At 41.0% G+C, this 125,399-nt stretch overlaps 3 protein-coding genes across 3 annotated transcripts; 2 read left to right on the top strand and 1 right to left on the bottom strand.

Annotated features, from left to right (window-relative positions):
* Positions 1 to 35,857: 35,857 nt before the first annotated feature.
* On the top strand, positions 35,858 to 65,841 carry mbtd1 (mbt domain containing 1; the record flags this gene model as incomplete). The annotated part of the gene is made up of 16 exons (XM_080834937.1): positions 35,858 to 36,011; positions 36,134 to 36,267; positions 38,044 to 38,158; positions 38,615 to 38,697; positions 38,829 to 38,946; positions 44,198 to 44,332; positions 44,876 to 44,964; positions 50,609 to 50,843; positions 50,950 to 51,005; positions 51,094 to 51,198; positions 51,301 to 51,448; positions 51,555 to 51,637; positions 51,813 to 52,047; positions 52,167 to 52,238; positions 52,803 to 52,967; positions 63,197 to 65,841. 16 exons carry the CDS (start codon positions 35,858 to 35,860, stop codon positions 63,304 to 63,306), a joined length of 2,037 nt encoding a protein of 678 aa, XP_080691063.1. The 3' UTR covers positions 63,307 to 65,841.
* A 4,628-nt stretch (positions 65,842 to 70,469) lies between these two features.
* Positions 70,470 to 73,723, bottom strand: pstk (phosphoseryl-tRNA kinase). The gene is made up of 6 exons (XM_080835208.1): positions 73,473 to 73,723; positions 73,053 to 73,311; positions 72,436 to 72,637; positions 72,223 to 72,298; positions 72,016 to 72,109; positions 70,470 to 71,918 (listed from the first exon to the last, which is right to left on the bottom strand). The coding sequence occupies exons 1-6, from the start codon at positions 73,689 to 73,691 to the stop codon at positions 71,707 to 71,709; spliced, it is 1,062 nt and encodes a 353-aa protein (XP_080691334.1). The 5' UTR covers positions 73,692 to 73,723; the 3' UTR covers positions 70,470 to 71,706.
* On the top strand, positions 73,559 to 124,240 carry acadsb (acyl-CoA dehydrogenase short/branched chain). Its single transcript, XM_080835207.1, has 12 exons — positions 73,559 to 73,663; positions 73,974 to 74,129; positions 99,029 to 99,194; positions 105,787 to 105,887; positions 105,998 to 106,204; positions 109,039 to 109,209; positions 109,522 to 109,647; positions 115,465 to 115,557; positions 115,999 to 116,088; positions 120,466 to 120,603; positions 123,520 to 123,619; positions 123,904 to 124,240. The coding sequence occupies exons 2-12, from the start codon at positions 74,097 to 74,099 to the stop codon at positions 123,978 to 123,980; spliced, it is 1,302 nt and encodes a 433-aa protein (XP_080691333.1). The 5' UTR covers positions 73,559 to 73,663; positions 73,974 to 74,096; the 3' UTR covers positions 123,981 to 124,240.
* The last annotated feature ends 1,159 nt before the right edge of the window (positions 124,241 to 125,399 follow it).

Here is a 125,399-nt window from a genome sequence, read left to right as displayed (position 1 = left end):
TGAGTGTCACTACGGGCTCATTCATAATGATCAGCTGCCTAATTTTCCTATAGTCCCTGAGTATAATGTGGGATGCTGTGCCTTGTTTTTCTGGGCTGCGGTGAATATTGTACAGTCTAATGAAAACCTAATGAAAACCATTTCCACAAGGCAGTTGGGCCATTGAGCCGGCGAACCGCTGGAGGCAAGGACGCACCTCATGTGCTGTCTACCCCAGGAGTGAAGGTAGCCTTTTTTTTGGCGACCTAGGTTCCGCCACAAGCTAATGATGCTTCCCACTTGCTCTGGACTCAGGACCAGGCTGCTTTGTGTCCTCAAGTCGACCCGATACTCCGCCAGGTTATCCACTCTGTCCAACCCTGGAATGCCATGTCCACCAACAGCCTGGAAATATACAACTGCTGGTTAGTCGGGTGTACATATGCATTATTCAATTATTTAATTGGGCATTGTAATAGTACTAAATGATTGGGAATGTGAGTTTGTTGGTTGATGTTATGGTCTAGGGAAACCATAAAGTGATGGAGGACGGAGACGTAGCTTTCTTTAACAATATTTAAGGTTTATTTCATAAACCCAAACGATAACGACAGAAATGACAAACGACTGGACTAACGAGTAGGCAGGAAGCGATCAGTAATCAGTAGTGTGGTGCGAACGACTGTTGCGTGTAGGTAACATACTGCGTGCATGTTGCATGTTACACCAAGTAAAGATAAACACAAATAACAGCAGCAGTTGGAAGCAGGCAGCAGCAAGGCGCAAAGCGGCAGAGCGGCGGAACCAGGAAGCAGATATAGGCCGCGTCCTAGGCGACCCCGCCCACCTCAGTCCTAATCGGGATGACACCTGCAGACAATCACAAGCAAGGCCTGGCGGCCGTCACAGTTGACTACCATAGGAAACCTTACCGTTGCTTAGGACACATGACCAGTTGGAGCAGGCAGGGCAGAGGGCGGCTGGACAGCGGACAGCAGAGGAGCAGGTGGACCCAGAGGGCCAGGTGGACCCAGGGCAGAGGGCGGCTGGACAGCGGACAGCAGAGGAGCAGGTGGACCCAGAGGAGCAGGTGGACCCAGGGCAGCGGACAGCAGAGGAGCAGGTGGACCCAGAGGAGCAGCTGGACACAGGGCAGCGGACAGCAGAGGAGCAGCTGGACACAGGGCAGCGGACAGCAGAGGAGCAGCTGGACACAGGGCAGCGGACAGCACAGGAGCAGCTGGACACAGGGCAGCGGGTGGCAGAGGAGCAGCTGGACCCAGAGGAGCAGCTGGACACAGGGCAGAGGGCGGCAGAGGAGCAGCTGGACCCAGAGGAGCAGCTGGACACAGGGCAGCAGAGGAGCAGCTGGACACAGGGCAGCGGACAGCAGAGGAGTCTGAGCAGGGGGCAGGTGGGAACCTACTAGAGGTGGAGAAGAGGGTAGCAGGGCAGAAGGCAGAGCAGTGTCTGGCTCCACTAGATCCTCAACAATGGCCTCCTCTCCCAAGGTATCAATAAAGCCTTCATCCTCTTCCCTTTCACCTTCCTCCACGGTGATGTCCTCCAGCAACTCTGAGGTCCTGTCTGAATCAGGACATAAGTATGCTCCACACAAAACATGGACATAACTCTAGTAAAATGCCTGGGTGTTTGGGATATTTTGTACATGTGAAACCATAATAGGACTTGGGCAATTTCATTGTACATGATCTCAACATATTTAATATAGGTTCAGCATATCGTTGCTCCTGTATAATGTCCATGGCAATAGCATTACAGAGACTGCAAATAGCTTTAACCTCACTGGTACTAACAGAAGTACCATACTACTACTACACAATTGTATTTATGTACATCAGATATGCTTAAAATACTACTTCTGGTGATTCTGATTAATACTGTGGAAAAATAATGAACTTAAGCTACGTAAAATAATCTGTTCAGTTTGCCACTGTGCCACTGTTGGTTAGCTCGATGCTAATCTTCGTGCGCTAGCATTACAGAGACCGTAAATAAGCAGGTAGCTTTGACCTTCCAAGTGCTAACAGAAGTACCATACTACTCCTCCACAATTGTATTCATGTGCATCAAATATGTGCTTTAAATACTACTTCCTTCTGATTCTGATTAATACTGTTGGGAAATAATTAACTTAAGATAGACTACGTATAATAATCTGTTCAGTTTGCCACTGATGGTTAGCTCGATGCTAATCTTCGTGCGCTAGCCATAGACACATATGTTGCTAGCAGAGTGAGAAGCTCTACTTCGTTACTAGGTAGGTGTGGAATAGTTCCCTTTATAGGAGGAAAGTCAACGAACGCTGGGAAATACTGTTAATACTGACAAAATATAATAACAGCGGTAATAAACATTTGGAATATCTTCATCAAACAACATGTATTTTCTGAAAACACCTGGCTTCTAGCTTCCCTAGTCTAGTCTTACCTTAATGCTAATCGAATAGACAAAATAGCAGCAGCCACCAGCTGAAGCCTGTCACGCTAAAATTGTTCATTTGGGGCATTTTAATTCTGAGCAGGTAACTTGTGTTAACATTTCGTAATAAAACACATAACATTGGCGACATGAAAAGTGAAAACTCACCTCTTTCTGCTTGGTACTTTATCAACGGGAAATATACGTGCTGATACTGTATCTGATATGACGTATGGGATATCGAAACCTAGGCCACCTGCCGCGATTGGATATTTGAGAGAAAGTCTGACCATGTACAGTGATTGGACGACGCAAACCTAGGGCTAGATATTTCATTGGGGGGCAAAGTCTGAACTCGCAATGTGGCTGGGTTTTGACATTTTGGACCTAGGAACGTGATTGGATCAGCCGTACAGACTTTCCCTTGCCAGGTACCGCCATTTCGGCGACCATAATGAGCCTTTGGTCCAGAGAGTCGAGCTCGAAAAAAGCCACCCCCTGGCTCTTCGTCAGATGGTAGGATGACCTTTTGGCTACAACCGCAGCCTCGTTAGCGCAGTAGGTAGCGCGTCAGTCTCATAATCTGAAGGTCGTGAGTTCGATCCTCACACGGGGCAAAGTGCCTTTAGAGCAACCGATATGCAACACATCCTCTGCACAGATTCCTGCGATCCCCGGGGGGGAACTCTTCACCACATTTTGTCAGAAGAAGAGGGACCACGTGCACCAGTAAGGACACACCTGTCAAGAGTAGAATTTGAAAGCTGGACGTCACTTGGGAAAGAGGACCTCCCTGAGAATGCCTGCAGTCACGTGCCACTCTCCAGATTCAATAGTCTACGTAGTCGGCAGGATTCGAACCTGCGCGGGGAGACCCCAATGGATTTCTAGTCCATCGCCTTAACCACTCGGCCACGACTACCTGAGCTGCCTCTTCCGTGACGCCCTCTCTGCATGCGTTTGTTCAGGGGTCTGATCGAGTGAATGAGAAAGGCGGACTTGGACGAAATCTTGGACGAGAGAGGCTGTCCAGTGTCTCCCCAAACACTAAAGGGAAGCGCATGTCAGAAATGGGATTCGAACCCACGCCTCCAGAGAGACTGCGACCTGAACGCAGCGCCTTAGACCGCTCGGCCATCCTGACTGCTTGAAGAGCCAACCTTGAGAGAGTGCGTGCAACAACTGGCCTTACTCGGTCCTGCAGCGAAATTCGTCAGCCCTCTGAGGCCCAACGGGATGCTCTCAGTGGGACGAATCCACTGGCGCTCGAATGGACTTTCTATCTCCAAGCAGTCCAAAGTTATGCAAGTTTTAAATATGAATGGATATCCGCCAGAAACAGGGAAAAGATGTGTAAAAAAGGCATCCAAAACCGGGTTCTTTGGCGCATTGACCTTCTAGTGAGCAATGGAATAGGCCATTTTAAAGGTTGTGGGATCGAGGCCCACCAGAATGGTGTGCTTTTCAGAATGCTGACGTACTGCGTGGTCCAAAGACGTGCTGGTCTGCCTTTGAGACCACTCAAAAACCTCAGGTGAGGTGTTGGACACTTCCAAAGAGCTGTCCCCATCTCTCCCTGGTAGTCTAGTGGTTAGGATTCGGCGCTCTCACCGCCGCGGCCCGGGTTCGATTCCCGGTCAGGGAAGCAGTTTTTTTGGGACTCCTTAACCCGGCGAGAAAGACCAGCAAAAAAGCAACTCTTCCTTCGAGCCGGAGTTGAACCAGCGACCTAAGGAAGTCTGTTTAATCAACTACAGTCCTCCGCTCTACCAACTCCGCCAAAGCTGGGGAACAATAGTCCGTATAAGAAGGGGGAGAAGGAGAGAAAAGGGAGAGAAAAAAGGGAAGAAATTCCATGAAATCGCCGGTTCAAATCCCAGCCGAGACAAATGCAGATAGCAGATATTTATACATTCTGTTTTATAATCAATTAATTGACTATAAGTATGTTTTGTGTATTGTATGAGTATACAAATTTAAACTTTAATCCAAAATACTTTCATTTAAATGCAGATAGCAGATATTTATATATATATTGTTCTGTTTTATAATCAATTACTTGACTATAAGTAAGTTTTGTGTATTGTATGAGAATACAAATTTAAACTTTAATCCAAAATACTTTCATTTGCATTTTAAATCTGCATAAACTGCATTGGCCATAGTTTTTTGTTGCTTTTTAGAGTAGTTTCATAATTTACACTACACCGTTACAGGCATATATTACATTCAGCCTACAAGAAAGCTATTGTAAAGCCATGCATTGCCTTGCATAATGAATTCAAATGCAACTCCATAAAAAGGGCATTACAGTTGACACAATTACACCTGATTGGGAATGAATACAACACACCAGATTTTATTTTGACAAAAAGGGTGTTTATTATCAAACATTTACAAAATAATAATGTATTCAAAGTTAAATAAAAAATACAATAAAAAATGTACACACACACACACACACACACACACACACACACACTGGCCGAGCCACAGGCAAATCCAGCCCTTGTGCAAGCACAGCAACCTCTTGGCCCTTCAAACGCTCATTATGCCATGTGATCAGCGTCCTCTGGTTCACCTCCACAAGCTGTAGGGTGGTGAGTGTCACTACGGGCTCATTCATAATGATCAGCTGCCTAATTTTCCTATAGTCCCTGAGTATAATGTGGGATGCTGTGCCTTGTTTTTCTGGGCTGCGGTGAATATTGTACAGTCTAATGAAAACCTAATGAAAACCATTTCCACAAGGCAGTTGGGCCATTGAGCCGGCGAACCGCTGGAGGCAAGGACGCACCTCATGTGCTGTCTACCCCAGGAGTGAAGGTAGCCTTTTTTTTGGCGACCTAGGTTCCGCCACAAGCTAATGATGCTTCCCACTTGCTCTGGACTCAGGACCAGGCTGCTTTGTGTCCTCAAGTCGACCAGATACTCCGCCAGGTTATCCACTCTGTCCAACCCTGGAATGCCATGTCCACCAACAGCCTGGAAATATACAACTGCTGGTTAGTCGGGTGTACATATGCATTATTCAATTATTTAATTGGGCATTGTAATAGTACTAAATGATTGGGAATGTGAGTTTGTTGGTTGATGTTATGGTCTAGGGAAACCATAAAGTGATGGAGGACGGAGACGTAGCTTTCTTTAACAATATTTAAGGTTTATTTCATAAACCCAAACGATAACGACAGAAATGACAAACGACTGGACTAACGAGTAGGCAGGAAGCGATCAGTAATCAGTAGTGTGGTGCGAACGACTGTTGCGTGTAGGTAACATACTGCGTGCATGTTGCATGTTACACCAAGTAAAGATAAACACAAATAACAGCAGCAGTTGGAAGCAGGCAGCAGCAAGGCGCAAAGCGGCAGAGCGGCGGAACCAGGAAGCAGATATAGGCCGCGTCCTAGGCGACCCCGCCCACCTCAGTCCTAATCGGGATGACACCTGCAGACAATCACAAGCAAGGCCTGGCGGCCGTCACAGTTGACTACCATAGGAAACCTTACCGTTGCTTAGGACACATGACCAGTTGGAGCAGGCAGGGCAGAGGGCGGCTGGACAGCGGACAGCAGAGGAGCAGGTGGACCCAGAGGGCCAGGTGGACCCAGGGCAGAGGGCGGCTGGACAGCGGACAGCAGAGGAGCAGGTGGACCCAGAGGAGCAGGTGGACCCAGGGCAGCGGACAGCAGAGGAGCAGGTGGACCCAGAGGAGCAGCTGGACACAGGGCAGCGGACAGCAGAGGAGCAGCTGGACACAGGGCAGCGGACAGCAGAGGAGCAGCTGGACACAGGGCAGCGGACAGCACAGGAGCAGCTGGACACAGGGCAGCGGGTGGCAGAGGAGCAGCTGGACCCAGAGGAGCAGCTGGACACAGGGCAGAGGGCGGCAGAGGAGCAGCTGGACCCAGAGGAGCAGCTGGACACAGGGCAGCAGAGGAGCAGCTGGACACAGGGCAGCGGACAGCAGAGGAGTCTGAGCAGGGGGCAGGTGGGAACCTACTAGAGGTGGAGAAGAGGGTAGCAGGGCAGAAGGCAGAGCAGTGTCTGGCTCCACTAGATCCTCAACAATGGCCTCCTCTCCCAAGGTATCAATAAAGCCTTCATCCTCTTCCCTTTCACCTTCCTCCACGGTGATGTCCTCCAGCAACTCTGAGGTCCTGTCTGAATCAGGACATAAGTATGCTCCACACAAAACATGGACATAACTCTAGTAAAATGCCTGGGTGTTTGGGATATTTTGTACATGTGAAACCATAATAGGACTTGGGCAATTTCATTGTACATGATCTCAACATATTTAATATAGGTTCAGCATATCGTTGCTCCTGTATAATGTCCATGGCAATAGCATTACAGAGACTGCAAATAGCTTTAACCTCACTGGTACTAACAGAAGTACCATACTACTACTACACAATTGTATTTATGTACATCAGATATGCTTAAAATACTACTTCTGGTGATTCTGATTAATACTGTGGAAAAATAATGAACTTAAGCTACGTAAAATAATCTGTTCAGTTTGCCACTGTGCCACTGTTGGTTAGCTCGATGCTAATCTTCGTGCGCTAGCATTACAGAGACCGTAAATAAGCAGGTAGCTTTGACCTTCCAAGTGCTAACAGAAGTACCATACTACTCCTCCACAATTGTATTCATGTGCATCAAATATGTGCTTTAAATACTACTTCCTTCTGATTCTGATTAATACTGTTGGGAAATAATTAACTTAAGATAGACTACGTATAATAATCTGTTCAGTTTGCCACTGATGGTTAGCTCGATGCTAATCTTCGTGCGCTAGCCATAGACACATATGTTGCTAGCAGAGTGAGAAGCTCTACTTCGTTACTAGGTAGGTGTGGAATAGTTCCCTTTATAGGAGGAAAGTCAACGAACGCTGGGAAATACTGTTAATACTGACAAAATATAATAACAGCGGTAATAAACATTTGGAATATCTTCATCAAACAACATGTATTTTCTGAAAACACCTGGCTTCTAGCTTCCCTAGTCTAGTCTTACCTTAATGCTAATCGAATAGACAAAATAGCAGCAGCCACCAGCTGAAGCCTGTCACGCTAAAATTGTTCATTTGGGGCATTTTAATTCTGAGCAGGTAACTTGTGTTAACATTTCGTAATAAAACACATAACATTGGCGACATGAAAAGTGAAAACTCACCTCTTTCTGCTTGGTACTTTATCAACGGGAAATATACGTGCTGATACTGTATCTGATATGACGTATGGGATATCGAAACCTAGGCCACCTGCCGCGATTGGATATTTGAGAGAAAGTCTGACCATGTACAGTGATTGGACGACGCAAACCTAGGGCTAGATATTTCATTGGGGGGCAAAGTCTGAACTCGCAATGTGGCTGGGTTTTGACATTTTGGACCTAGGAACGTGATTGGATCAGCCGTACAGACTTTCCCTTGCCAGGTACCGCCATTTCGGCGACCATAATGAGCCTTTGGTCCAGAGAGTCGAGCTCGAAAAAAGCCACCCCCTGGCTCTTCGTCAGATGGTAGGATGACCTTTTGGCTACAACCGCAGCCTCGTTAGCGCAGTAGGTAGCGCGTCAGTCTCATAATCTGAAGGTCGTGAGTTCGATCCTCACACGGGGCAAAGTGCCTTTAGAGCAACCGATATGCAACACATCCTCTGCACAGATTCCTGCGATCCCCGGGGGGGAACTCTTCACCACATTTTGTCAGAAGAAGAGGGACCACGTGCACCAGTAAGGACACACCTGTCAAGAGTAGAATTTGAAAGCTGGACGTCACTTGGGAAAGAGGACCTCCCTGAGAATGCCTGCAGTCACGTGCCACTCTCCAGATTCAATAGTCTACGTAGTCGGCAGGATTCGAACCTGCGCGGGGAGACCCCAATGGATTTCTAGTCCATCGCCTTAACCACTCGGCCACGACTACCTGAGCTGCCTCTTCCGTGACGCCCTCTCTGCATGCGTTTGTTCAGGGGTCTGATCGAGTGAATGAGAAAGGCGGACTTGGACGAAATCTTGGACGAGAGAGGCTGTCCAGTGTCTCCCCAAACACTAAAGGGAAGCGCATGTCAGAAATGGGATTCGAACCCACGCCTCCAGAGAGACTGCGACCTGAACGCAGCGCCTTAGACCGCTCGGCCATCCTGACTGCTTGAAGAGCCAACCTTGAGAGAGTGCGTGCAACAACTGGCCTTACTCGGTCCTGCAGCGAAATTCGTCAGCCCTCTGAGGCCCAACGGGATGCTCTCAGTGGGACGAATCCACTGGCGCTCGAATGGACTTTCTATCTCCAAGCAGTCCAAAGTTATGCAAGTTTTAAATATGAATGGATATCCGCCAGAAACAGGGAAAAGATGTGTAAAAAAGGCATCCAAAACCGGGTTCTTTGGCGCATTGACCTTCTAGTGAGCAATGGAATAGGCCATTTTAAAGGTTGTGGGATCGAGGCCCACCAGAATGGTGTGCTTTTCAGAATGCTGACGTACTGCGTGGTCCAAAGACGTGCTGGTCTGCCTTTGAGACCACTCAAAAACCTCAGGTGAGGTGTTGGACACTTCCAAAGAGCTGTCCCCATCTCTCCCTGGTAGTCTAGTGGTTAGGATTCGGCGCTCTCACCGCCGCGGCCCGGGTTCGATTCCCGGTCAGGGAAGCAGTTTTTTTGGGACTCCTTAACCCGGCGAGAAAGACCAGCAAAAAAGCAACTCTTCCTTCGAGCCGGAGTTGAACCAGCGACCTAAGGAAGTCTGTTTAATCAACTACAGTCCTCCGCTCTACCAACTCCGCCAAAGCTGGGGAACAATAGTCCGTATAAGAAGGGGGAGAAGGAGAGAAAAGGGAGAGAAAAAAGGGAAGAAATTCCATGAAATCGCCGGTTCAAATCCCAGCCGAGACAAATGCAGATAGCAGATATTTATACATTCTGTTTTATAATCAATTAATTGACTATAAGTATGTTTTGTGTATTGTATGAGTATACAAATTTAAACTTTAATCCAAAATACTTTCATTTAAATGCAGATAGCAGATATTTATATATATATTGTTCTGTTTTATAATCAATTACTTGACTATAAGTAAGTTTTGTGTATTGTATGAGAATACAAATTTAAACTTTAATCCAAAATACTTTCATTTGCATTTTAAATCTGCATAAACTGCATTGGCCATAGTTTTTTGTTGCTTTTTAGAGTAGTTTCATAATTTACACTACACCGTTACAGGCATATATTACATTCAGCCTACAAGAAAGCTATTGTAAAGCCATGCATTGCCTTGCATAATGAATTCAAATGCAACTCCATAAAAAGGGCATTACAGTTGACACAATTACACCTGATTGGGAATGAATACAACACACCAGATTTTATTTTGACAAAAAGGGTGTTTATTATCAAACATTTACAAAATAATAATGTATTCAAAGTTAAATAAAAAATACAATAAAAAATGTACACACACACACACACACACACACACACACACACACTGGCCGAGCCACAGGCAAATCCAGCCCTTGTGCAAGCACAGCAACCTCTTGGCCCTTCAAACGCTCATTATGCCATGTGATCAGCGTCCTCTGGTTCACCTCCACAAGCTGTAGGGTGGTGAGTGTCACTACGGGCTCATTCATAATGATCAGCTGCCTAATTTTCCTATAGTCCCTGAGTATAATGTGGGATGCTGTGCCTTGTTTTTCTGGGCTGCGGTGAATATTGTACAGTCTAATGAAAACCTAATGAAAACCATTTCCACAAGGCAGTTGGGCCATTGAGCCGGCGAACCGCTGGAGGCAAGGACGCACCTCATGTGCTGTCTACCCCAGGAGTGAAGGTAGCCTTTTTTTTGGCGACCTAGGTTCCGCCACAAGCTAATGATGCTTCCCACTTGCTCTGGACTCAGGACCAGGCTGCTTTGTGTCCTCAAGTCGACCAGATACTCCGCCAGGTTATCCACTCTGTCCAACCCTGGAATGCCATGTCCACCAACAGCCTGGAAATATACAACTGCTGGTTAGTCGGGTGTACATATGCATTATTCAATTATTTAATTGGGCATTGTAATAGTACTAAATGATTGGGAATGTGAGTTTGTTGGTTGATGTTATGGTCTAGGGAAACCATAAAGTGATGGAGGACGGAGACGTAGCTTTCTTTAACAATATTTAAGGTTTATTTCATAAACCCAAACGATAACGACAGAAATGACAAACGACTGGACTAACGAGTAGGCAGGAAGCGATCAGTAATCAGTAGTGTGGTGCGAACGACTGTTGCGTGTAGGTAACATACTGCGTGCATGTTGCATGTTACACCAAGTAAAGATAAACACAAATAACAGCAGCAGTTGGAAGCAGGCAGCAGCAAGGCGCAAAGCGGCAGAGCGGCGGAACCAGGAAGCAGATATAGGCCGCGTCCTAGGCGACCCCGCCCACCTCAGTCCTAATCGGGATGACACCTGCAGACAATCACAAGCAAGGCCTGGCGGCCGTCACAGTTGACTACCATAGGAAACCTTACCGTTGCTTAGGACACATGACCAGTTGGAGCAGGCAGGGCAGAGGGCGGCTGGACAGCGGACAGCAGAGGAGCAGGTGGACCCAGAGGGCCAGGTGGACCCAGGGCAGAGGGCGGCTGGACAGCGGACAGCAGAGGAGCAGGTGGACCCAGAGGAGCAGGTGGACCCAGGGCAGCGGACAGCAGAGGAGCAGGTGGACCCAGAGGAGCAGCTGGACACAGGGCAGCGGACAGCAGAGGAGCAGCTGGACACAGGGCAGCGGACAGCAGAGGAGCAGCTGGACACAGGGCAGCGGACAGCACAGGAGCAGCTGGACACAGGGCAGCGGGTGGCAGAGGAGCAGCTGGACCCAGAGGAGCAGCTGGACACAGGGCAGAGGGCGGCAGAGGAGCAGCTGGACCCAGAGGAGCAGCTGGACACAGGGCAGCAGAGGAGCAGCTGGACACAGGGCAGCGGACAGCAGAGGAGTCTGAGCAGGGGGCAGGTGGGAACCTACTAGAGGTGGAGAAGAGGGTAGCAGGGCAGAAGGCAGAGCAGTGTCTGGCTCCACTAGATCCTCAACAATGGCCTCCTCTCCCAAGGTATCAATAAAGCCTTCATCCTCTTCCCTTTCACCTTCCTCCACGGTGATGTCCTCCAGCAACTCTGAGGTCCTGTCTGAATCAGGACATAAGTATGCTCCACACAAAACATGGACATAACTCTAGTAAAATGCCTGGGTGTTTGGGATATTTTGTACATGTGAAACCATAATAGGACTTGGGCAATTTCATTGTACATGATCTCAACATATTTAATATAGGTTCAGCATATCGTTGCTCCTGTATAATGTCCATGGCAATAGCATTACAGAGACTGCAAATAGCTTTAACCTCACTGGTACTAACAGAAGTACCATACTACTACTACACAATTGTATTTATGTACATCAGATATGCTTAAAATACTACTTCTGGTGATTCTGATTAATACTGTGGAAAAATAATGAACTTAAGCTACGTAAAATAATCTGTTCAGTTTGCCACTGTGCCACTGTTGGTTAGCTCGATGCTAATCTTCGTGCGCTAGCATTACAGAGACCGTAAATAAGCAGGTAGCTTTGACCTTCCAAGTGCTAACAGAAGTACCATACTACTCCTCCACAATTGTATTCATGTGCATCAAATATGTGCTTTAAATACTACTTCCTTCTGATTCTGATTAATACTGTTGGGAAATAATTAACTTAAGATAGACTACGTATAATAATCTGTTCAGTTTGCCACTGATGGTTAGCTCGATGCTAATCTTCGTGCGCTAGCCATAGACACATATGTTGCTAGCAGAGTGAGAAGCTCTACTTCGTTACTAGGTAGGTGTGGAATAGTTCCCTTTATAGGAGGAAAGTCAACGAACGCTGGGAAATACTGTTAATACTGACAAAATATAATAACAGCGGTAATAAACATTTGGAATATCTTCATCAAACAACATGTATTTTCTGAAAACACCTGGCTTCTAGCTTCCCTAGTCTAGTCTTACCTTAATGCTAATCGAATAGACAAAATAGCAGCAGCCACCAGCTGAAGCCTGTCACGCTAAAATTGTTCATTTGGGGCATTTTAATTCTGAGCAGGTAACTTGTGTTAACATTTCGTAATAAAACACATAACATTGGCGACATGAAAAGTGAAAACTCACCTCTTTCTGCTTGGTACTTTATCAACGGGAAATATACGTGCTGATACTGTATCTGATATGACGTATGGGATATCGAAACCTAGGCCACCTGCCGCGATTGGATATTTGAGAGAAAGTCTGACCATGTACAGTGATTGGACGACGCAAACCTAGGGCTAGATATTTCATTGGGGGGCAAAGTCTGAACTCGCAATGTGGCTGGGTTTTGACATTTTGGACCTAGGAACGTGATTGGATCAGCCGTACAGACTTTCCCTTGCCAGGTACCGCCATTTCGGCGACCATAATGAGCCTTTGGTCCAGAGAGTCGAGCTCGAAAAAAGCCACCCCCTGGCTCTTCGTCAGATGGTAGGATGACCTTTTGGCTACAACCGCAGCCTCGTTAGCGCAGTAGGTAGCGCGTCAGTCTCATAATCTGAAGGTCGTGAGTTCGATCCTCACACGGGGCAAAGTGCCTTTAGAGCAACCGATATGCAACACATCCTCTGCACAGATTCCTGCGATCCCCGGGGGGGAACTCTTCACCACATTTTGTCAGAAGAAGAGGGACCACGTGCACCAGTAAGGACACACCTGTCAAGAGTAGAATTTGAAAGCTGGACGTCACTTGGGAAAGAGGACCTCCCTGAGAATGCCTGCAGTCACGTGCCACTCTCCAGATTCAATAGTCTACGTAGTCGGCAGGATTCGAACCTGCGCGGGGAGACCCCAATGGATTTCTAGTCCATCGCCTTAACCACTCGGCCACGACTACCTGAGATGCCTCTTCCGTGACGCCCTCTCTGCATGCGTTTGTTCAGGGGTCTGATCGAGTGAATGAGAAAGGCGGACTTGGACGATATCTTGGACGAGAGAGGCTGTCCAGTGTCTCCCCAAACACTAAAGGGAAGCGCATGTCAGAAATGGGATTCGAACCCACGCCTCCAGAGAGACTGCGACCTGAATGCAGGGCCTTAGACCGCTCGGCCATCCTGACTGCTTGAAGAGCCAACCTTGAGAGAGTGCGTGCAACAACTGGCCTTACTCGGTCCTGCAGCGAAATTCGTCAGCCCTCTGAGGCCCAACGGGATGCTCTCAGTGGGACGAATCCACTGGCGCTCGAATGGACTTTCTATCTCCAAGCAGTCCAAAGTTATGCAAGTTTTAAATATGAATGGATATCCGCCAGAAACAGGGAAAAGATGTGTAAAAAAGGCATCCAAAACCGGGTTCTTTGGCGCATTGACCTTCTAGTGAGCAATGGAATAGGCCATTTTAAAGGTTGTGGGATCGAGGCCCACCAGAATGGTGTGCTTTTCAGAATGCTGATGTACTGCGTGGTCCAAAGACGTGCTGGTCTGCCTTTGAGACCACTCAAAAACCTCAGGTGAGATGTTGCGCCCTTCCAAAGAGCTGTCCCCATCTCTCCCTGGTAGTCTAGTGGTTAGGATTCGGCGCTCTCACCGCCGCGGCCCGGGTTCGATTCCCGGTCAGGGAAGCAGTTTTTTTGGGACTCCTTAACCCGGCGAGAAAGACCAGCAAAAAAGCAACTCTTCCTTCGAGCCGGAGTTGAACCAGCGACCTAAGGATGTCTGTTTAATCAACTACAGTCCTCCGCTCTACCAACTGAGCTATCGAAGGATATCGAAGGCTATCGAAGGAGACCCCAATGGATTTCTAGTCCATCGCCTTAACCACAGGGCCGCAGACAGCAGCAGACAGGCAAAGTCCTACTGGGCCTGCAGGGCAGCAGTCGGCAGCAGTGGGTCCGGTTCAAGGCACTGCAGGGCAGCAGACAGCAGCAGCCAGGCAAAGTCCTACTGGGCCTGCAGGGCAGCAGTCGGCAGCAGTGGGTCCGGTTCAAGGCACTGCAGGGCAGCAGACAGCAGCAGCCAGGCAAAGTCCTGGCCAAAGGGCCTTAGGTTCATTGCTGGTGTCTGTGGGCCGTAAGCACCCACCCCCACATATTTTAATGGTATTTGGCCTCATAAATTGACCATAAATATTTTACATTTTGTTCACTGAATGATAATTTGTCAATATAGTTCTCTCACGACACAGACGTTTGCCTTGTTGCTTTTCAGTTGAACAAGTCAAGATTTGGTGGTGCTCATGTTTCTGCGGCCAGGCCAAATCTAAGCCTAGCTATAAAGTCAACCCAGGTAAATAGATTGACCCAGTTTGAATAGAGACTGATTGATTGAACCTACACATGATGTAGTGTAGTGTATTGTATTAATTGTTATGTATGCTCTTTTTTTACAGAGCCAAGTCACCATCCCCACCGAAAGCAGTACCACTTCTCCAGCCAGCACTGCTGTCTCAGTGAGTAATTATTCAATTACAGTCACTTTTCAATTACAGTTCAAGTATTTGTATTTCTACACACAAAGATTATTAAAGAGTATTCAATCAGTTATAAACGGCAACTGTTTGTGCTGAACTCCTGGTCTGGTTCAGAGTGTAAGTCAGTGTGGACACATGTGTCCAATTTCCGATTTCAGTCCGATTTAAATTGGATATTGGACCCATGTGTCTCCCCAGAACTAGATTTATTGTGTCCGACTTGAGTCCCACTGGACTCCGATGTAAACCCCTGGACACACGATTCGATTCCGCTGGTAATTGGACTGGGCGCGCATGTGTCTCTCGTATCTGATTCAAATTGGACAACAACAACTTTTGCACGTGCTTGAGATCGTGCCCACAGACATATAAATGCATCATATATAATGTATATGATATGATAAACGCTGCTAGACGCTCAGTTCTTGTGCTCCCTCTCATTCACGTTGAAATACTGAAAGCGAAAGTGAAACTTTGAAACTGGAACGCAACTGTTTGGGACAGAACCCTAATTCAGTGAACAAATATTTTCATATTACTTTCCACCAGTTGTTAGTCATGTAATCCATTCATATCGATGTGAATCAATCAATACTAATACAACTTTAACTGTGGTGTGTTTTTGTTTCATTTCACAACGTATTTACTGTATAATCAACGGTAGCAGATGTAAACATTCCGCATTTGATTTGAACTGCCGCGGCCAAGAACTAGATTGGTCACTGCCATGTGCTTTGAGATAGAGCAGCTAACCCCCCATGGAGACCCCATGGAGAGAATTGGATGGGATCGGAGTGCTGCCATCATGTGCCCGCACTGAGAGTGTAATGGGGAGGGGGTCGGTCTGGGAGGTCAGGTTCATGGTGTGAAGTGGGGAGGGGGTCAGGTTCAAGGTTAAGGATGTGAAGTGGGGAGGGGGTCTGGGGTCTGCCTTTGTATGGAAGGGGTGAAAGGCTGCAGACAGGCTGACATCGTTACTGAACTCTGCCTCTGGTTCAAAGACTTAAGCACCACATTATGTAAATTTGATACATTCTTGTGAAGTCAATTTCTTGACATTCTTTTACAGGCTCCTGTTCCTCAGACAGATGCTCAAGCTTCTGTTCCAAGTCCAATAGCAGTGTGTGCCACTGTGTCTGTAAGTCATTAAGCATTTTATTTACTTAATGTAATACTACAGAGAGCATCAGGAGTGTCTTTCACCAGTATAGTATGTCTTATATAATATAAAAAAATTATAATTGTCTTACACATTGTTTACAAAGACTGCAGACTCTGGGACTGGGACAGCTCATCCTCTTCCTCGTTTGTGGTCAGAGGGCCTCCCACCTGAAGACCACAAATGGATTCTGAAGAGCCTATTTAAGGTGGGGCCCAAAAGAAAAATAAGAACTGCAAGACAACCTGCAGCTCTGGTACAATCCACCACAGCCAGCCAATCTGTACCACCAGGCTCCTGTTCCAGACCGCTTTTTTGCTCACTCCCTTCTTGTCTGGATGCCCTACAAGTTGTGGAAATTCAAGTTGGTCTGTCCGAACCCTGCCTGTGGGCATCATCAACTCACAGGATCGGGCCTGAGCAAGAGGGCACGGCGGGTCCTGGACTTGGACAGGATCTACCTGATGGTTACAGAGTCTCTAATATGCACCAAATGCAAATGTACCCATCTGTCCTCAAGCCAGGCTGTCCTTACGCAACTGGACTTGGCTCACAGAGGAGAATTCCGCATTATCCTCACCAAAAAGTGAGTAATGTTTCTTGTCTCTCTTGCCTTAAATAAAATCCTCAAATATAAATATGTAAAGCATTCTCACTAATACATATCTGTTTATGACCCAGGTGTGCATGTGACATCCGAGTCATCCGGCTGCTGCGGGAGAGAGGCCAGGGTAACAGCCCAACACGGGTTTTAAAACAGCTGAGGGAGAGCCACATAGAGGAGTGGCTTCAACGTGTAGCGAGGTTCACCGCCGAATGTAAGGACTTCCTCCGGCGTCCAGGACTGTTGCCCGTCACATTCTCTAAGCCTCCAAAGCCTGCTGTGGTGCCGAGCTGTAAGTGGCTCCTGTCCGTTTACAGCCAGGAAATTTTGACAAGGCTGGAGGACATCCAGGCCCGATTGACATCGACCCACGGCACCATTCTAAAAATGGATTCAACAAAAAAGGTTAGGGGACCTTAATTTCTTTAAAATAGGCCACTGAAATGAACTACTGCCTGTATTTCAGAATTTCGGAATTCTGCTCACAGTGGGCCTATACATTTTATGTGTTTCAGATCACCAAAAAGCTAGCCGGAACAGCCAAGGGCACAGGACTCTGGCTCACCTCTGTGGGAAATGAGTATGGTCAGATACTCATGAGTGTGATGACCGCTCAGGAGGGAGCTGGCCTTGACCTCATGGCAGCAGGCCTGGTGAGGAGATACCAGCAGGCTGGTGTGGCTTCCCCAGTTGCATTATATGTGGACTGTGGCTGCTGTGTTGAGGCAGGGCAGACCAAGCTGAAGGCCAGATTCAGCGGCTGGCCAGACCTTATTGTAAGGCTGGATATCTGGCACTACATGCGCCGAATTGCCCTGGAATGCACAACAGATGCTCATCAGTTGTTCCCTATTTTTATGTCACGCCTATCAGCGTGCATATTTGAGTGGGATGCAGCTGATTTAGCTCTGTTGCGCAAAGCAAAAACCCTGCAGCTTCAATCACATGGCTTGTTGTACAGTGACATCAACACGCATCTGACCAGGGACGAGCTGACTGTCCATTGCCGGCGGAGGACCCGTGGTGAGGAGACCACCACTCGGATGCTGGAGGAGCTGCTGCAGATGCTCATGGGTACCACTGGCAGGGACGCCCTTGGAGTTCCCTTGCTTGATCAGGAAAGGATGGAGCGCATCTGGAGTGTCCAGAGAAGGCATGTCAAGTGCATCCAGGACCCACTAGGTGTCGCTCTATACATCAAAACAAGGGAGCTTACAAAGGGAGGTTTACAGATTCCTGTGTACAGATGTGCCAGAGGCTCCACATCTCTAGAGTCATTCCATCTCCATCTAAACCGCTTCATACCAGGTTTGTGGCTGTCACATGTAGGCTCATGTGTATAATTTGTACAGTGCAAGAATATTTCATAATTTATTATTTAATGTTTTTTCCAGGAACAAGTGCCAACAGTCTGAACTTTCAGATTTATCTCCTGGAAGGACTGCATAGGTGGAACCAGGACCGTGCGGGTGCGGCTCTGGCTACTGGACCATCACCTTTGTGCAGCTACTCAGGTGAACTGCTTCACTGTGTGAACAGAGATTATGAATCGCTTTTCGGCAGTAAGCTGGTACCAGAGTTCAGTCCGCCCTCACGTTACACTGGTAAGCTTTTATTAATACATTGGTAATTGAAATCGGTTTTACAATATTTTATTAACTGTTCATTAAAGTTCCTCACCTGGTATTGATTAAACCCCTAAATCCACTTAACCTCTTTTGTTTCAGGAGAGCTCATAGGGATGCAGTACCTGTTCAGGCAGACTGGTCAGGCTCTACAGGACATGCACCCTGATTCCGAGGAGACGGCCCATTTAATTGAGGAGCACGATGTGGTGGAAAACTTGGAGGAAGACGAGATGACCCCACAGTGCTGGACATCGAGGCCCTTCAGGATTCAGCTTCTCCGAATCCTGGTCCTCCAACGGGTACATCTGGTCTTGCCAGTCTGGCCCTCAGCATCTCCAGCATGCAAATCACCACATCTCCTGTGGCTCCTGTGACATCCACTGTGTGTTACACCACAGCTCCTAGCACATCCACCCTCACCCTGGCTCCCAGCACACCCACCCTCACCCTGGCTCCCAGCACACCCACCCTCACCCTGGCTCCCAGCACACCCGCCCTCACCCTGGCTCCCAGCACACCCACCCTCACCCTGGCTCCCGGTACACCCACTCTGGCTCCTGACACATCCACCCTCACTCTGGCTCCAGACACATCCACACCAGTTCCAGGCACATCTGGAATGGCCTCCAGTTCAGCCACTCTAGCCTCGAGTTCATCCTCTCAGGCTGATAGTGACTCAGAAGCTGAGGTAAGCATCAGTGTGATCATTTTAGAATACGTAAGCTTATAAATACGAGCCATACTCTTCACTATCATTGAGTACACGTTTGCACATGTTTTATTAAATCCACTGCTGCAATAAAGTGTCATTAAAGGTCAGTGCCATTTTTTTTGTCATTTGCATAGGCTGTTGATGACCAAGATGTGCCTGGATACCAGCATGTGGACAGGCTTGCTGAGTACCTGGTGGGGCTACGGGAGCAGTCCTCTCTGTTTCTCAGCAACCACCAAGCCAGCAGAATAATTACACTGTGGGAGAGCCTGGATGACCGTGACAAGCAGCAGGTGTTTTATGCTTCACGACATCAGCCAAGAATTTTGAGCGGCAGGTTTAGAACACACAAAACGCCCTCAAATACGCCTGGTGTGGACAGCACCACCCGCTGCATGTTAGGTGCGAGTAGGGCACCCGCCCAGTGGCCTAACTGCTGTCGGTTGGTGGAGTGCATTTTTAAAAGACTTTGCAGTCTGCACCCCTGCCCAAGAAGGAAAGGCAAGAGGGCCGATTCCCGGTGGTCCTTAATCCTTAGGGACTATCGTTGGATAAGGCAGCTTGTCCTTGGCAACGGATGGGTAATGGAGGAAACAGAAATGCAGCTGGTGGAGGTGAACCAGACCACCCTAATCCAGTGGCACAACACCAGAGAGAAGCAGTTGCAGCTTTCTGTGCTGCTGCAGGGTACTGCTTTGCCCCCAGCCATCCCTGAGTCTGAGGAGCCTCTTCAGGAGGCAAGACTCCTCCCTGCTGTAAACATGCCGACCATGCCACTCACAGCAGCACCAGTACCGGCTGCCGGAGAGTACGGCTGGTCAGGCAAAGCAGAGGCAGAGACCCCGGCTTCAGTGTCCAATCCTTCCAAAGGGGCCAGACCAGAGGCACTTGTTTACGACAGAACCAGCACCACCACCACCACCACAAATGAACAAGTAGGTGTTTTTAATGACAATGTGTGTTAAAACAGCACACCAGTAACAATAAAAACAGTAATGATGATAATAGTGATGATGTTGAAAATAATACACAGGGATGATGATAACACTGCATGTTATTAACTAGTCAATACAAATGATAGACACTGAAAATTATGTAAAAAAATGGAAAGATCTGCATGCGATGATCCCTTTGCAGTGGACATTCTGGTTCTTCAGGTACAGGTATGTGGGAGAAGAAATAAATAATTATTACACATAAAGAACACAAATGTATTTGTATGAGACAATTGTTTACATTTAGATAGATATATAGTGGGGTTGTTGAGTTATGTGTTCTCATCAATATTTTTTTATGTTGCTGATTTGTATCCTATTGTTTCAATTATACTAATTTTATGTGTTATGGGAAATGCACCTATGGAGCTCTTAATTTGATATAAATATCCGCGGAGAGGATGTGAAAAAAACGGAACACATAATTCCCAAATCGTAGGTTCGTATCCCGTCTGCGGACAAAACCAGTTGTGGGTCCAAATACTGTTTAAACAGTTAGAAATGCATTTCTCAGATAGGTATGGATGCAGAAACACCCACAGTTTCTTTCTCCTCTCTTCTTTTTTCCTCTCTTTCTCCTCTCTTTTCTCCCTCCCCCCCCTCTTAGATGGCCTTATGGCCCCCAGCTTGAGTGCAGCGCCTTAGACCGCTCGGCCATCCTGACTGCTTGAAGAACCAACCTTGAGAGAGTGCGTGCAAGAACTGGCCTTACTTGAGGCGCTGGTGATGGCTGGTAAGGAGACCAGTCCTGAGAGTGAGGAGTTGGCGTTGGCTTGTAAGGGGACCAGTCCTGAGAGTGAGGCGCTGGTGTTGGAGCTGGTGATGGCTGATAAGGGGACCAGTCCTGTGAGGTGTTGGAGCTGAGTGTTGACCCTGTTGACAGTAGGCAAGGTCCCACCCAGGATAGTGCTGTGCACCAGGCAAGTCATGTGCTGCTTGGGTGGGTGGGGTGCCTGTGATGTGGGTGTGTGTGGTGCCTGTGATGTGGATGTGTGTGGTGCCTGTGATGTGGATATGTGTAGTGCCTGTGATGTGGGTGAGTGTGGTGCCTGTGATGTGTGTGTGTGGGGTGCCTGTTATGTGTGTGTCTGTGTGGTGCCTGTGATGTGCGTGTGTGTGGTGCCTGTGATGTGTGTGTGTGTGGTGCCTGTGATGTGGATGAGTGTGGTTCCTGTGATGCTGGTGTGTGTGGACCTATATTTCGTTCGTGTCAACAGTAATGTTCAATTACTTTTATTATATATATGTACATAAAAAATGTTTGATGTACAGCGGAAGCGACAAGAAGTGATGTAATTCACTGTGTCTTGTTCGTGGTTTTGGACGTTGCATATTTATTTTCCTAATTCAGTCCCATTCACTGCGTCTTGTTCGTGTTTTTTTTTTTTTTTTTAACGTGTAACCGGACATTGCATATTCATTTTCCTAATTCAGTCCTCCCGGACTGTGTTGTTGCTAACTTGACAGCTTCGGTCTAATAGGAATCAATGAAACACCCTTGCACGTCGAAAAATTACGCCTAAAGCGTAATTTACACTTCTCCAATTCGGTCGTAGAGGGACACTTTGGCACGCCTTGGCAACACCTTCCCCCAGGTGTTAACGCCCATCCGAGCCCTCGGAGAGCTGGTCGGAGAGGAACGCTTTTTTCTAACTTTTCGTAGAGAGTCGGAGAGAGTGGGATACCCCCTAAGCTGTGATTGGTCCACTAAGGACATTATTTCCCAAACGACATCATCACCCACCAAGTCAATGTCTCTCATACTACTGACACATTTACTTACGTTTTATATGAATAGCCTGCCTTTATTAAACTCCAGCATCATATCAGCGATATAAGCATATTGAAATTTAATTATTCACATTGCAAGAACAGAAATAAACTGCCGGCACATGCTAGGCATCTGCTATGCCTAAATACAACTCACGTTATATACCAACAGCATTGACTAGAAATATGTCCATACAGTAGATTTCCCCTCGTTTGGTATTGTTTTAAACTCTCCGGATGACAGTTTATTTTTAAAGTCCTTCCACCAATGTTCCAACTGTAATCGCGTTATCACACCCAGGCATTTAAACAAACTCCTGCACATAGGAAGGCTGTTATCCTAAATGGGATCCAAAAACGCGAAGTGGAGTTTACTTACAGCCAGTGCTGTAGTGGTAAAATTAGAGGTTGGTAAACTATGAATTTTGAGATCAGACAGTCCTCGACACGATGAAACACGGCGCGAAGCAACGCAACACAAAGCGTCGCAACTCTGTTAGGCTGACCTGGCTATATTCCATTATGTTATTAGTTAAAGTCATATTAAATCAATTACAGTGAATAGATGTGTTTGGAGTTTGTAGGTGAAAAAATGTAAAGAAAACAGTTAAGAAAAGTAGATGTAGGCCTCACAAAAACGAAGGGGGTGGTGGGGGAGACAAAATAAATAACCTCTATAGGACCTTAATAAAAAATGAAGGCCTCTGGAAACAGGCCCAGGGTGTTACAGCTGAAAAGTATAATATAAAAAGAAACCATGCTGCAATTAAACACTTCCCCTGTTCTTAATTATTGGAGAATGGGCGTGTTCTGGGGTTCATGCCTCTACTGTGCTTCACCAGCCAGGACTTCATATACTGTGTTCGATTGAACACTCATGTAGGCTCTTCTTCAACACTTATATTTGACCATGACTGCGAAAATGGAAGACTCTATAGCTAAGCTAAAACATTTCACTTCGCTATGTCTAACTGTCTTGCAAAGAATCTGTCTACAATTTTCAATGAATTAGTGTGATATGCGTGAGGATAATTACTCATGCATCTTCCATTGCTGAAAGAATTTACATTTTATTAGGCGTATTTAGATTGAACCGGGAAGGCTGCCTTGTTACCTGCATCATCGTTTTGAAAGCACGTTATTAAAAGCGTGTGTCCCTGTCTTAAAGGCACCCAGTGCAACTTTATGTAAACATTCAATGAAAAATAAACATTCAATTTCTAGTCTTTTTTACACGTAGTAAGTTTCAATAACTCCATACTATACATATCGACATTCAAGGAGCAAAGATGAGACGTCGTTGTGTGGTGAGAACTGATAGAAAATCGTAAACAACAACAATCGCCGGTGGGGAGAAGCCATTTTTCCATTGACTGGAAGCCTGCTTTATTTATTGTAGGTTACAAAAAATAAAGAAAATGGCAGCGATTGTTGTTGTTATCGATTTTCTATCAGTTCTCACCGCACAACGACGTCTCATCTTTGCTGCTTGAATGTCGGTATGTAATGGTATGGAGTTATTGAAACTTACTACGTGTAAAAAATACTAGAAATTGAATGTCTATTTTTAAGCCTCGAAAGTTGCACTGGGTGCCTTTAATGCGATGTGGTGTGAACCAAACCAACGTTAAAAGAATTTGAATTTATCTTTTTCAGTCTTACTTTGGTCTTGAGGCCTTTTGCCGGCATCTGTGTGAGTGAAAGCACTCAATGGTCTTTTCAAAAATCGCCTGATATCCATGGCTAATGAATCCATTTCGAAAAGGCTTATCCACAATGTGTATGTGTTTACATACTTCCTGGATCTTTATTGGTGTTGCCGCAGGCGCAAGGCACTGATTGGAGGGTCACAGACCATAATACAGTGCAGATAAAAATTATTCAGAATACAGCGTTCATATGTTCAACAATATGAAATTCAGTCTAAGGTGATTTAAAATGAAACCAAATTTATTTCGGATTATTACAACGGCAGAATACAAGGCGCAGAGAACTTTGAGATGCGTTAACGCCACTTTTAGATGCGTAAACGTTATTAATAGGTGCGTAAACGCTATTAATAGGTGCGTAAACGCTATTTCCACAATTCCAGAGATGCGTAAACTGCGTTTACTTGCGTTTACCCTCCACTACAGCCCTGCTTACAGCCAACACATAATGAGAAGGTAGCCTACACCTGGTGATTCTCTTGCCTTTAATCTTTCACCTTTGAATAATGTAAAACGTCGCTTTAAAGCACTGTTGCCGTCCTTATAATTATTATTGCCGCGGTAAATTACTTTCAGCACCCACAGCCGTCGTAGAAGTGTATAGGGTCTGTCAGTACGATCAAATCCTTCTGAATCCCACCGCCCGCCTATTTTTTTTTCGAGGGCGGAGAAGGTCGGAGAAGGATGCAGAAGTGTATTTCACGCTTAATAGGAATCAATGAAATATCCTCGAAAAATTACGCTAAAAGGTAGCTAAAGCATCACTTCTTGACGCTATAGGCCCCTTACCAAGCTTCACATTTTGACGAGTTGGAAATGAGAACGTGTTGCACAAACCGGCCTACTGAAGGCACTGAAAATCACTGAAACATGGATAAATCCTCTCCAAGGTAAACAAACCTTGTTCTATATTTTTTCTTCATTGTGCAGTGACACATTCACATGCTGTTAGAAAGGAGGAAGGCTGTTTGTTTGTTGGTGAGATATTGCAAAATTGGTTTGGTTTGATATGCCACACTAAAACATACACAAATAACACTATTGGTACAATAGGACGATGTGTGAGGCCGATGTGTTGATCATTTTTTACCGCTACATGAATTAAACTTGAAAGACCATTTTATTTCGTACTAGTATACCGCAATATTCTTGGGCTTTAACTTAGATTTTTTTTTAACCATCTCTCATGACCGGAAGCGACCGTCTGTGTTTCGCTACTTTAACACTGCTCCACACTCTATGGTTTCACCGAACGCATGCGCATTGGTGTTGCACTGGTTTGTTGATTCTGAACCTGACGTGAGTTGATTTGGTGGTTTCAGGGAAAGAAAATATCTGATCTTCTGTGGAGCATATGCAGAGAGAGAGTAAATACAGTTTCATGTGAAAGGCTAATGGATGAGGTGGGGGATTTGGTGAGTAGAATACATAAACCATCTTCCGTGTTGTAATTAACTGAATCCCTGGTGTTCCTTTGTTTTAGTTGTGTGTCCGCTCGCTGTAGTTAGCAAACGAGCTAGTTAGTTTTTTTGCGATCGTTAGCTCCCAAAACGACAAGATCAGCGAATTTAGCAAAGGATTTGTTTATTAATCCACGCTGTGAAGTTTATACTTCTGTGACGTCAACGCAGTATAGCTAATAGTTGTGTTAATACTGGCACAATATAACACAAATCTAAAACTCAACTAACGTTAATCGGCAACACACAGGGCCCATCAACAATTAACTAACTATCAAGTAGGCATTTGCTACTTTACAGCAGTGTTTCCCAAACTTTTTCTAATGAGGGCCAGATCACTTCACCTGGCTCTTTGAGAGGGCCGGAGTCTGTCATTAGAAAAATTGCCTAGTACTGTGGACAACAACAGGTCTACCCTTAGTTAAATATTGTAGCATGCAAAGGGGTTCCGCGCTTCTGTTTGGGTGATATGGCTCCCATCATGCCCTGCGAACGGGGAACTGTCTGTTCAATAATTCAGCGTTCTATATTGTAAGAATGTTATTATGCCTAGTGTTTGGTGAGTAACTGTTTAACATTTAGTCCATGTTTCACTGTTGTTCGATGCCTTAGTTTAGTTTAGCCCTGTCTTATGTTAGCGTATCTGCCTTGGAATAGTGAAAGTGTATGAAAGCTGCTTCCTGTTCCTTGGGTTTGTGTGGACTTCTGCTAGTAAATGGCACCTGGAATCATTTGACTTATTGGGCATGGGAGCTTTAAGCATTGAGCACACCCACTGTCGCCTGAAGAGCTTGGCCTGGTGGAAGAAGCCTGCTAGAGATGGAGATTTCCTCACCTGCCTGGTTCCAGTGCATAGCGTTCTCATTGTAACCAAGAGATCGGGGGTGCTACGATTGAGTGGATCTGCTGTCCACCACTGCTACTGCTTCTCCAACCACCAATGGAGGGGCTGCTTCCACTTGCCACTGCCATCGTTGCCAAAGAAGTTGGAATCCCATTACATCATTGCTGACGACCAGAGGGACTATTTTCCTGCCCTCCACAGGTCTCCACTGTTGCCAGGGCTTGCGGTGGTGCTGGGGGCATCAGTGTCTGATGTCGAAAGGACTTTGGGCCTGTTGTCGAAAGGACTTTGGGCCTTTTCTAAACTACCTCCCACACCTTCTTGCTGTGCACTTCCACTCCGTTCACTTGTTCACGTGAAGGGTCCACCCATTAAGGGCCATCACAAACCAATTAGTGGGGAGTGGAAGTGATTATATAAAGCCCTCCACCTTAGCGAGTCTTCATCAATGCAGGCTTCGCAAGCATGTGCAACAGATTCTCGTGTCTATGCAGCACCTTCAAACTGGTTGCATCTCTTCAGTCGTAGGACGTTAGACTAGCACAAAGCCTTTGTGGGACATGTGAAGCGGCATATTCATTTGTTGGTGTGCCATTGAATTTGTGTATTTTCAGCCACCAACAGGAATTCTTCCGTACTGTAAACCCACTTTTCACTTGGTTTGGTCCAACAAACATTAATGCATGCTATGAAAATACTTAAACTGTGAAATTATTAAATACGTTGTGTTGTATTGATAACAGTACAGTGAGGTACAGGTAATATTCCATGTCCAGTGCAAAGTGGATAATCCCAAATGGCAAGGTTAAAAAGAAAATGGAAAATAAGATTTAAATATACAGGCAAGTTTCTAAAACAAGACAAACATGCTGAGGCATCAAAAGTGCAAGGTGGCACATTGTTGGGGCTACGTTTGCCATGGTTTGTCAACATGTTGTCCTTATCATGTAGGTTTATTAGTAATCTAACTGGCTGGCCAGCCACTTCAGTACGTTATTTGTAACTTTAAGTGGTTTTAACTATCAACTTCTAGCTAATGAAAGTAATTTTAAACTAACAAAAACTATTTGTGCTCTACCTTGTCTCAAGACTGACTGATAGTTTGACACTGCTTTCAATAAAGAGCAAGCTGGGGCAGAATCTGGAACCAAAACATGACTGCTACCAAAACCACAATGCGGTGGATGGCAACATAAGGATGTCAATTCACAGTAGCTGCGTGTACATGTGTCTTTTTTTCGTAAGCCACTTTGACGGAATCGTCTTCGCGAGTAGGTGTGACATTTTTGAAGGGAAACGGCTCTTGATGGAACATGGACCGAAATTCAACCCTCTTACTTTGCCTTGGGCATGTGCAAAGACGACGGAGATGTGCTCCCACCTTGTTTGTCTACTAACAACATCAACGTGGATCCGCATCGTGCACAGGCAGTGAAGTGGCTAAAAGTTCCCGTCTTTCTATCGGTAGATAGTTCTTAACATTTTCTTTGAATAGCCACTCAGACAGAAAGAAAACGAGTCTACCCGTGTAGGGTAAACGTACCTATTAAGCCCACGTACCATATAAGCCCACTTGTGACTTCTGAGTCAAATAAAAAAAAACTACATCACCATTTTTGCTGGTTCATGGTTCTTCCAATGAAGCTGCTTGTTACATAAACTATACTTTTTATTGTAAGCCAATCAGATTTGTCGATCTAGAGTTATCTAAGCACATGTGCAACATGTGCCTGCTGCTCCCAGGAGAAGACACAAAAAAACTTCATGTATTTTGATGCTATGAAAAAATAACATTTCTGAAGTATTTCTGCTCCTTCTTTTGGTCAGCACTTATTTGTTATCAAAAATTAAGAGATTAGTGCTTTAAATAAAACATATGTTAGAATTTACTAGAATTAGACATATATTTTTTTTTTAAGTGAAAATATGCATATTGGCATACTAGCAAACCGCTCACATGCTGCATCAATACAGTTGCTGCATAGCATTGTTCATTGCAATGGCATAAAGCATGATAAGCATGTAAAGTTTACTTTTTTATATGCAGAATATATTATTATACTATTACATTGATAATATATGTCTGTATTTATCTTTATTTATTTTGTATTAAACACTTTTACCAAGTGGGCTTAAAGGGAACACTAGCAAAAAAATCACACCATTTACAGGGGATATAAATGAGTATAGCTAATAACTTAAATGCATGATCAATTAATTATTTTCATGTTATGTTAGTGCAGCATATTTAGATTAATGGCATGTAGTTGTTTCTTTAATGTCATGTGTGTAGAATAAAATATTCTTACTTTTAACCAGATATTCACTGATGTTCCCTTTAGGCCCACCTGCTCCCATTAAGCCCACGTCGCTGTGTTTCAATGGAGATGTTCTCCCATTAATTAATTTTAATATACACATGGATAAGTCTTCTAATACATGCACTAAAGACCTTATGGACATGCTTGATTGTTTTGACATCACCCAGTATGTTGATTTTCCAACGCAAAAGGTCATATTTTAGATCTGGTCTGTTGTTCTGGTATAACACCTGCCAATTTCAGTACTGCTGAACTACCCATCTCAGACCACAAAGCTGTGCTATTTGACACCTGTCTGTCCATTAGAAAAGCAAAAGTTCAGCGTGTCATGTCTTACCGCAACATCAAAAAGGTAGAGCCAGAGGCATTTACTTCACTAGTTGCCTCCTATCCTTGCCCTTCTTCCAATGCTTCAGCAGCGGATCTGGTTGACCACTACAACAACTGTATGTCTACAGCTCTTGACAGTCTTGCCCCCTTAAAGACACGGACTGTTTCATTTGTGCACTCTGCACCTTGGTTCACTCCTGAGCTACGCCAAATGAAGTCCATGGGTCGACGTCTGGAACGACTTTCAAAAAAGACTGGTCTTGCTGTCCACCAAGGGATGTACTTGGAGCACATACTTCAATACAAAAAAGCACTCTCTTCGGCAAAGAGCTCACACTATGCAAGGGTCATTAATGAGGGAAAAGGAAACACCAGGGCTCTCTTTTCCACTGTGAATGGCCTCCTCAAACCACCTGATTGTACCATCCATCAGAGTGTCTCTGTTGAACGCTGCTCAGCCTTCCTGAACTTTTTCCATACAAAAATTGAGGCTATCCACCAGCAATTGGAATGTTCAATTACTCAGCTGAAACAACCATGCTTGATGAACACTGGGATCTCACAACAATTAACTCTGTGAATTCAGTCTCCCTGCTGAAAGTACCATCTTTGGCCTCATAAAAAAGTGCAACTCCTCCACCTGTCAGCTGGACCCTCTTCCAACAAGCCTGGTTAAGAGCTGCCTGCCATCCATTGCTCCGTTGATTACATCAGTACTCACCACCTCTCTCTTCTCTGGCACTGTACCATCATCATTTAAAACTGCTATTGTCAGACCAATGCTGAAAAAACCTGGACTGGACTCTGACAACTTCAACAACTACAGGCCTATTTCCAACTTGCCTTTTCTCTCCAAAGTTCTTGAGAAGATAGTGGCAACTCAACTCCAGGATCACCTGAAGGCCAATGATCTCTTTGAGCCATTCCAATCTGGATTCCGTCCTATGCATAGTACTGAAACGGCCATGATCAAGATTACTAATGATCTCCTCTGTGCAGCTGATGATGGACTTATCTCCATTCTGATTCTCCTTGATCTCAGTGCAGCCTTCGATACTATCTCTCACCATCTTCTGCTGGAACGTCTAGCTAATATCGGAGTGTGTGGCAGTGCTCACCAGTGGTTCACCTCCTATCTCTCTGGAAGGACACAGTACGTTCAAATGCTGAGTTGCAAGTCTGAGAGTACTGCTGTGACAAGAGGGGTGCCCCAGGGGTCTGTGTTAGGCCCTCTGTTGTTCATCATCTACCTCCTCCCACTTGGCACTATCCTCAGGCAACATGGTGTTCAATTCCACTGTTATGCTGACGACACCCAGCTCTACCTTTCAACAAAGCCCACTGCTACTCTTCCGCCAGCTGTACTCACTGCCTGCCTCCATGACATCAAATTATGGATGACACAAAATTACCTGAAGCTTGAGTGCAGAAGTCCTTGTGAATGCATATGTGACATCCCGCCTTGACTACTGTAATTCCATCTTGTCTGGAATCCCAAATAAGCTACTCCACCGGCTCCAACTCATCCAGAATTCTGCAGCAAGGATTGTAACACGCTCCAAATCCATCAGCCATGTAACACCATTGCTTATGCAACTGCACTGGCTTCCAGTATCCTACCGAATTGACTTTAAAGTCCTGCTCCTGGCCTACAAGTCCCTACACAACAGTACCCCCACCTACCTCTCTGACCTCCTGGAAGCTTACAATCCTGCCCGCTCACTGAGATCCTCCTCAGCAGGCCTACTGCATGTTCCTAAGGCGAACCTCAGCACCCTGGGAGAGAGGGCTTTCAGCTACATCGCCCCCAAGTTGTGGAATTCACTGCCAGACTACATCAGACACTGTGACTCAATTACTGACTTTAAAAGCAGACTTAAAACTCATTTCTTCAAGATGGCTTATGGACTGACTGACTGACTTTTATTTTTCTTATTTTTATTTATTTCTACGAGATGTTTTGTAATTCTCACAACCTGTTTGTGAAGTGACCTTGGGTGTCATGAAAGGCACTTTAAATAAAATGTATGTATATGCATGTATTAAGCCCATTTAGCTGTGTTTCAATGGAGATTTTCTCCATTTTGACTTTTGAGCCATTTTCTTGCCTAACTTTGACCTCACCTAATTACTGAAATTATCTCATTTATTAACCTTAGAATATAACTATTGAACCAGGAAACGGTCTTTCTTTCAGTCATTAGGTCTTCAGATATCTAGATAAAAACAACTGCACTTTCAACCAGCTGTCTGGACCAGAAATGTTGGCCAGTTGTAAATGCCAACAGTACAATGTAGGATAGAGATACAGACAAAATGGCAACACGTATTGAAAGATGAAGTATTGAAGATACATTTCCATTCTAATTTTGATTTTGTTCATGAAAAGTTTTTTGGCTACATTCCAAAGAAGACATGTTGTAAGTTTAGCTTTTTCTCTGTTGAAAAGGCTGATAACGCATAATCACGCCTATTTCAAATGCCATTTGCAGGCCAGAGGAAAGGAGTAGAGACAGCTATTAAGAGCTAAGAGACTACATATTTCAATAGAACAAGTTTGGATTGTTAGTACTTTTTAATATATATTTGTATTTATCAACAAATCATGGAGTGGGCTTATTTGGAACACCCATGGGCTTAAAGGGTACATAAAGTACCCATTAAGCCCATGCCAGACTTTTGACATATTTTGACAAATTAAACAATATAAACATTGAAAATTGGTATAAATGAATTATTGACAGTTCAAATGAGACATTAGACTATCATTTTAACTAAAATGTTCAAACTTAAATTTGGGCGGTATATATTATTAATGTCCGAAAAGCAGATTTGGTGGGCTTAATAGGTACGTTTACCCTATGTGTTTCAACAACGGTAGAAAAACTGTGTTTGCTCCGTCTTTTACCAAATTCTGACCAGTGCAACAAATGTGACGGTTGATACATTAATGCGTGAGCTTCCAAGCAATGCAATGTATGAGCACTCAAATGTATTTTAAACTTAAATACAAATATGCTATCACTATAATTAACAATCACTAAATATGAATCTAAATGATATAATGTCTATATCTGAACAACAATATGAAAATGGCACTAACAGGCAGCTTCCGAAGCCGTTCGCTGCGTCAATCATTTATATTCCACATGCTCAGATGTGCCGAGACGTTTTGCAATCTGCAGCTCGTTAGTTGACGAGCCTACCGACGACACGAGTTCAGAGTTCACGCCTCATGTTAACAAAGACATAAACAAACATAATGTTATCAAAAACTTGCAACCCCGACTGACACTCCGTACAAATCTCTGTACACAAAATATGAACTCTTTTCAGTGGGGCAACTTTTAAAAGCCAGATATCTGCTGTTGTTTTATGGCTGATGTGATGAGCACTTGACAGTATTAGGGTTGCCACGAACACTTTACAAATGTCAATCATATTAGTATTAGCCTCCAGCAAGATATTAATGAAAACTACATGGTGACATCATAGCATTGATTATACACAAGAAATACGACCCGTACTGATGGAAGACTATGGCAGTTAACATTACTAGCGTTTAATATGCGGTCTAGTTACGTTAACCACACTGCATCATGTTAATCATACTAGGCTACGCATCGTCAAAACTCTGTGATGGGGAAAATCGCTTGTCGCCAAAATAGTGCTGCCAAAAAAGTCATCATTAAATACATAATTAAATACTCAAACTCCATGTAGTGACTGAGATCACTAACATTGGAGGTGGTCATTCGCTGCAAAATGTGCTCATGTGCAAAGTAAACAACAATCAATTACACGTTATATGTTACTTATTAGCAGCTAGCTAGCTAGCCACTATGTGTTCTAATGTGGTTTCAGTTAGTGTTAGCGGCAAGCTAACTGTAATAGTTGAGAGCTTCAGTTAAGACGCTGCACTAATTAATTTAATTTATATTTTGTTAATTTATTCCATGTAATTCATATGTAATTGACCTGTCGCTAAGCGCCGCCCTTAGAACGCAGATGAACCAATGACATTCCAGCCTGAACTGGACTCGGACATCGGCTCCGATAACTCCATTGAAAACAACAGGGAGGAGACATGTTACAATAATTTAATGATCGATTGATGTTGCTTATGAAAAAAAAAAAAAAACATGGTCAAACGATGTGCTTGGGGTACATGTAACACCGACAGTAGGTATCCCGATAGGCTGCAGAATGGGGTATATTTCATCCCTTTCCCCAAGCCACAACGGGACAAAAACAAGTGTGTAATTGTGGTAATGTAGTTTCGACATAAATGGCCAAACGATGTGCATGGGATAGATACAACACTGATACGAGTTACCGTGAGAAGATAGGCAATGGGGTATATTGTATCTCATTTCCTAAACGAAAACAAGACCGGTCCAAAATATCTCCGGTGGATTAAGCTGTGTGACAGACCGCACAGTGAACGCTACGTTCATTAGCTTTCTGCCATACTCTTGTTAGAAATTCCTATTGCTAAAGCAATCAACTAAGCCTACATGATAAAAGGCATAGGCCTACTCATTATTCACAGTACCTGCTTACTTTCACCACTGATGTTATGCTAGGCTTAGGCAAGTTATCTCTGGTTCAAATTAGCTAACGTTAATGATTCAATAGCTGCGCTAGCGTAACTTTGTCAGTTATGGGACAGTTTATTAAACAAACGATAGGTTTAATAATGGATTAACATGGCAACGTGAACGAAACACACGCATGCCGGTAATTAAAAAGGTTACATTAACAAGCTAAACAGTTAGGACCATAGCCTATGGTTTGGACACTGTCCTGTCAGGGGCAGGTTCCTGCTAGTTAGTAAACGTAGGTGTACATCTCGGTGCCTTCCAGATTAGTTAAATTAACTGACTGTGAATTCATTGTATCTTTCCCATACGGTGCATGAACAATGCTGGTATTGGATGTATTTATCTGCAATCGCGATGACCGTGAGTTAGGCTTCTCCCTCTTGCATTGAGCTCTGTAAATTCTCCCCTCAAATTTAAGCTTGTTATCCACCATATCGAGTTTTAAATTGTATACATATCCCTCCATTGCATAATTAAGTCCCTTTTGAAGGCTTCTAGGCGAAATCAGGTCCGTTTGTCTCCAAAAGTTGTCTAGAGCCTCTTGGGATATAGTTTTGTCACTGATAGCTGCCATTGTAAACTCTAGTCAGCTCTGATAAAGTGTCCGATTTAGCAGCTGTCACAATGGGGGGCGGGGCTTAGCGATAGGTCAATTAGTGTGCTTGCCCGAAGGGAAGCACACTATTGTTCTTCGTTTTTTACTATTTTTTTTATTCTAGTAGTTTTTCTTGCAGCTAACTACTCCTCGCCCGATTGAGATAGAGACGCCGTTCAAACACCAAAACGTCCGGCCCGATCCGGTGCAAGCTGCTATGACTTTTCGTGGCGGTACTCCTTGCCACTCCTTTTTTATTCCTCTTTTTCCATCACCTTTTTTCTCCATAGACTTGCATGGCAGAACTTTGAGGCATTATGACATCATAATAGGCTCATTAAACTGGCTTGCACCTGTGATTCACTGACAACTCTCACTGACCCCTGCGCACGGTTCCTCTTCTCTCTCTGTCCCTCTCCATTCAACTGTATAACTAGGAATATTAAGAGACACCTTCCATACCAGGGCTCTACTCACTCATGCATACTCACTCATGTTTACTCACTCGTGCATACTCACTCATGCATACTCACTCGTGCATACTTACTCATGCATACTTACTCATGCATACTCACTCATGTTTACTCACTCATGTTTACTCACTCATGCGTACTCACTCATGCGTACTCACTCATGTTTACTCACTAATGCGTACTCACTCATGCATACTCACTCATGTTTACTCACTCGTGCATACTCACTCATGCATACTCACTCATGCATACTCACTCATGCATACTCACTCATGCATACTCACTCATGCATACTCAATCGTGCATACTCACTCATGTTTACTCACTCATGCATACTCACTCATGCATACTCATTTGTGCATACTCATTTGTGCATGCTCATCCAGCAGGGAGAGCTGGAGAGCTGACACCTGCCCCAATTCCAAGGCGCTTGTTCTCTCGGTCATGGCCGCAACAGAGCAAGCACACTCTCGCAGTTCGTTCACGAAACGCATTCTAGTTCATATATATCAGCCAGTTAAATCACGACAACGTTATATGTAACTACAGTAACTTATTAAGCAGCTAGCTAGCTACTACGTGTTTCCATGGTTTTCGGTGTTAGCGGCAAGCTCACAGTTATAGTCTAGAGCTCCAGTTAAGACCTACACTATTCCGTTTGACCTCACGGCATTCGTGTAGCATATAAACAATAAACCGAGTCGATTAGACGTTTAAAAAGTCGTGTAGATGACCTTTATTCACATAAAATATGTCCTGCACATGAGGCCATGATTCCCCTGAAATCACTCGCTGTGAGTGAGGCTGCCTGTTGCATGTGCGAGACCTGGCCAGCCCTGCCCTGGCACTCCCTATAAGCCGCTGGGTCATCTCCTACCAGGCAAGCATGCGCATAACACTCCCTATTATTTGCTTCCCTGTCACCACTACCCCCATGTTACATCGGCCTTGTTTGAGTGTCTCACGGATCGGCGTAGACCACCTCTCTCGAAAGGCTCTGACATCGCCGTAAATATGAGAGGGTTAAATTTAGGCGTGAGCTACATGAGGCAATTATAAGCAATTTACGAGCTATAATAGCTTAAACGCGATATAGGTGGGTTAAATTGACACATGTATCCGTGCCTAGTGATTTTAGGAGCTGATTATTATTTTTTTTGTAGGTTTTATATTCGCTCACCTAACCTACATGTGTCATTTCCAGCTGATCGTGTTTTACATAACGCTGATTTAAAATGTGATTGTCAACAACTCATCGTTTTGACGTTTACAATGTAAAAGTTTGGAATTCATGTGTAAAGTTTGGAGTAAATAGGCTAGACTACTAATGTGGTATTATTTCATACAAGCCGGTATTTTAAACTTTTTTTGAATGAGATTCAAGTTGAAGTAACAATAAAGAATATTCCAAGCCTGCTGTCGAAGCATAGGTTTTCTTTAATTGGGGTGGGGGCAAAGACATGGGACATGCATTCCAGAGGGTTTTGGAGTAACCAGTAGCTTTGTCACTATGCATTGTTGACAGGGCAGTTTGTTTGAATTTTGATGGTCTAAACATGTTTTATATGTTTATTATGTTCATTATGTTCATTCATTTATAGTGCTAGCAAAAACATTTCTTGAGTGTACCTGTGAACTCCATTTCAGGTTGAACGTTCTCACCGTTCAGAAAGGAAGAGGCGAGATTCCTTTGGTATGTTCGATGGATATGATAGCTGCAGTGACGACACTAGCAGCAGCTCCAGCTCAGATGATAGTGAAGATGAAGTGCCCTCCATCCCTGCTAGTCTACCGATCATCAAAAACAATGGGCAGGTATACACGTATCCAGATGGAAAGGCTGGTATGGGTGAGTACCACCCTTGGATCCTGCTTTTAATTTTGACAACCTAAATCACCTTGCACCTTGATTTGAAGTAGAATTTGTTAATGTTTACATTTTAAAGTGGATTTTTTTCTCCTTTTCTGTAGCTACATGTGAGATGTGTGGAATGGTTGGAGTACGAGATGCGTTCTACTCAAAAACAAAGAGATTCTGCAGTGTCTCCTGCTCAAGAAGTTACTCCTCCAATTCTAAAAAAGCCAGCATTCTGGCCAGACTTCAGGTATTCCCAAGAAATATTAGATTTTTTTTGTCTTGGCCTGAATTCATTACTTACACACAGCAAGTGTTTTAATCACACCTATTGAGTTTGGTGGCCTGCCACCAAGTAGGACCTTTATTTTCATCAGTTATATACGTCCAACTGATCAGTATCAGTTTTTGCACCAGCTGCCTAACTGTTGATTTAAGATGGCATGCGTTGTGGGATGGATGACGGCAGGAATGTCTGGCGCATGGGGTTGTGTTGGTAACAGAGACGTTTTTAGTGAGACTGACAGGTCAACAACCAATTGTGCCGCTAGCGAGCTGTTTACCTTGTGGGGAGTTACCTTGCTAACGTGACAACATTAGATAGCTGGCTAAGATGCCTGGCAAATTACCTCAGATATATTCTTTAGTTAATAAGAACTTATTTAATTAATAATAGGGGTGGGAATCTCTTGGCACCTCACGATTCGATTAAAAATCGATTCAGAAGTCAACGATTCGATTTTAAATCGATTTTGTAATTATAATTTTTTTTTTTTTTTAACAAATCCATTTTATGTTGAAATGCAAGCTGCATCGACTATTGCATTGCTCATAGAAAGTCAAAATTGTGACCATTAAAAGCTTTTTCTCTAATAAAGCAAATAGAGAAGGTAATACATCTGTTGATTTTCTTTAATTATCAAACACAAAGTAGGAAGTGATTTTAGACTCTTGAGTTGCACATTCACAATGATTTAATAGTCGAAATGCATCGATAATCATTTTATCGGTTTCAAATTGATAATCGATAATCAATCGATAATTGCATTTCAACATAAAATGGATGTGTAAAAAAAACGATTATAATTTCTAAACCGATAAAACGATTATCAATCCATTTCGACTTTTAAAACATTCTAGTTTGACATTCTAGTTTGCTACTCGGAGTCTTTGCTACACTTCCTACTTTGTGTTTGATAGTTAAAGAAAATCAACAGATGAATTACCTTCTCTATTTTTTATTAGAGAAAAAGCTTTTCCTTGTCACAATTTTGACTTTCTATGAACAATCCAATAATCGATGCAGCTTGCATTTCAACATCAAATGGATGTGTAAAAAAAAAATCACTTTATTTCCTTCGACAATGTAATCCTCAGTTTCTTCGTTCGCCTCGGCCATGATGTCCATACAGAGAACACTGTTCTAGCTTCCTCTTATAGCTACTGCATGGGTCTAGTTGTTTGGTGAGGTGGTGAGGTGGTGCCATAAAGCATTGCATGGTTCTTGCGAGAGGGCCTCGAGCCCTGTACCCCAAAAAATGACAAAGTGTAATACTAGGTGTGCTGTGGCAGTAGCACAGAAGCAATTCCCCGTACTATAAGTCAGTTTACAACCAAAATGATTTTGAAGCTGTTATTTTGAGGTTAATAATATAATGTTGCTTTAAGTAATATTTTGGGTATACTACCGTACTAATGGAATGGTGAATGTGATCTAGATTGATCGTCATTTTTTCCCCAGCTAGAAGGCAGTTACTAAAAGTTCGTTACTTAAAGAATCATGTCTCTTGGGTTGGCTTCATTTTAGTTCAAGTCAATGGTAATGACTTTAAAAAAGTCATTTAGTTTCCTTCTGTTACTCTGTATTAGAGGCCATCTGTGAACCAGTACTGTGCCAGAGTTATTTTAAATGGCTATCACTGTGTCATTATGAAAACATTTAAAATACATTTTTATGTAGTGAAATGCAGGGTGTGTGTATGATTGATTTAAAATGTTTTGTGTTTGTCATTCTTCAACAACAAAGGGTAAACCACCAACAAAAAAGGCAAAAGTGCTGCAGAAACAGCCCCTCATGGCCAAGCTTGCAGCTTATGCACAATATCAAGCAAGTCAACAGAACCAAGCAAAATCGAAATCAGGTAGGCTGTCATTTTCTGTAAACATTAAGAGTTTTTCTTTTACATCTATATATCTTCCTTTGCTACAGAGCTAGTTTGCTGTAAGTAGTAGTCAACTAGGAAGTCTCATTCCTTTACTGGCAAAAATAAAGCAGTCCAATGAGGAACTGAATTATTTGGTTTGTTTTTGTTATATTCTGTTTTGTAGAAATATTTAGAAATGTATGTTGGTCCATAGCTAGTAAGTCTCCATATACAATCATGGCCAAATGTTTTGGCAGTGTCACATATTTTGTCTTTGCTTTTTAATTAATTGCAAAGAGCTTCATTGGCATAAACATATAGCACTTTTTAAACCACACAATAATGGTTTCTTTTTTTAATCCCGCTATGCCAGAACCAATAACTTATTGAACAGTTTTTGGCTCTGTTTGAACCGGTCACTTTTATTAAAGGTTTTCACCCTCTTATTTTCAGTGATTCCTATTGAGGGGTTTGACTGGGGACAGTACGTCGGTGCAAATAATTTGGTTGGTGCCCCAGTAAGCTGTTTCAAGCATGTAAGCACAGATACAAATATTAAACATATTTTTTCTTGTGTATCATCACCTGTAGAATTGTTCCCATTTCATATAAATGGCTTGCTGTTGTTATTGACAAGGAATTGACCAGTAACCAATCTCTGCTCTAGGTACCTATGGGAAACTGTTGGGGTGACCTTGAAGAGGGATTGCGCATTGAGGTGCCAAACACTGACACTACCCTCTCAGCCAAAGTCTACTGGGTGGCAATGATTGTCAAACTCACAGGTATTTAAGTGCACTGTTTCCAAATACCATAGAGCACTGGAGTTGGAATAATATAGTTTACAAGAGAAGGTGCAAAAACATGTTCTGATAGTCAGATGGATGATACCATGCCATCTGAGATGGAATGGTGTAAAGGACTATTGGAGGAGATAAAATGGTGTACATCTGCCCTGTATACAGTCAGCTACATCAGGTAGAGCTGAAATGAAGAAATCCTTCTAGATGTGAGCATATCTGACTTCTTCAGAGGAGAAGCAGGGAGCCCTTGTAAGTAAATCCAGAGTCAAGTCAGTTGAAATATGCTTAAGCCTTTTGCAAGTAAGTTGTCTGTACTGATGAAACTAAAGTTAAGATATTCAACTGGAAAGCAAAGTGCCAATGTTCAGTGCATCATCCCTCCTGAAAGAATGGTGGTTCAATAGCCTAGGTGGTTGCAAACTGATTCAGCTGGTAAAAGATCTTAAACAAAACTTAAATCTCAAAAGAACACTTAAAACTCACTGCAAAAATGATTTGCAACATTCAAAACTGCAAATCTCATTCAGACAAAAAAAAATGAATGTAATGAATTTACTGCAAAAAGGCAATCTACAAAGCCTTTGGGGTAAGTTCTTGTACAGCCTTGATGAAGCCAGCAACTTAATTATCCCATATATTTTCAATTATATTCAAGTCTGGGGACTGGGATGGCCATTCCAGAACATTGTAGTTGTTCCTCTGCATAATTGGCTTAGTGGATTTGGAGCAATGTTTCGTGTTATTGTCCTGCTGGAACACCCAACTCCACCGTAACTTCAGCTCTGTTACAGATTCTTGAACATTATTGTCAAGAATTTGCTGGTACTGAGTTGAATCCATGCGACCATCAACTTTAACTTGATTTCCAGTTCCTGTACTAGCCACAGTACCACAGCATGATGTACCCCCCACCACATTTTACTGTGGGCAGCAAGTGCTTTTCTAGGAAAGTGCTTGTTCCAAAATGAGCCTGGCTTGTTCAAATGTAGTTTGGCAAACCTCAAGCGAGCTTGTTTGTGGCGTGTGTGCGGAAAAGACTTCTTCTGCATCACTCTCCCATACAGCTGTTTTCTGTGCAATGTGCGCTGAATGGTTGAGCAATGCACAGTGACACTATCTGCAGCAAGATGACCTTGCAGGTCTTTGGAGGTGGTCTGAGGGTTGTCCTTGACCATTCTGACCATTATTCGCCTATGCCTCTTTGTTATTTTTCTTGGCCTGCCACTTCTGGCCTAAGCAAGAAATGTGCCTGTTGCCTTCCACTTCATAATACAATTCATCACAGTGGAAACTGATAGCTGAAACCTCCAGGATAACTTTTTGTAGCCTTCCCCTAAACCAAACTGCTGAACAATCTTTGTTTTCAGATCATTTGATAGCTGTTTTGATGTCCCCATGTTGCCACTTTTAAGAGTAGAATCAAAGAGAAGCACAACTTGCAATTGGCTACCTTAAATACCTTTTCTAATGGTTGGATGCACCTTTCTATGGAATTGAAGGCTTAAAGAGCTAATCAGACTAATTCTGTGTTGCAGTTTATCAGCATTGAGTAGGTACAGGTATTCAAATCAACAAAATGATGAGGGTGCCCAAACTTTTGCACATCCTATTTTTCACATGTGATTTAATTTCACACCACTAAATACTGCTACACTAAATATCTTTGTCTGGAAAACACCCCAGCACTCAGTGATGACTAGAAAATTAATATTTTACCACTGTGATCTTTTTTTGGTGAAGACTTTTTTTGGTGAAGAGTAAATTATCATGCAGCCTTAGAGGGGTGCCTAAACTTTTGCATACGACTGTATATGGTCAGATGAGACCAAAATAAAGCTTTTTGGCAACAAACATCAAAGGTGGGTTTGGCGTCGACAGAAAGATAGCCATACAGAAGAGCACCCCATACCCAATATGAAGTATGGTGACGAATCTTTGATGTTGTGGGGCTGTTTTTCTTCCAAAGGCCCTGGACATCTTGTTAGGATACATGGTTTCATGGACTCCATCAAATTCCAGCAGATATTAAATGAAAACTTAACAGCCCCCTCCAGTAAGCTATAAATGGGCCGTGGTTGGACCTTCCAGCAGGACAATGATCCGATGCACACCTCAAAATCAACACAAAAATGGTTCACCGACCACAAAATAAAGGTTTTGCCATGGCCATCACAGTCCCCCGACCTAAACCCCATAGAAAATCTGTGGGAAGAGCTGAAGCCGAGTCTACAAACGTTGACCTTAGTATCTGAAGGATCTGGAGAGATACTGCATGTTGGAATGGTTTCAGATCCGGTGCCATGTGTTCACCAACCTCATCACGCATTAAAGGAGAAGACTCAGAGCTGTTATCTTGGCAAAGGGTGGCTGCACAAAACATTAAATTAAGGGGTGCCAATAATTGTGGCACACATGTTTTGGGGGAAAATATTTATTTAATATCAACATTTTTTTTTTTTTTTTCAATAATTTTACTTCAATGAAAAGGTAAGATTTTTGTGAATATTTTGAGTGAAAGACCAAGAGGATAAATAGCAAACACATAATTGTTCATAGCCTGTTTTGCTCATATTCACTAGGGGTGCCAATATTTGTGGAGGGCACTGTGTGTGTATATACAGCCGCGGAAAAAATTAAGAGACCACTTCAAAATTATCAGTTTCTCTGGTTTTACTATTTATTGGTATGTGTTAAAGTAAAATGTACATTTTTGTTTTATTCTATAACCTACTGGCAACATTCCTACCAAATTTCAAATACAAATATTGTCATTTAGATCATTTATTTGCAGAAAAATGACAATTGGTCAAAATAGCAAAAAAGATGCTGTGTCTTCAGATCTCGAATAATGCAAAGAAAACAAGCTCATATTCATTTTTAAACTACACAATACTAATGCTTTAACTTAGGAAGAGTTCAGAAATCAATATTTGGTGGAATAACCTTGATTTCAAATCACAACTTTCATGTGTCTTGGCATGCTCTCCACCAGTCTTTCACATTGCCGTTGGGTGACTTTATGCTACTCCTGGCGCAAGAATTCAAGCAGCTCGGCTTCTTTTCATGGCTTGTGACCATCCATCTTCCTCTTGATCACATTTCAGAGTTTTTTTTATGGGATTCAGGTCTCGAAATTGGGCTGGCCATGACAGGGTCCTGATCTGGTGATACTCCATCCACACCTTTACTGGCCTGGCTGTGTGGCATGGAGCATTGCCCTGCTTGAAAAAACACTTCTCAGAGTTGGGGAACATTGTCAGAGCAAAAGGAAGCAAGTTTTTCTTCCAGGACAACGTTGTACTTTGCCTGGCTGAGGTTTGTAAAAGACCATAAGGATTGAACCAAAGCGGACTGGAGGGTCTCCTAGTTCGTCTTCTCTGATGAGTCCAATTTTCAGCTTTGCCCAACACATGGTCGTCTGATGGTTAGACGGAGACCTGGAGAGGCCTACAAGCCACAGAGTCTTGCACCTACTGTGAAATTGGACTCATCAGAGAAGACGAACAAGACGACCCTCCAGTCGGCTTTGGTTCAATCCTTATGGTCTTTTACAAACCTCAGCCAGGCAAAGTACAACGTTGTCCTGGAAGAAAAACTTGCTTCCTTTTGCTCTGACAATGTTCCCCAACTCTGAGAAGTGTTTTTTCCAGCAGGGCAATGCTCCATGCCACACAGCCAGGCCAGTAAAGGTGTGGATGGAGTATCACCAGATCAGGACCCTGTCATGGCCAGCCCAATTTCGAGACCTGAATCCCATAAAAAAAACTCTGAAATGTGATCAAGAGGAAGATGGATGGTCACAAGCCATGAAAAGAAGCCGAGCTGCTTGAATTCTTGCGCCAGGAGTAGCATAAAGTCACCCAACGGCAATGTGAAAGACTGGTGGAGAGCATGCCAAGACACATGAAAGTTGTGATTTGAAATCAAGGTTATTCCACCAAATATTGATTTCTGAACTCTTCCTAAGTTAAAGCATTAGTATTGTGTAGTTTAAAAATGAATATGAGCTTGTTTTCTTTGCATTATTCGAGATCTGAAGACACTGCATCTTTTTTGCTATTTTGACCAATTGTCATTTTTCTGCAAATAAATTATCTAAATGACAATATTTTTATTTGAAATTTGGTAGGAATGTTGCCAGTAGGTTATAGAATAAAACTAAAATGTACATTTTACTTTAACACATACCAATAAATAGTAAAACCAGAGAAACTGATAATTTTGAAGTGGTCTCTTAATTTTTTCCGCGGCTGTATATATGTACACAGTATAAAAATATAAAATGTGGTAGAGGTAAGTAACTGGACATTACTTTAAAACTGTCACAGAACGATTATGGTTTAATACGTTCCATCAACTGACCACTGGGGGTGCTGTAATAAGCAAAGGTTGTTGTTTTTTGCCATATAGAAATCTGAGAAGCAGGAGCTGTAAGGCTAAATCTCAGTTTAAATTGAATTATTGTGTAGAAGAAAATTTGAGCTCTCTTGATGGATTTGTGTTTCTTATGGGCTCACAGAGTGCACTTCTGTCAAAACAAGAAACTAAGTGGATTTACAATCATTTGAATACTAGCTCAAATTTTTAGCTGGGGTGATACAGCTCTATGTTAAAGAGTAGTTGGTATGTTTTTGGTATGGTTTGTAAAGAACAGCCACCCCCCTTTATCCCCATTAAGGGCAATTTGCCATGACTGTGTTTACTACATGCAGACAGGGTAACGACCTTGTTTAAAGTGCTATACTGTCTCTGTGTCATTTCAGTCTGCAACAAATTCTGGTGGTGATGCTAACAGAAAACGGGTGTCCCAACTCTGAAATCGAGTAATGCTATTCTCTGTCCTTTCTCTTGCTACATAATAAATAAGGGGTACCATCTAGTGAATTCCATTTATCTAGTTCAGCTATGTTTTGTTGAAGTTACACCGATATGAGTGAAATAAGAACTGTCGTTATCAGCAGTCTTCAATAAGGATTGGGAGTGTCCAAGCATTTAAGCAAATATTCACCCAGACTGTTTTTGGCACTTATTTTACAGCAAGTAGTCTTATGGTGTGGTTCGGTGTATGTCTTTAGAACTGGCATGAGCGCACAGCTAGTCCCCCCTCCTGATATATATACACATATACACACACACACACACACTCATGTGTTGCACTAAGGATCATACTCCATGTGAGAGGACCTGCAGGTTCAGACATATATGTCTGTTGAAGTCTTCTTGTGTTTTTCAGGTTTTAAGGCACGTCTCCGGTATGAAGGTTTTGACAGTGATGGAAACCAAGACTTCTGGTGTAACTTGTGTGTGTCTGAGGTTCACCCTGTGGGATGGTGTGCCTCCAATGGAAAACCACTTGTACCTCCAAAATGTAAGTCAACATTTAGCTGTTTATAACGGTTTAGATTGCTTAACCCCTTAAAGCCCAAATATAGAAAGAAATGAGGAAAACAGAGGGATACAATTCTATTTACGGAACTGAATTTCATCTTATTGAAAAATAAAGTTACAGTTTCATATACTGTTACCAGAAATAATGTATTTATTCACATTTCACATTCACAGGGAACACATTTAGAACTAAGTTATAATGAATTGCACCTTGCAATTGTTTTTCTAACTGTCAATTGAGACATTGTCACTTTAATAGATAAAAACGACTTACAGTGACAACACAGTTTTGTGTTTGCTGGTTATGGCGGTAGTGATTGATTAAAATAATTAACTGATTTGGTTGCAAAGTTTACTGATTGATAGAATGTTTGCTTTTGTGTCTATGGTTTTAAAAAGCTAAGTGCATTTTGCGGAGGTTATGTTATATTGCCCAATATGTTGCTGTTATCTATGTGTTAACTGATGTGTTTTTGAATTGCCACCATAGGTGATGTTTAATATTGTGGTATTCTTGTCATAGCCATTCAGCACAAGTATTCCAACTGGAAGGCATTTCTGGTGAAGAGACTTACAGGTGCAAAAACACTCCCCCCAGATTTTGCTTCCAAGGTATGCACACTATTTATTATAAGCATACTATTTGCTTTTTAAACATTTTAAAGCCTCTCTAAGCAACAGTGATTTGAAGTTTTCAAGTTGATATATAAAATCAAAGCATTAACTATTCTATATGTGATTTTGTGTTTTAAAATCATCTTGACAATCCAATTGCTTGAATTTGAAATCAGACACTTAACATGCAGTTAAAGGGATAGTTCGGTTTTTAAGACATGAAGTTGTATGGCATCTACATCACCAGTGTAATGCAATCCACGCTGACTTACCTCCGACAGCGTCCAGTGAGCAGAGTTCTCGTCCAGTTTTGGTCAAACCGAAAGTAGTCCGGCAGGTTTCTAGACCCAGGAAAATAAAACGTTTCTCTTCCCAAAACATTATGTGTTCAAAAGAGTGATATATTTGCATCCCAAAACCGTTGTAGTGGAAAAAGTCACACCTCGTTATCACTTGGCCCTATTTTCAATACGCTCGATAATGCAATCTCACAGCTAGAGTCTACCTGTTGATTCTCGGAAGTTGATTCTCGAAAGTTGATTCACCAAAGTTGCCTGAGAGAAACGTCCATCACAGGAAAACGATGAAAACTGAGACAACATTTGATAAAATTGACATAAAGCATCGTTTTCCTGTGATGGACGGTTCTCTCAGGCAACTTTGGTGAATCAAACTTTCGCGAATCAACTTTCGAGAATCAACAGGTAGACTCTAGCTGAGAGATTGCATTATCGAGCGTATTGAAAATAGGGCCAAGTGATAACGAGGTTTGACTTTTTCCACTACAACGGTTTTGGGATGCAAATATATCACTCTTTTGAACACATAATGTTTTGGGAAGAGAAACGTTTTATTTTCCTGGGTCTAGAAACCTGCCGGACTACTTTCGGTTTGACCAAAACTGGACGAGAAGTCTGCTCACAGGACGCTGTCGGAGGTAAATCAGCGTGGATTGCATTACACTGGTGATGTAGATGCCATACAACTTCATGACTTAAAAACCGAACTATCCCTTTAATGTTTGCTGGTAGATTACATTTGTAATAACATTTAGAGCAGGGGTGCCCAAATTCTTTCTTGTCAGGGGCCAAATATTAATCGGAGTGGAGGGCCGAGGGCCAAAACCAGAGTTTCATGTAAGGTAATTTTTTAGATTGTTAGATTTTTTTGTGATTTTAACATTAAATTTAACGTAAATTAAGCATTCTGGTATACTCCAAGAAGAAAATAATGGGGAAGGTTAACATTTGCTTTAGGTACAAAAAGAAACATTTATTAACATATCATACTAATTTAATATAATCTAATATAGCTGCAAGCAGCGATGGCGGTTTCCTCCAAACATTGCGAACCAGGGAAAAATGTAATTTTGTGACAATTTGTCACTGTATAGAAAAATCCATGCTGCAGACTTGCCAATGGGATATTACATTTCAAATCCAACATTTACAATGCTTTTGCCCTGAAGTTTAGACTGAGTGGAGGTTGTGTGTGCGCTTACCCTGTGTGTCTGTGAGAATGTATGTGTGTGACACCAAGCTGTGTGTCTGTGAGAATGTGTGTGCGTAAAACAAAGCCTGCGCGTGTGTTAAGGGGAGACTGAGTGTGTGAGATTTAGGAGCCGCGCGGATGAGGAGAGAGACATTCTATAGAGAACCACCCTAGCAAGTAGTCAAGCATGCATGTTTCAAATATTCACCAAAAATCTACTTTTCGTCTTACAGTCAACTTTTTTTCAGATTTGTGTACTAAACACTCTCAAGTGTCTTCATATGAACTTGTGATTGAATCAAAGTTTCACTTTTTGACCTGCAGATGTGTAAAGCTGAGATATGACTTCACTTCCTGTTTGGCCGCTTTTCTGCTGAATTTGAGTGGCTGTACCGGACAAACCATATGGTAACTTTTTGTGAAATTCGGCACAATCATTAAGGACAGTCCCTCCTTTATTCATACAAAGTTTCATGTCTCTCATTATACCACTCTAGCGCCACCAACGGGTCAAAGTTGGACTTGTGTTAACACACGCATGACCGATTTTCAAAAATGAGGTACCATTGGATTCCCTGGATCAAGACGAATTAAACACACCCTGTGGCGTAAATTTCACTCAAATATTTGCTGACATATGACTTCACTTCCTGTTTGGCCACTTTTCTGCTGAATTTGAGTGGCTGTACCGGACAAACGGTTGTGAGGATCAAAATTCTGTTCGATAACTTTTGTGAGGCTATGTCTGAAGATCATCTCTGGTGATTTTGAAGAAGATTTGCCAAAAATTGTAGGAGGAGTAGGCTTTCAAAGGTTTTTGATAAAACCGGAAATAGCGGGAAATCATTTTTGAAAATCGGTCATACGGTTCAAAAGTTGCGTGTGTTACAAAAGTCCAACTTTGACCTGTTGGTGGCGCTAGAATGGTCTAATGAGAGCCATGAAAATTGGTGTGAATGAAGAAGGGACTGTCCTTAATGAGTGTGCCAAATTTCACAAAAAGTTACTATATGGTTCTAGGGGCTGCCATTGACTCCCATGGTACAATAATTCAAATAATACTAACAGAAACAAAAGGTTACCTCCTACCGGAGGAAACCTAATTAAGGACATACACAGGGAAGATGTTAAAATCCCTGTGCCATAGGCTAATAAACATGATGGCAGGCTGCCCCAACTCAGATAGAAAGAGAGAGCTTTCACATTGACAACTGGTTGTTTTCATATTTCATATCAACATTCTTTACACACACATAGGTAAGGTACTTACAGTTGGCGGCTGCTAAACTCGTGTTGACGTGTGAATTTGAACTCATGAATATGAACTTGTTTATACGAAGTTGCACAGGCACCCTGAGGGTTTCTACCTTTTCCCATTATAAATGTATTAGTTAAGTCAACAAGACTATAACATCAGCTAGATAACTAGCTTTCATTTTATGCAAACGGAGCTCTTCCATTTAAATCGTTTAAGGTAAAAGTTTCCCTAGCTAGTTAGCTAGCATAGCAACTAGATAACCATATGGATCTGTATTGACAAAAGGTCAATAGCTTCCCCCTTGATCCATCTGAAACAATGTTAAAACTGTGGCCAAGCAGTGAACTGCAACCAGTCTGAGTTAAATATGATGTTGAAGCAGAGACCCTGTTAAAAATGGGTTAAAATGCTGTCTAACAAATGACGTTCTAACTACTTTTGGCCCGTGCTCCTATCAGAATTCTAGTTAGAATGTCATTTGTTAGACAGCATTTTAACCCAACCGATACATTAAACAGGGTGTCCGCGGGGTCTTAAAAAGTCTTAAAAAGTCTAAAATTACACATTTTCCATTTTAGGCCTTAAAAAGTCTAAAATATAGCGATTTTTTGCACTATATGTCTAAAATTGAGTTGGAGTAATTTAAGACCTACGTTTCAATGCAAAATATCGACCCAAAAAATATATTTTTTTACGTCCTTTTCCACGCCGTTCTGTTTTTTCTTTTCCTGTAATGGGCGCAGTTATGGTCCGTGTAGTTCTACATGACATGTTGCTGTTAGTGGAACGTAATAAGAAAACTACGGATGTGAAACGGAAATGTACTCTCGTCACTTGCAGTAGCAAGTATTTTGATTGCCTGTGTGCGAGCAAGGCGGGAAGTTATGAAGTAGAAGACAACTAAATGGCAGAAGAAGATGGGGAAATGCAAATTCAATGATAACTGGCTCTCGCGACCGGAATTTTCGGACTGGTTGAAACGCGTTCCCGACGACAGTGAGGCTTACTGCATTCTCTGCAAAAGAACTCTAAAACTCGTCACCCTGGGCATTAAGGCACTGGAATCGCACTCAAAGTCAAGTAAGCACCAGGACTCGGCAAATGCGGCGCGACATTCGCATGGTATAGCCCAGTTTTGTTCTGCAGCTAGCATAAATAATAGCTCTACCGGTAGTACTAGTTCTAGTGCTGCGTCCAGCATTCGCGAACAATTGGGCTCATCTGACACTATGGGCAAGGCTGGCAGCAAAATGGCAGAGCTCCTCTCAAAATCCAATACTCTGAGGAGGGCTGCTAAAGACAAACTCTCCCAGCTTAAGGTTCTGGAGGATGAAATTGCCACCAAAAGTGCACAGCTTAGAAGCATGTAAAATAATGGATGTATATACAGCCGCGGAAAAAATTAAGAGACCACTTCAAAATTATCAGTTTCCATGCTATTTTGACCAATTGTCATTTTTCTGCAAATAAATGATCTAAATGACAATATTTTTATTTGAAATTTGGTAGGAATGTTGCCAGTAGGTTATAGAATAAAACAAAAATGTACGTTTTACTTTAACACATACCAATAAATAGTAAAACCAGAGAAACTGATAATTTTGAAGTGGTCTCTTAATTTTTTCCGCGGCTGTATGTTTGTTTCATTGACAATAAATGTCAATTGACTGCAGTCTGGCTTTGTTATTTCTTTTTTTTGATTCGCCGTGAAGGTCTTAAATTGAACCCATGATGGTCTAAAAAAGGTCTAAAAAAGTCTAAAATTGCACTTGTTAAAACCTGCAGACACCCTGATTAAATATAAAATTTAGGGTAACTGTGGTCCTTTTTCTGGGTTTATTTCATTTGTGTTTCAGGGTTGACCTTGATTTCGCTTAATCTGTCCATGAAGATCTTGGCACCTATTGCAAGGCTAAAAATGACTTACTCAGTCAACAGTGTGAAAAAACACTATACAAACTCAGTCAACATTGTATATTGTGTTTTTTGAAGGAGATCCCTTGTTACTGGGATAGGCCTCTGATTATGACGTTTCTTGATCAATAAAGATCCTTCAATTGCAGAAGGCAGGAATGGGTGTGTCAATGTTTGAAAATTATGTTTTATATGCATGTATATTCCTTAAGAAACGAATACAAAGGTCTGGTATTGTGCAAATAGTGTCAACATTACTGATGGATGAGTTGCCATGACTTCTCATCCATTTTCTATGTGCTCCAATAGAAAACACAGAGCACTCTAGCTGCACAGCACATTTATTAGAAGTAGGCTAAGTAGAAGCAAAGATATTTCAGACGTTTAGACGACAGATTCTTTTAACTGCCAATCCAAATAACACTATGAGAGTGAATCACTGGTCCTGGACCTGCAGCGTGTATGAGAACTCTTAGACTCTCCCTAATGTCTCCCTTTCTAAAAAAGACAAACGCTATAATATCTATAGCCTGTCTACACCTTTGTTAAGCAAAATAGGGCAGGTGTCTATTTTTTCTGGCATACAAACACTAATGCTCAAATTACATTTTAGTCTTTTACTAACAATGTAAATTACCAAACCTATGAGTAACTACTTGCAATGACTATCCGTATCCCATGTCAGTGATTTTACTTTTGAAGTGGGGGTGCTATATGCTCAGGAAAACTCACAACACTGGTCTTTAACATTTTTATCTGAATCAACAGCACACACTTATTTAACTGCTGGCTGGTTATTTGTCTCAAAGATAATGTAAGCATAATGGATGTAAGCATAATGGATGTAACGTTATGCTTTGCCATGAATGATAATCTGAAATTTCAGCAGTACCATTCCTTATTCAGGAGCAGCGGTGCTTAATTCTTCCAATGCAGAGATGTGTACTTTACTTTTTTTTTTTTTATGAATGTTTCTAGGTGGAGGAGAGCAGGAACTATCCATTTAAGAAGCTGATGAGGGTAGAGGTGGTAGATAAGACCCATCTGTGCCGGACCCGGGTGGCCCTTGTTGAACAGGTGATTGGGGGGCGTCTTCGGCTTGTTTACGAAGAAAGCGAGGATGGCACAGATGACTTCTGGTGTCACATGCTCAGCCCACTTATCCATTACATTGGCTGGTCCCGCAGCATTGGACACCGCTTCAAAAGATCTGGTGAATGAGGGTGGTTGGGGGCAGCATTCTTCACTTTTGCACGTTAATTTGAATGGTTATAGAGCATCAAGGCAACTTTCTTAAATATTTCTTTTCCTTCTACCAGATGTGTCAAGGAAGACAGAGGGCCAAACAGAAGCCCCAGCACAGCTGTTTTTGAAGGTAACTAGATAACTTCAAACTATCATCTCACCCTTCTTACTTGAAAGAAAGCACTTGTGTCATAGCCCCATGTTCTCCCATCTCACAGGTGAAGGATGTTGACCAGAGTGGAGAATGGTTCAGGGATGGGATGAAGCTTGAGGCCATAGACCCTTTAAACCTCTCTGCTATATGTGTTGCCACTGTACGAAAGGTAAAGCGTCTGGCAAACAGGAAGTGAAGAGTTCAAGGAGTCCTGAGGTTTGTTCTAAGTATTGATCACGGCTGTGTGTGTTTTGGTTTTGGGTATGAGCAGGTGCTTGCAGATGGATATCTGATGATTGCCATTGATGGCTCGGAGGCGGCTGATGGTTCAGACTGGTTCTGTTACCATGCCACCTCTCCTTCAATCTTCCCTGTAGGCTTTTGTGAAATCAACAACATTGAACTCGCTCCTCCTAGAGGTCAGGATTCTTCATAGTAATTTTTAATTAACTGGAAATGTTTTCAGTTCTGAAGGATACGCTTGCAGTGTAGTATCAGACACTGACTCTGGGATGTGCCCTGCAGGCTATACAAAACGTCCATTCAAATGGTTTGACTACCTCAGGGAGACAAGATCCATTGCTGCTCCAGTAAAACTCTTCAGTAAGGTATAATAACTCACATTACATACACACTTCCCTAGATTCTCTCTCAGAAATACACTGACTGCCTGGATATTTGGAATTGACTTTCACTTTTTATAAATAAATTGAAAAAAATAATTATTGATGACTCATGTCTAATACAGTATTCTGATTTTTGTTGTCTTCCCTGTCATCATAGGATATTCCCAATCATGGTTTTCGTGCAGGAATGAAACTGGAGGCTGTGGACCTAATGGAACCTAGACTTGTTTGTGTTGCTACAGTCACCAGGATAATCCACAGACTGCTTTGCATCCACTTTGATGGTTGGGAAGATGAGTATGACCAATGGGTTGACTGTGAATCGCCTGACCTCTACCCTGTGGGCTGGTGTCAACTAACAGGCTATCAATTACAGCCACCAGCAGCACAAAGTAAGTGCCGCCCCTCACCCAGTAAGGGCTGTTGGGTAATGTTTTTGAAATATTATTGTAACTATAGACAATACTGTTTTGAGGGTAATCTATTTAGTGTCATGTTTTCTCATTTCCAGCCACCAGAGAAATCCAACTAAATGTGACGAAGCAGAAGAAGAAGACACCACAGTATAAGGGCCAGAAGAAGAGTAGGTCATTCTCTCTTGGTGACTCATTTATCCAGCTTCATTCTCCTTTGCATCTTCCTTAAGCTGCAGTATGATGTTATCTGTCTGGAGTGGGAGTAGTGGGGGGCCTGGTGATGCATTGGTTAGTGTCAAGCAGCTGACCCATGTTTGATTCCCAATTGCTGCAAATTGACTGTATGTCACTTTGGATGAAAGCATCTGTTAAAAACCTGGCCTTTCATTCCATTGTTTTGGCTGCATGTGTGTAGCAGCTGTCATGGACCTGGTATCCTCAGATACAGATTAACTGGATGGGATGGGCAGGCTGGTGTCAGTCATGAATATCTTTGTTATATTTTGTCTTGGCAAAAAAACATTGTAGTTTTAGGACTCTTTTTAATATTCCTTACAGGCCAATCTGTGAAATCAGAAAATCTTGCATGATGTGCCTTTCTTCTGCAATCTACGTGGAGATTGCACTTTGGACCCACTAGTTCCTTAACTTAAGTCTAAGGATGACATGTTTTTAGCAGAGGCTTTGAGGGAACGGTTTGGTACCTAACAAACGTCTGGCTTGGTGTCTAGAGAGGAAGATCTCACTTGGGAGGCGGCTTGTCGGGTTTGGTGGACCTTTTAGGAGGAGGACCTTCTCAGGTGATGATGATGAGCACACCCCGCCCTTCCTCCCGCCACGTCTCCCTGGGTCCCGTCGTCATCCCGCTGCGGAGTTTGGCCATTCTTTCAATCCAGGTAATCATGATGACTTAATGATTTCTTTTGTCTCCAGACTATGCTTGCCCTATGCATCCATACTGGAAACATTTTGATCGTTTTCGGGAAAATAGGGCCCAGTACCTTTCAATACGTTTGCAAAAAAACTATTGAAAATGATGGTTAATGAAACTGGATTTGTGGTCTTCATAGCATTGCCACCCTATACTTCAAGGGTGTCACATAGACAGATAAACAAATCAATGAACCTGATCAAATTGAACCTAGTAAAAAGAAAATGGATTTCATAGGGGCCTACTTTTACCCATCTCATGAATACTGTTGTCAGGCTTGTGCCTTCTTTTGCTGATGACTGACTGGTTTTATATTCTTACTTGAAATGGTGTCAAGATCAATTATTTTAATCATTTGTTCGATTATTGGTGATTCTGGGATTGTAATTGACATTTTAACTAGGGATGCAAATGATTAATCGACTTTAGATTAATTGTCGATTAAGAGGTTGCTCGATCAAAATGTATTAATCACGATTAATCGCTAGAGGGCGCTAGCGCGAGAGACCGGTTGAAAACAAAATGAAGCGAGTGAAAAGAAGTGCGGTGTGGGACCACTTCAACATGGTTAATTCAGGCAAAGAAGTCAAATGTTCTCTGTTTAATGCGGTATTGAAATACAATAGTTCCACTAGCTCACTCAGTTATCATTTGAACACCGTGCATGCTGCTGTCCTGCATGGCACCCCCAGTTCACCTGAAATCACAGCTACACTGTATTATACCTTCTCTCGCTTACTGCCGCGAGGTTAGTTATTAGCTCGTTAGCAGGCTAGCTCACCTTGCTATGAATATGAATATCTCTGTCTACTCCCGCGCTAACGTGTGCCCGCGAGTTTGGCTCATGAGAGTAAGTTAGTAAGAGTTGAGTTGGCTATTTAGCTTGATAGCGGACTAGCTCACTCAGGCTTAATGATATTATATACCTAGCTCGTTAGCGGGCTAGTTTACCTTTGCCTGATGGCTTGCCATTAAGAATGTAACTACTCTATCCCTCACTACCGTGAGCGCAAGTTAAACTTCAGAGAGTTGTGTTGGCTATTTAACTTGTAATAGCCTAGATGCAGTTTCTTCATAATCTATAGGCTCAATAATATTCTGTTTGGCTCTCTATTTAATTTCTTCTATTCTTTTTTTTTTTATGTCTGTTTCAAATGCAAGAACTGAGCCAGTCCATAATTTATTTCTTTGTTTTAAATTAAAGAATGTATTTTGTTATACCATAAAAAACTTTTCTGCTTTCTTTTCCTAATGCATAATTACTTGAGGAATGTATAATAGAATAGAATAGAATAGAATTATCAGAATGTAATGTAATATAATAACTCAACTATTTAGCTGATATTTGTAAAGGCCCTATTGAAGCACTGAAACTCAGGTGAAAAACGCCGCTTATCAATTAACCGAAAGTCGATCGATAAGATTATCAACTAATGATTAATGAATTAATCGATAATTTGCATCCCTAATTTTAACTCATGCTGACAACCGTAAAGTTGGGCAGCGATTTTTATTACGAGACAAATATTTTAATTCATTACCAGATTCCATCTCATATGACTCCCTGGCCATTCCCACCCCCACTCATCTCATCCCATATCTTAAGAGGCTTTTTGGGATAATAAAGTTACCAGTGCAACCTTTCTACTTATGTACCTGTTGCTTTATCTTTTTGGACAGCTGGCTTTATCTTGTATGGCTTGTACAGTACCAGTCAAAAGTTTGGACACACTTTTCATTTTTTTTTCTTTACTTTTATTATTTTCAACATTAATACTGAAGTCAACTTATGAAACTATGGAAGAACACATATGGAATGATGTACTAGACAAAAAAAGTGTCTACCTTGTAGAAAATAATAAAAGTAAAGAAAAAACCTGTGTCCAAACTGGTACTGTACTGGTACTGTATATGAGAGTATGACTTTGACTCCAACAATTTGAATCCCTATAACATTTTATAACATATAACATTCGACAACAAATTTAAATTTTTATATATTTGAATATTTACTAAATTAGTTACATCAAATGAACTGTAGCTGGGATGCAAAGGGTTTAACTTTAAGTCTCTTAGACTATAGTTATAGTTATAGTTTCAGAGTGCAGTTGTTGTTGTTGTTAAGTGTCTACGAAGTATGTCTTGACTAAGTTTAAAAAAAGCTTGCATCAAGTATGCTTTGTTATTTCATTGTCACATTATGATCTTGAACGTTGCAGGTTTCTCTTTGTTCCATAGCTTGAAGAAACTTTCTCTGTTAATTTTCTAGTGTCTTTTCAATTATTAAGGTAAACAGACACAGGTCTATCTCTATAGGGAACCTATCTTTTGCATAGCACTTCTCCTATTGTTTCGTGGAATGAGGTTTCTCACTGCATAAGTGAGAAGAGTTCTGTGTAATTTACAGATATCTCACCGGTTTTTAGCATGTTTTAACAGTTTAGTTTGAACACACTACCCAATCTCCGGAGGTTAATCAATCAAATTTAGTGCATTTGTGGTCAGGCTACCTTCATTGTGATAGTGATCATGTAAAATCCCATTTATTCCAGCACTCTTCAAACCAAAATACATGGTTGTACTCTGTTAGCCTCGGCTTACTTACTTGAGTATTGGTTTTATGAGAAATATGACTTCAACACGACGACTTAGTATTAAACTATGTATTTCTTGTGGCCCTTCTAATCCCAAAACCCTGGTTCAACCCAGTTCAAACACTGTAATGGTAAAAAATGTCTCAGGGGCTGACACCCAAATATTTTTTTTCTGCTACAAAACAGATAAAATAAATAAAAACATAATCATTTGAGGCTCAAGCTTAACACCTAGGCCAGGGGTATCCAATTAAAATTCTAAGGGGTCCAGTTTCAAAAACTTTCTTCAAGCTCGGGTCCGGAGGTCTATCACATATTTTTATGACCGTTGATTTCACTGATATAGGACTGCATGTGTTTTATGTACCAACAGTCAAGGTGTGGATTATGATTCAGGGGCATATTTAGCCAATGTAAGTATAGGTGCTAGTAGTAGGTTTGGTCAACAACTGACTATCAGATCAAATGAAGGTCTACATTTCAATAATATTTCAACAGTGTGTATTGTGTTTTTCCATATAATTAACATTAAACATAGTGTCCAGCATATTCCCTAGCAAAGTTTCAGCTACAGCACTCATGCACTCGTTTGCTTGTTGTTAAGCAGTGAATGAATTAGTCAGGATGATGGTAGATCGGGCATACTGGGCTTTAAGATCATGTATTATCTGTGCTTGCAGTTCGGATTTGAGAGGGTTATTTTGATCAAATTCGTTGTGCTTCATATCGTAGTGGCGTTTCACGTTGACGAGTCCCACAGTCTCAGAGCATATCAGGCACACAGGCTTACAGCTGTGCGCAGGCAGAATGAACATGTACACGTCTGTCCACTCCTCTTTTAAAGCTCAGTTCTCGCTGTCTACCTTTCTCTTCTTAGAGCATGCGATCTTTCTCTTCAACCGCGAACTGCAATTAATCTTTCCCTCTCAACTCTCACACACTATTTCCTTCAGTAAATTCGCTGCAGCTCGTGCGTGCACCAGTCCCCCTATGGTTCATTTAATGTATTTAACGGGTTTGTAAAAGTCACCCAAACATCAGTTGTTAAAACCGCTTGGTCAAATTATTTAAAAAAACATTATTTTTGTTTTTGTCTCGCCGGACCACGGTCTGCCTATTGCCGACCCCTGACCAAGGCTATGCCGATCGCTGCATTCACAGGGTTGTGCGTGAACATTGACCCTGTGATATGGTATTTGACAAAAACAGCAAAACTAGTTTCTTTTCCCGTCTATGGTCCCTGAGACAAACATTTTAATCAAATTGGAATCATTTTGTTTTAATCACGATTGTTGCAAACTTGTAATTGTAGCCTACACTATATCAGATGGATGTTTAGACGCTATATTATCATATTTGACCCCTTGTTATCTGAGATATTTTGGGGACGTAGTACTGTAAAACTGTACGTAAGTTTTCATGGGGTTTTGAACTTTGATATTTGGAACAACAGCTGCGTTTATCTGTCCTTCACAGGATCATACGCCATGAAAATGAATTTGACTGTTCTAAAAACTATTAATCCACATGAATATACCTCAAAAACCCTGCATATGTCTGTCTTCCTGAGAAGATGAATACCTCAGAAGTTTATCATATGTCTGTCTCCCCTGAGAAGTTAATTTTCCTTACTCCACCTCCTTACATCGTTCATGCCTTGACCTGAGTTTTGCAATACCCCTCTATATTTGGCCCCCTATACACTAGTTTTGCTATACCCCACTATATTTGGCCCATATCCCCTCTAATATTTTGTCATATCTACACAAACAGGCTGCCTATTATTAGATGTTTAAAATAATTAGCTCTTGTCACCACAGGACCATTTCAACTTCAAAGTAGCCATTCTATGGCTTTAAAGCTAACACTTTACATGACCTTGACATTGACCTTAACGTTTATTGATTCAACTCCTAATATTAACATGAATCCAAACAAATTGGTTTCTATCTTTTGTGTTGCCGTGTCTTGACTTGCTTTCATTTGTCCATATGTAGTTTACCAGTTAAAATGACAGCTAGGATACCTCTTTCTTGCAGATTTGCAATTGATGTGGAGATGAGTCATGATTAGTCATTTGCACTCTATTTTGCATGCATTAACAGAAAAAAACAGCTTGGTGCAATTATTATTGCAACTCCTAATTTATATGAAATATGAAGCCATGTTATTGGTCACGATCAAGTCAAAAATATAAAGGCCGTTGCAAAAACTTAGCCTAAAACAATGTCTTATTACTGGCTGTGGCTTTGAGAGTGTAATACAGGTGTACATGTTCCTATAGGTGGTTCCTATTAAGTGAAGTTTATACTTTTAAATATTTAAAACATGAATGGTTACTTTAGCCTAATAATGATAAAGCAACTTAGCTTCAAGTCCAGCAAATGCATGTGTCACTGCAATATAATACTAAACAGTTACAGTCCCGCTCAGCATTATTGGCACCCCTAGTAAATATGAGCAAACAGGCTATGAGAAAATATGTCTTTGTTGTTTATCCTTTTGGTCTTCCACTCAAAATATTCATAAAAATCTTACCTTTTCATTGAGGTACAATAATTGAAAGAATTTTTTTTTTTTTTTTACATTAAATACATATTATTCTCCAAAACATGTGTGCACAGGTATTGGCACCCCATGATTAAATGGTTTGTGCAGCCTCCCTTTGCCAAGATAACAGCTCTAAGTCTTCTTCTTTAATGCGTGATGAGGTTGCTGAACACATGGCACGGGATCTGAGACCATTCCTACATACAGTGTCTCTACAGATCCTTCAGATTCTGAGGTCAACGCTTGTAGACTCGGCTTCAGCTCATCCCACAGTTTTTCTATGGGGTTCAGGTCAGGGGACTGTAATGGCCATGGCAAAACCTTTATTCTGCGGTCGGTGAACCATTTTTGTGTTGATTTTGAGGTATGCTTCAGATCATTGTCCTGCTGGAAGGTCCAACCACATCCCATTTTAAGCTTCCTAGAGGGGGACTGTTAGGTTTTTATTTAATATCTGCTGGTATTTGATGGAGTACATGATACCATGTATCCTAACAAGATGTCCAGGGCCTTTGGAAGAAAAACAGTCCCACACCATCAGAGATCCGCCACCATACTTCAAAGTGGGTATGGGTTGCTCTTCTGTATGGCTATCTTTCTGTCAACGCCAAACCCACCTTTGATGTTTGTTTCCAAAAAGCTTACTTTTGGTCTCATCTGACCATATAACTTGGTCCCATTAAAGTCTGACTTACATTTGGCAAACTGTAGGCACTTTAGTTTGTTGTTGATTGACAAAAGGCAACCTGGCAACCCTCCAAAACAACCTGTGGTGATGTACTAGGTGGCATCTGATGGTAGTTTTGGAGACTTTGTGACCCCAAGACTCAAATAATGTCTGCAATTCTCCAGCTGTGACCCTTGGAGATTATTTTGCCAGTCGAATCATCCTCTTCACGGTGCGTGGGGTCAATGTACACACACGTCATCTTTCAGGCTGATTCTTAACATCTCCCGTCGCTTTAAACTTCTTTATTATTTCCATGATAGTGGAAATGGGTATTTTCAACTGTTTAGAGATTTTCTTGTGTCCATTTCTTGATTTGTGCAGCTTAACAACTTTTCATCGCACATCGTCACTGTGTTCTTGAGTCTTTCCCATAGTGATGAATGACTTATGGAATTCGGCCTGTGTCACCTCATATTTGTACGCCAGTGGAACAGGAAGTCATGGTTGACCTTTTAAGAGTTCCTAATCAAACAGGTGAACTTAAAAATGTAAAACATGACTGGAAATATACTTCAGTTAGATTTCAATTATAAGATTTTCCTAGGGGTGCCAATAATTGTGGCACACATGTTTTGTGGAAAAATATTGATTTAATGTCAACAGTTTTTTTTTTCTTTCAATAATTTGACTTCAAGTGTGTACATACATCTACTGATGCCTAATCTGGACACATCTTCAGTGATGTTCCTGGGATCATTGGACGTTTCGGGTCTTTCAACATCATACGCCCTCCTCCAGGTGACCCAGCCGGGGCTGATCAGACCCCAGCTTGTGTCCAGATGGCTAGCTAGCTACCATGACTCCATGGCTCCCCTCTTTTGAGCCACAGCCATCTTGAGGCTCTCTCTGCCGCATCGGTGGTATTGCGGATGGCTCTCCTCTTTCTCTCACCCTCGATACCTAAACTACTGAAGGCTCTGGCCAAGGAACGGGCTGCAAATCCTCTGCATCCAACCTCCACAGGGAAACACCTTGCTCTCCAGCCAGCCTGCTGGCAGTCTCTGACCAGTCCTGCGTACTTGGAGAGCTTCCTCTCGAAAGCTTCTTCCAGGCGATCTTCCCACGGGACTGTCAGCTCCAGCAGCACTGCTTGCTTGGTGGACTCAGACACAAGGACAATGTCTGGGCGCAGGGTGGTGACTGCAATATGGCTGGGGAACTTCAGCTGGTGTTCAAGGTCCACCAACAACTGCCAGTCTCTTGCAGACGACAGGATGCTTGCAGATGATGTTCTTCTCGCAGGAGTTGGCTTGTCCCCAGCTCTGACAAAGGCGATGGTTTTCTTGGAGGGTCGGAACTGCTTTGCCCACTCCAGTCCTATGCTGATGGCTTCAGCAATGGTCTTGAGGACTTGGTCATGCCTCCACCTGTACCGACCATCTCCAAGTGCCCTTGTACAGCAACTGAGGATATGTTCCAGGGTTCCTCGCTTAAAACACAGTGGGCATGCTGGTGTCTCTGCTATGCCCCATATGTGCAGGTTTGATGGGCTTGGAAGCACATCATACACTGCCTGGATGAGGAATTTGATGCGGTGAGGCTCAGCTTTCCAAAGCTCAGCCCAGGTCACTTTCCTTTCGACCACATTCTCCCACCTCGTCCAAGTTCCCTGCTGCTTCATCCCCACTGCCTTGCAGGTTCTCGTCTCCTCCACTGCTGCTCTCACCTCCTCCTGAACAAGTCGTCGCCCTTCCTTCCCCCTGGTGTTCATTTGGGGAGTTGGAAAGGATCCTAGCCCTGCTCGGCCTCGTGTGACCACTCCCACCAGGCTCCTGTGACGCAGCCTTGCATCTGCCTCTTGAACTGCTTCCTCTGCCCTCCATTTCCTGCCAGTCCTCACTTGGATCCCTGCCTTAGCCAGCTTCGGATCACTTGAGTCCCTGTACTGAACCACTTCTCTGGCTCTAGTTACCTTGAATTCCTCCTCAAAGGATTTGAAAGGCAGTTGCAGTTTTTTGGTGTTCCCGTAGAGTGCAATGCTGCTCAGGCTCCTTGGTAATCCAAGCCATCTCCTGAGGTGATTGCTGACTTTCCTCTCCAAGGTCTCAACTGTCAAGATAGGGACTGCATAGACAAGGAGGGGCCACAGGATCCTGGGAAGAATGCCATGTTGGTAGACCCAGGCTTTAAACTTCCCAGGTAGGCCTGACTTGTCCACGGATTTCAGCCAGCCATCCAACTCAGTGCAGGTTGACTGGATAGATGTTGTGTCTCTCAGAGAGCAGTCAAAAACCTTGCCCAAGCTCTTGACTGGCTTCTCTGAGATGGTTGGAATGGCTGTGCCTGTGATGTTAAACCGGAACTTGTCCTCCACCTTCCCTTTCCTCAGCACCATTGATCTGGATTTGGCGGGTTTGAAACGCATCCGGGCCCATTCCACCAGCTTTTCAAGTCCCTTCAGAATCCACCGGCAGCCTGGGACTGATTCTGTCATGACTGTGAGGTCGTCCATGAATGCCCTGATGGGTGGTTGCCGTTGTCCGGAATTTGTGAGGGGCCCTCTGCACTCTGGCTCAGCAGACTTAGTGAGCATGTTCATGGCTAGGGAGAACAATGTCACAGAGATAGTACACCCTGTGATAATACCGATCTCCACCTTGTGCCAACTGGATGTTGTTCCTCCTGAAGAGACCCTCATCCTGAAATTGCTGTAATAATCAGCGATGAGGTCTGTACACATGCTGGGTACATGATGTTTTCTTAAGGTGAGCTGAACCAGCTTGTGTGGAATGGAACCGAATGCGTTTGCCAGGTCAAGCCACAACACTGACAGGTTGCCCTTGTTCTCTCTGGCCTCCCGAATGAGCTGTGTCACCACACCAGTATGCTCCAGACATCCTGACATTCCTGGAATGCCGCCTTTCTGGACCGATGTATCTATGTAGGTGTTCTTTGCCAGGTAGGTACACAGCCGTTTGGAAACAGCACTGAAGAAAATCTTTGCCTCAACACACAGCAGGGAGATGATGCGGAACTGGTCTAGCTGAGTGGAGTTTTCCTCCTTTGGGATCCATACCCCTTCAGCCACTCTCCATTGTTCAGGGATCCTCCCTCTTCTCCAGAAGACTCGCAGGATTTTCCACAGACGCAGCAGGAGTTTGGGACAGTTCTTATACACTTTGTAGGAAGTGCCACTTGGTCCTGGAGCAATTTGCTTGCTTTGCGGACAACCTCCCTAAGTTCCTTTAGCTGCAGCTCCGACATGTCGAACTGCACTTCTGGTTCAGGGGGTTCTATGAGGTTGTTACACTCTCCCAACTCCTGCTCTCTTGCGGGGTCGCTGTACGTCTGCTTCAGATGTTGGTCTATATCTTCCTGCGAGGAGGCCAGTTTGCCACTGCGCTTCTACCCCAGCAAATCCTTAGTGAACTTGGAAGGGGTTAGCGATGAAAGCAGCACGTTTACGTGCCCTCTCACGCCGCCGCCTCCGATGCCACTCAGCCCGTCGGAGAACTCTGATGTTTTTCCGAAGGATGCACATTAGCTGGGCCAGGCCAATGCGTTCCTCTTGTCCTGCCGCCTTGTACTGCGATTTCAGCGCTTTCATCTCCTGCCTGATGTTGTGGATCCTTACAGCTCTTTGATTCTTTGAGAAGGATGTTCCGGGGCTTTTCTTCTCCTCCTCGCCAAACCGTTCAGCTGCGATGCTGACAATGATTGTCGTCATACCTTGTAGCTTCCTGTCGGCCTCTCCTTTCGCCATTGCCTCCAGAATTTGGTCGACATCGTCATCAAACTGCTTCCAGAGTGAGGTCATGCTAGCTGCAGGCCATTTGATCCGCCTCCTATCAGACTTGATGCTCGAGGGATTAGTTTGCAACACTTGGAGGTTCTGGGCACTTTGGGGTGACTCCGGGCCTGGCTCCTCCTGCGTCTCACCAGGTGTAACACCTGTGCGTTGTGCTGCTTCTGCTCCCAACGGGCACTTCATCCTCGCTTGGTGGAGCTTTAAGCCATGGATGTTCTTGCAGATTTTACCGCATGTACACTGCTTGCTCATAGTCGTTTGTCCGTTGCCTGGGTCTGAAAAGGTATGATTTTTGTGAATATTTTGAGTGGAAGACCAAGAGGATAAACTACAAAGATATATTTTTTCATAGCCTGTTTGCTCATATTTACTAGGGGTGCCAATAATGCTGAGCGGGACTGTACATTTTATACAGCCTTTATGTAGTGTGCATCATGCATGGACAGTGACATCATTTCCATAGTTTTAGAATGGTTATTGGTCAGTTGGTCTCTGAAATGTTGGACTGTTGATTAGTTCTATATTTTAGTTGTGTGTCTTATGTCCCATGTATTATTTCTCTTGTATGCCAGAGACTTTACTGCAGCTGAAGGAGGAAGTGGATGAATTCACCATTTCGCAGGGCATATCTGACCAGGAGACTAATGGCTCCAGCAAATACTGTACCAAACAGGAGCCCTGAATCAGGGAGGACAGAGTGCCACAGTGCCCTGTTGAAACTGAATCCATGTGTCAGCAGCATTGAGAAAACAAGAGGTGGTCGCCCGCGTCAGAGGATTCAAATTGTTTCTTTTCTTTGTCTCCTCTCTCCAGGTAAGACTACATGAAAACACAGTCTTGGTTACTACTGAGGAAGCCGACTTTTTCCCCTTTGTTTTCAGAAATGTACTGAATTTACTTTAACTATTGTACTTGAAGTTTTCATTATTAGTTTATTTGAATTCAACGTTGCAATAAGTTAACTAAGTGCGGGTGGATCCATGAAAGAATATAAAAATTATACAGTGATAAATGCATGAATATGTATTTGTATATAATGATGCAGAATCAAGTGAACGGTCTAAAATAGACATGATCAATCATAGACATAGTCAAAGTTACTGAGGGAAAACTGTGTTGATTGGCCTGTTAGTGTCACAGAGTTGTTTATTGTGATAATTACTTGTGTTAATGGCTCCATGTTTACTGATGAAAATACAAGGGTGTCCAACCTGATATGACAATGTGTAAATGAATATATTTACCCTCACCCACATCCTGCCATCTGTTCAGTGTCGAAGAGCCATGGCTGCTTACAGACAAGGCAGTGGTAATTATATGATAACTGATGCATTGCTTAATTTTCACCACATCAACACTACCTACTCAGTCTTGACAGCTGAGAATCAAAAACATTTAAGATTATAGTGTTTATACCTTGTTGAGGAGAAAATACTACCTCTGAACTCAGGCTTTTTAAAATGTATATACAAAGCTTTGGTGTTAAAACAAATCTTGTAGCAGGCCCTCAAAACAGTTGTATTTTAATAAGCTGTTGTCAGCTTATTCTAGATCTCTAGAAATTGATCCAACAGTGTAAACACTGGGAACAAATGTATTTAAGCCTGAACACCAAAACACCTTTTTTCCTTTGCCATTGCACATCATTGTGGATGTTTGTAAGGAATATTATGCAATGAGGTTTTATATCTCGTTATTGCAATTACATCAGTTTACATCAATGAGAGAAAGATACCTAAAGATTCATTATTTGTACTGTGACTTTATGTCTAGCTGTGTAATGTTTCCCAATATCCATACTAATATGTATTATGTTGGTATAGATACACCAAATGTGAAGCAGACAAGTTGAAAGAAAATGTAACTAAAAGAGAGCCTCTATTAAAATAATGCTCAGTGATCTGTCTTACAATAATAATGATCTCTAATGTGAACCAGTAAGGTTCTGTGTTACTTCTCAGGAAATGTTTGCATTTTATTCTTTTGACGTATTGGCTTTGAGTGTCGTTTCCAGATCTACAGATGGCCAGTACGAGGTTTCTCACCTTGGTCAGGTTTTTCACAAGGTTTTCTAGCATTTTTGCTTAATTAGTGTGAGTTTTTTTATTTTTGCATTTCTTTGGAAAAAAAACAATGAAAGTTCTTTTCTGTGCTAACTCTTTGAAGTACATTACCTCAAGACCATTGTTTTCAGTGGGATTGACTTCAGGGTTGTAAGGTTTATATGGACATAGTCACTGCTGAGGTCCTCAATGGGAAACAGGTTTGAGATCATTTTGTAAAAGCTATTTCCATTATTACTGGATTTTATCTGTGGCTTTGCCATTTTGGATAATTTAACACAGTCTATCAATTGTTCCTTATGATTAAGACCAAGACATTTTGGTACCAACTTGCTACTCATGTCATGTGTTTTGTCATTCTTATTATGTTTTCTGAATATATGAACGTTATGTTGCATCTTGTATCTCTAGTTATCTCATGTATTATGGATCAACTTGAGCAATAACACACTGTAATGTCAAATATTTCATGATGGCATTTTTTCTTAGAAGACCAAATCACTTGTTATTGTTTACCTACACTGAAAACAGGACTGTTCAGAGGTTGTTTAGCTGCTAACCTGCACTAAAAATCAAGTAAAATCCTAATGCACAACCTTTATAAAGGACGTGTGTGTGTGTGTGTGTGTGTGTGTGTGTGTGTGTGTGTGTGTGTGTGTGTGTGTGTGTGTGTGTGTGTGTGTGTGTGTGTGTGTGTGTGTGTGTGTGTTCAGCCAGATTGATGCCTTATAATTAATGCTATACTTCTTAAACAAAAGGAGCAACCCAAAAGAATCCTCAACTGCAGTAAATGATGAGTGCGTGCAGCTGGATAAGAGCACCACATGTGTACCTCTTGCTGTGATCCGAACCCTGTTTCTTCTCGGACACACTGTTGCATTAGTAATTAGATGATGGTGCTAGCATTTTGCAATTATTGGGCAATCATAGTAGTTTTATTTTAGTTTCTTTTAGTTTTAGTTTTTTATTTATTTGTATTTGTTTTATATAAGAAAACTGATTGGCCATGCCTGGTACATGAGGGGAGTGGGGTTTCTACATCTTTTGTATGGTCTGGTTTTGCTTGTACCATTATTGAAATCTGTCAGTGCTTAGAGTTTTTGAGAAATCAGCTTATTTGTATATAGTTCAGTTGGTATTGTTTTCAACAGGCATTGCAAAATATTTTGCCATGGCTGTAAATAAGACATTTGTTGAAAATTGTAATGTTTTACACTGAATTAAAGGATACCTTAACATAATATCCTTGTCTTGACTCAAGTGTTTTGCAAGATGAGGTGAACTATTCTGTGAATTGTGAAATAGCTGAACAAAATGTTGGTTGTGTATGTAGCAGTGGTACTACAATTAAGTTGAAGGTCACTTGTGTGGTGTCCTGTGGAACTAGTAGAGTATTCCTTGTGCTACTAATTTGCCAAATATAGGTTTCAAATCAAAAGTGATCAGCACATAAAGCATATATCAGTAAGTGTATGTCAGTAATGAGTAATTCATTCACAAAGGCTGACCTATGTCACCATACAATCTGACAGTCCTCTAATCATGGTTTTATACAGAACTAACCCTCTGTTTCTTTAAATCCAGGACCACAAGAGCGGTGTCTTGTAACTAATGGAGAACACTTCTAAGTTCTAAAAATGGTTCCTTTACAGGATACTCGCCATCGTTTTATTTTGCCATCACTGCATTCACAGACAAGCCATGAATTCTTGCTACATCACAGTCTTCCGCAGAGTGAAATTTTAACTGGGTCACTGGATTATATCTAGATAAAGATAGATAAACTTTTTAGAATCCCGTTAGGGAAATTCCCTATCTGCGTTAACTCGTCATAGAGGGGATGGGAGGGGTTCCTCAGGAGAGCATCCAGCTTCCTCCTTGTCCTCTTCTCCGCTACCGCCGCCAGATTGTCCAGTTCTCTTCCCACCACGGAGCCAGCCTTCCTCAACAGCTTGTTCATTTCTGGCAAAATAGGTGCATTGTGTGACAGGAGTGCAGTGGTGCCAATATTTTTGTCCATGACTGTATAGGCTTTTCTTTACACGTACAATACATTACACAACTTAAAACTACAGCAAAATGTTAAAGTCAAAGTTCTGGCTTGAACAGTCTTTCAAACAACCATAAAGTAGACTAAAATAATGTTCAAATCAACCAATTGACACACTGTCCCATGCTCCAGGCACTCGCATTCACTTTGGTTTATGTCAATAGATGATTTCCATGATGGCTTAGGTGAAAGTTCTACCAGGAACAGACTACATCATTCTTTCATATATTGCCCTTAATCAATAGGAGGCTTACCCTTGTCTTCAAACTGTCACATTTCGAGGTTCAGGTTTTTGAGCCTGTTGCACACCTTCCCCTCACCGGATCAGTTCCACAAGACCTCTGACCGCCAGATGGCTATGGCAAGGTCCTTGAAGAACCCAGGAGACAGTTGTGGCTCCTTTGAACAGGTCCAGATGGCTATGGCAAGGTCCTTGAAGAACCGGGGGTCAGTTGTGGCTCATTTGAACAGGTTCCTGCATAAATGTAGGCTCCACCCCAATATGGATCTAAAAGAAAATTGCTAACATGTTTGAAAGAATGAGGATGATTATATTAGATTATATTTAAAACATGTATTTCCATCTCTGTTCCACAAGACTCCAATGTCTGCAGGCATCTTTCCTTGAAAGTACCCTCATGCAGCTGTGAGCCACATTTATCTTTTCAAAAGACTAGCAACATCCATTCCATTCACCATCAAGAATGTCCAACTATAGGAGCAGATGCATTAGACAAATACACCATCAACAGAGGTGCTAGATAGTTTATGAACCTCTTAGAGATTCCTGAAAATCTGCATAAATATTGAGTAAAATGTGATCAGATCTTTGTATAAGTCATCAACATTGATAACACTGAAGCAATATTTATTCACAAAAACATAAGGGGTTAACAACACTTTCTTGCATCACTAGAAGTAAAATGTGTTCTGTACCTTTGGGTGCCCTGTTGACAAGCTGATGTGACAGTTTTCCAATATTTGTGAAGATGCTTTTGTCTGCATAGGTCTGGCAGGCTTTCATCTCTATACACAACAACACAACAGAGTTTTGGTCTAATGCTAGCGAGCTAACTAGCGAATAATTATGCAAATGATCTGTCTGTTCTGCTGGGCTCTGACGTAGCAAACTATTCAGTGCCTGCCTGTAGTCCATTACTTCGTTGGTAAACTTTAGACTACAGGTACTGAGTGGAGTGATCTGTCAGAGACCAGAACTTGAGTAAGAAAGAAACATTTTCTACAGTTTTACTGTTATCGAGGTAAACAGACACAGGTCTATCTCTGTAGGGATCCTTTTCATGTTGCCAGACCATTTTAACAACATTTATGAGCCGGTCACGGACAAAAACAAGCTGTCAATTTTACATATAGGCTATGGACCATTCTACCGAATTCGTGTAAAGTGCGGTCCCTCAACAATAAAAACTATTTACAAAACAATTAAGTATTTAGCCATAGATATTTACTAAGAATAGGTTATGGTCTATTTAAAGGCACCCAGTGCAACTTTATGTAAACATTCAATGAAAAATAAACATTCAATTTCTAGTCTTTTTTACACGTAGTAAGTTTCAATAACTCCATATCATTACATATCGACATTCAAGGAGCAAAGATGAGACGTCGTTGTGTGGTGAGAACTGATAGAAAATCGTAAACAACAACAATCGCCGGTGGGGGGAAGCCATTTTTCCATTGACTGGAAGCCTGCTTTATTTATTGTAGGTTACAAAAAATAAAGAAAATGGCGGCGATTGTTGTTGTTATCGATTTTCTATCAGTTCTCACCACACAACGACGTGTCATCTTTGCTGCTTGAATGTCGATATGTAATGGTATGGAGTTATTGAAACTTACTATGTGTAAAAAAGACTAGAAATTGAATGTTGAGTGATAAGCTAAATATATACAAAATCATCATTTATAGGGAACTTTTTTTTGGGAAGTAGCTGTCCCCCACCCTGACATCTAAATTTCAATTTCTGTAAATAAAACTTAAAACAATTTTTTATTTTTTTCAATAGTGTTATTTCAAAGATCTTTATGATTTAGTTTAAATAGAAGTTGTAAGATTTAGATTTATTGTGGGTTTAATTTTTAAATAAATAAACTATACTCAAAAAAAATCATGTCCCCAGTTTTCATGTCACTACCGCAACACAAGAGTTTTAGTCCATTGGCTGAGCCTGTGTTTTAGCCACGACCCTGCATTTTTGACCATGCAGTGACACTGCATCCCTGTCCCTCATGGTTGAATGGTAAGTAACTAAATCCCATAGTTTTGATATAAATGTGTTCCAAAGTCTGAAAATCGACGTGTAACCTTAATAATTGTCACTTCTGAACACATATTCTCTTCAATTAAGTAAACTTTTTTGGGTTTTATGCAAAGTATAATGTTTTTATGTGTGTACACCTCTTCAAAGACGTGAATACTAGCCATGTGTTTGCTACCATTCTTTAGTTATGCTTAAAGTTAACTAGAATTGTCACTACTGAAACAGTCACTACCGAAACATATCGTAAAGTTTCGGTAGTGACATGATCATTTCGGTAGTGACAAAATTAAATGGTAAGTAGTTCAATCCCATCATTTTTTAAATAAATGTGTTGTGTGGACTAAAGGCCTAGAGCACCTTTTGGAAGATTTTGGGAGATGAACATCCATCCAACAGTGCAGTCACTACCGAAACAGTGCAGCACTACCGAAACACTGGATGTTTTGTAAAAAATGTAGTATATTGAGTAATCAACTAAAATGTTATGATACTGATTGGATTAATGTATGTTCAATGTCATCAATCAACAACTCTGGAATCAATATGATCAGTATTTTGCATTTTACAAAGAAATATTGCACTTAGATTTTGATTAATTGTATAAATTGAACTTGAAAATTTGGTCAAAATTTGTTGAAGTGAATTCTCTAGTCTAGTCTAGTAAACTACGTTTGTAATCTTCCACAGGGTCTCCTTGGGTTTGCATCCTTTCTCTGCTTTTATTTTTGTCCTGATAGCTAGACTTAGTTTTCAGATGATAGTCATAGACCTAGGATTTGTCAGTTGGTGTGAAGATTCTTTCCTACAATTGAATGTGTCTAAGACCAAATGTATGTAAATTGACATTCGCAGGACATCTGCTTACACTTCGCTTGTTCCTGCCATCATTTCAAGCGAGCCTGTAACTAGTCCAGCAGTACACATACTTAGGAACCATCCTGCATGATAAACTTACCCACGATGCCAACACTGATTTTATTTGTAAAAAGGCAAAGCTCAGACGTTATAATGTTGACAAGTCATTGTTGAAAGTCTTCTATACTTCGTGAATTGAGTCAGTTTTAACATTTGCTATGATCTGTTGGTTTGGTAATCTCAGTGTGCCGTCACTGGTGTAAATGTAAATGAACTTTTGCCACCTGTACCAAATCAGAGCAACACAGAAAGCTCAGGTCATATTATTGGACTCCCAACACCCTTTACACAGTGAGTTTAATTTCCTCGCATCAAGGAGGTTTAACCACCCAAGATGAAATACTAACAGATATATGAGGTCTACCATCAGCTTTTGGCTTTTTAAACTAAATGGGATTCGAATTAAACACTGGTGAGATCAATTCAAAACACTTCCGTAAAAACCTGCTTCTGTAATGATTAATGGCTCTTGTGCTTTTCTGCCAACACAACCGCTTTTATATGATGAATACAATTCAAAGACACAGCACATGTAAACATTTAAAAAAAAATGTAATTCCTCAATGTACTGCAGTAAAATTAACTGAAATTCAGTGAAAAAAGTACAAATATACAACTGATACGTAAAGAATATAAAATACAGTAAAATTATTTCCATGCATTTACCAATATAAAATGTTTGTACATAAAGAAAGGCCTGATTGGTGTGTGAACTATTTTGACTCTTTGTGTTTCCACCTTGGTAGTTGTGTGTTGGTTGAGTTTGAGCTGGGGTGACTTTACCTAATGATATTGGATGACAGTGCTTACCAAATAAAGGATTTGTGTGCAGAGTTTTGCATCATGTGAGTAAACAGGGGAAAGGTGTTATTAGTTTAATGAAATGGGTTTCTCTTTGGGTAGACAGCATCATGGTTTCAGATGTTTAGTTAATAGGCCCAGTATTAATGTGTAAGCGATCAGTGAAACTGTAATGATAGCAGATTATAATTAAAATAACAAATATCACAACAGCAGCAGCAACAATTCTAAACAACAGTAAATTATAAATCCCTGAAATAAACAGAATAGGGTGTGTCATCCCACTGAGAAACCACAAATAAAAAGAGCATCAAATATCATAATTAACCACACCATCAGGAGTGTACAATTGACTTGTTCCACAGATCCTAAGTGGCATTAGTCGGATAATCAGTGTCAACAGGACAAAAGCCCATGGAATCACATTTCCATATGCAATCAATGTCACACTCATATTTGAGGTTACCCATACAATGTAATGATGGGCGGTATTGGACAAGGTGAGCATCATCCCTCATTTGTACTTTGTTTGCCAAAACCTCCACTCAAGAACCTTGAGAGCTACTTCATTGAGCATGTAGTAAAATGCTTAATTATGTCAGTGAAGCCTGGATACACATAGTGAACAAAATATTTATGTGTGCTGGGCAAACTGTAAATTATTGTATTCAATCTATGATGCAAATGCACATCATGCCTACAGAAAAAAAAATACAGAATATGTATTTAAGTCACCTTAAATATACATGGATTTCATGACTGTCCCAGAGTGAATATCATGATTTTCCCATATGTGGAAAAGACAGTCAGTCAGGCAAGTTGTGCTGAATAACTTATTAGACATTATAGATTATTATTCATTATTATTAAAGAGTATATCATTATATTTGACCTCAATGATTTTCAACAAATCAGCAAAGCATAAGGGCAAGTGACTTGGCACTGCTCCACAGGAGACTCCTTTCATTCCTTCACTGGTTGCAGAGCCGCTGGATGATTTCTTGCAGTTCTCCATCAAATCTGATCACTGTATGACCCACAGCTCTCTCAATATCCATGGACTCGTCAGGACTGATGGCAAAGCCACGGTGAAGATCCTTACGCAGGTCTTGGAGCAGTCGGGTTTTAGATTTATTTAATTCCTTAGCTAACGATTGCAGGGTTCCTGGAGAGATACTTTTTTCTGTACGTTAAAAAAGACAAAGAATTCTGTAGGTGCTTTGGACTAGGATCACACAGTAGACGAGATGATTATGCTTATAGAGGTAACCTGGGCTTACCTCTAGCAGTCAGCATGGCTTGGGACACTAAGCGCCTGCAGGCCTGATCAGCTTGGTGCACCACACTATTGGCACAACTCTGTCTGTCTATATCCTACAAAAGTACACAATATGAAGTCCATTATTAAAACATTTTATTTACCATGCCTTTCAGTCAATGAGAAATAATTGTTTCAAATTCATGTAAATATTTGAACAACTACATACCCTCTTCTCAGTATCATCTTGGAAAGGACTCAAAGGGTGGTCAAATGCAGAAGCAATCAAGGTGATCAGACTCTGACTGAGAAAGACTGGCATTAATTGTGAAGCATTAAAATGAAAGGTATGTTAAGCCACAACCCAAAAACAGATTTAATACCACTGCAACAGCGTGTTCCAGCAAAACGAATTGTCTTTCAATATAAGGAATTGTCTTACAGATCTTGATTTGTGAAATCCTTGCAGCTGTTGAGTGTTAGACTGTTCTGTTCCCATGTATTCTTCAAAGGGTTTGGTGGTTCCATGCGCTTAACCATATCCAGAATGACCACTTCAGACAATGGCACTGTCCTGTTTGTGTTCCTGCTGACACACAACTCTGTTGGACACTGGAGATAAACTTGACAGAACCCAACAGCATCTGAAAAAACAAAACCAAACCACTGCGTAAGTAAATTACATTTTGAACATACATATGTCTAGATGACAAATAATGTCAGCGTCCCCCCCAGTTCAAGAATCCCATCTGCACCGCTGATGTACTGTAATGTGCAACATTATTTGGCACAACAGCTTTAGGTCATTCCGTGATCACTCATAATGGCCTACCGTACATTCTACTGCTGAATCAAGGCACAAAATACCTCTTGAAAGCAGGATTTCCTTGGCAATATTGTTTTCTTTGACTAGGCTTTTTAGCAGTTTAAGATCAATAGAAAATCTACAACTTGATGTAATTTCGTAAAAAACCCTTACTAATATTTTTTTGAGCTGACCAAACATTTTCCCTTTAAAAAGGACAGACTACGGCAACAATTAGCACTGAAATCACGTACACTTCCTTGCAAGTTGGTAGACTTCATATCTCATGCTTTGATAGTAGAAGTTGTCATCAAGCAGGAAGAGGAGTTTTGTTTGGGAATGGGAAGGGGAGGATCGCAGTGTTGCTGGTAAATGCTGCTTCTGAAATGTCATGCAGAGCTGAGACCAGACTTCTGGGTCACTCCTGCAGGAACTGGGATCCTGTGAAGGATTCTGCAGGACCTGTGCCAGCCAAGACAGAATGGCTTGTCTGCTGTTCTTCCATTTGGTTTGCTGTGTAACAGGGAATAAAGTGTTGAAGTAAACACACAACGAAAAGATATCAGGGTTGACGCAAAAATAATCATACCAGCAGGGTTTCTAACAAAAACAGCAATCATCCAGAGAGATCTGCAAATACGTATCTTCGATTGGAAAATGGATGACAGAATTACCGTTTGAAGTGGTTGACAGTCACTTTCCGTATAAACTTTACTAAAAGCCTCCTGTGGTATCAATTCGTCATAACTCAACGACAATGTTTTCCATCCTCTCAGCGCTGTGTGGTTCGACAGCGCCTGTACAAGTGTCGTCTTTCCAGCGGCAGGTAAACCACAGAGAAGACACAGGCATATTTGTCGACAAGGTGGCGTTTCATTCCGCTCGGCATGCATTTAATCCACAATACACACACATCAATTGGAATTTGCACTGGCAGGGCCAGCGAAATTAACAAACATTTTAACATGGCCGTCATTTGTGATGTCTTCAAAATAAAAGTGGAAACGTATTTATTACTTAAGGTCAAAATGCTAATTTACGCTGCTTTATTATATCGGTAGCAACACCTTTATTTTTAAGAGATATGACAGACTGATAACTACATTTTAACGCACCAAACTGTTTGCCTAGGTTTTCTTCTGCTGAAAAGCCTTTCATTTTTTCCTCCAGAACAGGAAGTATTGCTAACACTAAAAACAACAAACGTCTGCTCAACTCCCATACTCCACCTCGGTAGATGGCGGTATGCACAACGCTGGTTCGCCAAATCTCTTGCAAAACAAGTAAACAGGTTCACAATGGCGGCTCCCTTGACAAGGATCTCTGGGAAGGTAAAGTTTTTATCTTCTCGGGATTACGAGATGCATTTTGGGGAAATATATTGGCTTAAGGTTTAACTGATTATGTGATGCTTTAAGGAAAATATTAAGTTGTTCTTTAGGCAATATAGTTGTTATTCTGGTCATAGCCGTAAAGTGATGTAACTACTAGCTAGCGAGCTAAAGCCCGTGACACACCAACCATGAAGCACTGTTTAATACTGCCTACGTTACGTGTGCCTCGCTTCTCGGTTGCGTGTGTTTCTTCATGTTTCTCCTTTGTCGCTGCTTCTGACAACCCCATCTTTCTGCATTGATCTTGATAATGGCCACCAATTATGGAGTTAGATTTGTCTCAAAAATAACTGTAAATGCACAGAGGGTGATCTACAAATATGCCTTGAGTTGCACACGTGTTTTGCAATCCACAAATACAAATTTCCGATTTGTAACTTGTGTATTGGTTTTTACAAATATATGTGTATTTGTAAATATATCATTTTACATTTTGTAAAACAAAAATCCATTTGTGAAACTGAAAATTCAGTTTGTGAAAAAAAAGCCATTTGTGAAACTGAAAATTCTGTTTGTGAATCGTGACTCAGCATTTGTGAATCAACAATCACACGTTCGTATTTTTGAGACATTCGTTCCGCAAATCCACACACATCCACAAACTCGTGAGCTGTTGATTCACAAGCACCATCCAGCAGATGGCGCTGTTGTTCACTGATGTATCTTTACCTCGCCTTTTAGGCCATAAGGTGAACCCTGTTTCGTTTCAACCCGCTCCACTGTCTGGCATCTACACAATCTTTAGCTCATAAAAATGAACGAGTCGTGCTAACATACCAAAAAAACGTTAATCGCTGAATTTTCAGTCAATACTACGATCTGCTTTATTTTATTCAGAACTAGTTTCTTCAGAGCGTAATAGGATCTTGGTCGCGAATGGTGGCACGGTTCGACAAGTGATCATTCTAATCTACACTGTGCCCGTGGTTAGATTCAACATTACCAATAGAGGAAAACAACCGAACATCCTCAAAAGTATACATTGCCGCGTCCAAGAAGAACAATGCGGCAAATATACGATAATGTCATGTTTATGTTGTCATTTAGATCAAGTTTGACATACCTGGGAATACACCTTACTGACGATCTAACATGGACTGTGAAAACTGAACACCCAGCACACACTGAATAAATCAAGGCAAAGACTGTACTTCGTATGTCAGCTGAGGAAGCTGTGAATAGTGTCCTGACAGCATCATCACTTGGTATGGGAACTGTAAAGGCTGTAACTGCAGTACCACACCATCAGAGCATCTCTCCCTATTCTGCAGGAGACCTACAAGAGAAGACTATGTACCAGGGCCCAAAGTATTGTAAAGGACTCCTAACATCCTGGCCAGGGACTTTTCGAAATACTGAGGTCAGGCAAAAGTCTCTGTTGCTACAAGATTAGAACAGAGAATGAGGACGAGCTACTTTCCTCAAGCATTCTGTATCATGAACACAAATTACTTCATAAACTGCAATTACACTTTCTTTCACACTTGCACATGGACTGTAAACACTTCACTTTATATTCCCTCTTACTATTTATGAAAAATATGTATGGATCTTTCTTTCTTCACACTCGCACAGAAAAAGCTTAACACCAAACGAAATTTCACTACATGCTTTATGTTAGTATTTCTATGTATGTGACAAATAAACCTCCTTCTTTGTATCAATAAAAGGCAGTTATTGCACTTACACCAATGAACATTTGTTTGCTCGTTCGTTCATTCATTCATTCTTCCACAAATGAAAACAACACTGATGAACCATAAAAACAATCATTATGAAAAATATGAAATATGATACATAAAAGTGTACAAAACAGAAAAAAGGAATAACCGATTAAGGCCACTCAGCCCTTACTTCGTCTGCTTACAGCCCTTGGAATCAAGGTACACAATGTCTTGACAAACAGAAAACTTTCAAATGCAAGTCATCAGCAATGTTGACATAATGATCCAGTGTTGGCTCCTCATTGGCGCCTATAATTCAGCTAACTAGATTGTTTAGTGCAAGGGGAACAACAGTTTGCCACTAAGATGTCTTTTTAAGAACAACACTGCTGTATATAGTGTCCTTGCATTCTCTTGTGTTGTTTGGCACTTAGTTGTCCCTTTTTCAGTCTCGCTGCCTGTCTGGCTCAACTCCCTTGACTGTATGGTTTCCTGATGGATAAGGTAGCATGTCCAGGAGTGTATCTGTAGACAGTCTCTGCAAAGTCAGCCTCCTCTTCAACATATCCTGTCTGCAACACAACAAAACATTGACAATTAAGAGTCACAGGAGTATCATGAAAAGCAGAGAGGTGGAGGTGGTACAAGATATTACAGGCTAGAACCTATCTGCCATACAGCACATTTAACAGCAAAGATGCCCAAGAAAGGCACACAAGATCACAAACCACACTACACACACCACACACACACACACACACACACACACACACACACACACATCAGCTGTTCTCTTGGTTGCCAACTGGTACATGTCTGTGCAACCAGCAGACTTAAAAACTGTTTCTTTGTTATAATGAATGACAGGAAGCCCTCCCAAATGACAGCTGTACTCTTGAAAACTTTTATCTTGGCTTATATATATATATATATATAATATTGTATCTGGCAAGGTAACTCATTAGCTAACATAAACTTAAAAAAAATGACATCTACCACCTTGCTATCAGTATTTCAATGTTAGATAAAAGGCTAACTTTAATGGTACATGAGTCTTATCCTCCAAAACAAACCACTACTCATTTACCATGGCTCACTGACAACTGAATAAAAAAACGTGAATGAACATTACATTACTTCTCTGCTAAATGACTCAACTAAGGGAGATGGTTAGCTAACGTTCACCAGCAACGCTATGTTAGCTAGGATATCTAGCAAGCTAGGAAAGTTAAAGCATTCCCACCAAATGATCAAAGCATATCAACCAAATACCATCTAACGTGAGCTAACAGGTTTCCGCTACGTTCATGAAATATTAACAGTAAGTACGCGTCCATGAAAACCCTGAAAATAGATTTTGCTATTGAAGCTGAAGTGGGCTACTTTAAACGGTTAGGTTCACCCAAGCGTTATCGATTCAAATGTTGGTCTCGAAGCACAACATAATAGTAGACTTAACGTTATCTAGACACCACCTCTACTGAAATATGTAAGATTGATTGATTAATAATGATACTAGATGTATCTTAATAAAGGACAAGGAAAATTTGTTGGAAAATTCTTTGTACTCACACAGGAAGGTGGCTGCTCTTCTTGTCCAGCCATGATTTCGAAGGTTTTCCCGCAGAAATGAAGGCCCACTTAAGTCGAGCTAAAGATATATCAGTGAACAACAGCGCCATCTGCTGGATGGTGCTCGTGAATCACGAGCTCACGAGTTTGTGGATTTGTGGAAAGAATGTCTCAAAATTGCGGAACGAGTGTTTCAAAAATACGAACGTGGGATTCTTGATGCACAAATGCTGAGACACGATTCACAAACAGAATTTTCAGTTTCACAAATGGCTTTTTTTTTCACAAACTGAATTTTCAGTTTCACAAATGGCTTTTTGTTTTACAAATGTAAAATGATATATTTACAAATACACATATATTTGTAAAAACCAATACACAAGTTACAAATCAGAAATTTGTATTTGTGGATTGCAAAACACGTGTGCAACTCATGGCATATTTGTAGATCACCCTCTGTGCATTTGCAGTTATTTTTGAGACAAATCTAACTCCATAACCAATAAACAGCCAGTGTGGCATCATCCATCCTAATGAGCGCTCCGAAAAGTGAAGACCAGAAAGTTGAGAAGTTGTAATCATGCTGGCAGGCCAGGCACATACAAAATGAACGAGCAGGAGACAGTCGCAGCTCTTTCTGTATTTGTGCATCTCTACGATCCTTCAATTCAGGAGCACAGGGATTCCCAGGTGGTACAGAGGTAGATTACTTGTACGCGTGTTGTTAACTAACGTTACTTGCCTGATGACTTGTTTTTGACTGTGCCAAAACGGTCCTGGTGAAAGAACGCTGTTCCATAATGCAGTGTACGGAGGAAGATGCAGTGATAAATTCAGGGTCAAAGACCTCTAGAGGAAGACTACCAACAATGAAGACCACACTAGATGCTTGCCAGTGTATGTGTCCACATTGAGCTGGTCACATGTCAGAATATATTATCGGTCCCCATTGACCTTTCCCCTAATTTTGAGAAGATTCTGAGAGTTTTCTGCAGCCCTATATAACCCTTCTGGTGATCTAATTATGAACAGCAAGGCCCTGCTGGTGAGCACTTGTTACATTTGAAATTTCCATTATCAATAGTTCTCTCAATTAGTCAAACCAGTTTCAGTCAGTATGTACATGTTCTGGTTTTATTGTTTATTCTTACGATCTGTACAGGACCTGGACTGATATTTATCATTCATTTTCAGCCTCTACTTTTTGTTCAGTTTTACAAATATATCTGAAACTTTGAACTGAGTACTGTGCAAAAGTTCTAGGCAGGTGTGAAAAAATGCTGTAAACTAAGAATGCTTTTAAAAATGGAAGTGTTAACATAGGGCTGGGCGATATGGGAAAAAGTTATATTTCGATTTTTTCCCCCAAAAATTTTCGATTTCGATTTTATATCACGATATGAACAAAATCACCCCACATTTTTTTGAAAAACGTACATGCAAATACCCGCATTCTGGTGCATTTTACCATGTTTTTCTCTGAGATGTAAATCATGTTATCAGCATATCAAATTCACAATTGATATAGGTTTGGTGGCCTGATAATTATGTTGGCTACATTCAAACTGACCACCTCATTAAAGTATGACTGTTCAGGTCAGAAATGGCCAAATGTGTATTGAAACCCAAAGTCTTTAATGATGGAAGCTGCCAGAAGTAAACGGTTCACGTAGGGGAAATAGTTTTCATACATGGCAAAGCTTGACAGCATGCCCAGCACACCAATGTTCATTTTATTTGTGGCATTGACATCATCTTTCGTGTGTGAGTCAAAGAGAGGTATCGTAACGCGACCTATTATCCCGCAAGCGCTGGTTACTTAATATTGATTTCGGTGTCATCCAGGATCGCAGATTTCGGAAAACTTAAGTCCCTGCCCAAAAAGGGTATTTAAATTAGCTTTGTAGCAAAAATGGCACATATACAGATTATTGAAGTGTATAGATAGTGTTGTAATACTGCGTGTACAAACCAGCCTGATACAAATAGTATAATTTTGATTTCGCGACGTTCGGTGTAAATTCTTTTTCTTGTTGAGCTTGATTCCCAACGGCATTTTACATCAATGCGGGATAATAGGTCGTCGCCAACTTTGTTGCCATTTCGCGACTGTACAAAACAAATCGGAAAATACGTTAAGAAATGTTCATGCTGAGAGTCAAACAAGACTTCGTGCATGTTCTACACACCTGTCACTTCTGAAATATGTAAGGTTGATTCATTAAACCATATTAATATTGATAAAAACATATTTGTTAAGCGGATTTTTTGGTGGCCTGCGGGATAATAGGTTGCGTTACTATATACAAGTGAGTGACACATTAAAAAAAAAAAAATCTTCTTTGGTGAGTGTGTGTTTAGTCGCTGCTGTCGTTAGAAAAACTGCCATTAGCTAGCTATAGTAACGCGACCTATTATCCCGCGGGCCACCAAAAAATCCGCTTAACAAATATGTTTTTATCAATATAAATATGGTTTAATGAATCAACCTTACATATTTCAGAAGTGACAGGTGTGTAGAACATGCACGAAGTCTTGTTTGACTCTCAGCAGGAACATTTCTTAACGTATTTTCCGATTTGTTTTGTACAGTCGCGAAATGGCAACAAAGTTGGCGACGACCTATTATCCCGCATTGATGTAAAATGCCGTTGGGAATCAAGCTCAACAAGAAAAAGAATTTACACCGAACGTCGCGAAATCAAAATTCTACTATTTGTATCAGGCTGGTTTGTACACGCAGTATTACAACACTTTCTTATACACTTCAATACGCTGTATATGTGGCATTTTTGCTACAAAGCTAATTGAAATACCCTTTTTGGGCAGGGACTTAAGTTTTCCGAAATCTGCGATCCTGGATGACACCGAAATCAATATTAAGTAACGTGTACCAGCGCTTGCGGGATAATAGGTCGTGCGGGGTAATAGGTCGGGCTACGATAACGTTAACGCCAGATTAGCTCACGGTTGTTATGGCAATAACAATACGATTATAGCCAGATAATGTCCATTGGGTGGTCCTTAATTGTCCACTACAGGTAAAACTTGGGCAACTCTGACTTACTTTCCTCTTCTTCGAAAAAAAAATCCGTATGTCCATTTCTGTGGTCTGCTTCTAGCGCGACGCTCCGATCAAATCAGAGAATGAATGAACATTAATGACAGTTGAATCTGCGTGCGTGATGAGGCTGCGTAGTACACCAGGAAAACGCGGAGTGGATTTATATTGCTGTGGGTATTCCCCACTGATAAAGTTGAACGGATTTAATTGTGAAGCAATGGAAAGAATAATGGACTAGTAGACCAGCAGTCACGCACGCACTATTTTGACTGCAAAAGTGGGGGGGTCGAAACGACTTGTTTTGAAAAGTGAGGGGGTCTTGTCCCCCCCCAATTACATTGTCGCGACGCCCATGGGCTACGTGCGGCGCTGTATTCGCGGGTCTGTGAAAACATTGATTTTTTTTTTTTTTGAAGGCGCCGTCTAATCGAACGTCTCATTTAAAACCGTAGAAAAAAATTACATCGCGATTAAAATCGAAATCGAAAAATCGCCCAGCCCTATGTTAACAGTTTATTTCCATCAATTAACAAAATCCAGTGAATAAACAGAAGATACATCAAAATCAAATCAATATTTTGTATGACCACCCATTGCCTTCAAAACAGCATAAATTCTTATAGATACACCTGCACACAGTTTTTGAAGGAACTCTGCTTGTAGGGTGTTCCAAACCTCTTGGAGAACTAACCACAGATATTCTCTGGATGTAGGATGTTTTTAGCCTCCATCAAAGCTGTTTCGGTTTCAGTTACTGACTTTGTTTAGCCTGACGATGTCATACTCATAATTCTAGTCAGAATATGAGTCTGAGACCGGACCACTGGGCTGTGATTATGGGGCGTGTTTCAACGAACCAGGAAAGAAAATTCCTCTTCGCTGAATTGGATACCTAGAACCAATCAGAGCAACGTAGTATTATTACCATCTGATAGATTAAACTTTTACCTGATCCCGTAGGAAGGACGGCAAAAACATCTTTTCAATCGACAAATGCCTTGATCGCGTTTCTCTGTTCCTCTTTCAAAATGAATGCGCTGTCAATATCTGTTGAGAAATGCCTGCTCACGTTACTTAATTAGCACTCAAGGCTAGAAGCTACCATTCGTTTTAATGTTTTGTTTGTCTACGCTGTTAGCATAACCTTTCAATAATGGTCTAGAGTGCATAAGTTAAGACCTACAATCCTAGGCAACATTGGTGTTGCGTATACACAACTAACCGAGTCAATGTAGACATAAAAAAAAGTCGTGTAGATACCTTAAATCATATCAAATATGTCCCACTAAGCTCCCGAGACGGCGCCATCTTTGTTCGATGTATACCGGTATTCTATCTATGTCTGTCCATCAACGTATAAAGCCCGCCCTTACAATTTGAATGGTCAGATCCCTTTTCGGGGCCGTTTAAACCCTCCCAACTAGCTCGACTCCAGACTGAATCTCCCAGAACAAAAATTTTGTGGGCGGAGTTCAGGCTGGTATCCAGGCTAGACTTTGTTTCAACCTACATGTGAAATTGATGATCATTAGCACCCATGTGGTAGCCTATAATTGGTTGATCTAAACCTGACTATAATCCTACAAAATCCCTGATTTTGTGCAAGTATACCTCTAAGAATGGATGCTGGTATGAAAGCAGTGGGTAATAACGCCAAATATTGATTTGATTTATATTCTTTTGTTTGCCCACTTTGCATTTGGTAAATAAATAAAAATAAACAAAGATTATTAATATTTTTCAACGCATTCTTTGTTTACAGCATTATTCAGACCTGCCTAAAACCTTTGCACAGTGCTGTATATTGTTTGTTTTAGCCAACATTTTCTACAAATGTAGAGGGTCTATTGTTCATTTATACAAATATATATACAACTAAAGGTTAAAATCTGTGGATATCAGATTTTAACGATTTTAAAATCTGTGGATATCAGATTTGAACGATTTTAAAGGTTCAATTCTGTGGATATCGTATCGATACAAAAAAAAAATAAACACAATTTCAACATGTTCAAAAATAAATTATTCTTTGTTTTATTTTATATAACAAGTAAGGGTTAATGTATTGTCCGGAGGTCATTCTCCAAAAATAATTCCGGACGGGGCAAACAACACCCCGACGCGCACGGTTACTTGCCAAAAACGATAGAAGACATTCCTCCAACATACCTCTTTTTAATGATTTAGTTGCCGTTTCATGAGTCCCGTTTAGAAATAAATAGTTCTTCAAGCAAATAGAACTTTGAAGTTTCAGGTGTTGCATAGCAACCCATTACTTGCTGACTTCAAATTACTGTCTACTGTTGCGTTAAAATGACTGGACTTCTGGCGGAATGATATGAAAGATGTGAATTAGAAGTACAAAACCCGTTGCCAATGACGGCGGTCATTATCTTTTCGCAGCGGTATGTTAGCAGGAATTAATGTTAGTTATAACACGGGTAGATGGAATTATAACACGGGTAGATGGAATCCACCATTCTGAGAGTGAGTTCCGGGGTGTGCCTTAACCCATTTAGGCCTAAAGCGCCTGGAAAAAATGCCTGTAAAACCTATAGGCGATTTCAGAAAAGCCCCCAAAACCTGAAGTTTTTCTAGAAATTCAGCAATTGTGTCAACGCCTACTACATTACTGATTTCTCAGCCCCTGTCACAGATAGGAACACAATTCAAAAAGTATTTGAGAGCTTACACCTGTGGCTTTCATGAGAATTTGAATTTGTATTTACAAATATTTACAATATTTACCTACACCTTCTCAAAAGTAAACAAAATATGTAAAAGTGCAGGATCAGAACAGAACAGTAGGAAAAAATGTAATAAGCTATATGACAAAGTATATAACAATGTGAAATAAAGTATATAACTGTATAATTATAAATATATAATTCTTATAGGGAAAGTTTTAACTTTTGAGTTGTTTACTTGTTTTATTATGAGCAGAAGGGAATACGATTAACATCTATTTTGTTGTCCGTGTAGTTTTTACATACCAGGGATATTTAATGCTCATTTGGACACTATGGATGGAGAATGGACCTGACAGTGTCAACCTCTGAGTTGTTTACTTGTTGTATTATGAGCAGAAGGGAATAAGATTTTGATCAACAATTATAACTATTTTGTTGTCCATGTAGTTTTTACATACCAGTGATATTTTTATGCTCATTTGGATACTATCACTGAGATACAGATGAACTAGTTTAGTGTCAAATATTCCATTAAAAGGGAAAAAACAGGAATAATTCAAATAAAAAACAAAACAAATTTCAAGTACATCTTATTTATCAACTGATAAATACTGTATGCTGGGCTGAAATGGAAGGCAACCAAAGCATTCACTATAATAAAGTCAAACGAGGATTCAGTAGCATTAACTGATTATAAACAACATTCTATAGGGACTGATTATTGTTTTGAAATACTAGAATATATAGTAATGCAAAGAATAGAGAGTTGTCGATATAATTCGCTCGTTCACACTCGCTCACTGGAGAAAGTTTTAACAACATAGCAAGCTAGCTTAGTGTTAATATAGCCCTCTATGATACCATATTCCCTTTCATTTACCTCGAGTAAACCTACATTTAAGCAAGTAACAATCGTTAACAACTACAGATAACCATATGCTGTAACTACCAGTACTCACAACTCACTCCTTGCCTAATTTACTTTGAGCTATAATCCTGGCTGTCGCGGAGGAGACGTTACTTAGCAAAGCGAGAAAGCCAACGATTTTTTTTTTAAACTACTAATGGCAAAACATTTGAGGCACTATCACATGTCTATTCTGATGCATTTCATTGGCCCAGAGGACGACACTTTGGGCAAAAAAACCCCTTATACAGAGAAAACGACACAAACGCTTTCCCGGCCTTAAAGGTAGAATGACGCAACAGCGCTCCCGGCTTTAATGGTAGAACAGCGGTAATGCTTTCCCGGCTTAAATGGGTTAATCAACGATATAGTAACTGTACGACCTGTTTTCATCTACCTGAGCGTTCCATATCAGTGCGCACTCAAAAAAAACCTGAACCAAGATGGTGGCGTGTTGTGGGCAATGTAGTGGGGAATGTTTCATGTGAATTAAGCCATCTACACGACTTTTTATATGTCTACATTGACTCGGTTAGTTGTTTCTGTGCTACACGAATGTTGCAGAGTATTGTAAGTCTTAACTGAATGTCTCGAATATTATTTGTAGGTGACTGCTAACCCTAGACCAAAAACCCATTGAAACAGATAGTAGCTAGCTAGCTAGCCTCGCTGCTAATTAGTATTACGTAGCTCTCACACACAAGTTAGTGGCGATATCCAAATCAATATAAACAAATATTAACAAAGTTGAAAGTGTCCCATTGTAGTTTTTGTTATTTTAATGGCAACTTTATAAAATGAGCAATGTGAATGAACAAAATGGTGCGAGATCAATGTCGATCTCCTTGCTAATCATGAACAAACTTTTAGGCTAACAGACGTGAAGTTCCCAATGCTATTTGTCTGTTGCATAGCAACAGCCACACAAAGGGGGACTATTTTCTCTTGGCTACTGAAATGCGATACACAACGTTTGGTGTCTACAACTTTTTTTGTGCTGAAAGGCAGCTTACTGTTTATATTTTAATTGTACTTAATATTTATAAAGTCGCTGGCAACCGTGTTATAAAAGCAATAAGGTACTCCAGGCAGTACTGTATCGTCAATAATGTACTTGTTCGAGGGTTTTCCGGCCTGCCTCTAGAACCTTATTGCTTATTGCCCATTCAAATCAACGGTACTTTTTGGAACGTTCTGAAGAGCCGTATAATAATAACAAATAATTTTTTTTCAATAGATGCTGATTGTATCCCAGATTATGACATATCCATACATAAAACATTCAAAACCAATTGTGTGATTTCTGTTCTGTGTTCTTACAAATAATAAAGTGCTATAAGTCCCCTGTTTTGCTTCAGAAAAAAAATCCCAAATAACAAATAAACAACAGGTGACCACAAATCTTCAATAACACAGCTGAGTGTATCTTTCACAAAGCAACAGGCGGCCTGCGTGATACTCATCTGATACATGAGGAAGCATATACTCACAGTAAAAGGCTCCAAGTTTAGCCATAGTCTTGCCACAGAAAACCTCATTGTATGGGACATGGAGCTTGTGATAAGCACATATGAGCAGCTTACATGCCGATGCAGAACATTCAAAGCTTTAATTGTAAATAGAAGCCACGTGGACCATTTGGCTGCAACTGTGGAGTCCTTTCCACCATCTTAACATCATACCCCTGACTTCGCATCAGGTGTACAAGAGACTTGTTGGTCTTCAGCAGAGGGCACTTCTTAAGGCTCTCCTGTGTTAGCCATCAGGGCTTTCTGACAACCAGGGTTATTCCCAAAGAGTCTTAGAAGCCACTACTAAATGAAAACCAGTGTAACCCTCACTCTTGTGTGCATTGGTGACAAAGCATAGGACCAGGGGTTCTTCACAGTGGCTTTTGTTGCCTGCATTCACAATGAAAACAATTATTCCACAAAATCTATGCTGCAAACGCGACTGCATACAACTCTCCAACATAGAAATTGTCTTGTATGGGTTAGCAAACACTGCCTTACGGGCTAACTTCATGCGTTGCATAGCATTCTAAACACATGTAAATCAAAATTCACAGCACGTTAATCTTCTTGCCAACCAAAGGACCAAATAAACCAAACAAAAAGACAGACCGCACTGGCATAGCGCATTGGATGATCGTATAGTTTGAACATATACATTTCTGAACACTTGCAATATAAACAGTTGCAATCAAAATTGCCTATTAGGTTTATTGGCAGAATATATAATTTCTCAGCTGTTTGCAATTAACAAATTACACACGAATTGTTAAAGTAGTTAAATGAAACTAATATTACAAAGGTTTTATCCAAATGCAACACAAAATGCTACTTTTAATGACTTTAATGAATTTACTGCAGTCTCAAAATTATTCAACCCCTTCATGACAAGCATCTTCAGTACTTAGTAAAGCCCGCTTTTGCTGTTATGACCTGCTGCAAACGTGATGCATAGCCAGACAACATCTTCTGACAGCGTTCCTGAGGAATCTTAGCCCATTGCTCATTGGCAATGGCCTCCAGTTCAGTAATATTCTTTGGTGTGCGTTCTGCAACCGCCTTCTTCAAATCCCACCAGAGATTTTCGAGGGGGTTCAAGTCAGGCGACTGTGACGACCACTCTAGAATCTTCCATTTCTTCTTCTGAAACCAAGCCTTGTTTGACTTTAAAGTATGCATATCAGATATGGCTTACAGAAAAGTTGTCATTTTTCTCAATGATGGTCAATTATTAGTAGTTTAAGAAGCACTACTTCAGTATTTCAAAGAGAATGGGCTGTGGGAGCATAAGAACAGTAAGCGTCTAGCAGCAATTATCATAGACATATATCTATAACTTATTGTAAGGTTTACTCTTACATGTTTGAAAATAGAACGTCTCATGGAGGCTGCTTGCTAACGCTATTTCAGTTATGATAAGTGCAATGTGGTAAATCAGTGAATTATCAGAGTAGCCTGTATTTTCGTTTGTTCTAAATAGTTAACTTCCTCCACTTAAAAAAAAAGTTTGTGGATTTTTTTTTTCATATGTTGAATTTGAATGTCACCTGCAGCTCAGTTATTTTGCCCTTGCAGAGGCTTGATTGCTATTTTGAGTTACTTTTAAAACTTTATTTGCACTTTCTCTTTACTTTTAAAAGCATAATTTATTTATTATGATGATTACATTTGTATTAACTTGTTACTCAAATAAATGTGAAATTCAAATTCCAACATTTTGAATCATTTTTTAAATTTATGTAAAAAATCGTTAGATTAGTCGATTAATCGGAAAAAAAGTTGATAGATTAATCGATTACGAAATCGTTAGTTGCAGCCCTATCCAGTAGTACCAAATACTTAGGGCACATTATCACAGACACGTTGGAGGATGATGCTGACATGTTCACATAGGGCCAATAGTTTTCCGCGAAAACGGACAGAATTCGCAGAATGGACCATTGAAAACGGAATTGTAACTTTTCAAACGGAAACATTAATTGAAGAACAAAAGCAGTTAGGAAATTTCACGTCTGCGCTGAACTCTGCTCCGGCCACGCCCCCCTTTTCAATGTTTGACACAGACACACACCTTGCTACCTCCACATTTAGTCACATTCATTTGCTCGTCTTCCCAATCGCATTTAAAACTAAAAATGTTAAGTCTTCTGTTCTGTTGATGGCTGGCAAACAACAATCTAAGAAGGGCACGTGTTATTCACTGAGTTACCAAAGCAGTCTTCTTTATCTCCCTTTAATGTGCATTCATCAATTTCCATTACATGACGATATGTGTGATCGTACATGTTTGGTCTGCAATGAGAATGGGGACTAATTAGCACTGCACTGAATAACATTAACATGAGTTATTAATACACAATAACAATTACACAACTAATATTACTAGATACATATTATACTGGACATTACACTAGGCAACATGGATCTCATTCATATCTCATCCAGTCTAAATCTTAACAGGATGAACCCATCTTTATTACAGCGTATCAACATAAGAACAGAACATAGCTAAATCTCCGCTTAGCATGCTAATCACTACTAATAGCACTGGCATATAGCCCAAAATTTGGTATTTAACCCTCTAGATCCCATAGCGGCCGTCGACGGCCGTCTTGTATTCTCCCATAGCGGCCGTAACTTTTAAAGACACAGTGTTAATACTACAACATTTATATATGAAAAAATACCCCGCTAATGGATAGATTAACATCTTACTTTTATTTTGAAACCGGAAACTGGATATGCTGTCATTGGCTTTTTTTAAGTATTTGCTAATTTAACCTCGCTAGTCACTAGTACTGACAGATCGCCTGAAGATTACAGTGTCTCTTGGAGTAAAGGCAAGAAATCAGAGACGTCTACATCTGTTCTCACTGGATGGTACGGTATTTTTGTGCACCAATGACGACGACTAATCACGTTTGTATGACAGTAACGATCCTGTTTGAGAAGTCAAAAATAAAAAAACTTATTCAAATAGAAATATAAGTATCCTCCTGTTTATTTCTGACTAGCTAACTCGCCAGTAACGTCTTCGTATGGCAGTACCTGAGAAGTGTTGGTTTACAAATAGCACCAGTCTCATCAGATACGTAGACAAAAGGCATAGCTAGATCAGTGATGTTTGAATAGATTGTAAACCCATGACACTTTTATTAGCTGAGATATGTAACATTTAATAATTGGTCTTTGAGGGACGTTCAGTAAAGCTCATTTTCACGTTACCTCACTTGTGGAAATGGCGGTCAATTCGTGACTTTCGCAATTTACGAAGGAAGCACCCGCGTCTGTGGGTGAGAGCTATTATTTGCACAAATAAACAACGTGGGTAATCGGTTGTGTTTTCTGGTTTTCAGAAGAAATGTCTTACAATTTGTATCGTCATCTCAATTTCCATGACCAGTTTGCCAGCTAACTTGCTAGCTATCTACATTGTCTGAGGTAACGTTAGTCTGAGGAGTTCGTCTGGAGTTGGTTGATAGCCAGCTATTGACTCAGCCTTATCACTTACTAAACTGATCAGATTTAGATAAATAACATGTATAATAAAAAAAACGTCGTCTCTACTAGTATTTCAAATCCCTCCTTTGTTTTGAGCTGTAAGCTTATGGTAACAACAGTAGCTACAATCAATAGCAAGGTCATCATTGAATATTGAAAACCTCATATTGAAATGGTATTCAGCAGATTATTCGACAGCCAACTAGTAATATGTTGTGATGTTGAATTTTAAGCTTGTACAGCTTTTATGCTGTAGAAAAGCTAATCACAATGAAATCAGGACCAGGGTATAGGACATCACTACTACAAAAATGTATAGTAGATGTGATATAGCTTGTCCGTATGTAGTACACACTTGGATATTGAGCTGATGTGGCATAAAACAATTGACATAAAAATGGATGAAACAATAATGACTTCCACTGTGATGGCTTACAATAATAGGATCGTTTTTTTTCTTTTATGTGTGACAGGATGTCAGTTGTTCCACCTGTGAAGACATGGGGGGGAGTGAAGACATGGGGGGAGAGGAACAGCGAGAGGCCTGATGAGCCTAAGGAAGCTTCAGTAGGACATAGGCCTAGTAGGTTTCTCATTGACGGAATTGAAGATGGAAAGTTGTCAGCTTACAAGTGGTGGTGTTTGTATAGGTGGTCTGACATTACAGTCTATAGTAGTCTGACATTAGATCCATTACTACCCTCTATCCCGAACCAAGATCAACTGCCACGCCCCTCTATGCCTGTTTATACATTGAATGCTAAACAGTATCCTTTCAGGAAGTCACAGAGACACCAAATCTTAATACCCCATCTGACAGGTTTCTTAGGCATAAACTGTTTCCAAAGTAACATGCCATCAAATTTAATCATGGCCTCACCCACTGAAAGATTTTTACATGGTCAAAGAAGTTTAAGGACGTAGTTGCACAGCATTTTGCTGGTGGTGAACATTGACTGAGACAGGTATCCATGAATTTTGGAAGTGGTCATTGACTGCATTTTGTATCTAAGCAATGGAAAAGTATCCCATTTAGTTGGTCTACTGCTGGATGTGTTAAGTGTTTTGAGAAAGAGTACATGGTATTGAACCAAGTGTGAAAATGATTGGAAAAAACTGTGATGGTCTCACTTTCTGAAGCTTGTCACCAGAGTCTGCTATCGTTGGGTTTGAACAGGGTAGGTATCTGCATAACTCCTCATACTTAATTCATGGCATTGGTGTCTGCCACATAGGTCACTTGTAAGGCTGGATCAGATGAACAGTAGTCAAGAAAAGAGGGTATATGATGGGTACCCATGAGGATGTTTATCCTCACAAACACCTTCACCTCCTCCACAAATGTATTGCACCAGGATGCTTTTGAAGAGGCATAGAGTTAGGTGTTTTCCACCAAATTAGCAAAAATGTTGGTAATCTGTATGGTTAAGTAGTGTTAATATTTTAATATTTATTTTAATATTTATTCATTTATTTACAAAATATATAACAAATACTAATTAAATACATTAAGAATATATTAAATATAATAACTATATCTGCTGTACGGTTCAAAACTTGTGAATTTGAACTTTAGGGTGAATGTAATGATTTGTATTTTAATATTTGTAGTTGTCACTAATACATATTTGATATCATACTAACAAAGAATTGATGCCCTTTCAAACAAAACAAACTTGTAATTGTAATTTTTCTTTTGTTTTCTAACTGTAACTGTTTGTCTACAGAATCACAAAAAATGAAGGAATTCTCTGTTTTTCGTGGGATTTTGCTGGAGTGTTCTAGAATTCTATTGGGGTATAGAGGGTTAATACACGATCTATCACAGTAGAAACCTCATGAAAACCCTTACTTTAATTAGGTACGCACATAATACCTCACATACAGGTCGAATAATGATGATTTAAGCATTGGAAATGTATAAGGCCCATATAGTACGGTCAACTACTTGGCCACTATCTGAGGGAGCTGCACGCACGCAGACAGCGTTGCTAGGAAACATCACTATCAACAGAGAGTTTTTCATACAGTTAACGTGCGGAAAGGAATTTTACACTGGTCTCTTGATTTTCCGCCATCGTGCCACCCTAGATCTTTGAATGCACTACACGCCAGTATTTTATTCACCAAAATGTGGAACGAAAAAATGCTTTTTTTTGACGCGAAAAAAAACCGGAATCACCAAAATATGGAACGGAATCTCTTAGTAGAGGTTGCTCAGGTAGGATTGGACGAGGGCCGTTCTAGGGAGGAGTTTCACGAACAGTCAATTGTGGGTTTATTGGAAGCTCATTCTGCACATGCGTTAAATGAGTTAAAAAAAAAAAAAACGCATTAATCCTGTAATTTAATCATAACGCATTAACGCGTTATTTTTCACAGCTCTAATATAAAAAGCAGCTAGTTTATCTGTTTATTTGTGCCACTAAGGTAGGGACACTTCCATATGTTGTGCAGATGGTTTGTTAATATGTACTCGCCTGAACTCCGATTTGTTCAAATGTAGACTTGCCTTGACTCCGTTCACTTACCTTGCCGAGACTAGCTTTAAACTGTCATTGAATTTAGCGTAGCAATTTAATGTTACTCATATACAAAAACAAATATGGGACAACGTGGCTGGCTTTTACCCTCTACAAAGTATGTTTTCACAGAAAAGTATGGTCATCAATAGTATTCTGTGCCATTTGAATGTGGTAAGTTTCTATCAAAATATGCATGATTTTATCACTTTATCCAAAGAAGGATGAAAAATATACTGGTCCAGCTCAGGAGGTTATGCTCTAATCATTTTGACCACATTTTGAATGAACAGTTTTGAATGTATGGTGATTGTAATATTTACAATTTCTAAAATGTCCCTCATTTCTTGTAGAATGTAAAGGTATTTGGCCCCACTTCATTTTGACAATGAAATCCCTGCAAGTAACCACAAAGATATGCAAAATAGTTGTTGCTTTTATTTAATTAATATAAAAAATCACACATGGACATTTTCTCTTCTTTAATTGGGTTACAGTTTGCTTTCGTCCTGTTGTCATCCAACTCACGTTGTCTCTTAAAAATAGAGCCTTTACTTTTTGTTTGCATTCAGCAGGTAATTGGTTGCTTTTCTTTCTTTCAAATGTCATGAACTCCACATCTTGTCTTTGTCCTCACTTCTTAAACTCCAATTGTTGTTTTTGCAAAAATGTGCCATTTCCCTCTGACTTCTAGGTGTTTTTGTATTTATTTATGACGTCCTCAATTAATGATTCCTACATCCTTTCTGACTCCTAATTGTGTTGTTAATTGTTTGAGGGCGCAGCAGTGTAGCCACAGTAGAACGGGATGTTTCGTTGTTTTAACGGTATCTACTTTTTGTATACACAGTATTTCACTTGCATCTGCATACACACACACACACACACACACACACACACACACACACACCGCGCACACACACACACACACACACACACACACACACACACATGCTTAAAATATTGCAAGAATTGCAAGAATATTATATTTGAGGAGAGTCCTATTAATAAATGTGATCTAGAAGAGAATATGGAAGAATATTGCTCTCAAGAAAAAATTGACATCTGTTGGTGTTTTATAAAACTTCTTATGTTTGCATTGCTCTTAAAACATAATAATGTTGTGGACTAGCAGGCCCACAAACAGCCTGTGAATAACAAAAATAACTAGAAAATGCATTTCCTGAAGGAAATACCAGTGCATGAAATGCAAAAGTTAAGAAAGGAAGAAGAAAAGAAAGAAAAGTGAAAGAAGGAAAGAAGAAAGGAAAGAAGAGTGGAAGAAGGAAAGAAGAGTGAAGAAAGGAGAGAAGAGAGGAAGAAGGAAAGAAGAAAGGACAGAAGAGTGAAAGAAGAAAAGAAAGAAGAGTGAAATAATGAAAGAAGAAAGGAAAGAAGAGTAGAAGAAGGAAAGAAGAGCGAACAAGAGTGGCTCTGGATATAAAGAGAGAGTGAAAATATTGAAAAAAGGAGATAAAAATGGAGTGAAGAAGAGAGATTGAGTGTGAGAGAAAGTAGACTGAGAGGGATAGAGAGAAAGATGGAGAGATGGAGAGAAAAAAAAGTAGAGAATGGAAGGTGTCTTAATGTTCCTAGTTACAGTTAAATTGAGAGGGACAGAGGAGAGGTTCCTTGGATTTGGCGCAGGTGTCAGTGAAGCACAGGTGCAAGCCAGTTCCTTATCGCAGGAATCTGCGATATAACAACGGGACTTGACCTAGTGTCATGGACTTGTTCGAAGAACTTATTCATTCACGCCGCTAGGCAGGAAGAAGTGCGCCGGGCTCTGGCCCCGCCCCCACTGGAGCCTATAAAACCCAAGGCGCGCTTCTCCATCTTCCTTTTTCAAAATCTTCGCGTAAGATTAGGACGTTCCAAGGACTATTCGACGCTCCATTCCAGACGGTCGTATTACTTGTTTCTATTTTAAACTTAACTCGATATGAGCTGGTGAGTTAAAGGTTCTCTAACCTTCACTACCTCAAGAGTGCTACAAGTTCGATTCGTCGTACAGAAAGTTGAGTTTCACTGTCTAACTTGTAAGGCTGGCCGGTCTCCGACCAGCCTGCTAGCGTGGTTTGATAGCCTACTAGCTTGGTTTGCTAGCCTGCTAGCTTGGTTGGCTAGCCTACTAGCATGGGGCTAGCCTGCTAGCTTGGGTTGCTAACCTCTGGTTTACGGTGATAGTGTGCTCTTTCAATCTTTCTTGTGTTTCAGATATGTCGCACCAAGCATACCCTGACGGTGGTCATGCTTTGGAGAAGGGCAACCGCTTGAGCGGTGACGCCCCGGTGTGACATTTGTGTGGCTATGTCTATAGCCAGGGCCCAGAGGCGTCTCGCGTTATGAGAACGCACCGACGTAGGAGGGGGCGAGTCTAGCACCGACTGGGGAGCGTTCCCCGGTAGGGCTGGGCGTCCCTCCGGCCCCAGGCAGTTCAGCGTCCGGTAGCCACCCCGGGGTGACAGCCGGTCGCGACTGCCCTCTTGGTCGCCCAAGACCCTGAGATAGTGGCGCTACCCTCCGGTTTTTCCCGATCTCTCCGGAGCACATAAACCACTAAGTCGGAAAGTCTGCTCGACTACTCCGAACATGCCTCAAGTGAGGAGGCGAGTATGGAGCTGGACCGGTGCCGCGGGTTTCCCCGGTTACATCCACTAAGCATACCTCGGTCTCCCTCGCCCGGCCACGCGGGTGGTCAGGCATAGGCTTGCTCTGGTGGACCCACACCTCGGCAAAGGTGAAGGCGGGAATCGAAATCAGTTCTTTCCCACTTCGCAGCCGCAAGCGCAGCAGCCAGCTCGCTCCACGCAGGGCGCTACCCACACGGGACGACAGCGCACTGCTGGTCGTGGCAAGGGCCACAACAAACACCCCGCCACCTGAAATTCGGTCGTTGACCACGAAGCGGGTCAACCATCTTTCTCTCCATCTTTCTCTCTATCCCTCTCAGTCTACTTTCTCTCACACTCAATCTCTCTTCTTCACTCCATTTTTATCTCCTTTTTTCAATATTTTCACTCTCTCTTTATATCCAGAGCCACTCTTGTTCGCTCTTCTTTCCTTCTTCTACTCTTCTTTCCTTTCTTCTTTCATTATTTCACTCTTCTTTCTTTTCTTCTTTCCTTCTTCCACTCTTCCTTCTTTTCTTCTTTCCTTCTTCCACTCTTCTTTCTTTTCTTCTTTCACTCTTCTTTCCTTTCTTATTTCCTTCTTCCTCTCTTCTCTCCTTTCTTCACTCTTCTTTCGACCAAGGAAAACTACACGTTGCTCACAGGCAGAGCTCATGTCAAGCACCGTAAAAGTATTCCACCAAGCACCACATTCCCACATGAGTGTCAAAACCACTGCCCCTTTGGGCCAGACATAAGGCATGCTTGTGTTACTTCCCTCACGGTGTTCGTACACCCAATTGTATTCGTACACTATGCGGGGGACACCCTAGATCTAGCCACCCCAGAGCTCTCCCTAGGCAGAGCGGTGGCAGGTCTAGAACTATTGAATAATGAGCGGGCCTAGGTCCCGACCAATTCTACTTGAAGCCCAGCTTGGCAAGCTGCGCGGACAGTTGGCTCACATTAACAGCGTCACTGTGGGTGTTTAATACAATAACAGTGGGTTACGTACAGCAGTTCACCCGCCCCCTCCGAGGTTCGGCGGTGTGACCCGGTCAGTTCAGAGGTTTGCATTTGCTCCACTCAGTCAGCGGTGGTGCAAGCCTGCCATCTAGTGGTAGCACACTTGCATCGACCCGACCTGTTAATACAGAGGCAAGGGCGCTGGGTGTCTCTGAGCTATGCACGGACACTTCATCATCCCCAAGACGGATAGAAGTTGTCGTCTAGTACTAGATCGACGTAAAATGAACAGAGCACTTAATACATTGAAGTTCAGGATACTGACCCCATGCACGCTCGTTCAGTTCATACAACCAAACGATTGGTTTGTGTCGCTAAGATCTAAAGCAGGCATATTTTCATATACCGGCTCGCCAAAGACATCAGAGATTCTGATGGTTGCATTCGGAGGAACTGCATGCCAATTTCGTGTTCCCCCGTTCGGCCTGTCTTGGCTGCGTATTCACGAAATGCGCAGAGGCAGCCATCGTTACGTAGAGAGAGGGAGGAATACGCTTTCTCCCTTGTCTCTATGGCTGGTTAACATGTGCCCACTCAAAGTCAGCGGTGGTGCAAGACTGCCATCTAGTGGTAGCACACTTGCATCGACTCGGCTCGTTAGAAAAAAAACAGAGGCGAAAGCGCTCCGTCCCTAGACATTGCGCTCCATTCCTGGGCATTGTACTAGACTCTACCTCAATGAAGGTCAGTCTGTCCCCAGCGGGAATAAAAGCCATCCAATCATGCACACGCCGGTTCAAGCGAACACAGGCGGTAACGTCCCTCTGCCTTCAAAGGCTACTGTGGATGATGGCATCAGCCGCGGTAGCGCTGCCTTGAGGGCTATTACGCATGCGGCCATGTCAAATATGGTGCTGTCAAGCTAAGAAGGCACCGGATGCCTAAAAGAGCCCGGGTGACGTAATGTTGACTCTTGAGTGACAGTTTCTATGCCAACGTTAGCAGTAGCTGCCGGTTGCCGGTCTTTTGTAAGTAAGCACTCATCAACAGGTTTTGCCGCTAGCATCTATATTGCTAATAGCAATTCCTCCTTTTGTGCGACAATATTAAGCGACTAAAAAGTAGCTGATGGCTTTCGATCAACTCTTGAGACTCTCTGACTGATAGCCAAAAAGTGTCGGGGTACATAGTGTCCGTTTAGGCACAATATTAAGCGACTAAAAAGTTTTAGCTACACCTGCCTGATGGTATTCTGTAAGTTAGCAATGTCCGCTAGCATATCAAAGCTAGCAATCCCCCGTTGTTCTTTAGTAAAATGTTGTGCAAACAATGCCCTGTTTTGTTCAAATGTAATTGTGGGTGCCGTCAGATATGTCTTACGATCACAACACATTAAGGAGTTTCTTAATTCAAGCACAACAACAGATTAATAGCTTCAAGCTAACAAGATAGCTCGTTACACTAGCACGAGCTAGCTAGCTGATGGAATGTGCTTACTTTGATACATACATTTGATTTATATAAACTAGCGAATCAACAACTTTCCTACCAAAGTCAAACATCAAGTACATGGTTGTTTTGGTTGGTTTATTGTAGGTCAAATACAAGCAAACCGGTCTCAGGTAGCGAAGTTCAATGCAATATGCTCTGAAGTAAATCACTCAAGAGTCGTTCGAAAGTCAACATTACATCACCCGGGCTCTTTTAGGCATCCGGTGCCTTTTTAGCTTGACAGTACCTCTCCCTGAAGCTCAGCTCCACTGAGGACAGGTACGGTAAGCTGGTGGTGAAGCCAGATGCATGATAGAGGGTCATCATGCGCGTCTAAGAACGGACAACACCTCCGATATGGCATATATAAACTGCCAAAGAGGGTTCGTTCTCAATTACTGTTTCAATGGGCGAACCGCCTACTCCGTGGACAGCGGCGTATTTCCCCCTGATCAGAGGAGTAACATGCCAGGCCTGCTCAACTGTGCCTGCACCCTCAGGTGATAGAACTGATATGGCAACGCTTTTACAAAGCAGAGGTGGACCTGTTTGCCAACAGGGAGAACACCTGTTGCCCACTGTGGTTCTAGCTGGGGGCGACAGCCCCCGATTAAGCATAGACGCGCTAAGCAATGGCTGAGCTTACGTCTAAATGCGTTTTTCCCCCAGAGCTGTGGCAGCTCAGAGTTGTCACCTGAAAGGCATAGGCTCCTAGCCCCAGGTTCATCTGACTCAGTGGTGGCAACGATACGCTTCGACCCGGTCTCTATATACGTTAAAATGACGCAGTTTCGAGAGGTGGTGTGTTGCGCGTCAACATGATCCTATCAACTGCGCGCTGGGCGTCATTCTAGAATTTCGCCAGCAGTTATTTGAGGAGGGGAAGGCTGCTTCCACTCCCAAGGTTTACCTAGCAGCCATCTCCGCCGGCCACGCAGGTATTTATAATAAACCCCCGGGCTATCATCCACCAGCGCGGCTGGTGTGAGACGTATCAGAGTGCCGGGCAGGCACCCGGTGCCGCCATGGGATTTACTGATGGTGTTACGTGCTCTGACAGGGCCTCCATTGTGCCCCTATAGACAGCAGACATAAAATGTGTTTCGTTGAATACGGCGCTGTTGCTGGCACTTGTGTCAGCAAAGCGCGTTGGTGACATGCACACCCTGTCCGTCAGTCCATCGTGCCTTCAGTTCTCGATCGCTGGGGACAAGACAGGGATGATAGCCTACCTAATGCTGCATACACACCTAAGGTGGTAGCAGCACCGTTTCGTAATTCAGGTAATTGAGTTGGCAGTGTTCTCGCCTCCTCCGTTTGCTTCGGCAGAGGAGGAGCGTTTGGATACGCTGTGTCCGGTGCGCGCTTTCCGTTGTTGAAGCGCATCAAGACGTTCCGACGATCAGATCAGCTGTTTTTGTGCTTCGGGGCACGGGAAAAACTTGGCTTGGCTAACGCAATGAACTAATTAATGGGTAATCCTATGATCAGGGAGATCGATGATCCCCTTGGCATATGTGCACATTGAGAACCTAGCGTTCACAAGCACGGGTAAGGCCCTATGAACGTTCACCACCAGCTGCTGTATGAACCTCCGTGAGGGCAAAGCATAATAAAGTTGGGGTGATATGGCAATCACTGTATTTACACGCGCTAATGGAAACTGTCCCGTTGTTATATCGCAGATTCCTGCGATAAGGAACGTCTCGGTTACTTACGTAACCTCGGTTCCTTAAGCACGGAACAAGATATAACAATAGTTGCGTGATACAGTGTTTTTTCTTCTTTTGGGTGGGTGTTTCGACGCTCAGATTTTGATCCAAGGAAGATGGAGAAGCGCGCCTTGGGTTTTATAGGCTCCAGTGGGGGCGGGGCCAGAGCCCGGCGCACTTCTCCCTGCCTAGCGGCGTGAATGAATAAGTTCTTCGAACAAGTCCATGACACTAGGTCAAGTCCCGTTGTTCTATCTTGTTCCGTGCTTAAGGAACCGAGGTTACGTAAGTAACCGAGACGTTTAAAGACCCTATTATGATGTCATAATGGCCCAATGTAAGTCAATGGGAGAAATTTATCTTCGTTTTTCTTTAATATCTTAAAAAGTATAAAGTTTAGAAAAGTGAAAAATACATAGCATAAGTGTCCTTTACAAGACCAACACGACAACGTTTGAACGAAGTGTCTAAGTTAAGCGGTTCGAGCTGAAATAATCGCAGAATAAGGTGAGAAGAATAAGAAGAAGAAGCCTAGGAATAACAATACAGGGCATTTCATGCACTGTAATAACACCACAGGAGGGATAAATCATATCTGTAACCTCAGAAGTTCTTTTCTTACAGCTGTGTAGACACCTGTCCCGACCATGGAACATATTTCAACTGGGCTTACGGAACCAGTCTTCGCTGTCCGCTTTTGAGCAGTCTAGTGAAAATGAAGCTGGCTCTGGGCCCATCTGCCCTCCACTGCAGTCCTACTCTGAGGAAGAGACTATGATGAAGGAAGCAGGTAAGTCCAATCATTCAAGCTTTGTCAATATATATAAAATGCACGCTTTAAAATATCATCTGTGAATGTTAAAGGTATCCTAAGTAGCTTTTGTCCACGCAGTGTAATGCTGTTTGCAAGCAGAAATATTTTATTACAGTGCATGAAATGCCCTGTATTGTTATTCCTAGGCTTCTTCTTCTTCTTATTATTACAGTGCATGAAATGCCCTGTATTGTTATTCCTAGGCTTCTTCTTCTTCTTCTTCTTCTTCTTCTTCTTCTTATTCTTGTTACCTTTTTCTGCGATTAATTCAGCCCGAACCGCTTAACGTAGAAACTTCATTCAAACTTTGTCGCGTAGGTCTTGTAAAGGACACTTATGCTATGTATTTTTCACTTTTCTAAACTTTATACTTTTTAAAATATTAAATAAAAACTAATCGAAATGTTCCCATTGCCTTACATTGGGCCATTATGACATCATAATAGGATATTTAAACTGGCTTGCACCTGTGCTTCACTGACAGCTGCGCCAAATCAAAGGAACCTTTTCTCTGTCCCTCTCAATTTAACTGTAACTAGGAACATTAAGACAACTTCCATTCTCTACTTTTTTTCTCTCCATCTCTCCATCTTTCTCTCTATCCCTCTCAGTCTACTTTCTCTCACACTCAATCTCTCTTCTTCACTCCATTTTTATCTCCTTTTTTCAATATTTTCACTCTCTTTTTCTCTTTCACTCTTCTTTCCTTCTTCCACTCATCTTTCCTTCTTCCACTCTTCTTTCCTTCTTTCACTTTTCTTTCCTTTCTTCACTCTTCTTTCTTCTTTCCTTCTTTCACTCTTCTTTCCTTTTCTTCTTTCCTTCTTCAACTATTATTTCCTTCTTTCACTCTTCTTTCCTTTCTTCACTCTTCTTTCTTTTCTTCTTCCACTCTTCTTTCCTTCTTTCACTCTTCTTTCCTTCATCCTCTCTTCTCTACTTTCTTCACTCTTCTATCCTTTCCTCTTTCATTCTTCCACTCTTCTTTCCTTTCTTCTTTCCTTATTTCACTCTTCTTTCTTTTCTTCTTCCTTTCCTAACTTTTGCATTTCATGCACTGGTATTTCCTTCAGGAAATGCATTTTCTAGTTACAGTGCATGAAATGCCCTGTATTGTTATTCCTAGGCTTCTTCTTCTTCTTCTTCTTATTCTTGTTACCTTTTTCTGTGATTAATTCAGCCCGAACCGCTTAACGTAGAAACTTCATTCAAACTTTGTCGCGTAGGTCTTGTAAACGACACTTATGCTATGTATTTTTCACTTTTCTAAACTTTATACTTTTTAAGATATTAAAGAAAAACGAATATAAATTTCTCCCATTGACTTACATTGGGCCATTATGACATCATAATAGGGTCTTTAAACTGGCTTGCACCTGTGCTTTACTGACACCTGTGCCAAATCCAAGGAACCTCTTCTCTCTCTGTCCCTCTCAATTTAACTGTAACTAGGAACATTAAGACACCATCCATTCTCTATTTTTTTTCTCTCCATCTCTCCATCTTTCTCTCTCAGTCAACTTTCTCTCACACTCAATCTCTCTTCTTCACTCCATTTGTATCTCCTTTTTTCAATACTTTCACTCTCTCTTTATCTCTTCATCCAGAGCCACTCTTGTACACTCTTCTTTCCTTCTTCCACTCTTCTTTCCTTTCTTATTTTCTTCTTCCATTTTTCTTTCCTTCTTCCACTCTTCTTTCTTTTCTTATTTCCTTCTTCCACTCTACTTTCCTTCCTTCACTCTTCTTTCCTTTCTTCTTTCATTATTTCACTCCTCTTTCTTTCCTTCTTCCACTCTTCTTTCCTTTCTTCACTCTTCTTTCTTTTCTTCTTTCCTTCTTTCACTCTTCTTTCCTTTCTTCTTTCCTTCTTCCACTCTTCTCTCCTTTCTTCACTCTTCTTTCCTTTTGTCTTTCCTTCTTCCACTCTTCTTTCCTTTCTTCTTTCACTCTTCTTTCTTTTCTTCTTCCTTTCTTAACCTTTGCATTTCATGCACTGGTATTTCCTTCAGGAAATGCATTTTCTAGTTCTTATTCTTGTTACCTTTTTCTGCGATTAATTCAGCCCGAACCGCTTAACTTAGAAACTTCATTCAAACTTTGTCGCGTAGGTCTTGTAAAGGACACTTATGCTATGTATTTTTCACCTTTCTAAACGTTATACTTTTTAAGATATTAAATAAAAACGAATCTAAATTTTCCCATTGACTTACATTGGGCCATTATGACATCATAATAGGGTCTTTAAACTGGCTTGCACCTGTGTTCACTGACAGCTGCGCCAAATCAAAGGAACCTCTTCTCTGTCCCTCTCAATTAAACTGTAACTAGGAACATTAAGACACCTTCCATTCTCTACTTTTTTTTCTCTCCATCTCTCCATCTTTCTCTCTATCCCTCTCAGTCTACTTTCTCTCACACTCAATCTCTCTTCTTCACTCCATTTTTATCTCCTTTTTTCAATATTTTCACTCTTTTTCTCTTCCACTCTTCTTTCCGTCTTCCACTCTTCTTTCCTTTCTTCTTTTCTTCTTCCACTCTTCTTTCCTTCTTTCACTTTTCTTTCCTTTCTTCACTCTCCTTTCTTCTTTCCTTCTTTCACTCTTCTTTCCTTTCTTCTTTCCTTCTTCCACTCTTCTTGCCTTTCTTATTTCCTTCTTTCACTCTTCTTTCTTTTCTTCTTCCTTTCCTAACTTTTGCATTTCATGCACTGGTATTTCCTTCAGGAAATGCATTTTCTAGTTCTGTTGTGTTGGTACTGATGTTGGTGATGACGCCTATACAGTAAGTCTCAGTTGATACGATGCTATTTATGTTATTTATGAAAGGTCACGTAGTCTGTACACTGCAAAACTTTAGCTTTTAAAAACAAGAAAAAAGTTATAAAATGTGGGATATGTTACTTAAAATAAGCAAAATGATCTGCCAACAAAACTGAAAATTTGGTGGCCAGACAAAAAAAATATAAAAGATTTGTCTTGATTCTGACTTTGACAAAGCAGTTTTGTACTTGTCCGTGGTGATCAAACCAGTTTCAAGCATTAACTTACTCAGAACCAGTAATTAAATCTCCTTCTCCTACCTTCATGAAATAATTAAGGACTTAAACACTAAAAGAAACATAAAATATGCCTGGCAAGAAGAAATATCTAGCCAGACAAAAAAACAAGCATTTATTTCCTTGATTGAAGATATTTCATCTTACTAAGATTGAAATTTTTGCAGTGTTACCTTATAGGGGTGGGGGGAAAAATCGATTATTCGATTTTAATCGATTCTCTCTAAAACGATTCTGTCTCGATTCAGAAAAGTTCATAATCGATTTTGTAATTTAAAAAAAAAAAAAAAAAAAAACATTTTTTTTTTTTTTTTACACATCCATTTTATGTTGAAATGCAAGCTGCATCGATTATTGGATTGTTCATAGTAAGTCAAAATTGTGACAAGGAAAAGCTTTTTCTCTCATAAAAAATAGAGAAGGTAATTCATCTGTTGATTTTCTTTAATTATCAAACACAAAGTAGGAAGTGTAGCAAAGACTCTAAGTAGCAAACTCAAATGTTTTAAAAGTCGAAATGGATTGATAATCGTTTTATCGGTTTAAAATTGATAATCGTTTTTTTTACACATCCATTTCATGTTGAAATGCAATTATCGATTGATTATCGAATATCAATTCGAAACCGATAAAACGATTATCGATGTATTTTGACTATTGAATCATTTGAGTTTGCAACTCAGAGTCTAAATTGAAGAAAATCAACCGATGAATTACCTTCGCTATTTGCTTCATTAGAGTAAAAGCTTTTAATGGTCACAATTTTGACTTTCTATGAGCAATGCAATAGTCGATGCAGCTTGCATTTCAACATAAAATGGATGTGTAAAAAAAAAAAAAAAAAAATTTTAAATTACAAAATCGATTTTAAATCGATAATCGATAATCGATTTTAAATCGACTCGTTGACCTCTGAATCGATTTCGAATCGAATCGTGAGGTGCCAAGAGATTCCCACCCCTATTACCTTATCAGTCATCCCCTGTCTCACAGAAATTTTAAGTTTCCCCATATGCCCAGGCTAGCATCCTAATACATTCATCTCACGCCAAGTTTGATCAATCTTTGTCAATATCACATCAAATAAGCCTGGGAGTTTGCAATCTTACCTAACCTAACTCGGTGTCCTTGTAATAAACGCTGTCCTATTGATATTATGCACAATATGTGCCTTTATCATGTTGCATCAACAACATTTTATTAGATCACACAAACTCCACACTCAAACACTTAGAACACAACATTTAATTAGATCACACATACTCCACATTCAAACGCAAACATTCTGAATGAACTGTTAACTACATTTTATGTTGTAGTCATTGTATGTAAAAATCTATTTACAAATAGCAAAAGATTTGTATTTAAATCAGTTAATATTCTTGTATGAGCTCTTCTTGGATACTACATTTACAACTCCCTCTTCCAACTTGTGCGTTCATGTATGGTTTTTGCCTGTAGTTCATTTGAGTGTGCCAGTTTGGACACCCACATCTGCTGGTATACTAGGCCTCTACTAGGTATCTAGGTAAATCTTACCTTTTAAGGTAGCTTAAGGAAGTTGCTTAACAGGGTTGAGGCAAAGGGATGATTGTGGCCATCCCATGATTTTTAGCTACCAACAGGGTACCCGCGAGGTCTTAAAAACTTGAAAAAGTCTTAAATTTAGTATTGATAATTTAAGGCCTTGAAAAGGTATTATATTTCGTCAACAGGTCTTAAATTTCGTCAACAGGTCTTAAATTTCGTTCATCAAGTCCACATTTGTTTATTGTTCGTTGTGACAACGAATCTTAGTACACCCAAACGTCGCATCCAAAATACCAGGCAACCTGTATATGACTCTGAACTGGCTGAGATGCTGACACGATATAAAGGATAAAACTAGCTAACGTTAACTATTCACTAGCTGCGCTAGCTAGCTAGACAGTTATCTAGGACACTGCCCTGTCAGGGACAGGGTAATGCTAGTTAATAAGCGTCTGCTATCACAGGCAACAGTGGAGCGGGGCTTTTGGGTGATTTAAAGAAATTGAAACGTCTAACATTTAAGAACACAATGTTGTACAGGGATGCAACAACAGTTTCAGCGACTCCCGTTTTTTTCACGGCAGTTTGAGTGACTTGATTATAATTTCATCAACACTAATTCTGGATTGACTCCACCAAACATCAAATCAGCAGCGATTATTTCCCAAACCCTCTAAAGCTGTTGCAATTGAGATTTTAACTTACTTTCTGTTTGAAGATAAGGTAGCATAGTGTTGAAGAATGGGTTAGTTGAAATTGGACAACTTTAAATTCATATATGAGATTGAACAACATAAACCCCTATACAGATAAAATAAATTAACAAGGATAGCAAAACCGATTGAAAACGGCAGAAAGGCGTGCATGACCGGACGTCAGATCAGTGACACAGGCAGTTTTTTCCCCATTATATGTGAAGGCTGAGATATTCATAACACTTTATTCAGTCTTACTGGTGGTCCTTTTGTAATACCAACAGCTGCACTTCGTTGTTGCTATGTACTGTTCTCACTACGTGTTTAGCATTACATCGCATAACTATGTTTCTTGATAACAGCTGTTGCCATTTCCACGAGAGGAACATTTGAATGATGTCAAAGTAAAAGTCCAATACTAAACGGTGTTTGTTTCCATAACAACAATACAAGTAATATACATTTAACAGCCTATTTTGCTACATTTTTGCTACATCTTTTATTTGGCATGTTGGTGAGGTTATTATTTTAGAGGACCATTTCTCAATGGTTTTGTTATTTAATGAATGTTTGTTTATTAATAACTTATTTTTAACAAATAACTCTTATAATTACAAAGAGGAAAATTCGCAACTCTATCACAACTTCCACTTGCTTCCGCAATTTAATTGCAACAAACACCTCAAAAACACAGCAACTTTAATGGAAAAGCTCCCGCTATAATAAGTTGGCTGAACTCATCATACTGGATGAACAGATTGCTGCCAAAAGCGCAGAGCTCCAAAGGCTGTAGGATCTGTTGTATTACAACCGCACACAGGTTCACCCACAGACGTATCCAGACACGCATGCACACACACACATGTACACAAACACACACTCACACGTCCACCCCTCATAGTTATTGTTTTAAATGGTTGTCTTATGATTACATTTTTTTTTTTTTTTCATAAAATTATGCATATCAGGAAAGGTGCGATGTTGGTCTTAAATTTCATCTAAAGTGGTCTTGAAAAGGTCTTAAAAAGTCTTAAATTTGAGATGAAAAATCCTGGGGGTACCCTGTACCAAGGACTTAATGGTGTTTTGCATGACATAAAGTGTTGCCCTGCAACGAGATTTGATGAAGGTTTTGACAGAAGCCATGTATGTATTATGAGTATGAAAGTAAATTAATTTGATGAAAGATAGCCAGTGTTTTGAGGTAGCGGTGAAGACGTACATTTGTACATTGTGGCAAACTCTTAATTTCATTGTTTGCTTATTTCATGTTCACACACATTAGTGAAGAAGTTTGCCCAAGAACAGATTGCACCGTTTGTGTCCGTAATGGATGAAAACAACAAAATGGATGAGAAGGTCATCAAAGGTCTCTTTGAGCAAGGGGTTTGTGCTGTGTTTTCTTTTAAATATCTGATAAAAATGTGAACAATTAAATATGTCCTACTTGCTTGGATGAATAAATAATTTTGTACATGTCTTTCATTAAATCACAGTTGATGGGCATTGAAATTGACCCCCAGTATGGTGGAACTGGATCCAGCTTTTTTGCATCCATCCTGGTGATTGAAGAATTAGCAAAAGTGGATCCATCTGTTGCCGTTCTATGTGACATCCAGAACACACTTATTAACAGATTGCTGTCCAAACTGGGGAATGAAGCGCAGAAAGAGCATTATCTCACTCGTCTCTCCACAGATATGGTAAGACTAAAACTTTTGTTGTTTTTCTCTACCCTTATTCTTTGTATCAATATTACTCTTTGACAATGACAAGCCATGACCGGTCCTACACTATAAGTATTAATAATAATAATTATAATAATAAACTTTTCGTGTAGCACCTTTAATACAAAGCAATGCAGCTTGAAGTGTTTAACAGCAAATACATTAGATGCACAAAGAAATAACATCAACAGTGATTAAAAAGTAGACGTCAAATTAGAGGTCATTAAAACTAAGATAGAGTGCATAAAATACAATTGACATAAAAACAGGGAGTGCATAAAGATTTAAAATAAAAAACAGAATTCATAAAATGCATGCCATAAGATAAAAAATAAATATCTGCAGAGATAAAGTTTATTTAACGCATTAATATAATGTTATATCACCATGAAGATCAATGTAAAACACATACATAAAAATAAAATTAAAACATTTTAAATAAAAAAAATAAAAAAGTATACCGTATTTTCCGCACTAAAGGGCGCACTGGATTATAAAGCGCACTGTCAATGAATAGTCTATTTTCGATATATTTCCACATGTAAAGCGCACCGAACTATAAGGCGCATAAAGCAAAAACACATAGAAACACATAGTAGCTAGCTTGCCTCGCTGCTAATAAGTATAACGTTAGCATGCTGATATGCTCTCACACTTCCCCCTCCTTTAGGCAGAGGTAGCCTACTGTTTGTCTCCAGTCTCTTGGCTTGTCTTTCACTGCCGTTTTATGTAAGGTCAGCCATTCTAAATAGGTTCTACACGTGAAATGCATTCCATATTTAATGGATAGAGAGCATCGCTACCAGCATCACTCCAAAGCAAATGACTATGCTGACAGGGCAGTGTCCTAGCCTACCTGCTAGGTCAGTTGTCTGACAGTGTCAAACATCGGCAATGCTGTTAAACAATCAAAATGCTAAGTTTAATAATGGTTTAACAATCGATGTGCTCATTTTAGTGGTTAATGGATTAAAATGACAACGTGAACATTTGGCAAAAACACACGCAGTCCAATAATTAACAGCATAACGATAGCTGTCTAGCTAGCTAGCGAATAGCTAGCGTTAGCTAGTTTTAACCAGAGATAACATGCCTAAGCCTAGCATAACATCAGTGGTGAAAGTAAGACGGTACTCACAATGACAAAAATGAGAATAATGAGTTTGCCTATGACCATGTAGGCTTAGTTTATTACTTTAGCAGAGGAAAATTCAAACCTAACAAGTTCCATTTGGGAGACCCAGAGGTAAAATGACCCCCGCGCCCCTTGTCATTTCAAGCTAGCTGTAGAGAAGGCACTTCCAACACCGAGTCACCAGCAAATAGACCAGCAGTGGTTGGAAGCAATGTACTGTTCGAGGTTTTATATAAAATACGGAAGCCGTAATGCTTCAAACAGCGCGGCTTTGTAGTTTACCAAAGTCGTACTAAAACATTTTGACAGAGCGCAACCAGAATTAATCCATATATAAGGTGCTCCGGGTTATAAGGCGCACTGTCGTTTTTTGATAAAATTAAAGGCTTTTAAGTGCGCCTTATAGTCCGAAAAATACGGTATACATAGTGTGAAGTCGTAGCTAGTTAAAGGTTAAGGTGAATAGATATGTTTTAGTTTTCTTTTAAAAATGTTAAGCGAGCTGGCTTCAAAAGACTTAGTCCCCGATTTTCTTATAGCTGTTGCTGGGAACCTCCAATAAACCAGCATTAAAGGCTTTGTATATGAGAGGAAGGACCTTCAAATATATTCTAAATGTTACTGGAAGGCAATGCCGAGCAGCTTAAACTAGTCTTATGTGCTCTCTCGTCTTGGTTCTGGTTAATAGCCGAGCTGCAGAGTTTTGAATGAGCTGAAGTCTCTCAGTTGTTATTTTCGGGAGGCCAGTTAGAATTGCATTACAATAATCCAGCCGTCTTGAAATAATGGCATGAATCAGCTTTTCAGCATCTTTATGATTTATAAATGGTAGTACTTTAGCTATGTTTGTCAGGTGGAAATATTATCTTTTCGTCACCTTGTTAATGTGGGACTTGAAGCTTAGATCTGAATCTAAAATAACACCAAGACTTGTAACCTCAGATTTAATCCAGAGAGTTAATTTCCCCAGATTATTAAACAGCGTTTCTCTTTTTGTTTTATGGCCGACTAGTAGGATCTCAGTTTTGTCCTTGTTTAACTTTATGATTGCTCAACCATTCATTTTTTTGCCAAAAGACAGGTAGCAATGGAGTTTATAGCTGTAGCATAATTTGGTTCAGCAGAGATGTACAGTTGCGTGTCATCTGCATAACTATGGAAACAAACAATGTGTTCTCTAATGATGTCCCTAAGTGGCAGCATGTGTAGTGAGAATATAAAAAGACCAAGGCAGCTCCTTTGTGCAACGCCAACCTCTGACTCAAACTTACTTTGCGAATCTGTAGTTTAAAGTAGTTCAAAAGGACGATGGAATTCCGAGCAAGGACAATTGGAGAATGTTGTCCTTGTTAATAAATCGTGACTCAAATGGTTCTTTAAACTTCCTGTAAATTGAACTGTCTGTGTTACTGACAGCATTCTTGTCCCGTTGGAATCACTTTTCATGTACTGTATGATTGTGATGCTTTTTTTCTGTCAGTTATTCCTTTTACTATTCAAGTATTTGGTGTTTGTGTAAATTCTGTCATCCAAGTTTCCAGCAGATACTGTTTGTGTATGAGAAGATGAAATTGGAGCTTTGTTTAAGCACGCTTTTTCATGTTTCACATATTAAACTTCAGAACAGACAAAACAATATAAATACTGTTAACAAATCCAGCCTTCTAACCTGCAGGTGGGTAGCTTCTGTTTATCAGAAGCAGAATCTGGAAGTGATGCTTTCTCCCTCAAGACCCGTGCAGAAAAGCACAAAGACTATTACATTATTAATGGCTCAAAGATGTGGATCAGTAATGCAGAGCACGCTGGGGTGTTTCTGGTGATGGCCAATGTAGATCCCTCTGTTGTAAGTGTGTTTATCTTTTCTGAAAGTAGAAATTGAATTATCCATCTAAGAGGATACAGGAGCAATAAATGATAACACTTCATCTAGTCTTTCCAAGCATCTGCCAGAAACCTTCACGTAAAATAATTGCTTGGTTTTGAGCAGCAGAGTTAAAAATGGATAATAAACTAAATTGTGCTTTGAGTGTGCTTTGATCATGTAAGTATGACCTGTCATGATCACAGTTCTAAGTTACACAAGTCATAACTTATCAGACCAGATATGCCAGAGAATTGGTTTTATGTACCCATCAAACCTTTCTGTGATCTACAGGGTTATAAGGGCATTACTTGTTTCATAGTGGACCGGGACACAGAGGGGCTTCACATCGGCAAGAAGGAGAACAAGCTTGGTCTACGTGCCTCCTCCACATGCCCACTAAACTTTGATAATGTCAAGGTAGGTCTGCAATGTATACATACGCTTGGTTAGCAGCATTGTTTAATGTTACTTTTGGGAGGAAAAATTAAGGATGTAGGCTGTAAAGTGCATAATATTTTTTTATATAATTATTTGTATTATTGCATACAAGAGGCAATACAGGTATCAGCGTACTTTGTAATGTTTTACAGTTTATACACCTCCCTATGATTTTAACAACACTCATATTCACACATTCATACGTGCAACACAGACACTCACCCGCCCCCAGACACCCTCCCACCACTCACACACACAGACAAACCCTCCCCCCCTCTCAACACACACACACACACACACACACACACACACACTTGGTTCCCAGCTCTCAGCCACCACACCCATTCCCTATTGCTTGGCTTTACAAGGCTTCATATAAGTCCTAGAACACCTTATTGAATTGTTGCCTTAGGTTCCGGTCTTCGAACATTGATCTTTCTATACTTAAATAGTATTTCATTAGACCCTTCCATTGCTGTAATGATGGGGCCTCGGAACCCTTACAATCCTTCAGAATTAACTTTTTATACACCAAAGAGGCAAATATGACCATCCATCCAATGGGATATTTAAGTGTGTCTGTATTTTGGAATATGCATCTCGTGGCTGTAAATTCAAGTTTGATTCTACAAGTAGTGGTCATCCATTTTTGAATCTCTAACCATCCCTTGCGGACCTTCTCACATTCCCAAAAGGCATGTATAATTGTTTCCTTCCGATTTAAAATCGAATCGTTGACCTCTGAATCGGAATCGAATCGAATCATGAGGTGCCAAGAGATTCCCACCCCTAACTATTTACCTGGCTTAGGAATAACATTGATAATGGTATTGTACATTGAGGGTGGCAGGGTTTAATTTGTAGTAAAGTATTTTATGACTTCCATGAAGAGAATATTTATTTTGGGCCAGAATGTTGAATAAAACTCAGTTGGTAGCCCACCCATCCCTGGAGCCTTGCCTTTTGGGAAGCTGTCAATTGCCTTTTTGATTTCCAACAGGGAAATATCTTTGGCCAGAAGAGCTTTGTTTTGCCCCGATAGCTTTTTACTGTTTACTGATTTTAAGAAATTATTTTGTTCTTCTGTTTGACCTTTAATTTCTGTAGAATATAGTTTTGCATAGAAAGAAGCAACATTTTGATTAATACGTTTGTTATCCCTTACCACATAATTGTTCACTGGATCCTTTTAGAACATGGGTTCTCAAAGTGCGGCCCGGGGGCAAATGGCGGCCCGCGGAAACATTTCTGGCGGCCCGCAATAACATCTGATATTATCTGTAAGATCTGTAAAACTATTAAAACTGTACATTGCTTTCAAAGGATGAATTTCCGTTTAGTGGTGTTTCACTAGCCTGACTACGTCAGACTTTTCATCGCCGGCTGTTTTTGAGTCCAAGCCAATCAGAAAAGAGAAGGCGGGCTGAGAGCCGTGACTGACAGAGCGGGTACACCAATGATTTTAAACTTCAAACGAGCGCCCCGTCATGGGAAAATAAACGTTAACGTTTTAGCCATTTGTCGCGATCAGTCGTTAGCTGCTCACACTTGACCTAACTCCCAGAAGGTTATCAAAGGAACAAGGAATATAGGCACATAGGACTGTTGGGGATTTTGTGTGCACTGCAATTATTCTCAATGTTTTGCCAGAGTTAGCCTGTTATTTAATTTAAATGTGTTTGGTGCTTTGGTAGCTGGTATTGCCCCTTAATAAGGCCTATGCTGGGCAAGGCACAATGAGATTGCTCTTTAAGTTATTCACAAAATGGACTGCACCTAGGACTGTTTGGTATTGTGTGCATTGCAATTATTCTCAAGGTTTTGTCGTTAAAATGTGTTTATGGCAACAAATAGGATTTTTTTTCTTCTGTTTTCTTCCACCCCCCTGGCGGCCCTCACTTCAATGTTGGGTTCCTGAATTGGCCCTCACCTATCAAAACTTTGAGAACCCCTGTTTTAGAATAATAGTCTCTCTTTAAGACATCTTTTTTACCAATGCGGACAACTGCTTCCCGGTCTTATTTGATGATGTATAGCTTAATTTATTCATGTTATACCTTACGTTATTAGCTTTTTCTAGCAGCAGCTGGTCATATTCTAGCTTCAATCTTTGCAAGTGTTCCATATCGTACTTTAGACAAGATTTCTTATGCTGGTGTTCTGCTCGACTGATATCGGTCTCTAATTGTTTAACTTTTTTATTTAATTCTGTGTTCTTTCTAGACGAAAAGGAGATAATAATCCCCCTAATATATGCTTTAAAAGCATCCCATATAATATGAACAGGTGGCTTTTCCTTACTCTCAGTAACATTTATTGTTATGAATTCATTAATGTTTTCTATTACGTATTGAATAAACTCTTCATCTTTCAGATATTTTCTATTCATCCTCCAGATTCTATGCAGTAACTTATTTGATGGGGGACACATAATGCAAGTAACTGCTGCGTGATCTGATATAACTATGTCATGTATCTTAGAAGTTATTACATCTCCTTCTCCTTCTTTGGATACGAAGATGTAATCTAAGCAGCTATAGCTGTTTTGTGCATGAGAATAATGTGTATAATCTTTGTGTCTTAAATGCATTTGTCGCCACACATCAGTTAAATCATTTAATGCAAGGAATTCAAGAAGTTCCTTGGGAACATTAGGCTTCCTCTTCAAGTTAGAACTATCATGTTCATTAAAGACTTGATTTAAATCTCCGGCAAAAATATTTTTTCCTGCTGATATGCTATTGATTATTGATTGAATATTTAAGATACTTCATGTTAGCTGACGGGGGAGAGTAGATATTTATTAGTGTATATTTATCTCCGTGGATTTCACACGAGACTATTAAATATCTACCCTCTGGGTCAGAGTGTTCTGAGAGTAAATGAAATGGTAAGAATGTATTTATTAGAATACCTACTCCTCTACTTTTAGATGTATTGGTTGATTCGAATGCCTCTCCCACCCACTGTTTTTTCAGGAGTTTGAGATGCAGCTCTTGCAAAAAAACTATATCCGAAGACAATTTCTTTAGGTGTTGAAGGACTTTTTGTTGCTTGACTCCCTTGCTTTAACCCCATTCACATTCCACGTTGTAACAGTGAATTTATTAGGGTTAATTTTAATCTGACTGCTATCCAACATTTTGCATGATGGACATGCAGGTAAATCTTAGCCAAGCTCTAGGCTGGTGTGATAACTTTAATGGGGAACTAAACACACACACACCCCATACTCACTCCCACCACTTATTCTACATGTAAAGGACAGGTGGACAGACAGGCCAAACACACTCTTACTCACACCCCATAGCATACATACACCCCTAACAAACATACTTCCATTCATACCTAATTCTACCTGCTTGTATGCATGCTTTTGGTAAGGTCAGTTGCTCCTTTTTTGCTGCTAGGGCACTGATCTATTTCAAACTCAATTATTTTCTTTTAACAATTGGTTACATAATTTACATAAATTACACCTCACACCTCCCAGAGGGACAAAATTGAGAAAATAAAGAAAAAGAAAAAGAGAGAATGAGAGGAAAAAGAGGGAGGAAAATAATAATAAAAGATAATAATATTAATACAAATAATACATTAACAATACAAATAATGTCACAAGTGATCCAGGGTTTATTGTTTGGAAAACAGCGCACAGTCCTCGCTGGTACAATCATGTCCCTGCAGAATGTCATGTAGCCAGTGTAGCATTCAACCCTCCTGTCAACTTCCATGACTCCCGTATTTCCCTCTGTGTCTTGCAGTACATCCCAGTCTGTGCATTCATAGCAGGCCCGCAGAGCTTCTTTGGCCTCTGGTGTCCACTTCCTGAATGTACGGATGGTGACAGGCTGCCTCACAACACAGGGTTTATAGGAGGGCTGGAGTAGGACCAGGGTACTATTCGGCGACACTCGCTAAGCGGTTTAGCGAGCTAAACTCCAGGCTAAAAAAAGACAACACCGTTTTAGCGGATTCGGCGAAGCAACTTTTGCTCAATTTCCATGGTAATTAATCGCTTAGCCCTAGCCTGCTCCAGGACAGGCTAAGCAAAGTTTAGCTGGCTAAACTTGCCACACCCACGCCAAAAGGAGGGATCCCATTGACAAGGTTAATAGTTTGATTAGCGTAGGAAGAGTTCTTTGCGATCGCCAAGAAGATCCATTTTTCCATCATGATGAGTTCTTGTATGAGTGCTACCGATCCACCCGACAAGGAATAATTAATTTAAAAGACCTTCTCGAGTCATTTACCGTCGAACATTGAATGTCTTCTATTTTTGTAATGTCGGCGATGCGGAGAAAAAAGCACTCATAATTATATGACATTCATTGGTACAGTTGATAAACCAGAAATAACTTTCATGCTCAGCCTGAGACGTGATTTTTAGTTTGCACATGAATACTAACGTTTTCTTTGATCCCAGGAAATTTGAGCACATAACCCATCACCATTACGGAGATTTGGCTAAAGTTGTTTAACCTACTTTAACTTACATCATTGCAAACGTTTAGTTTTGCAAACGTGTCTAGTTTTTGTGCAGTGGTGGATGGTGGATGTGGATGGTAAGGTGGTTGAATGATAAGAAGAAAGAAAGAAACACAATTTATTTGCATTGCTTCAATTTATTGAATTTCTTATTAATACATTTTCATTTAGTCATTTAGCAGACGGTTTTATTCAAAGCGATTTAAAACTAGAATTCCAACGAAGGTGAAGGGGAATCGAACCGGCGATTAACTGCATGCAAGCCCTACGCTCTGCCCGCTGCACCAAAGTTGTATGTTCGGCCAAGAAAAGATATCACTACTTATACAGCCTATGGACAGTTTCTTTAATGCTGTTGCAGTCGCGACAGTGATGAATTTTGACATGATTATGGTCTTGAATTCTTCATAACGCGTTTATGGTCATATCCCGCCTTAGCGGAGAAAAAAATGAGTCTTTTTCTTTGAGTTTAGACCATTGTACCTTTCAAAAAAATCATGGTTTTGGGGATCGACCTTTCTTGCCTTTTGAAGCAAGACGTGCACGCGCAATTTAGCTGACGAGATAAATTAACTTGAGGTTAAAATAAATTAGCGCCCGTCGCCAGACCGGCTTGGCCTGTTCTCATTTAGCGAGCTAGTTAATCTCCAGTTGCGAGCTAAATTAATTATCTTAGCTTCAGTTGTACGCCGAACAGGGCCCAGGTTGTGATCTGATCTGCCAAGTGGTGGGAGGGCTGTAGCGGTGTATGCGTCCTTTACATTTGCATAGAGAAGATCGAGGGTCTTATTTTCCACCCTGGTGGGTGGATTAGGTGGTTACTAGGTTGGGGCTATTGTAATCAGGATGGTTGCTAAGGTCTTCATATTGTAGTTGAGAAGAGCTGTTAGAACTTTTCACAGCTTTTAGGTCTGTCATCTTTGTGTAGGCTAAACCGAGTGAGAAGAGAGACCAGTCAAAAAAGTGTTTTGCCTGTTCTCCCCTCATAGTAGAAGCATATTTTCTCGTTTTGTCAAATAATTGAACATTCTCGAATGGCTCAATCAAAGCCCTGATCAAAATCCTACTGTGGTACAAAATTCCATTACACATTACCACGTCAACCATACAAAAAAAGCTGCTGTGCTTTTTCGCCTTTCCCCACTTCTTTGGTCTAATTACCTCAAGGTCTCCTCTCACAAAAACTTAACAAAGGAGAAAAACTTATTACAGGTTATTCGTGATGTGGTCTCCACTACTCATTGCCAATCACTATATTTGTAAATCTAGTAATACACCTGTATTGGTTGATATGTTCTGTGTGTGTAGGTTCCTGAGAAGAACATTCTGGGACACGTTGGCCATGGTTATAAGTATGCCATTGGAATGCTTAATGAAGGGAGGATTGGCATTGCTGCTCAGGTAGAGTAATGCATTTTCTTCCAATACAGGCTGCTCTTTGAGCTGTCAGTGTTTCACAATCACTCAGTTATTTATTTTTCCTTATTCATGTATAATGCTCTAGCAAAACTATGTAACTTTTATCCACTAGAGTGCAGTATTACACAAGATATAATGTGTTTGTAAATATTTGCCCTTGTGTATTTGTGTCTGTACTGGTATCCCTCTAAGCGATAGTAAAAGTTTAGGTAACTACTAGCTATCTACCTACCTGTTATACATTTTTAGTAGCTCTAAAAAACACCTGTAGTTTAAATTGATGCTAACAAATCTTTATTTATATGCTGGTGTCAAACCAAAATGAAACATAATTCTTCCCTTGTGTAACAGTAGGAATAATTAATGAGGCTGAATTTCATCAGAGGTCATTGTGCCACTTACAAAAGTTGATTTCGGTTTCAGATGCTGGGATTGGCTCAAGGCTGCTTTGATCAGGCTGTGCCCTACACCAGACAAAGGATACAATTCCAGAAGCGCATCTTTGACTTCCAGGTAAATGTCCTTCATTTCTTACATTTCTTCTGGTCAGCAAGCTGGGCATGCCTTGGTATCTTGAAGTTTATGAGCATGACCATAGCCATACAAATGGAAGCATAACATTGGCAGATGCAAACAACCTGGTGACGCTATTGCCATTCCCATTCCTTCATGGGAAATTCACGGATGTAGTGGGTTCATACATCACCGTATGTTACTGAACAAATACTGAGTGCAAATGGAAGGAGGCTAAGCTGGAGAGAATTCTGGGCTGTGGATGCTTGAACCTCAATGGGTGGGTGAAGACGGTGTTGGATGATTAAAACATAGTCTGTCTGGCGTCACCCATGTTTGTTAGGTGTGGATAATCCAAGTTTAAAAATAGATACAATCCAGTATGGCTGCCACATCAATTAGGTTGACCTGACAAGTTGCCATGTCTCTGCTTTAGGACCACCCACAGTGCAGTGCATAATTTAACCACTAGTGGTGCATTGAGCAAAACTGTGTTTTGGTTAATTACTGCTCAATGCACCCCTAGTGGTTAAATTATGCAATTGTTCTTCAATTACTGTTGATGTGTTATTCTAAATTATTCTCACTAGTGCCGTGCCCGTAGGAATTATGCATCAGTAGATGCATGAACGCATGGTCACTGGTCTAGGCTAACCAGCTAACCAGCAACGTTGAATAGAAAGCTAACTCTTATACAAATACATCAAACTACAATATACTGCAATTTACTACTTAACACTCTAAGGTCCAAGGCCTTTTAGACTTTTCTAAGTTGTCTGACATGCCTTGATGTTTTTGTACATTTTGCTTAACTTAAAACATTGATGCACAAATGGAATATATGATTCTATTCTAGACGACCTCAGCAATAATATCATGTAAGTAAAAGGAATGTAGTAAAAAAAAGTTGAATTTAAATCAAATGTAAACATACCCTTGGAAAATCCTTGTTTCAGAGGTGCTCAGACTTTGTACATAAACACATTGTAAAGATTTATTCACAAGACTTTTTATTTCTGAGCCTTGTAAACATAGGTGTTGGCTAAACACATGTTAGTTTAGCATTCAGAAAGTATGTCTTGTTTCACTACCACATATTTATAATTTCAGAGTGTCCTGTACCATTCCTAAATCTGTGCCCCTACAAATGCATATTGATGAGTTGGTGTGAACAAACCTGTGACACCTCTCGCAAAGACAAAGGCCATATCCTAATGGCCCTAGAATGTCTTTGTGGCCCAAACCCCCCGGAGTGAATCTTGCCACATCATGACCCAATGGAGATCACTGAATCACCATCTCCTTATCATATGAATAGCTGTCATTTGCTAATGGGTGGGTCCTTAGCAGCAGAAACCCCACTCAGATACTAGAAAGTGCAACACATCAGTTCTACTCCCCTGACAAAGTGCTTATTTATTTTAAAATTTTGAACTGTATATATTATAAAAGAAAAGGGTTCAATGTTTCCGTGGTTGCTCTTTTTATGTCTCTAAGACGAAAACTCGCGGAGCTTTACATTTTTTTTGACAAAAAAATAAAAATATCCCGTACGAGGGATATAGACCTTAGACAGTTAACATGGTAATGAGAGTTGGTTACATGCCAGGCCCATACGCATCAGCTGGGGTAACATCTATGACGACGACTGTTCTATGACTATGACATCATTCACGTTGCGCGGGTCCGCCCCTCTTTCTCTGAATTACTACACTACCCATAGTGCCTCACTACCCATAGTGCCTACGGCAAACGATAAAATACAAATATGTCGCGAACTATGAATTCAGAAATCTTCAAAATCAAGGATGCACAGGTTCATGACATGCGTAAGCTATATGCGAAATCTCATAACTAACGTAACTAACATCAGGGAAATACGCCCTAGACAGACTGACTGACAGACAGACAGACAGACACACAGAGATTTCTGGATTTATAGATAGATTACCAAATTTATCTATAATTTGGAAATACTGTGGGTGGTCCTAAAGCAGAGACATGGCAAGAAAAACTCTATTTGCCTGGGCCATATTTTATCCATCTTTTTGGGTCAAGATTTTTTACTAGCGATAAAAAAAAATACCAAAATCAGTCCAATATTAGATATGTATATCAGCAAAAAAATCACCTAAATCAAATCTGAAAATACCTGGAAGAATACATTCAGAAAACATTTCATCCAACAGAAGCAAAGAAAAGGACAAGGACAAAAACAAATCTAGCTAGATCCAGCTACTAAACCCAACACTGCCAAGTATAGCTATCTAGCTACAAACAACACTGAACAAGAAATGGACCAAAACTGGGGAAAAGGGCGAAGGACTACCAAATGTACACATCAAGGGCCTGACAAAAGGAAGGATAATCCCTGCTCATGATTTCTTCCTACATTGATTTAAAGGCTTGTTTATAACACTGTTACCATAAGAAGTTTACTCCAGTCAGTGTGATCTCGCTGACACAGTCAGGCTCCGCTAGCTACTTAGTGAGAGTCCGTTGAAGAAATCGATACATTTTTAAAGTAAAAAAGTGGGCGTAGCCTCACTTGCCAAGCAATCAGTTACCCTGTGGAAGTAAACAATGAGAAGATGAGAAATACAAGACAGAGATCTTTAAGGAAAACCCAGAATCACATTGGAATATTTTGCAAAATAAAACAATCACGTAGTACAGTTACCAGTACTTAGCGTTTTTGGGTTTAGTTCACATTTAGACCACCATTATAAATACAAATATCTTGTTCAACTGATCACCAGATGTGTTTTCAAGTAGGCTGACAATGTTATATTAACAATACCTACATACACATTTTGTTAATTATCTGATGCTTCTATACCACTTATGCTTATGCACAGTGTGTCACTTGACTTTACATTTTCTCATTACTAATCTGATATACTCTTGACTAATCTGCCTACTCCCATTTTTGAGGATAGGTAACACTAGGGTGACCAGACGTCCTCTTTTTCCCGGACATGTCCTCTTTTTGAGACCTATAAAAAGCGTCCGGCAGGGATTCCTAAATTGTCCGGGATTTTACCTCGTCGATTGAGTCTGTATATTGTAATTACCGAGGCGACAGATAGTTGAGGAGTTGAGGAAACACACCAGCGGCCAATGACTGGTGATAGCTCATTAAGGGTTGCTTACCATATGCTATATATACCCTCGGAATGGCCAACCTATCTCGGTCATGGTGGCCATTATTTTGTAGAAAGGAAATAGTCAGTAGCAATCTATAACACAATTATATGCTTATCCTACATAAACTATGGAAACTATTTAAAAAAAACGATTCAATTAAATGAATAATTTCTTATTTTCATTGGTATTGTTGTCATATACAGATATGCAATGATTTGTGGGTAACATTTTGATGTCCAATGTCAAGTCTCTATTTGATCATGTGACTAGACGATCTAATGATGCAAAATCTAAACGTCAAGACCTAGAGGCAAAGTACACAGGCAAGCACCTTTCAAACATAAAGGTGGTAATGCATGATATGCTTTTTCAATGGAAAGGATAGCCAGCCTCTCCTGCTCCATGCGGCCAGGTAGGTAGGTCTTATTGAGTTTCAATTTGGAAAAAGATCACTCGGCTGTTACCACTGTCACATATGTCAGAAACAATAGCAGAGCAGTGCACTGCACACCTTACCGAAGGTGGATTTTAGGGAATGATATTCACAACCTGCATCTTGGCAAATTGGGAGACTACGGACTGCTAGGCAATCTGCTCCAAAACATGCCCTGAATGATAGGTCGCCGCCGAGCACCTGTTTCATTGTATATGTGTTTTTCAGATGTTGGTAAAGCTGCTGTGCCGCCGCAACAAATCGTGCCTTTCATAAGTGTTTTTAAAGAACCTTTCAGCACTTTGACCGTTTGTTTACGTTAGTGTGTCAGAGTGCTATTGTTGATAGCTTTCTTTTTCACATGTCTACTTTCCCAATACAATAGCCTTAGTAACTAATTCGACTAATCCAACACATTTCTGGTAATAGGCCTATGTATTGGTAGATACATTAATATTAAGACATTAATATTAATGAGAGGGAGGCCAGCTATTAGAGTTTGTTGTTGCTTTATCTTTAGCAAAAGGAGAGATGACACAATGGATTATACATAATTACAACATAGGAAAGTTTAACTTTTTTATATATATATATATATATGTATATATATATATATATATATATATATATATATATATATATATATATATATACGCCTAATTGTGTGTGTGTGCGCGCGCCTCTTAACTAGTAAATAGCGCGCACTAGGGCCCTTGATAATAGCATAGCTGAAGTGTCCTCTTTTTCACCAACTCAAATCTGGTCACCCTAGGTAACACTCTCTGTTTGATTTTCAGAGCATGCAACATCAGATTGCTCACGTGGCCACCCAGCTGGAAGCTGCCAGGCTGCTAACATATAATGCTGCCCGTCTGAAGGAGGCCGGGAGGCCATTCATCAAAGAAGCCTGTATGGCTAAGTACTTCACAGCTGAGGTCAGCCTTGGATTTTATTATAATAAAACAGCTGCACTATGCAACATGAATTCAGTTTCAGATTGTCAATACCTATTCTCTGGAGATGTTTAGATCCCAATATAAGATGTTTAGATCCCAATATAATAAGTCTTCTTCCAGTATCTGTATCTTTTTATTTGTAAAAGGAATATCACTATGGAATGTTTGTGCAATTCCTCTCCACCATGGAATTGTGACATTACAGGTCACTGACTGTCTTGGTAGATGACCTTACAGGTCACTGACTGTCTTGGTGGATGACTTTTTGTTCTGTAAAGCAAACCCTTGAGCTACTGTCATGAGATTGCTCAGATGTATTTTTGCTGAACTACAGTATTATACATTATGGTACAATATGTGTAATAGTGTACTTCATATATAATTTCTGTGTCCTTGTGAAAGACTGAAAGTGAGGAATGCTCACGTTTACTCTGAACCACCGAACCAATGAGTTGATGTAAGGGATAATGTATAGAAAATAAGCCCCGACAGGGCGAACAGCACCCTGTCAAATACAACAAAAATACAATATGATGAAATGATCACCTTGGTTAACAGTCTGCCTTCAGAGCAGAGGTGGCAACAATGACAATTTGGTATTTACTGCACTATACTTACCAATTTTTGCCGCTGCACCATTGAGAGCATATTGAGTGGTGGCATCACAACATGGTTTGGCAACAGCACTGCCCAGGACAGGAAGACACTACAAAGAGTGGTCAAATCTGCACAGCGTATTACAAGGACTGCATTACCATCCATTCAGGACCTTTACAGCCAGCGCTGCAGGAGATCGGCCAAGCGGATCATCTCTGACCCTAGTCATCCCTGCCACAGTCTTTTCTCCCTCCTGCCTTCTGGAAGGCTATACAAGAGCATGAGGACCCATACCAGCAGATACAGGGATAGTTTTTACCCACATGCCATCAGGATGCTGAACTGTCCTTGAGATATCTTTTTTGCATTACAATTAAATGTTTTTTCTCTCTCCTTTTTCTCCATTCTCCCTTATTGAATTAGTGTGCTTGCCCGTAGGGAAGCACAGTATTGTTCTTCATAAGTTGTATTTATTTATTCTCCCCGTTTTTCTTGCATCGCATCTGGCCTCGCCCGATTGAGATAGAGAAGGCGGCCCGATCCGGTGCAACCTGCTATATCTTTTCGTGGCGGTACTCCCTATTCCTCTTTTTCATCACCTTTTTTCCCCATAGACTTGCATGGCAGCACTCTGTGGCATTATGACATCATAATGGGGTCATTAAAACTGGCTTGCACCTGTGCTTCACTGACACCTGCGCCAAGGTCCCAAGGCTCCTCTTCTCTCTCTGTCCCTCTCCATTCAACTGTATAACTAGGAATATTAAGAGACACCTTCCATACCAGGGCTCAACTCACTCATGCATACTCACTCATGTTTACTCACTCGTGCATACTCACTCGTGCATACTCACTCATGTGTACTCACTCATGTTTACTCACTCATGCATACTCACTCATGTTTACTCACTCATGCATACTCACTCATGCATACTCACTCATGCTCATGCACACACATGCTCATGCACACACACTCATGCATACTCACTCATGTTTACTCACTCGTGCATACTCACTCATGCATACTCATGTTTACTCACTCATGTTTACTCACTCGTGCAAACTCACTCATGCATACTCACTCATGTTTACTCACTCGTGCATACTCACGCATGCATACTCACTCATGCATACTCACTCATGTTTACTCACTCGTGCATACTCACTCATGCATACTCACTCATGCATACTCACTCATGTTTACTCACTCGTGCATACTCACTCGTGCATACTCACTCATGTTTACTCACTCATGCATACTCACTCATGCATACTAATATTAAGAGACACCTTCCATACCAGGGCTCAACTCACTCATGCATACTCACTCATGTTTACTCACTCATGCATATTCACTCATGTTTACTCACTCGTGCATACTCACTCATGTTTACTCACTCGTGCATACTCACTCATGTTTACTCACTCATGCATACTCACTCATGCATACTCACTCATGCTTACTCACTCATGCATACTCACTCATGTTTACTCACTCATGCATACTCACTCATGCAAACTCACTCATGCATACTCACTCATGTTTGCTCACTCGTGCATACTCACTCATGCATACTCACTCATGTTTACTCACTCATGCATACTCACTCATGTTTACTCACTCGTGCATACTCACTCATGCATACTCACTCGTGCATACTCACTCATGCATACTCACTCATGCATACTCACTCATGTTTACTCACTCGTACATTCTCACTCATGCACACTCACTCATGCATACTCACTCATGCATACTCACTCCTGTTACTCACTCGTGCATACTCACTCATGCATACTCAATCATGCATACTCACCCGTGCATACTCACTCATGCATACTCACTCATGTTTACTCACTCATGCATACTCACTCATGTTTACTCACTCATGCATACTCACTCATGTTTACTCACTCATGCATACTCACTCATGCATGCTCATCCAGCAGGGAGAGTGTGTGTGGTAGGCGCGTGCACGGCTGACACCTGCCCCAATTCCAAGGCACTTGTTCTCTCTGTCATGGCCGCAACAGAGCAAGCACACTCTCGCAGTTCGTTCACAAAACGCATTCTAGTTTATTTTATTCTCTAAATTAAATGGACATTGAGCAAAAAGTAATTCCATTACTCATAAATGCTGTTTATGAGTATATGATAATAAACTTGAACTTGAACAGTCATTGAATCGTGGATTGATAGATGTGTTATAATACCAGATCAATCTAACTAAATGTAAACTAATGTTTGTAATAGAATCTTGACATTATTACTCAGACTATTTGATGTCTACATCACAGGTTGCAACTCTGACTACATCCAAAAGCATTGAATGGATGGGAGGGGTAGGCTTCACTAAAGACTACCCTGTGGAGAAGTTCTACAGAGACTGTAAGATAGGTAAGTTGTGTTATCAGATGATGTTTATGTTTAAACTACATTCAAATGCTGTTATCCAGCTTGACCTTATCTACTTTGGAAGGGTGTATATACCCTGTCCCAATCCCTGTTCTACATTTTCTATTAGCATCATCTTCACAACCTCCTCAGTGATTGAGCAGCTTTTGCTATAGTTTAATTAGAGTGTGTTAACATATTCATATTCAATTAATGAGGTTGGTATGTCTGCAGGATGACACTGTTATGACATTTTAAAACGTGTTCATGTTTCCTTGATCATGCAGGTACGATCTATGAGGGAACAACTAACATCCAGCTCTCTACCATAGCCAAGTTTATTGATCAAGAATATGACCAGTGAGACGACTATGCATATACCTTCAAAACAGAGTTTGGGGATTTATTGTGTTGTTGCTACAGTGTCTTCTGTTGATTGATGCTATTATAATATTAATTACTGGGATAGGTGAATGTGTTTTGTTTTGTTTTTGTTTCAGTTATGTAGCTAGTAGTGTTGTAAGTTTTGTATATCATATTTGCACTTTACTTAATACTGTACGTAGCCTTATTATGTTTGGTGGTCTCAGTTTTGTGGCCTGAAATAAAAATGAATAAAACTGATATATTATCATACTTGAGTGACCTGGTTCATGCAACATGCAAGAACAAATCTTATTTTGAAGTATTCTATTCTACATTTATGATTTTCAAATCCTCCCCAATTCTCTAGCAACATGTTGTCACGGCAGATGAGGCCGATTAAAACAGGTTTGGAACCAAAAGCCGACAAAGGCAACAAAGTCTCTTCAAAGGATTATTTTAATAAACCTTTTAGCAGTATGAATGTCTTTCACAAAACAGAGGCAGGAGATCCAACAGAAAAAACAGCAAAGCACAGAAGATACAAAACATGGGGACCTCAATGAGGCATGGCAGCAGCATAAGACAGAACATAAAAACTCACTGGCCAGGCCAGGGCAAGATGCACAGTCCAAAAAAACCCACAAAGGGTTAAATCCAAAAGCCAAAGGAATCCAGGCAAACAGACAAGCAGGAGGAATGCACGAAACACGAAGACGAGGCAAGAGAGTTGTCCAGGCAGGCGAAGAGATAATTCAACACTGAATGCTCTTCAGAGCACGGTTTAACTCAGGCACTGACGAGGTCCAATTAGTCCCAGGTGTGTGACCAGGCACAGGGAAGAGATTAGGTCCAATTAGCCACAGGTGTGTTAGACCAGGCACCTGGAAGAGTCAGTGAGTTAACGCCCGACTCACATTGTTGCGTTTGAAGGCGTTGATGCGTCAGGGTTAACGCATCCCCATTCACTTTGCATGGGGTGACATCATCCTTTGCCGAACTGAATTGTGGCTCTGTTTGGTTCGCGTGCGTTGCGTTTCATGCTTTGCTCGCGACAAGAGTTGAAGAAGGTTTAACTTTTCAACAGGCAATGCATGCGTCAGCCAATCATATTGCCTTTCATGCATAACTGACAGCACAGGCACTAGCCAATCATATCCCGTATATGCTCACGTCTACAGAGCGGCAAACTCAAAAAAAAAACATGGCTGCCAAACTCCGTAGATGGTCGTATTTGTACCTACAAGTTGGTTGTTTGACTTTTTTTTGGTTAGATTTTTTAAAAGTTACCGAGAAATAGACACTGTACAATGTAAAAACCCCTTTACTGTAACTGAGAAATACGTATCATAGGATTTGCGAGGTGTCTGAGCACACTGTCTAATGATGGGTTAGGGTTAGCATGCTACTACTCACAGGG

This window comes from Sprattus sprattus, assembly GCF_963457725.1.
Source record: "Sprattus sprattus genome assembly, chromosome: 3".
NCBI lineage: Eukaryota > Metazoa > Chordata > Actinopteri > Clupeiformes > Clupeidae > Sprattus > Sprattus sprattus.
The sequence above is the reverse complement of the archived record's forward strand: the minus strand, read 5'-3'. Positions and strand labels throughout refer to the sequence as shown.

What these genes read in the sequence shown, in the direction of transcription:
- pstk (XM_080835208.1), bottom strand. Translation starts at nt 73,691, where the DNA reads ATGCATGCCGAGCGGAATGAAACGCCACCTTGTCGACAAATATGCCTG. An exon ending in GATTTCACAAATCAAGATCT is followed by an intron (nt 72,299 to 72,435) that starts GTAAGACAATTC and finishes AGTCTTTCTCAG; the next exon opens with TCAGAGTCTGATCACCTTGA. An exon ending in AGCCATGCTGACTGCTAGAG is followed by an intron (nt 71,919 to 72,015) that starts GTAAGCCCAGGT and finishes TTTAACGTACAG; the next exon opens with AAAAAAGTATCTCTCCAGGA.
- acadsb (XM_080835207.1), top strand. Translation starts at nt 74,097, where the DNA reads ATGGCGGCTCCCTTGACAAGGATCTCTGGGAAG. An exon ending in AAGGTCTCTTTGAGCAAGGG is followed by an intron (nt 105,888 to 105,997) that starts GTTTGTGCTGTG and finishes ATTAAATCACAG; the next exon opens with TTGATGGGCATTGAAATTGA. An exon ending in CTAAGTACTTCACAGCTGAG is followed by an intron (nt 120,604 to 123,519) that starts GTCAGCCTTGGA and finishes TCTACATCACAG; the next exon opens with GTTGCAACTCTGACTACATC.